Here is a 114,053-nt window from a genome sequence, read left to right on the forward strand (position 1 = left end):
TTTCATTCACATCCACTCACATGATGTGAATGAAAGAAAAGTACTGTGTTCATTCTTGAGAGGGAGACCCTTTCCTGCCTGTAAAGTACTGAAGCTGCTGAGCAAAACAATTACTCCTTTCCACATAAGACATTAAACATCAGCAATTTCCTTTTTCTTATGTCTCACCATTCACAGTAAATATCCTAGGGAGATGTTGGAAATTATGCTCTTCCAATTAAGTTATTTGCACTCCATCTCCATTCAGCAAAAGGCTGCTCAATGCCCAGAGACAAAAAATATCTAATGAATCAATCTTTGTGCATAGAAGAAAGCATTTTTTTTTAAGAATTTACATAAAAACTAGAAACTGATGACCTGTTTGAAAGGAAGATATGGGGGTGGGGTGCTCTATGAGCTTCACTTTCTGAATGATATTGGGCTTTTTTTCTGAGCTATCCAGGACATTTCCAGTAAAAGCAAGCTAAAATTTGCAAATTTTACCCCTGTAGAGAAAAGAAAAGAATATTCTTTGTCTTTCAGACTCAAATAAGCAATTGTAATATCTGACTACAGATATTTTTAATATTTTTCTCTTTATATCCTGATAATCTTTTTCTTCATTCTAGGTTCTCACTCTTATTCATGTTAGTCTGGAGAGCTTTATTAAGTGAGTGAGTTATTGGGAAAAAAGGCAACATTACTTATTTCTCAAGATCTAGAATAAGAGCTTGAATTCTGAATTGCAGGGAGAGTAGGTTCATATCAACTCACTTATGTATAATCAGGAAGTGTAAACATGAATGTGTAAACATGAACGCTACCGATTTCTTCACTGCCTTCATTCAGGTTTCTTGTATCTGGCTTTTTTTTTTTTTCCCTTTATCTGCCATGTTGTCGATACCAGTGACCGAGGATCACTAGCTGGAGAGGATGGCAGGCATCTGCATTTCAAGTTTTCAACTGCCTGTGCTCTTTGAACCATGGTTTCAGTGTTACCAGCATTACTCCAGCCCGTCATCTGTCAGCATGAGATGAGCAGAATGCTGATATTCCAGGGATCTTAGAAACAGTATTTCCCTTTGCTTTGTCAGAGTATGAATGCTCCTTTTGGCCCATGGCTTGCTGTCTTTGGCCAGCAGAATCTCTGAATACCTTAAATCTGATTGTCTCTTGGCTGCTGCTTTTTATTTCTGGACTACGGATATCTGGTCAGGCTGTCTGTGATAGTGTGCTTCCCCTGCCCCCGACCTTTATCTCCTGCAACCCTGCTTAGGTGATAACCACCAGTGTTGATTGTAATGGATGCATTTGGTCACGACAGCTGCATCGGCTCAAAGTGGATTCAGGAGACAGATAACAACACAATAGCCTAGGGCTATTGTGCAATGTGCCCACCGAAGAAACTAAAATCTGTGGTCGGCATGCAAATATGACTATGGGTCAATCATCTTATCCCCCATAAATAGTGAGCAGCCCAAGAGCCCTTTGAGCTCTCCTGCACAGCAGCGGGCTGCACGCCAGGATCTCCCCTTGAGCAGGGATGCCTCTCAAGGTTACTTCTCAAGGCTGAGAGATTCCTTGCCGCAACAGATCCTCAGTAAGTGACTAACAGCATGCTAAACTTTTAAATCTTAGCTAAGTGATATAAAGGATTGATTGCACATATATAATCCTTCAGACATAAACCGTTGACGAAGTCTGGGGCTAGGACTGCATCTAGCCGCACCCAGACTCCTCTCTGAGAAGGAGTTTAGAAAGCAAGGGGATCCTTTTCCGAACCTCATGACTCAATGGGAGGGTCTCCCTGACAGTTTTGTCTGACCCTGTCCTCTATGCAGTAAATAATCAAGTGTGCCTTGCCATCAAATCTTGTTAAAACACTGTTGCATTGAACTTTGCTAACTCCCTATTCTATATCAATAAACTATATTTTTACTTCTCTCTTATGAGTGAAGTGCACTCTCACTCCATTCGTGACACTGTCCCATGTTTTTGAGGCATGCTAGAATAGGAAAAGATCCAAACTTTTTCTTCTCTGATCACATATGGGAAGTGAAATTTAACAGCACCTTGCTGGAGCACATTGCATCGTGTCAAAAAGTAGAGAATCTTGTTTGCAGCTTGTGAAGAGGTTTTTTTCATCCTTCAATGTAAAAAATGCTATAGAAATGTCACGTTACACTGAATACATACTGAGAATTTGGCTAATATAATGTGATTATAGTCAGAATTAGCACACCAAAAATTCTGTGCCCCAGTGGGAAAGACTATTAGTATAATAACAACTAGGAGGTCCACGAGGAGCAGAGCAAAACCACAGTTTCTTGCTTGTATTCCTGGCATCTTTAGGAGACAGAGAGGTAGCTGCTGTGAATGAGAGGAAAATGTCTAAGAGGTGGGCTGATAGCAGCATTTTCTGAGCTGCTGAAAGGATGCCTGCAGGATCCACACTCTCTACCCACTATGACTTGCCAGACCACGCAAGTGATCTGAGGTGGTGGGAGCTTGCAAAGTGTGTGTGGAGAGTTTGAGATATTAACCCTTGGAGTCAAAGGATTAAGGGGATGATGCAGTTCATTTTGAACATCCCGTCTGGAAGAAGTCCGGTGATTCACTGTGTGGGAGAACACGAAGAAGAGACAAGACAGGCAGCTTGCACTGTCTGACAGTTGAGTGGCTCTGTAGTTCTGAGAATGTCCTGTCACAGTGTATCCTCAAATCTGACAGCTTGTCTCTTTCAGGCATGGGCTACTCTTTGATCCTATAAAGTTTATCTTGGTTTTCATGAAACACCCGTGTAAGTGGTCAGCAATATATCTCATTGCCAGTAAGTCAGCAGTGTGCAAGTGTCATCAGCTAAATATCCAGGAATGTTATATTCAAAATTGACAAAAACCCCTGAGATATTTTAAAAGCAAATGTATTTTCTCTGGACTTTGTGGCTTGTACTCAGTGGCAGACTTTATCACACAAACCCAGGTGTAGATTTTTGGCAGAGTTTTAACCTCTTCTAGGAGAGACTGCCTATCTTTTGATTTTCTCATTTTCTTGTAATCCTGTATTTACAAGCAGAGATAGTAAAATAACAGAAAAGCACATTCAGTGGGGAAGGTTTGGCAAACCCAGAGTAGTCTCATTGAGATGAGTGATGGTTTTAGACCTTATTTTCAAAATATGGAGTTCAAAAATCTATTTCCTTCTCACAGAATTTCAGGGTCAAATATCTCCATGGCATAAATAGATGTAAATCCACTACAGAAAGTGCAGTTATATCCGTTCACCAATGATGATTTTTTTTTTGTTGATAGTGTCTTTTAATATTACAATTACCAGTCCGTAAAGAGATTGAAGACTTCTTTGATTGGTGCTTCAATGCAAATGCTTTGCTTTTCTTCTGAGTAATGGTCTCCATCCTGGAGCCTCTGAGTGCATTAAGTAATGTGGCTAACATTTTAGCTTTTCCCTTGTGTCCTTTCTGACACTTGTATGCAGTACAGAGTTGTTTATCTGTTTTGTCTCTAAATACCCATGCTGCTATGGCTTTCTAGTAGAGATGTCAGACTGGATGATAGTTGTTTTTACTTCAGGTAAAACATGATTAGGTTTGTCATTCCTAACAAGCTCATTCCACAGACCAAGGCTCAGCTCTGCAACAGTTCTTAGATGCCCAACTCTGTTAGGAGGTAATTATCAATGCGACATGAGGTACCAAAGAGGGACTTCACAGTTCTGTAGGTATGGCTTATTGGTTTCCTGTACAGATGAGCTTTGTTCACATGGTAGAAAATTTTGTTCCAAACAGAACCACGTGAAGGAGATGAAAATCTCAACCAGGTGAGACCTGCTGGTGTGTCTCAGCAGAGGCAGTTCGGGCCAATGTCAGAATGGCTGGTGAACTGGGATGCACCTGGGAACTTCTTGGTCCACACAGCAGATTTTTGCCCCTTTTCCACAAAAGGTGGAAACACAGAGATGGTTAGCATATCTGAAATGTTAATGATGTGAAATGCGTGAGTCAAACCATGAAGATAAAGGTCTAATGCAATAGCTTAAAATTGCAGCAGGTTGTTTATAACATCCTTTGCATTCAAGCCTACTTTGGCTTTAAACATTAGGAATAATTTTATTCCGGAGCATTGTACTGGGTCTGGCTGGGATGGAGTTAACTTTCTTCATAGCAGCCTGTATGGTGCTCTGCTTTGCATCTGTGGCTAAAACAGTGTTGATAATGCACTAGTGTTTCGGCTATTGCTGAATAGTGCTTGCACAGTGGCAAGACTTTCTCTGCTCCCTCCTCCAGGGAGTAGGCTGGGGGTGGGCAAGAGATGATGAAGGGACATGGCTGGAACAGCTGACCAAAGGGATATTCCATACCATATGATATTGTGCTCAGTAATAAAAGCTCAGGAAAATGAGGTGGAAGGGGGTACAGTTGTGGTCGTGGCATTTGTCTTCTCAAGCAATGGTTACGCATGCTGAGACCCTGCTTCCCAGGCAGTGACCGGACATCTGCCTGCCAATGGGAAGTAGTGAATTAATTTCTCTTTTTGCTTTTGCTTCCCCTATTAAACTTGATCCATGAGTCTTTTCACCTTCCTTTTATTTTCTCCACATCCTGCAGGAAAGGGGAGTGAGCGAGAGGCTGGGTGGGTGTTTGGCTGCTGGCTGAGGTCAACCCATCACAAGCACTAGAAAATAGACACTTAGCTCCTGTTCCTAATAAACATTGTTCCACTTGTTTCCCTGCATGAGGTTACATTTTTATTGCAGAATGTTCCTCTACTTTTAAATTTTCCCTTGCAGTTTCCTTCCAAATAATTAGGTGAGGAGGTGATGGCATCATCACAGTTCGCTCTGACTGTCCACACCAAAACAGTTAGCTATTTCTGCAAAGCTGATTAGGAATGACACCCTTAAAACTATTGAATTTAAATTAGCATTTAGGTTTCAGAGTTCACGTCTCATGGAAACCCAGCTTCCTGAGATGTCAAAGAGATGGTATTGATTCCCTTCCCTAATACAGCAGGCTGGTGCAAAAATATTTAAAGAGCCACTCCTGGACTACACAGACAACTCTACAGGAGCACTTTAAAACTGTAGATTCATATAGGTTCTCTGCCCAGCTTTTTCATCTGATGCCAGTGCAAGCTACCTCATCCACAGAAGGTTCCTTACAAGAGAGGTCTGACCTCCCCAGGAGGATGGCTTAGCAGCTGGCTGTGAATATGATTTATCTTATTTGCAGTCTCATCATTTCACTGTGTCAGTTCTAGGTAACCTCTTCTAAGCCTTGCAGCAGCCTGACTGATGATCCCCAAAGAAGTTTTAATTTGCCACTGCTGCCAGCAAGTTCAGCCTAGCCCAGCCTCTGAGCACACGTACCAACGGTGTCTTCACACCAGTGTACAATACAGTTATTTCTTGATGTTTTATGATTTCCTTCTTGTCAGCTTCTCTTTTGCTTGCACTTCCTGCAGTTTTTATAGAAAGGTATTAAAAAAAGGTGGGTGAACTGATTCCTTGTTAATTGTGCTTGCTCTGTATAATAGTGGGTATTTCTAACAGAATCCATCCTTTTAATCTGATTCTTTTTCACATATACAGGAAAAGAAAATGCCTTTAAGACATCATGTATTTGTAAAGAACATTAATAATGCAGTGAGGTAGATCAGCGTCATACGTTCATTTGAAGATTAGGGTCTAAATTTAGATTTGTTCCCCAATGAGAAGGGGTTTGTGGCCTCAGTTTCTATAGCTGTTTCAATCCAAAACTACCACAGCAGTCAGCGCAATGAGAAGGCTTTGATTTGGAGCTTGGGACTGAACGATATATTAGAAGCTAGACCTCCAGCCTTTAGTAGGAATGCATGGCAGAAATTCCTTGCATGCCTGACTTTGGTTTCTGTCCAGCCCTTCTGTTGAGCTCTCGATTTCACCAAATTCCCCTTGATTTATGGCATGTTACTCATAAGGCCAAGTTGTCCCTGGATAATGTAATAACATACCATTCGTGTCCTGCATAGGTTTGTGGTGCTGAAAGCATAGGCTTGGTGTTGCAGCCTCTTAACTTGCTTTCACTGTAACATTCCCTGCTGTGATGGTCTGTAGAGTGAAAGTCATAACTGCGGGTGGGAGGTTTGTTTTGGGCTAGAAGTGTTACCCTGATTTACCATCAGTCCAGCAGTACAATGGCAACATGTCCCAGAACTGATGTGATTGTCACTGTAGAAGAGCTGCCATACTATCTTTAACACTCAAAACTACAAAGCATTTAAAAGTATATGGGCAGACTTGCTAAGTCACTCTTGTGTAGCTTATGAGCGAGTTTTATGCAGCATGCAATGCATAAGGGGTCAATTCTTGAAAGCATTCTGTCTTTCTATATTAAGTGTAATAATCTCTGGCCCTTGTATATGTGTGTAGCCTCCATCAGGGAATATGGTAATGAGTTTGCATACCAAAGAGATATTAAATCCCAATTCCCCTTCAGTAATGTATAATGTCAACAGAAGCCTTTGATGAATGCAGCTTCTTCTTAATTAGATGCTTGAGCAGGAGATTATTAATCCATTTATCTCAAATTCTAATTGTACCATGAATTCCATGCTGTTTTATGCCTAAGTTTATGATCATAGTTATCTTCCTAGAACCTTTAAAGAGTTATACTCATAAATTAATGTATTTCTGGAAACTTGAATTGTTGTATTCTTATTTGTATTACTTTCCTCAATATGTGTGTGTGTAAATATTCTGAAAGCCTCACTCCATCAGCCAGGGATATCTTGCAACATAACAATTCAGCAATTGCAGCTATATGCCATTTCCATGGTAGTGATATTTGACCTTTAAAAAAGTGGATTTTGGCACCAGTAAAGGGAACCGGCTGATTATCGTGGCAAAAGCTGATCTTTATGTACCAGAATTGCTGAGTGGGCATGATTTGGGGACCTGCCAGCTTTCAAATGCATGTTAAAACCATAAGCTTAGGTTGTGATACTAATGTATATTTACTAATGATCCTATAGATCTAAAAATCAGTCCTAGGAGATTCAGGGCAAGCCAATCCATCTTCTAAAAGAGCATGTAGTTCCCTGGATGACACACATTTGCCTGGATACATTTGCCTGGATTTGAAAATATCCTCATAGCAGGCAGAAGCTTTTTTTCCTTTGAACACACTGAATTGGCCTACTTGGCAATTCATGGTGTGTACTGCCATGGCTCCATCTGCTGAAACAACTCATAAATCACTTGCAACTTCAGAAAGTTGCAGCTAATGGGATTCTTTCTCCTATCTGTGCTATTAATGCCCTCTGTGTTTCTATGTCTAGAGTGGGCTACTTAAGAATAGACTAAGAACATATTGCAGTTTCTTTGTCTGTATGTGTGCCCACAGAACAGAGGGATGAGATCAACAGGCACATGGCTGACATTCAGTCAAGTGGAATAATAAATGATAGTGAATTAAGTCACTTTCTCAGAGTGTCCCTGTTTTTATATGGGCTGTTGTGTAGGGCTTGCTGTGTGCAAGCAAAGATTTAATGGCACCATCTAAACTGTACAGTGATATCTGGGAAGAGAGAAAGGTATTAGAGTGAGGGGTTTTCTTCTGATGTGTTCTATGGTTTAACTATCTATACTGGCTGCTATTAAAAGTACAAACAAACGCTACCACAGTTACTTCCTATTCTAAATACAGTGGCAGATGACAGCTATTCTGGCACCTATGGGCTCACGCGTTGCCAAATGATTGCTTTTCAGTGGAGTTACTGATGTCCTAGCTGATAACATATCCCAGTTGTCCTTTCCAGTGCAGACTGTGTTTCTCATTAAGGTCCCTGTATCTCACTGCTCAACAAATTCAGACTGGGATGAGGCTGACTGCTCTCATCCTTTCAGTTCTAGGAGGACCCTTCATGGTGGACACTGAATCTATGTTGACATGCAACTGGGCTGAGTTTAGTTCCAGGTATGTATAAAATAAAATTATATTTGCACAGCTGAGTGTCATTGCATCTCATTTTAGACAAGAGAATAATTTGTAGATGTCTATTTTGGATGCATCTGGCAGGCTGTATAAACAGAGATATCTGCTATCTGATTGGCAAACATAGAGGAGTTTCTTGCACTGTCTGCACTTGGGAAGCTACAATAACTTGGTGTGTTAGCTCCTGCTTCATTTAATTTTTTTTCTCCTCTTTCTCTTAGTTGGAGGGCTGCTGACCTTGTTTGTTTATCTTATCATTACCCTGAAACTGTTCTACTACTACCGGGTGAATCAATGGCATAGGGAGGGGAGTACCAAGTCTATTAGAGGAACTGTCAGGACACAAAGTCAGCAGATCTCAGAACCCTTCTGTCAGTGTGACTGGCAGCAGACATTAAAAATTATGATCTGTTTATGCATGGGCTGAGCTCAGAACTGGGATTTCTGCACCCTACAGTTTTCTGAACCCCTCCCAGTTCTGCCAAGGATGTAGTTTGTGACTCAGAGAAAGTCAGTTCTCTCCTTTTCAGTTTCGCTATCAGTAGAGAGAGCCTTTGGGCCATGTAGACATCTCTTGCCTCACCAATACTGGAAGGATTCATTAACTTGTACATGTCAAGGCATAAATTGCTATGCAGGGCTAGTCCATGCATCAGTCCATCAAAGGGAGGTTTTACGATTGACTTTGAGGGGAGGAGGACAGTGGTCCAAATGCCTACAAATGGACAAACCCCACAAAGATGGGGCAAGTTAATGCATAAATTCCTTCCCCTCTCTCCTCCAAACCTCTCTGTTTGCTTTTCTTATTAACTTTAATAATATTCCTGCTCAGTCTTCAGGTTCAGTTTTCTCCTGAGCATTGTTTGTTCCCGCCATTCTTTCTGGCAGACCTCTTCCGCTTGAAAAAGGCACTTTGATTCATTCTGTGCTCTTGTCTTGGAACTAATAAGACTCATCCTATCTGGTGAGTCAAAGTTCCTCTGCATCTCTGCCTTGTGGACTGAGTGAAGCAGAGGCTCCGCGGAAGACAGACATGGGATCATATAAGTAAAGATTGGGTAAAGTGTATGCACAATGTGCCTAATTCAAGCTGGATAACTAATTCAGTGTAAAAACTTGCCTTTTTTGCCATGGAGGTGTAGCCTTAATGGGGAATAATGGCTAAATTTATTTCAGTTCTTCTCTGCCTTTGACAAATTTGAAAGCAGTGTTAAGCTGATGCTGAGCTTTTTTTTGAATATCACACTGCATGCTTATTCTTAGTCAAAGTCTTATTTATTCTGCTTTTTAACCTTTCTCCTCTGCTCTTCTTAGAACATATGAATCTTTTTTAAAGTAGTACACAATCTTGCAAGAAAATCCTGCTTTCTGGTTATACTACTAGTATTTTGTGAGGCACATCATAATCTCAAAGGGGAGATTTTTCATGACAGGATCTCCTTTTAAATTAGACCAAGAATGACAGTGTCAGATCCAGGCTTCCCATGTTGTCTGCGTGTGGCACTAAGGAAGTCATTTATGCCAGAAGCCAAAGAGGTACCTAAGTGCCTAACTCACAGCTGACACCCTAGAGACAAGAGGAAGTGATGCTGAGGAGGAACTCATAGTCAAATGCCAAAACACAATTAAACACAATTAAGAATTTGTGCAGTAGTTTGGCTGTTCCTCTGTGCCCTCTTTGTAAGAAGAGGACAGCAGCGTTTTTAAGAAGGTGAGTTAACTCCCAGGTGAGTTAAAAAGGTACACCAGTTAGAGACTGTGGGTGCTTGGAGTCTGGGGTGGTGGAAGCGCCTATTGAATCCCAGAAGACAGAGGGAAGGGATCCCTCACCCAGTTTGCTGGAGACTGCCCAAGAATCAAAGCAAAAGCAGAAGGGGATAAAATATTCATGCTGATGCCATCACCTTGACTTCATGAGAAGTTGACTGGTGCAGTATCAGCCATTCGTGGTTACGTAACATCATTTGTGGCCTCCGATTCACCTGATCCCTATGATCCCTTTTATGCTTTTTGTTCACAGCAGAGCATTCCAGCCATCGCTCCAGGAAGAATGAAAGAGGACAGTCAGAGCAGATCATGTACCCAGTGAACCTGAAAGTAAAAGGTAACTAACTATTCGTCCTTTTACAGTGGTTACCTCTTCTCTGTCACCAGAGTAGGATTTTTTTTACAAACACTACATCAAGTTGCTGAGATAGGCTAGCAAGTGGGTAGTTTCTGCTTCCGCCAAAGGAACAACTATTGCTTTCATAATCTCTTACATGTGACATTATTTCTTCAAAATCAAACCTTTGTTGGAAATTACTGTTTTTAGAAGTGACCTAAGATTACCATCTTCAAGCTTGATGTTGTATATTTGACAGCACTTCAGGTGTAAGAAGTACTGCTGTTTCCTCCTGTCTGGTCTTTTTTGTGTGTATGTGTCTTTCACTAGGCAATGGAGGCATAGAAAAAAATTTTCAAATGGAAAGCATTTTTATAAAATCACAAGTGTTGGTGGCTAGTGAGTATTCCAGGGCACATGAAGTTCCTGGAAACATTTTCAAACATGTTTTTGTATCATCCATTTTTTATGGCTGATAAAATTAATTTGTATCTTTGAAAAATTCCTTCACTTGGACTCCTTGGGTGTTGTGGAGCGTCTTGTGTTATGAAAGTCAGGGTATTAGTTTAGGTTCCTAAATGATAGTCTAACATTAGATATCTGTTTATTAAAAATCCCCGAACTCTTCATCATGAGTTTCACGTGTGATGCATGTCTCACAGTCCTGCAAGTCAACAAGCAAGCCAGTCCATTTTGTAGAGGACTAGTAATAGTGCCTGCACACTGTACAGCTGTGCAAGAGTGCTCTTCGATCTACCGGTGCAGAGATAAAACCTGCTAAGAGGATGTGTTTGCCTTAGAAGCTCTCTTCAATGGGTTCCCAGTTCCCTTCTCATTTATGAGAGTTGAGCTCTGTGTCTGCTAAATTCCACTGAACAAACACTACGTCAGCTTTTTAGCATGAGACTTTGGGGTGCTATACCCTTACACATCGCAAAACATTTTGTACTAAACATGACAAGGCAGCAGTCGGGCAGTCCAATTTACAAATGCAGTGAATTTTACCTGCCATGCAGTGCAATTTGGGCTTATGAGGCTCTTTCAGTTTTGTCCTTAGATCAAGGTTATAAATTTGATGAGTGCATGGGCACCTAGGATATGCAAAAATAGAGAACAAATTCTTCACTGCCCCACCCTATCAAGAACATTCTCATTGACTTCAACAAGCCAGCAATCACCCTATGTCAATACAGTGTAGATGATACTATTTTTTCTATCCACGTCATTCAGTGGCACCCCATCAGTGTTGCGGTCCTGCACTTGGCATCATCTGCATCTCATTCTGTTTACATTATTAGTTCTGAAGGGAAGCTTGAAGTCCCTGTTCTTCTTTTTACATGAGGTTAACTTATGGTAGGGATTTAGTGATGTGCTGGTCATGGTTCTGTGCAGTCACAGGAGGATGTACATGCCCCATGGGCTGGGAATGGTCTTCATAAAGCCCGAAGCTCTGCTTAAGATTGGTATATCTATGGGGGTTTCAGCAACACAGTGACTCTCATCTATTTCCCAGCTACAGCTAGTGAAACCACAACAAGGTATGCACTGATACAGCTCCCAGAAGTCCACAGAACAAGCTGGGGTCTGAATGTTAGAGCAGATTCGTTTTTCACTAGACTTTACACAAGAAAATGGTGTGGTATTTCTCTTCTTTCCTCTCAAACTTGCAGTACTTTCTGCTAGCGCCCACACTTTGCTACCACCTGAATTTCCCAAGAAATTCATGCTACAGACACAGCTATATCATTAAGAGGCTCCTGGAAGTGGTAAGAAAATGACACTGGATTTAAACCTGGCAACTTCTGAGACTCTCCTTGGACAGTAACACTTCTTGTATTAAGCCATGAGATTCATACCAAGGTTCACATCGCTCCCTTGGATGCTGATGTTACAATTGTGTGTCAAACATTGCCATATCACACAGGCATAGTTCTCCTGATGTTTGACAAAAAGCGGAAAGCTATTTCTGATATTACAAAACTATTTTCTTAACTCTGCAGGGCCCTGGAGGAGTAAACAAATGTCCTACAGACTGTATGCTGCTAAAATCTCTAAAAATGCTAGCAATCACCAGAGCTGTCTGCGGTTGCTTTCCTTGTGTCTAAGTCTAAGGTGATGCAATTACGCTGTGAAATAATGACAATTTCAGACATCACACAGTGGTATTTTGCTAATCATGGGAATTTCACCCAGTCCTTTCTAATCCCTCTCCCCTTTTTTAGGATATTTGAATGGAAGTTACTATTTGATCATTGTGGATTAACCTTTAAAGGGGCTCATGAAGGATCTGGCAATTTCATAGAGGTGATGTGAAGTGTGTGGGACTCTTTCACCTCCTGCCAATGAACCAGACCAAATTAAGCCCCCTAGTCTAGCAGCTCATCACAGATGCATTGGCCCAGCCAGGCAAGGCAGGGCCTGACAAGGCCATTGTCAGTGCAGGCAATGTGCATGGTGAATGCTCTGAAACACTGACAGTGAGAAGAGTCTTGTGTTAGAGTGAGTAATGTGCTGGGACACATGCCAGTCTCTGAGACCTTCATGGGATGGCTGCAGCATAACCAATTTCAGTGTCAGTTAATTACACTTGAAGACACTGTGGTGGTTGTGGTATCTAAATACAAAATAGATGGAGATATGGAAGGATGCCTGAGGACATGGTGGCTTTAGTGGGAGGGAATCAATGAAGGGCTTTGAAGTCTCTTCTTGTTTGCTTTGCAGATATTTCTCTTTCATCTTATGCTGCTGCAATTTCAACAGGTATTGGTTTTTCATTTAGCGTTAAAACCCAGGGATTCAGTTGTCACATATAACAAGGACTGCTGGGATGCAGTTCTTAGCATCTAGCATTATAGGAAAGTTATGGCTGACCTACACCACTTTATTCTCCTAACCACCTCTGCAACTACTTTAATGCTTATGTACTGCAGAAATGGCTCACTTTATCATGTCTGTACTTATCCTCATCTCTTTAAACACAGCAGCTACCCCACAGATGACGATTCCAGTGCCTACTCAATGTAAAGAAAGGAAAGGGAAGACACTGGGATCAGGGGTGCTGCCTGTCTCATTTTATGGCCTGCTAGATGACCCTTTGCATCTCTGGGTCTAAGTTTTCTCTTCTCTGTGAAAGGCTGTAACTTTTTAAGGAACTTCGGGATCTGCAGAAGAAAAGCTGTGTAGCTACATTAATACAAATAATTCTTTCCTGTGCTTCCCATGGCAGTCTCCCAGCAACTGTCACCTGGCTTGTCCAGGATCCTCTGCAGAATTTCTCCGGAATCCTTTCTGCCAGCAGCGTGGGCAGCTGAAAATAGTAAAGGAGTTATTTGTTCAAAGATTTTTAGGGGCATAAAGTATATTTTTCATGCCAGTATAAGCATGATATAGTTCTCATAAAGCCCTCACTGTAATAAAGCACTTAAAATAGCTATCCCTGCAAGCTGTTCACCTCAGCTGGCAGCCTTTTTCACACAACAGGATATGCTGTGGATGCTCTTCTCTGTTAATACATCCCAACAGAACTTTTTTGTGCCTTTCTGTCCCAGGTAGAGAAGGCTGGAGGACTTTGTCCTGCTACCATTGGCCTGTCCTGCTTACACAAGGGGGTTTCAATGGTGAAGGCTTTACAGCCATCCTCAGTGCTAAGGGAAAGAGCCACCCATGGGTTTTCTGCTGGCTGTTTGCCAGTGCCAGCATCTCATCAGTCTGTATGGGCTCATATGCAGCAGAGGCTGCAGCTGTGTTTTCTCATGATAGCAGACACAAAATAATGAGTCACTTTACAGGGCCTTCCAATCAAAACGGTGTGTACCTTAATTGCTCTCTATTTTTTCTTTCAGTGGATTTTACCAAACATACATGAATCAGTGAAGCTTATAAATGTAAGCAAATAATGCCAGTTTATTTTCTTTAAGCATATTCTACTTCATATCATTGCTAGAGGTAATGTTCTAGTCTGTTTTACTTATTTCTGCAGGACATAGAGTTTGCCTTGCTTACGGAATACATCTTGAAATTAGCAGTAAGGTCAATCTACATGCTTTTTGTTGAACAGCTAGTCTGATGCATGTTTGTTACAGAGTTCACCTTGCAACATAAAACAAAGGACGTCAGGGAATGCAAGCATGTTAGTTCTGTTCCCTTCTAAATACTGTCAAATACCATTCATTGCCCTTCATGGTAGCATTACTGAAATGCCTTCATACAAAATACCAATATCAAAACCAGTGGATATAATGGAGTCTCTGCTTAGTGTCTCTTGTGAGAATCATTACTTTGGGTAGGCTGTTTAATCAGTTTTGTTGGGGGGGTGAATAAAAAGGGCTTGAGGAGGTATCAGTAGGCTTTTTTGGAGAAGAATATTTTATAGTATTTCTTAAAATCTGCCCTGGAACTTAATTCCCTAGCTGGAGAGTATTTAATTTCCAACTCTTCCCTGGCTTCTTTTTGGGCTGTGGTCTCCTGGAAGTGTAACTCTTTGGTGGGTTGGGGATCAAAATGCGATATCTGATACAGCAGTATTGTATGCATCGTGATGATCCTAAGGAACAAGACTTTAAACTGCCCTGTATAAGCTGGTCAGTGGTAGGCTGTACTGGCTGGAGCACATGCCCTGCACTCACAGACAGCTTCATGCAGTGACTTTTGGTGACACAGCTAGGAAGAGAGGAATGCACAGAGTCTCGGCTGAGAAGCAGAAACAGCATTTCTTAGAGCTGGAGAGAAAATTCCAGCATTATTTAGCAGCCATGTCCCTTCTCCAAACACTTGTGCAGGAAGAACTATCCCATCCCTGAGGGAACTGTGTATGTTATTTTATTCTTCCCTGTTTTTAGTCTACCCACTTCAGTCATGTCATTTTCCCTGTGCAAAGCCTCTCAGCAGTTCCCCAGCTGCTGGCACCATTCTCCATGGGTCTGCAACCATTAAAAGGTAATTTATGAACAAAGCTGCTGCTCAGGAGGAGTAAGGGATCTTCTGCTGCTGCACCTCTAAGCCCTAGTGACCTTTATGGCAGTTGATTGCCCTCCCAGTCATTTGTAGTATTTTAAGTGGACTTGGGCCCAGACTCAAAAACTAATTTAATCTCCGAACTTCCTGCTGAAATTAATGGGCTCTAACATTCATATTGACTTTAGTGGGATTTATCTCTTGTGATTCATTCATTGCTCTTCTCTAGATCTGAGCCTTTTCCTTTCTATCCAACATGTATAGGGAATGAGCATAGCTCTGCCATCTCTGCTTGTTGCACAGTGCTCTTTGCACACCCTTCAGATTGTTAAATTCCATGATATTTGTGAAAGAGTGTTAATAGCTAGGATTCTGCTCGGGACCTAGCTTTGAAGGCATATAGGATGGCATTCAGACTGCATGCTCTGTGAGGCTGCCAGACACTGACTTCTTATGTGGCAGCTTCCCTGGATAAGCCTCCACCTCCTGCTGTCCCCATCGCAACATGAACCACTAGTCACTGGGAGGACTAATTTATAGGTGGCCTAGATAGAGCCCTTACATGTTTGTCCAGACTCTTAATGTATTTCCAGCTTTTACACCCAGATGTGAAGATAGAAATAACTGGCACTGAAGGTTTGCAGTTTGCCTTGAAGAGCTGTAGATCTTCAATGAACAAGTCTTGTTAATCTTGGGGAAGCAGCTGCCACCATTGGCTTGTATGTTTTTACCCCACTACCTTGTACACCACTGTCGAGACAAGAGAATTGATTTGTGTTTGTGTGCCCTAATGTGCAGAAGAGATTCAAAGGAGCTGAGATTCTCAGTATACGTATATTTTCACAGCTAGGTTTCATGTGACTTCCTTTGCTGCTGCCTGCCTTTCAAGCTGTGCTTGTACAATGAATCATAAGGCCAACAAAATCCAGACCTTTCATTGTATGAAAGTTGAGCCAGGTGCTGCTGGCTGCTGTATCCATCAATGAGTTTTCTGAGAGCATAGTCGATGATGTCAGGCAAAAGAAGTGAGAGGACCTTATTTGACATTTATGTTTCTCTTACAGCATCCACCCAAGTGCATGTTTACTTTAACAGCGCAAAGTGGGTCTTGACATTGCACCCTGCTGTGTTTATTTATTTTCCTTGCCCCAACACAATGCTTCAGCATGCTCCAGAGTAGATTATGATAGGAAAGATATTTAATCCTCTCTTTTCTGAGGGCTGTGAGGAGAGGCTTTTACCATTTGTTGCTTTCTTGAACTATTAGTGTTACAGTGAGGGTCTAGCAGATATTTTCTGTCTGCATTTTACCCAGCTTTTTCCTTAGCTCTAGATCAGTTTCTTGCTTTACTCTGCCTGAGACATGCAGCAGAGTATCCTGCCCAGCCCTGCAAAGGGCAACACCCCAGTGTTGCAGGTTGAATTTATTGGCATTTTCCACTTGTCTGAAGGATTCTCCTGCTCCCAGGTTTCTGCTGAAAAACTAGGTGGTGTTTGTCACTCTTCTAATCATGGCAAGTTTTCAGTATCTCTCCTTGTTTGCTTCCTTGCAGTTTTGCAGGGTTTAACCTTTTAATTACATCTTTAGCTTTTTTTGTTTGTGCCAGGATATCACAGGATCTAACGATGGCTGTTAAAGTCAGTTTCCAAACTGGTATTTTGTCATGGCATTAGTCTCTCATGCCTTAGAACATGCGCCTTGTGTTAAAAGCGCCCTTTCTGTCCCTCTGCCTTTTTTTTTTTTTTTTTTTTTCTGGGGGGGGGCAATGCTAAGATCTTTCCCTGTTTAGCCCAGGAGCAGAAAATTGCAAAACACTTCAGTGTATTCTTAGGAGATAGCAGGCATATCAACGCAGTGAGGTGCAGACAATGACATGCCTGCCCAACGATGCCCAAAGCCTGCTGGACGTGCACCGGTTCCAGTTAATCCTGCATTACACAGTGCTGAGCTCAAGCTAATGTCACCTCTTGGCTCAGACTGGCTCTAACTTCAGAGTTTGCCCTGCTTTGGGTAGGACACTGAGCCCAGGGATCTCCAAATTATTCCATGATTCACTGCCACGGTTACATGGCTGCATGACTCCCAGACAGAAGGTGGCTTGTGTACATGCTCAGATCATTATCTGAGCATGGGCAGTCTCTCAAAAGAAGGTTCAAAAAATCACCCAGGCAATTCCTGTCCGATCCAGAGATTTGTCAGGGGAATGACTGTGAATTCCCTGGAAGCCTGAGTTTAAAGCCCAAAGGCCCAATACATCCATTTGCTTTTCCTGTGAAACCATTTATAAAAAGGGTTTTGTACTATTTCTTATGTTCCCCTGCTTGTATCATCCATACTGGTATACAAGTAGTATCTTTAGTCTTGTACAACAATGTTCATGCTAGGAGAGTAATATTGGTATAGTTCATGATAATTAAAGTGTTACAGATTTTGTATGCAGGCAAGGTTCAGGTTGATAATACTCACTGAAGGTAATGCTGTGTTTAATGCACTAGCATTTCTGTACTTGAGGTCCTGGGTAGATGTGTTTGCCATTATCCAGTTCACTTAATGAGGGCTTTTCTACTTAAAATAACAAATTGCACACACATTTGCCATGACCACAGGGCGGCCCTCCTCGTTCATGCCTGGAGACGGGGGCTGAGGAACATGAGCAGAGAGCAAAGCTATCTTAGTTAGCCTTGTTCCCTTAAGTGCTCTCTGTTTCTCATGCTTTCAATTCCAAAATTATCTCATTATACACCATAGACCCATATAGCTTTGCAGTTTACTCTTAGTACCTTGCCCTCTATTGGTCTGTGAACTTATTTATCTCTGAACCATTTTTATTTGTCATCTTTTATATTAATGTCACATTTAAAAGCTTCTTGTGGTGCTTGGCCTGCAAATGGCTACTTTAAATCAAACCGAGGTAAATCTCTCTGTAAGAACAGTTGCTCTGGAAAGGGCACATTTATATTAGATTATATTCAAACTGTGCTGAAGGAGTAGAATTGAACCAAGCGGGAAAGATAATTTTTATTGCCTGTTTCTCCTATAAGTGGCAAATCATTTTATCTGGCTCATTTTTTTTAATTGGTAATTTCACTCCTGCTTCAATTGCCTTGCAGAATTGCTGCAATTTGGAGACTGGCAATTTTACCTAGACTGGTGGTAAGGTGTCTTTCACCTCTTGCAAAAAGAGTGCGCTGCTGCTTCGTTTGGAATAAGACTACTAGGTGATGTGTTTTAGGTTTGTTAAGAACTGTAAATCAGTTTTCAAACAAGAACACTGATTAGCTGGTACAGGTCTAATTTGACCTCTACCAGATCTCTAGCATGACTAAATGCTGTCTTAGGATTTAACAAGTCAGGTTCAGTGGGTAATACATGTTTGGCAAAAGCAAGATAAGGCTTTCAGAAAACAAAATCATACACCTTGTGTATCTCACATTTAGTATTGTCATTTACATTGTTGTGGAGAAGACAGTAACCATTAGTGACAGGGTGACAATGACTTCATACCTATTGTGGTATAAATGACTGCAACTAATATACATTTTTTCACATTAGGAGTGATCATTAACGTTTGCTTTCACTATTGTTTCTTCAGAAGCAGACACTTGATTTACTCAAGTAAGGTATGGACAAGATCCAAAAATATCAAATCCTTACCTGTTTTAGCAGGTCTATAATCCTGCACCTAATACTATTTTAGCCTCTGTTTCTCGTTTCCATTAGCATCCCCATACAAGGAGATGGATCTGTGAAAAAAGGTACCAGAAGACTTTAAATGAAGTTTATGTTTTTAGCCTTTGCTGCATTTTCTGTAATGTGAGCTCCTTTTCCAGTGCAATTGGCTAAGAAAAGCTAGACATCTTGGTATCACTAACAGATGATGAGGAGTCAGCAGTTAAATAAAAATTATTCCAACTATTGATTCCTTAACTAGAGCTGAAGTCATTCAGAAGCCTGCTGTCATTGGGAAAAAACACTTCTGATGATAGATAGAAAGTTTAAAAAAAAATGACACAACACTTTCTCAAAAATTCATTTTGGTTACCCTTGTTGTCTGTTTGATTTTGAAATCTTTATTTAATTTTCAAATGAACGGTTGTATCATCTTTAGGGGTAGCTGAATTTATTATACTTTTATACTTTAGCCAGTAAAACACCATTAATATATGGTAATACTATTTGCACATATACGTATAGACATATATTATGTATTTATACATTCTTTAGATACATATTTACCATATATATCACTAATTATTCTATTGGAAAAAAATACATTAAAAAGTTAAATGTTGATGGCACAGAAGTTATAATGTGGGTTTCCACAGAGAACAGGAACATGTATTGACCTAAAAGGGGAACAGGATCTGCAATGCATTAAAGGAATGGGGGTTGACCTGATATATCTGTATATATATATATATACATATATATATATATATGGATATTTATGTAAGACACGGTGTTAATAAAGTTGATTTTGATCTCTCAAGTCGTGTCACATGAGTCAAGAATACAGACCTTTGCTTTCCAACATCATTAAAAAATTGTAAAATGCATTCGGACTTGTTAATACTTAATGTTGATATTGTAGTATTACTTTATATGAAAAATAAAAATCAACTACACATGCAGCAGGTGATACGTCAGGGCAGGGTACATGTCAGACCTGCCCCACTGTGGTACAGGGCATGGTACGGGGCAGACACAGGAAGGGAAACCCTGTGCCAAGGCAGCACTGGTCAGTGGGATGCTGCACAGCACATTTTAGGCTGTGTCATTGTTGTTCTCTCATTTTCCAAGGTACAGTGAGGAGCTTTGTGTCCTTGCCATATCCTCTAAGCCAAAAAAGATATCAAGTGTTAGAGTGTCTGCTCTCCGGGGATGTTTGCTAATAAAGCACCCTCCAGCTGGCTGCCAATGACTGATTTTTAAAAATAACCAAAACATAGGAGGTTACAGAATCCATTAACCCCAGGATGTGTTATTATCCCTAGAACAACAAACATTTTTATGAGCCAAATTACAACTTTGACAACAATATATTTCAGAAAATAATGACTTTTCTGAAATATATTTCAGAAAATAATGAACTTCTGATGTCTAATTCTTAACCATTTTTAAGTTTTCAAAAAGTACTAATTTTTTTTCCCCCTACTGAAACATGGCTCCAGAGCTGGGGCTTTAAGGAAGCCAGTAAATATTGCAAGATGAAAACATGCCACGGTCTTCTAAATCCTGACTATTAATTATTAAGGTCTTCTAAATCCTGACTATTAATTATTAAGGCAGTATAAATTAAGTGTAAGTTTCTGATACAGACACAGCATCTAAGAGAACTGCAAGATTACAGTCCCCAGAGTATAATCAGGAGGTGCTTTGTTTGGATGCTTCATCCTCTTTCACCCCTGAAAGCGTTGTCAGGAAGATGAAACTTTTATATTCTGGCAGAGTCAATGACAAGGCAACATGTGCTGGTACCTCTCATCTAGCAGACATTTGTCACCTTGACTGACCAACCATTCTGGTTCTCTCAGACTGCCACAGCTTTAAAAGGGAAACTGGGACTGGTGCCATTTAAATTACAGACTCTGAAACCTTCAGCCCGATGTTGCGCTCTGTAGCAATGGCACTGAACATGCATCACAGGTCAGGTGCACTGTCAGGCAGGTGCGGAGGCTGCAGCAGAGAGGCATTTTCTTTTGTCCTCCTGGGAAATACCTACAGCTAGCAGCTAATCTCCATAACACTTTCCAGCACATGATTTTGCTGAAATCTAAAGCTGCCAGTTTTTAGGGGCTTTCTGGTACCTGGTACCCAGGACTTCATTCATGCTTTCATAAGTAAGCCTGATATACCTTCACGGCTGACATGGGCCAAAAATTATTTATCAGCTTTAAGTCAGGTGATTTACCACATCAACATTGTAGCTGTTATCTTGTGTTTGAGGTCATGGTCTCTAAACTCTAAATCTGAAAAAATATGGGATACTGCTGTAGGAACACTGACATTCAAATCGGCATGGTTTGCAACAAACAACAACTGTTGCCTTCATTTCTGGCTTCAAGGGTGGCCGGGAATCCACGATGCTTACAGAAAGATTTTCAGCTGTGCTGTGACAACCAGCCCACGTGCAATTTGGTTTTTGATGCACCTTTACCTCACCCCTGGGGAAGGATGTCCATCCAGTAGGATGCGTGCGTGTTTTCTCTGGAGCTATGTAGTGAAGCCTGGTTTTACTCCTCCTCTTCTTGCAGAAACGCAGACTCACTCTTGCAGTTGTGGTCCAGGTGGAATACCCCAGCCCACAGATGGCTAGACAGGTATGACAGTGGCTTCTGCACACTCCAGTTAATGTGCTCTGTGTTTGAAAGATGAAATACTGCCTCTGGGAAATCAATAACACTAATCATAATCATCATCTTTTTTGAAGGATTAACTTGCTGTGAGTATGTCTGTCTGTCTCCTGTATGGCTCTGAAAGTTTGGATGGCTTGAAAATTAACTTGGAGGCATTGTAATTAAACCTTGACATTTGAAGTAATTAATGAGCAAGCTTTACATTTTAGCATAGTCTCAAAGGAACAGCAGGATGCTGACAGAAATTAAATAACTTTGTTAATTTAAAAGCATAAAAGTTTCTGTAAGCATGTAGTTTGTACTGCTGGGAACAAGTTCTTCAGAAATAGCACTGTAGCCCCAGTAATCTAAATCTCAGCCCTTCTCTAAGGAAGGATCGAAGAGGGGAGTCCCACTGCAGGAAACTGAGGGCAGGAGTTACTATTCCCCATCAGGGAATACATCTTACATCACCAGCTCTGCTCCTTCACCCCAAAATCTTGGGAAGGTCCAGGAAGCCCTGGCTATGAGCATCTTCAGGAGCTGTCTAGGAAGGAGGCAGATTCCAAACCACTGCTTAATATTTCAGCTGGAAACTGGATCTTACTTACATCTATAAATAGCCAGAATGTTTCTTTCCATCAGTGCCTCTGGGGGTCTGTTCATCATCACATGCAGATTCAGAAAGGTAAAGAATGATCATGTGTTTTAGCCCAAAAGACTCCAGGAGAGAGACACTGTCACCTGTTACCCAGTGACAGCCAGCAAGTGGGTACACAAGTCAGGATTGCTGCCGTTTTACTGCTTGAGCAGTGTTGAAAAGGCAGCAGTGTAAATACCAAGCCTTTTAAGTGATCAGGACTGGCAGCATCTGTGATACTCTGATGACAACTCACCCCCTACAAAGTCACAAACATTTTGTGGAGGACCCTTGTGTCAATCTCTTGGTGATAAGAGCTTTTGCTGAGTTTAAAAAAGTAGTTCATAAAATCAGGTTCCTGAGGCCAATAAATCAGAAGCCAAATAAATGGCCTCAGATATTTTTATGGCATCCAATAAGTACTCAGCACTCATGAAAACCAGAAGCAAGTTGCTTGTTTTCAGTGCCTTCAGTATGGACAGAGAGCCTAACTTAAGAAGTCAATTTTTTAAGTTCTCTTCCTCCTGTATTAATAGATTTATGATGTGTACAGAGGAAAAGAGGCAAAGGAGGGGTTAAAACAGATCCTGTATTGAAGCACACAGGTCTGGGCAGCATGTGAAGGTTTAGACTTCATTTCAGCAGCAGTTCAGAGCAGCCTCCTCCCTAGGTCCATCACTCAATGCCGAGGTCTTAGAAATGAACCATGTTTCTACAAGTCACCTAAGCTGTTGTGGAAGATGCTCCCCTCACTCATTTGTGTGTGCCTTTGGAGCAACTCCTTCGGCTTTGGTGGGCTGATTGATATAAACCACATTACCTTGCTCTGTGTGATTAATCCTGATGTTAATGACTAGCAGTGTACTGGGAACAATTTATCAAGCTTCTTCACCTTTTTTTGTGCTCTGTAAACAGACACATCTACAAGCTCTTACTGCATCACAGTTATGATAAGTGGCAGGCCCGGCCGGCTGCATTCCTTCTCTTGGCGTGTTTCTGCAAGGTAGGTCACAGTAGCAGCTGTCCTGGCCATAGTCATGACCTCTCATTCACGTAAACTCATAGCTTTACATGAAGCAGCTAAGATTTTGAGATTTGCTTTAGTTGCCTACAGATCCCAACCTAAGCTGGGTGCCATGTGCTGAAACTGACATCTAGACCAAAGGAATAAGGTTTGGGGTTGCGAGTTAGCTAACAAATGGTTTTAAATACTGATGTGAGTTCTAGTGAGAGGAGTCACATTGCAAAATAACACTCGAGCTTCACAAACTGATTAGATTAGCACTCCAGCATCCTTGCATTAGCAGTCCTGAGTGGCCAGGTCCACACTGCATTAGTAGCTTGAGCGCTTGCAGTTCTTCGCCTTCCACCCATGCTGACAATCTGCTAGCTTGGATTCAAAGTAAGCTTTGGATTAAACTAGAAATGTCAGTGGTTAGAGGAGAGACCTTTAGCTGACCTTTGAAGAAAATTTTTAGTTTCCCAGGACCTAGGAAACAGTGGCTGGGAAACAGTGTGGGGTCAGTTAAAAGGTACGTATGCCTGGAGGAAAGTGGAGGAAAGTGGCACTGCAGCAGTTCAGCAAATGTGAATAGGCTGTGCCACACTCTGCCTCCCACTGCAAAGGATCTGGTACCCAACAGGCAGAGTTGTTTGTAAAAGTATCTGTGCACTGCATTGTGGCCCTGGCCAGCTTTCTGTCACAGGCCTGTATGACCCTGTTCTGCAGTGCAAACCATTGCATTAGTCATTGGATGCTCTATCAGTCATTCATGTCTTCAGGCATCCTGCAGCTTTGCAGGTGGTAGAACAGCCCAGTTCCCACAGAGATTAGGGATATGTCACACAAGAAAATTTAGGGAGCTCTCATATCCTCACATCAATGAGGCAGGATAGCTGGATGTAGGAAGAAACTGGAAGAGCCATCAGTCTGCGTGGTATCTCCTCCTCCTAGGACAGAAGAATTTGTAGCACAGATTACACCATCACTAAACCAAGAACATTGCTTTGTGACTTCCAGCTATTGCTCTGGGGAAGCCCTGGGAAGCCACTGGTGCCCCAATGCAAGGCAGGGACTGGAGTGTTAAGGAGACTTCTCTTTGTATACTGCTGATCCTTGCTGTTCAGACCAAAGTGATGGGACCATCAGAAAAACAGATGAACAAAGCTGGAAAAATCATACTTGGGACAGACATCCTGGCTGGCCAGCTCGGTTTAGCTGCACTTGATGGGAACAGTGCCATAGACTGCTGGCCTGGCAGAAGCTGTGAATCTCAAGGCTTTCTTTCCCCTTTTTAATTCATTTTAACTTAGGTTTCACTACTATATGAAGAAAAATCTGTCAATGAAATCCCACTAGTATTGGGTCTTTCATGCTCGCTCAACTATGCCTCACCTGCTATTGTACAGAGCCAATACAAGACATAATCACACAGGACAATGCATGTCAGACTCTTGATCTTGTCTTTTGCACTATCTAATTGCTATCTCACTGAAGATGTTCCAGTTTGGGATGTTTACTGCTATGCTATCTCAGGTATGGGAAGATTGACATTAAAATGAGGAATCTGCCAGCAAACATAAATCTATCAGGGCACTGATCACAGAGCTCTTGCTACTGTTATTTTAATGATATTTAACAATTAAAGCACAAAGATGGTAGTTTTAGGCTGGTAGTTAAAATTGTTGATTTTGATTTTCTGACATGAATAAAAGAGGCAAGACTGCAAAGGATTGGTTTCAGGACGGAGTGCTCTGTGGCAGTGTAATTCCTGCTGTGTCACGAAGAGCATCCTTCATTTCTGTCACAAAAACCAGCCAAGCATCCAGCATCACCTGTTTGTAAGTCCATCAGGAAGGCACCTCCTCATTCTCTGGAGGCTTTGCCTAACGTCTAGAGCCACTGGAGAGGTAAGAAAACATAAATCAGATCTTTGAGCCATTTATACCTGAACTTCCAGTCTCAGAGAGTTCTCACTGAGGGTGAGAAGGGTTTTGTAAGCAGCCCAATGAGGGTGGACTAGGTCACTCGATCTGCAATGAGCCTTCCCGCTAATTTGAAGGCTTTTGAGCGTTGCCTGGGGGCAGATTTCCTCAGTGTAATGATCTGTCAAACAGCAATGATTTCTGAGTGCAAAACCTGTGGCCATCTATAATCCTTCCCATCTAATCTCTTCCAGCCTTTAAAAATAATTTCAAACTCTTTCCATTCCCACGATGCCTGCAAATTTGGGAGCTCTTGGCTCTGTGGGAAGGGACCCTTTCTTTCTCCTTTCTGTGCTAGCCTGGTAAGATTTTAATGGGGTTTTTAACTGTTTTATTATGAAGCACACAGACACAGAGCCCTTTGGCAAGGGCATCCTTTAGAAATAAATTGAGTCATCATCCTTATAACAGAAAAGCTAATTCAGGATGGATCTGTCCTCCAGTTAAGGGCATGCACATCCCTTAGAGAATGGTATTACCAACTGACCAGACTTCTGCTAGTAACTGCTGTTTGCTTTTCCTGACAGAGCTCACTGTCCTACCTGTGGAAATGGCTTTTAGATGACTGCTACAGTAACATGCTCACGTGGGATCAGCCTGGTCCTGGGCCCTCCTCTAATGGTGCTGGTGTACTTCCAGGACTACTACATGATCCACTGCTAGAAGGACTCAGCTTGGAGACCATTTGTCCTCTGACCTGCCCAGAACTTAGTTGCCCTCTACTTTCTGCCCTCCTTTCTACACAAAACATAGCTGGCAATACAACCCCAGGTTTGAAGTACCCTTATCCTTAGTATGGAAGAATCTTTCAAGGCTGTAAAACTCCCATCTGGCTACAGAGAGAAAAATAAAGAATTGCAAGTTGGTGTCTGTCCATAGTGAAGGTGAGGGAGTCGAGCAGAGTTGAGAGCTGCAAGGATCTGTGTCTTGATCACTTCTCATGTGTAAGTGGCTGAAGAGTGGCTGATACCTGACCTGGCGTAAAGCCTCCCAGTGAAACATTAGCCCACTGACACGTGTAAGCAAATTTGAGTCAGCAAGGTGGGTCTATCCTGGATCATCTCTTTGCACCATTGTTATAACATTGAACAAAGGCCTCCTCAGCCAATTCCTCTTCTGCCTTGGCTTTCTTAATACCTTCCCTCTCTTTTTATTTGCTGTCCTCTGTTCTTATTGGGAAGGAGGGATTTCATGTGGAACAGGACTGGAAGGGATTTTAAGGGTCCACTGATTCCAGTGCCCTTCAAAAGGTATTGAGCCAATTCACAAAATGTCTCTTGGGTCACTTTGTGCCCTCTCCATCACCAGGCTGCTCCATGCAAACTCCGGCCAAATGGCTCCACTGTGCTGCTACAGCCATGCACCGGGGCACCGTGGGTCATGCCAGGGAACAGTGCCCTGCCACAGCTGCTGCAGGCAACACCCTCAATGGTGTCCATGTGTGCTTTGATAAAAAAGCAAGGTTCCCATCCAGAGATATATTCAAGCCATGGAGCTGGCTAAGTAAGTCATGCAGCAGATCTCTTGTGCAATAGCTCTACTTGCCTGGAGTAATTCACTACTGACTGCACAGTCCCAGGCCACCTTCTCTGAGGACAGCAAACACCATCGTCTCTGGGTGTTAGATGGGTTTGCTCATGTGTGCTTGCTATCTGCTGAAATGAATTCAACCAAAAGGGACATGCTGGTGGCCTCATTCTGCTGTGTGTGCTGGTACCTGACCCATCCAGGCTGTCCATGCCTTCGCCATGGGAGCCTCCGTTGCAGCTGCTGCCTCCAGCACAGAACCAAAACCATCCATCGTGGCACTGGAAGTCTTACAGGATTACTCACAGATAGTTCAAATCTTGCCTTGAATCACCTGTGAGTAATCCTGTAAGACAAAGGCACCAGTGGCCAAAAGTTGTTTTCTCACAGAGTTCCTCAGCAAAGACAAGGTGCATCATTCCTGCTGGGCACCTGGCCAGAAGGGCTGTCACCAGAAGCCAGGAGTCAGGACCTTAGTGCTAAGGCCAGCAGCAAGGGGAGCAGTGTGATCTGGAAACACAAAAGGAGAAGCATAAAATGCCAAGGACATGACTTAAGAGACATGTCATTGCACAACAGGGAACCAGGCTTGGGGAAGGAAGCAGCACTCGGCTCTCAAACATCTCGCTGCGCTTTGGTAACGCAAGCTTTAATCAAAGCCTTTGCACTGGCGGTGTTGCAAGTACAACACAGCATTTGTTTTTCTAGGTGGTAAACTGAATGAATGTGTCTCAAAGGCTGCAAAGGTCGTGCTGTACAGACTGGTTTGGCTTGGTTGGTGTTTTACTGCGGTCAATAGATTTTTATCAGATGCTTTTACTTGTTAAATTTTCCATGGTAGTGAGAACAATCCAGCAAATAATATAAATGATGGAGCACCAGGAGCCATGCAGCCAAGGATATCACTGGTTTAGCTGGATCCCCTCCTCCACAAGGGAGGCTTTGTGCAAGCTCACAGAAGCGCCGTGTTCAGCTTGCTGGAGGCAGAGCTGGAGGCAGGCTTCGGGCTTTTTCTCTGTGCAGAGTCAGGCTGGCTTCATTAACCACGAGGCTTAAAACTCATTAGTTCCAAGGTTGCGGCCAGGCTGCTGGGAAGCTGTGGTTCCTCGCAAGAGGTGCCTGTCTCCCAGCAGCAGTGGCAAGGAGGCAGCTGGTCCTTTGGGCAAAGGAAGAGACTTGGGCTGGCCTCGGGGAGGGTCCCGCGCTGCTCATGAGAGCTGCTATGGGGGTCACACTTCTTTGGCAGCGCTGACCTCCTCTGAGACCTGCAAAGCAGGAAGGGACCGGTGTCACCAAGATGGCTAACCCACAGGTCAAGGACATGAGCTGGTCATGGTTCCACCAGCACCTGGTCTCATGCAGGTTGGCTTTGACCCCTGTGGATCCAGATAACATGAAATGTCAGGTTGTGCCCACAGTGGGTCAGGTGCCAGGCACCTCTGGCTCAAGCAATGTCACTGTCAGCTGCCAGCGTCACCTTTGGAAACATTCTGTTTGTGGTGACACTGGCATCATGTTGGAACAGCCCAGCCAGTGATTGGGGACCAGCCTTGGAGTGGCACCCCCGTGGGGAGGGAAGGGTGAAACCCACCTCTCAGAGATGTTTTCCTGGCTCTTGCAGGGTTAAGTGGCCCCTTTTGGCACAAATCAACTACAAACGGGCCTTGGGATCATCAGCTGCTTCCCAGCTGATTCCCATGGCATTTCAAACACAACATCACGAGAGCCAGGGATAATACACACGAAAGGCCGTTCTCAGTGGGACATATAAACACTAACAGAGTTATTGCAGGAACACAGAAAGAGTACTGAATTTCCTACATGCAGGATTGACTATATCTAGGGAGAAGACGACAACCATGAAAAAAACATCCGAGGTTTCCCTGGGATGCCCTCATCCTAAACATGCCATGGCATGGACCCTGCCCTTGCTAATTCTGCATATAATAAACATGTATTCAGATGCTGGGAAGAAACTCGTTCAGCTGATGCTGCCCTAGTCTGTACAACAGTTTTAAACAGTTAAACAACAGGTTTAAACAGTTAAACAACAGGTTTAAACAAGCGCTCGAACCTGGATTTCCCTCCAGCCTTCTCCCAGCACCATTTCGCTTCCCCTTGGCTTTCCTTGTCCCCAGTATTGCAGAGGGCACCCAAGGGGTCGGTCTGGGCATGTGCATCCACAGCCACCGCACGCCTCGCCAGGGAGAAGAGCAATCCAGGGATAACCTGCTGGGAGCATGTCAGCCCTCCAGGAGCCCCAGTGCCTTTTCTTTCTGCCTTTCACCAGCTCCTTTCACCTGTGGCTATTAATTAGTGCATACAAGGAGTACTGTAATTTCTCTTTCTCAACAGTTTTCTCATCCTTGATGGAAAGAAGGAGTTTTCACATCCCTCATACCATCCCACCTTCTCTGTCCTGCTCTCCAAAGGCACACTTGGCCTTTCATGAGCTGAGAAGGGACTTCTTGTCCCCACTGGGACCTCCCCCTGGGAAAGCCCAGCCACAGGCAGCTATAGCCTGGTAACAGCTCCTGCTACCCTCCAGGTTCCCTAAACACTACCCCTATGAACTTTGGGGTCCTTCAGTTTTTTATAAATCCCCTTAAGCAGCACCAGAGCTCCTCCTGCCTCCTGCTGCCCTTGCTTCTGCCTGCAAGTGGGTGGGCAGAGACCCCAGTGGGCGTGCAGAAAGGAAGCTCCTGGGCAGGACACTCTGTACCAGGGAGAAATCACCCAGCAGCGCCCAGGGCAGGAGGAGCTGAGCCTCAGAGATCCTTTCTGTGCAGGCAAATGCGCTGCAAGAACCTCCAACAGCGCCCTCCACCATCCAGCAATGCCAGCAGGGTCCTGCGAGCCGCCGCAGTGATGGTGAGCTCACAGAGGGGCTTGTGCGTGCATCCTGCTGCCTGGGCACCGCAGTAGCATCGGGGTGCCAAGCAGGGGGGGCAGCATGGGGCCAGCAGGGTATCGGCAGGGGCGTGATGGAGCAGGCAGAGTGCAGCAGGATGAGGCCATGGAGAGGGGGTGGGAGGCGGGGAGCTGGGAATGGGTGTCCCTGTGTCCCTGCCTGCTGCCAGGGTGCTTGGGACGTGCAGCGCCCACACACCAGAGCAAGAAATCAGCCCAGTGCACTCAGCAACAGGCACACCAAGCCCCTCTGGGCTGGCTGCCAGCTGGCACCCAGCACGCTGTCTCCCCCTCTCCCTGCAGGCAGGCAGAGAAGGGGAGCCCTGGCTCCCTGGCCCCAGCTCTTTGCCCAGCTGGGGCAGTGCAAAGATTCATGCTGCTGTGTCTCTGTGCTGCCCCAGCGTCAGGTGAGAGAGGTGGCATGATCTGACCCTCACGCGCTGCATGCCATGCCACCAGCTTGGCCCCGTGGGTGAGCAAGCTTGGGTGATGCTGGCATCAGTCCCAGGTGAGGTCAAAGCTTGGGACAGCCGCAGCAAGGGGGCATCACAGGGAAGAGGAGGGTGGCGGGAGAGCATAGGGCCAGGCACACCCAACGACATGCCCCCTGTTTCCCTGCAGCCTGCGGGATCCACACCAGCCCATTCCCCTGGAGATCAGTGCAAGAGTCTGCGGCCACGGACCAGTTCCGTGGTGGTGGCACTGCAGGACACACAGCACAACCTCCTGGCCTTCGGCTCCATCCTGAACGAGCACTGGATCCTCAGCGCCGTATCCAGCCTGCGGAATAGGTCTGTGCCCTGTGAGGGGCCCTGCTTGAGGGGGCCTGTGAGGGGCCCTGATTCCCTGGGCTAAGATTGGGAATCAGCAGGGAATAACACCACCTCCCAGTGCTCAGGAGGGTCTTGTCACTGCCCAGCAGCTGGGCAAGCATCCTTCAGTCAGAGCAGGGACAGGCAGAGTTTTCCCCAGGTTTTTCCTTGCACCCAGTCCCCTCTGTCCACCCCCTGCAGGCAGCAGGTGCTGGCCTTGGTTGGGCTGAGCGCCATGAAGAGACAATGGGAGGACCAGCCCCAGTATTTGATCAGCTCTGTCATCCCCCACGAGGACTTTGACAAGGTGATGCTCTACAACAACGTTGCTCTGCTCAGGACAGCTGCCCCACTGGAGTTCAGCAGCATCGTTCAGCCCATCTGCTTCCCCCACAGAAGCCTCTCTGCCTCAGACCTCATGAACTGCTGGGTGTTGGGCTGGATCCATCCCACCGCAGGTAACCCCTCACTCCTCTGGCAGGGCAGAGAGCCGCCTGCCCGATCCCTCCTGCCAACAGACCCAATGAGAGGAAGGGGAACAGGGCTTGTCCTGGGAGGAAGAGGCACCCACTGGTCACCCATCCCTGTTTTTTGGAGGCTAGGGGCTGCCCAGATGACACAGGTTCATGGTGGTCATGGAGGCCAGGCAGGGTAAGTGCTGCAGCAACTTCCTGAGGATGCTCTCCATGGTGGACATGGATCCCTGCCCACTGAAAAGGATCACTGAAACCGCATGCTGCAGCCACAGGGACGCCGACAAAGTGGCAGGCTGTTTGGTAAGGGACACAGAGCGCCAACCCAGACCGGTCAGACATTTAGCCAAACCACCTCCTCCCTGTTCTGCTCGTCTCTGACTTCAGGCTGGGAGAGCAGCCAAAACACTTGTTGGGCTTCTCCTGCTCAGTCCTTACAGGAAAAGGTCCGTTCCGCGCAGCTTGCAAATAGCAGGTGTGGGAGACTGTCTGAACGTGTGACACCTGTCTCTGCCTGAGCTGCAGGGTGACCATCTCCCTGGTCCTTGGACCTCTCCCACTGCCGGGGCCTCCAAGGGACTTTGATGTGGCCAGGGTCAAAGATGCTCAGGAGGCAAAACCAAGAGGGGTTCCTTGTGGTACGTACCAAAGGCTCAGGCGTGAGGCTGGGCTGATGGGGGCATGGGCAGCCACAGGGAGCAATGCCGGTCACTTCATCTGGGGCACACAGGGACATCATCAGCCCAAAGGCAGCCAGCCCCCTGAATCAGTGTTGCTTTGCTGCCAGTGATGATAAAGGACCGAACTGCTGTGATCTGCCCTCTGCTGACCCTGGTGAAGTCCACAGCCACTGAGAGCGATAGCAGGAGGGATACTGCTGAGACACAACCCTGCCTTTTCTGTCTCTCAAAAGGGTGACGCCAGCAACCCCGTCATGTGCCAGATTAGACGGACTGAGAAATGGGTCCTGAAAGGCATTCTCAGTGAGGGAGGCATGAGATGCTACGGACCGTTCCTGTACACCCCAGTGTCCTACCTACAGCAACTGGACCTTGGCTACCACGGAGAGGACAGAACCTCCCACATTCCCCACACTAGTCAGGGCAAGAGCTGATCTGCAGGCTCCACCCAAAGACTGGGAAGAGGCTTCCAGACCAGCAGTGAGGATATTTCAGAAAGCTGGTTTCAACCCCAAGAAGGGAAAGACAGACCTGAAGTCATCTGAGGCTGGGCCATCTGAGATTATTTATAACTCCTGCAGTGGGAAAACATTTCCCATCTCCAAGGGACACTTACACTTGCCCCACATACTTGGGAAAGGGGTAGCTGCTCCCTTCTTGCTGTTTTGTTTCTTTGGGTAAATGAAGTATCCTTTTGTGATCAGAAAGCCTGCTTGGTTCATGCATGCCATGTTGAAATTTTTTGCCCTATACGCTCACACTGCTCCATGCTCCTCTACTGTCGGTGCACGCTTGGAGATGTTGAATTCCCATGTCTCCCAGGGAATCCCCTCTGGTTCCTCCTGCATTAAGTGGTCACCAGGGCTTGCCCAGAGAGAAAGGACAGTTCCTGTGAACATGTCAGATTTCATCACCAGAGAATAACTGCTTGTGGCGATGGAGGGAGGGGGGAGCACTCAGAGCAGAGCTGTCTGACCTAGAGCAGGGCCTGTGGAGGGGTCAGGCAGCAGAGCCTGGTGGAAGCCAGCACATGCTGGGACAGACCAAAGAGATGGACTCACAACAGAGCCATGGGTTTCTTTATCATTTCATGCAGAAGTGGTTTCATCTCACTGCAGCTTGCAGGGTGCTACATTTACCCACTTGACAGCAAACTTCCCTACAGGGTTGGCTCCTTCTGCAGCTTCCACTGCCCGCCTTACAGCATCAGACAAGCCTAGTGCTGGTTACCAGACATCTTGACTTGGTTCCATGCTCTGCGGTAGCTTTGCAAGGACATCTACAAGAGGAGAAAGGAGAAGGCCTTAATATGTTCAGACAGCAGTGATACATTCTGGAGAAAACTGCAAGTCTGGAATCTAGCCTGGCCTGAGCTGCTGTATTGCTTGCCCTTTCATCCCCCCGCTGCTCCCACCTGAGATCGGTGCTCACTGTGGCATGCTGAGGAGAGCTCCTGCAGGTCCACACCAGCTTTGGTTTCTCCCCTGAATGCCACAGGAAGCCTGGAGACCCCACACAACAGCACTGTGTAGAAACCTACAGCCCCTTGCATGGCAGCAGGGGTGTTGGACATGCCCTGCCACAGAGGGGCTGGAAAAGAAAACGGGTTTATAGCCTCACTCTTATCCCAGGGACAACTACAGGTTCCTTCTTTAGCGCCTTGAGCCCTCACTGCTCTCCAGCTCCCAGAGGCTGGCAGGACTCTGGGTGCTGCTGCATAGACAGCATGCAAGCCAGAGCCTGGGTCTCCCAGTCAAGGGGAGCAGCTGGGTGAGAAGGGATCTGCTTGCGCAAAGACAGGCCTGCAGGGAGGCTGCCCATGAGCTCTGGGATAGCCACAGCTGGACCCCTATTTCTGAACTCACAGCACTGGCACTGATGGGTCAAGCCTAAATCCACACAGTTCTGACCTCTGAGAAAGGCTGGACCACATAAGCCCTGCCCATTGCGGATTGGGGTGCTGGGGGCCTAGCCCAGAGCCTGGATAGGCACAAGCCCAGAGCCTTCCCCATCCCAGCCACAGATAAGCCCATCTCCACTCGAGGACGAGCAGAGTGACAAGGTACAGGACCACATTATCCATCCCATCCAATCCAGCCATTTGTCTCCCCACACTGCTGTGCACACAGACATCCTGAACGGGACAGCCTGCTACCTCCAGGCTTTGACTATGCTCCTCTGGTCCTCCAGGCAGCAGGAGTTGGGGCAGGAGCAGAGTCAAAGATATTCTTGTAACTTTGCCATGAACTCATGTTTGGGTCTTGGCTAGCCTTTCCTTATCAGGGAAGAGTCAAGATACAAGTGGGTAAGAAATGTTTGAGATCATCAAAAAGGATTACAAACACTGGGGAGCCATCAAGGGCTCTGAAAAAGGCCAGTGCAGGTTACATATGCAGAGCCGGAAACATATCGGGCTGCCATACATCCCCTTCTCCTTCTGCTATACTGAAACACGACACGGTTTCAGTATAGCAACAGCCCAATGGTGCTTCCTGTCAAATTACAAGCTGTGTCCTTGCCTTGGCTTCCCCTCTGAATTCAGTCATTAAAATTCAGCCTCCATCCTCAGGGTGAGGACCTGCTCCATAAACAGGAAGAGCCTCCGGTTCTGCCAGGCACAGGTGAAACCTCTCTTGCACAGCTTCCTGGTGGGTCAGGAGTGAGCACTCCGGTCCCCAGGGTGGCTGCAGGTGGGCAGGCACAGATGTGGCTCCACCAGGACCCAGGACCTGTCTGGCATGCATCCAGGCTCTTGCACACCCAGCCCAGTCTCTCTCACCTCGGCAACTGCCACCTTCCTCTCCCAAGCCTTGAGGCTGTTTTCAAGGTCACTAACAGCCATCTTCTTCTGCACGTAACTCAGCACAGGGGGGATGCCGTAGTTTGAGAGCTGCTTCCACAGCTGCCGATTCACACTCTCAGCTTCAGCTCGTTGCTGACGGAGGAATAGGGACAGAGGGCAAGGAGATCCCAGGGAGATGTCCCTCTGCCAGCTGGTGGCGTCGTCCAGGGAAGCAAGCAGGCAGGATAAATTAATGCCCTGGCACTGCGGGGGAGCAGTGGGATGTATCCACCAGTGCCTCCATCCCTGCCAGGCAGCACTGCTAGGGAGCCCCTTGAACCTGCTTCCCAAAGCTGTGGTGTGACATACTGCTGGTATGACAGCAGTACCACTTCTCCCTGGGGAGGACACTGCTGATGAAAAATTCAAGGAAACAGAATTTCAAGAAGACAGTGGCAGGTCCCTGTGGAGCCAGGGACAAAATACACAACATGGCCTGTTCTGCAAACCTGCTCATGCTCACTGGCACCTGCAGGAGCCCTGGGTCTTGCTCAGACCCAGAAAGGCACACAGGTATCCAGTTCATTGCTGGCCCTCGAATGGGCATCAGTATCCAACATACCACAAAAAGTACCTCAAAAGAGTCCTCCCAAGTGAAGTCTCAGGGCCTCCCAAATCGCTCTCTTACCTCCTCCACCAGAGCAGCTTCTCTTTCAATTTTCTCAAGCAGCTCTTTCCTCTGGGAGATGTCTTTCATCAGAGACATGGACATTTCCATGGCGTCCTGCAGCTTACTCTGGAACATGAGAGCAGGACAGCATCAGCAGGCGCAGTGGCAGCTCCCAGCCACCTGCAAAGCCACCCCTCTACTCCTCCATCTTGGTTTCAGCTGGCAGTGCAGGAGCTCTGCTCCCAGGGGCGCTCTGTGGCACTGCTCGTCCCCTGCAGAAGGCAGCATGCCCAGGTCACGCAGCTACTGCTTCGTTATGTCCTCTGTGTCACACTGCAGCACAGCCCACGGCACAGCAGCCGGGGTTTAGGACTGACCCAGACAGAATGGCTGGTCAGACAGAAGCAAATACACTCAGCTGAGAAGCACTTTTCACTGATAAGAGCAAGAGGCTCAGAATGACGGCTGCAGCTCATGACATCTTTTCAAATGCCACATGTAAAAAATTTATTTTCCTGTGCAAACCAGCACCAAAGCTCTTTTGTACTGGAATTTTCCCCTGGCGTGTAAATAACCATGCTGCAAAGCATGAACCCCATCGTCAGGCTGCAGCCAAATATGAATGAGGGCATCGCTGCTCTTGGTGTGTCAGGCAAATCTCCCAGCCAAACTGCTAAGTCAGTGGGAAGGCAGAGAAGTGTTCAGCATCCTCTGACTGAGAAAGGGAAGGATGCAAGAGCTCATGTGTGACCCTCAGAAGAAAGGCAAAACAGAGGTGCTGGGAGGTTCACTCACTTTATAGAAGTTGAGGACTTGGACAGTCTTCCCTGAGGTCAGTTTTAGCTGCAGCAGCTCCTGGTTCTTCTTATCAATCTTCTCCTGGTATTGGGCATTTCTAACCTGCAGCTGCTGCAAACAGACCTCACGGAGTGTCTCTCCCATCTGCTCCTTCTGCAAACCCCAAGGAAGCAGAGCTGTAGGTTGCTGACCAAAGCTGCATCCCAAGTAAGAGAGCTTTGCTCTGTGGGGAAAGCAGACCTAAAGAACAGGGTCTTCAGCGTGGCTGCAAACCTGGGGCTCGGGGAGAACTGTGAGACACAGCGTGCCACTAAGCCTGTGCTCTGTATCCTAGCTTAGACGGTCCAAGCAGTGCAGACAGGTCCCCTCTGGCGAGGCTCCTGCCATGCCAGCAGCAGCCAGCCAGTCCCCAGGGAACTGCTCTGATCCACCATACATCTTTTCCAGGGCACAAAGGGCACAGAGAGATCTGCCAGCTTCCACGCTGTGAGACTTCTGGTCTCATCCCATGCACACAGACATGTGCCAGGTCTGAACCTGGGCAGACGACAATGCCCTTTGACAGAAGCAGCAAGGCCAGGAGCAAAGGAGGAAGGGGAGGAGGAGGAGGGCCATGCATCTCTACACAGAGCAGGCCCTGCGTCTGCACTAGGCTGTACTCCTTTCGTTCTTCAAGGGGCCGTCCAGTCCTTGCTTCTCCTCAACTGCCGCACGCACCTGCCTGAGCTGCTGCTGCAGCTTCTTCTTGTAACCCTTGAGCAAATAATTTTTTAAGCGCAACTTCTCTCTCAGCAGATCCTAAAGAAAGACAGCAGATTATAGTGGAACAGCAGAGCTTGGGAGGAGAAAGAGCACCTAGACCACACTCCTTATGGTGCGGTTCCTGTTCACCCCATCCGCACTGCAGCCTTCCCTGCTGGCTTAGAAAGGAGCCCAGTGAGAAATGCTGCTCAGCATCACCCTGCCCCAAACTTGGGGGCATGGCCATGCACTTTCCCAGGCTCCGCTAAGGGCCCTGCATCATCACCTTGCTCACAGCTGTGCTGCAGCTCGGCAGCCTGATGAGCACCTGGGCTAGTCACCGACTGACAAGTGTGACAAGGGCTGTCCAAAGAGACTTGCTAAGACAGTCTGAAAATGTGATGTAGGCCACACAGGAGTACGGGAACTAGCATTTTCCCTAACCAACGTACTTGTCAGATGACAGACCAGCCTCAAAATTTGCCATGATGCACTGACCCTCTGGCGGTTCTTCTCCTCCATGTATCTCAGCAGCTTCTCAGAAGCTATGATACTCCCTTTCTTGCTGGAGATGGTGCTGATGATGTCTTTCTCAAAGTCACTGATGGCTTTCTTAACATCAGTCCACCAAACATCTGCTTCTTCTGCGACTGCCTGTAGAAATAAAGTCACGTAACAGTCAGGTGCTAACTTCCCTTATTCAAACAGCTTTGGGAACAGAGAACATGGGAAAGGACCAGGCATGCTCTCTGCTGGCATTACTAGTATTTCTCCTGTGGGAGCACTGAGTTTCACCCTGTGCAGCTTGGGGCACATGGTGCAGGCTCACACAGCACTGCTACTTCACTCACTCAAAAAGAACAAGAAGTAAAATCTCTCACGTGCCTGAGCTTCGACATCTGTCACTCCATCCTGACCTACAAATATTGCCAGTCTGACTATGCCAACACAAGACAAAAAATTACCACCCTTTATTTACTGCATATGCCTTATGGCCACACAAGATGGATGGGCTGCCTGCTTCACCTCTCCTGGCCACTGCAGGCAGCATCAGTGGTCTGAACCGAATGCAGAGGTCTCTCCTTCCCCAAAACCTCCTGAGCATCTTGACTAAGAGGAGGTCTTGGCAGCCAGCACAGGGCAGGCAGGGATGGTCATACAGCCACAAGGAGCCAGCAGCAGGAATGCAGTGTCAGAGACTTGGAGCATGCTCTCAAAAATCCCAGAGACAGCAGAAAGGTAGACCCCAGAGAGAACTGCATGGAGCCCAGCCAAATCAGGAAGCTTCTAGGAGCTGCTAGAATGAAAAATATCTCTGGCACAAAGGGCACACCTTCAAGAAGCTGACAAAAAGAAGATTTTTCTTTTTTCTTTCAAGTGTTTACTTCTTCATCTCACATAGCAGATCTGAGCTTCTCTACCTAAAAATCTTCCCCTCGCCTGTATTATTATTAGTTCCTGCCATAATAAGATCCATCTTTAGAGGCTGGGCACCTCTGATCTCTGTTGGTGTACTTGCCTTCAAGAAAGGGGTGAGGTGAGAGGACAATTCTGGCTCCCACTTTCAACTCAGGACCACTCACAGCTATGAACAGCCCTCAGCACTCACTCAGCCCTCACCAAGCAAGTTTGTCTCATGCCTGAGTGATGGCATGTTGAAAGAGGTGTGAAAAGTAACAAGGCTGTTTGACACCTTGGTGATCGTAAGAGAGAGAGTCATACCTCGAGGTTCCACAAGGTCTGCTCCGACTCCTCCTTCATCCTCTGAATCTCATCCTTCATCTCAGTCAGATCCCTCTCAGCCAGCTCACATTTCTGCTCCACTGTCAGGCCTACAAAATAGTCCATTGCACCATGCAACTTGGATTTGTACCTACCACGTGTCTGCAAAAACCAAGGAACAATGCAGATGCTGTTAGAAAGCCAGCACTGGCCAACTGTTGCTGCATTTGCCTGTATTCAAAAAGAAAATAATCTCAATGGTCACGTTAGCGGGATTCCAGCCTACAGCAAGGACAAGGAGGCCTCTCCAGAGCAGATGTAACTCAGGGCCACACCTGGGCTGACCCGATCTGTCCTCTCATCCACCCACAAAACCCTCCTACGCAAGCGCTTTCAGCTCAATTCAACAGACAAATCCAGGGCTAGAGGTTAAAGCCAATGTGACAGCTTCACGTGGGCACGTAAAACACCTCTTCATAGCGAAGGTGCTAATTGTTGTGTAGGGCAGATGGGGTCTCCTACCACTGCCTGGGTCAGACACTCTGAGCAGCTGAGCTTACTGCAGCACAGGCAGGCTGGAGTATGCTCTCAGGAGAACTGACACCACTTGGGAGCAATTCCCAGTGCTGTGGGGACACAGTGAAGCAGGCACTGCTTTGCAGTGGGCAAGTGCCCACCCAGACAAAGGCAAAGTTTCTAAGGGCTCAGTCTGGGACTAACCAGAAAGCAGCTACTTTGTACTCAGGCAGGCGCTAAAACCCAGTGCAGGAGCTCCACTGCAAAGGGTCTAGACCTTCTGTTCACTCTGTCTCTGGTGAAAAGGTGACGTTCAGGCCAGAAGGTAAAAATCTGCTCCAAAAGCCTGTTCACGGCTCCAGCAAGAATGAAGAGAGCAACACGTGCTCAGTGGAGGTTCCCGAGTGTGGATGCACACAGGTCTGAGCCTACGTGAACTTCCCCAGGAGGGAGGAGCAGAGCGTCCCATCACAGACCTGGCACAGCCTTGGACAAGTCTCCTGCTTTCTTGGCACCAGCCTCCCTATTTGTTTAACTTCTACTTCAAATTATGCTGTGTGGGGGTTACCTCATTTCCAGATCTCCCTGGCACTCGCTGTTCAGGAGGACACAGTGCTGTCACACAGGGAAGAGACAGCATAAGCTGGAGGAGGAGAAATGAGAAGGCAGCCTGGCCTTTACACTGAGTGCGGGAACAGCAAGGCAGCCCAAACTCTTACACCTACAAGACCAGCAGCACCTTTTTGCAAGCAGGTGTCTAGGTTAAGGGCCCATCACTGTGAAGCCCAAGTGCAGAGGGCTGTTGGGGAACTTTCTTCATCACATTTCAAACCAGGGAGCTTGCCTGCTGACCTCCTGTCAGATGAGCACTGAGATCAGGAGGTCAGAGGAGCTGCAGAGGGAGGAAGGGTCACGGCTCTATTGCAGTAAGGTGGCAGCCAGACCCGAAAACCCAGAACCTGCAGCCACGCAGCCGCTGCCCTGGCCTCATAGCAGTACCTGCATCAGCTCCAGTGAGGCATCATGTGTGTCAGACAGCAGCCGGAGCGATGGGCCACATGGCTCCATCTTACGGTACCATTTCTTAAACATTTCCACCTCAGTTCGGAGCACGGCGTTGGTGTGGCTGTGAGGAGGAGGGGGTCGGGCTGAGCCCTCAGCCAGGCTAAGCACTGCACCGGGGAGAAGCTGAGCCAAAACAGGCAACCGCAGGGCACAGCGGCCAACCCGAAAGGGACGGGAGGGCCTGAGGTCACCCCCGCCAGGACACAGGGGCTCGGCCAGACCGGCTCCTTCCCGGACCCGAAGCGGCCGGCAGAGCCTGGGGCACCGGGTCCCCCTAGGGGTCTGGGGCGAGCGAGCAGGCAGCCTGGCTCCAGACCCCGACCACGGCGAGGCAGCACCCGTGGCCCAGCTGGACCACCGGGGCCTCTGGGGATGGTGCCCATTGCGGGGGCAGCCGGGGTCACCCGGCCTTGCCCTCCCCAGCCCTGCCCACCGTGGCCCGGCCCTGCCGGCGGTTAAGGCCCAGCGACGCCCCGAGGCCCGGCCCGGCCCCTGCAGCCCCCAGCGGGCCCCCGCAGCCCTAGGACCCCTATCCCCGCCCGGCCGCCGGTACCGCGCCTCCCGCAGCTGCGCCCGGAGCTGCGGCAGCGGCACCGCCGCCAGGCCCCGCTCCGCCATGGCCGTCTCCTGGCAACGGCGGGGGCGGCGCGCGCTGTTGGCGGGGCGGTGGACAGGGGCACGGGGGGACAGGGGCGACATGGGAGCACAGGGGGGCACGGGGGAACACGGGGATCCCCAGGGGCACGGGATACAGGAGCGACATGGGAACACAGGCAGACATGGGACATGGGTACAGGAGGCATGGGACATGGGGGGACAAGGGACGCAGGCCCAGGGGGACATGGGCACAGGGGGACAGGGGGCATAGGGGACACAGGGGGACACGGGACATGGGGGGGACGTGGGACACAGGATATGGGGACACACAGGGACAGGGGTCATGGGTGGACATGGGCACAGGGACAGGGGGCACGGGGACATGGTGACACTGAAAAGAGCTAAAATCCCCAAAGACAAAAAGAAATGTTGTAAATATCTTGGTTGTTCAATGTTTCCTTTAGTTTCCCTTTTGCAGATAATTTAGCCTAGCTTGCCAGTATTGTTGGCCTTAAGTAAGGAGGCTTAGACAGTAGAATTGCTAACGAGCATTCTTTATTTGAAGGAAACCTACATATGCTCTTCCCCCCCCCAGTAATAATCATTAGAGTAAGAATGCTTTGCCTGTGTTAAATCCTTGGTTAGCTGAGATAGTTGCAATGTAGATAGATAAAAAGGAATTCTTCAGGCCCTGTGTCCCTGGAAAGGGCTGATAAGGAGAAGCTGCACAAGAACCACCTGGTTTTGGATATGCAAGGAGGGTATGAGCAAGACAAAAATGGACTGAGCATGCGTAAAGACAAAGTTCAGTCAGCGATCAGAGTGATGAAGACTACTGACTTCTTCCAACGACCACCAGAGGATCCCTAACGACCACCTAAGGACTTAAGTATGCATGCGTCAGAGACATTTACATACATTAATGAATTCCAAGAAATCTCATGTTTATATAAATTAATCTTATGAATATGTATGATTTTGCAACATATAACCTCTGTGATCTTGCTTGTTTGTCGGAGCACTTGTGGTGGAGCGATTCCCAGTGCTGCCCAGCTCTGTAATAAAGGATGCCTGCTTAATGGTAACTTTGTTGCTATTGAGTTTTATTTCGGGAGCACTCCGAAACTCCGATTCACCTGCTGGGAGATTTGGATTTTAAAGGGTAGTCTCCACGAATTTTGTTTCAGCTTTGGCAACCCAGATGGGACCCTCTCTGTCTGGCTGCAGGAGCCCCTGAGTCGGAGACTCCCTTGGCCGGCCCTGGAGACTTCTCTGGAGGGACTCCCCGATTCGGCGGATCCATGCGGGGATAGACAAGGACCACTGGTAAGAAAGGCATTCTTTTTGAGTTTTGGGACCGGTCATTTGAAGCTACTCATAAGTTGCAGTTTGTGAGAACCTCGCCGGGTGGCATACAAATTGCATGTACGATTCATACTGGCCGTTTGGTTGGTATGCTGTATGATTTGTATTGATCATTTGGTTAGTACGGTTGTTTGTTTGTGCATTTGTATCTGATTTTGATTTACATATGCGTATGTGATATACGTATATGTCTGGCATATGCGTATTTGAAATTCTCTGATTACTCTGTGTTGACATTTACTATCTAGGGATAGTAGTTGTTATGTGTAAGTGTTTGTGTTCCAGTTTTTGTTTTTGTCCTTGTGTTATATAAATTTAGAATGGGGAACCAGCAAGGTGGAATTTTGAAAAAGAGTTATTTGGGCTGCATTATGGCTCACTGGAAAGATATTGGGGAACCACCTGGAGGGAGTGTGAATCGTAAAAATTTGATAAAATATTGTAATCAGTTGTGGCCTTTATATAAGCTAGAGGATGGGGAAAAAAGGCCTTTGAAAGGAACTTTGAAGTATAATACTTTGTTGCAACTCATGTTATTTTTGCAGCGGGAAGGAAAATGGGATGAGGTGGTTTATGCAGATATGTTTTTCACTCTGCAGAATCACCCTGAGTGGCAGAAAGAGTGCGGAATTAATTTGGCGCCCCAGGACCCTATGGTCTTGGTGATAGAAAAGGAGAGAAATAAGCAAAATGGGATATTGAAAAGGTGTTGCTCGGCGTGTAGCATTGGACAGAGATGTTTGAAAGTTGGTTCGCAGAATGAAAGGTTACAGGATTATTTGCCTCCGCTAGAAAGGGAAGGTGATAGAGAAGGAGATGCAGGTGCTGTTGGGAGAGAAGAGCCGGAGACGAGAGAGAGAGAGGAAACAGATATTAGGTTTTCTCCCATAACCACCAGGACCCGGAGCAAAGTGGGACCTGCGATACAGGCTCCCTTGAGACAAGCAATGGGAGCGGGAGGACCTGTTAGAATTAAAGTACCTTTCACTTTAGCAGACTTGGATGGCTGGCGAGTTACTGCAGGGAATTATCGGGACGACCCTGAGAAGGTTGCTAAAGGATTTGAATTGATTGTGAAAACCCAGGACCCTGACTGGGAGAATGTGGATGCAATGTTGGATGCAGTGTTTAGTGAATCATAAAAACAGATGGTTGTGAGAGCAGCTAGAACTCAGGTACAGGCTCTGGTGCTGGCTGGGACTCTGCCGGGAACAGTGGATAATCATGTTCCGATTACCAATCCCGGCTGGGACCCTAACCAGATGGGAACCAGGGATTTACTAGTGCCGTACAGGGAATGGATTGCGTACGGAATAAGAAATGCTGTCCCCAAATCAGTAAATTGGTCTAAACTGTATGAGATAAAACAAGTTATAAAGGAGTCACCTACTGACTTTTTGAATTGGCTAAAGGAAGGAATGTGGAAATATACTCCTTTAGACCCTACCTCCCAAGAAGGTAAGTGTCAGCTAATATTTCTGTTTCTGGGACAATCGGTTGATGATATTAGAAGGAAATTACAGAAAGTGCAAGGGGCAGATGCAAGGGACTTGGAAAGGTTATTGGAAACTGCTTGGCAAGTGTATCGGAATAGAGATAGTCAAAAGGAAAAACAAATGGGTAAAACAATTGCTAATGCTACAGTAGCTGCTTTGTGCACCATAGAAGGTCAGACACCCCCTTGGAGCAACACCAATGAGGGAAGAGGAGTTATGAGAAGTGGTGCAAGTGCCCCACTTAGAGGGAATAGAGGAAATCAACCCCTCTTGAAAGATCAATGTGCTTACTGTAAACAACTGGGGCATTGGAAAAAAGATTGCCCGAGATTGGGCAAATCAGTGATGGTAGCCAACACAGAAGAAAATTGATGGGGACCAGGGGAATCTTCCCTAGCAGAACCCTTGGTAAAGATTCAGCTAGGGAAAGAAGAAAAACCTGTAGAATTTTTAATAGATACAGGTGCCACATTTTCAGTATTAAATCAGACTTTATTGCCTGTGAGTAAACAAACTGTTAACATTGTGGGAGCAACAGGACAGGTTGAGAGGGCTTTCTTTCTAAGACCATTGAAATTTAAAATTGGAAAAAGTGTAGGGATTCATAAATTCCTCTACTTGCCTGAAGCTCCCAGACCACTTTTGGGAAGGGACTTACTAGAACAATTGAATGCTGAAATAAGATTTAAAGATGGGGAAATCGAATTTAAAATACCAGAAGAAAACCACATTGAAATTTTAAGTTTGGCTCTCACTGAACCCCAAGTTAGAGAAGAAGAAATTATGCAGGAAATAAAAGACCAGGTATACCCAGGAGTATGGGCCTCAGGAATACCTGGAAAAGCTAAAAATGCGGAATTGGTTGTTGTTAAACTCAAAGAAGGAGCACAACCCATTAGGGTGAAACAATATCCTTTGAAATTGGAAGATAGACGAGGAGTGAAACGTATTATAGAAGAATTTATAAAATTCGGATTATTGACTGAATGCTCTTCAGAGTACAACACTCCCATTCTGCCTGTCAAAAAGCCTGATGGCAAAACCTACCGATTGGTACAAGACCTACGGGCAATAAATCGGATCGTTGAAGATTTGCACCCGGTAGTGGCAAACCCATACACTTTATTGACCAGTTTAAAAGAAACCTATGAATGGTTCACAGTACTAGATCTGAAAGATGCATTCTTTTGCCTCACCTTGGCCCCTGAAAGCTGCAACTTTTTTGCCTTTGAGTGGGAAAACCCTGATTCAGGATGGAAAACCCAACTAACCTGGACAGTGTTACCTCAAGGATTTAAGAATAGCCCCACAATTTTTGGAAATCAATTGGCTAAAGAATTAGAGGTCTGGGAAAGGCCTCCAGGAAATGGTACCCTTTTGCAATATGTGGATGATATTCTGATAGCTACAGAAAAAGAAGAAGAATGTAAGGAACGGACTGTGAGTTTGTTAAATTTTCTTGGACTAAGTGGTTATCGAGTATCGTTGCAGAAAGTCCAGATCTTGAAAAAATAAGTAATCTACTTGGGATTTGTGATTTCTAAAGGACAGAGACAGCTCGGGAATGACCGAAAAGAAGCCATCTGCAGTACCCCAGAACCGACCACAGTAAAAGAGCTGCAAACCTTTCTGGGAATGACAGGTTGGTGTCGATTATGGATTTATAATTATGGACTTTTAGTTAAACCCTTGTATGAACTGTTGAAAAATAGTCAGACACAGTTAACATGGACTGATGAAGCCAAGAGGGCGTTCAAAGAATTGAAATTGGAATTAATGAGAGCTCCAGCTTTGGGCCTGCCAGACATAACAAAGCCTTTCTGGTTGTTCTCATATGAGAGACAAGGAGTGGCTTTGGGAATTCTAGCCCAGAGGCTGGGTCCTTATAAACGAGCAGTAGCATATTTTTCCAAACAATTGGATGAGGTAAGTAAAGGATGGCCGGGATGCCTTCGGGCAGTTGCCGCTGTTTTGATCATTCAAGAAGCTCGAAAATTTACTTTGGGACAAAAGATGGTTGTGCATACTTCCCATGCTGTAACTTCCGTTTTGGAACAAAAAGGAGGACATTGGCTGTCACCATCAAGGTTTCTGAAGTATCAAGCAGTCCTGATGGAACAGGACAATATAGAAATCATTACATCTGCTGTTATTAATCCCGCTTCTTTTCTAGGTAATAAGCAGGAAATGAAGACTGTAGTACACGATTGTATAGAAACCATTGAGACTGTATACGCAAGCAGGCCTGACCTGAAGGACGAGCCACTGGAAGAAGCTGACCACACTTGGTATACCGATGGGAGTAGTTTTGTAAAGAATGGAGTTCGAATGGCAGGATATGCTGTGACCACCACAGATCAGGTGGTGGAAGCAAAGTCACTCCCTAAAGGCACATCTGCACAACGAGCTGAAATAGTTGCCTTAGTGAGAGCACTGGAGCTTGCCAAAGGATTGCGAGTGAATATATGGACAGATTCAAAATATGCCTTTGGCATAGCGCATGCTCACGGAGCAATTTGGAAGGAGCGAGGACTCTTAACCGCTCAAGGGAAAGGTATAAAACACGCTGATATAATACTGCAACTTTTAGAGGCTGTGCAACTTCCGTCAGCAGTGGCGATTATGCACTGCAAAGGACATCAGAAAGGTAACACTGACAGGGAAGTGGGAAATAAGTTGGCTGATTATGAGGCAAGGCAAGTAGTGGAACAAGGTGAGATACTAAGTTTAATTCCTGAAAAATCTTTGCCACTACCTGAATCAGCTGAATACGATGAAAAGGATCAGAAGTTAATTACTGACTTAGAGGCTAAACTTGGCCTATCAGGATGGGCAGTGTTAAAAGGTAACAGGATAATAATTCCCTTTAGACTACTGTGGGCACTGACAAAGACTGAACATGATAAAACTTACTGGGGAACTGAAGCTCTGTATAACTCTCTCACTAAGCAGATAGTGGCTAGAAATTTGTTTCAAACTGTGAAAAGTGTGGTTGATAGGTGCGAGACATTTGAAAAACAACCCAAAGGTAGAAAATTGTGTAAAATTTGGAAGCATAGTCAAAGGAAATGTTCCAGGTCAAAATTGGCAAATAGACTTTTTGGAGCTCCCTAGAAAAGGGGGGTATAGGTATCTGTTGGTGTTAACCGATACCTACTCTGGATGGCCTGAAGCTTTCCCTTGCAGAACAAATAAAGCCCGAGAAGTAACAAAAGTTTTATTAAGAGAAATTATTCCTAGGTTTGGAGTGCCAGAAGTGATCTCCTCTGACAGAGGGCCACACTTCGTGTCACAGGCAGTTCAGCAAGCTAGTAAATTTTTAGAAATTAATTGGAAATTGCATACAGCCTACCGCCCACAAGCAAGTGGACAGGTAGAGAAAATGAACCACATGATAAAAACACAATTGAGCAACATTTGTCAGGAAACCAACTTGAGATGGGATCAGGCCCTCCCAATTGCATTATTGAGACTTCGAACTAAACCAAGGACTAAAGAGAAATTGAGTCCCTTTGAGATTTTATATGGGAGACCGTTTCAAACCAGATATCGAGGGCAAGATCTCACCCAAGCAGGGGAAATTAGCTTACAGCAATATCTAATAGCATTAGGAAAACAATTACAAGAAGTAAATAAATTAGTAGTATCTACCAGAGCGTGGGGTTTAGATTCTCCAGTGCACTTGTTTAAACCTGGGGATTGGGTTTATGTTAAAAATATTTCAGGTGACCCTCTTGAAGAGAAATGGAGTGGCCCTTTTCAAGTTCTGCTCACAACCTACACTGCAGTTAAGCTTGAGAAGCACACTGCGTGGATCCACTGTTCAAGAATTAAGAAAGCACCTACTGGACCATGGAAATCTCAGCCTATGGGACCAACGTCCGTAAGATTGACCCGAAATTAGTTTTACTGGTGCTGCTATGCGCTTGTTTACTAGTGTGTAAAAGTCTATGTGAAGAGGATGCTAACAATTTAATGTTAGAGCTCATTCAAGGATTTGGTAAAATGCGAAATTTGACAAGCGTAACTGCTTGCCTCCCAATTCCTCAATCTGCAGGCCAGCCTATCCCATGGGGAATCATACCTGTGAATTTGACAATGCTAGAATATTATGACAAAATGACCCAAGAATTGAACAAGGCTGGAGTAAGATACTATTTAGACCAGAAAGGAGACTGCAGGGATAGAGTTTTGAATGTACTACAAGATCCAGTGACCATAGGAAACAAAACTATATTTGCTAAACCAAGAGGAGGAAAATGTCCTAAAGGTTATAGCGAAAAGGACTTTGGCTTTGTATCAGGAGGAGGAACTGCCCTGGGTAAACTAGTAATGTGTATTTTCGATTCAATTCAGAAAGGGAAAAAGGTGAAATCACCTGAATGTGAGAAACTTAGACAGCCTCCCAAAACTTGGGTTAAGCCAGTAGAGGGATTTTGGAAGTATATAGGAAACAACGCCTGGTGCATCGATTGGAGTATGAAGGCAATGTCTGATACTAGTAGGACAAATTGGAGGTGCCGCACAAAGGTAAATCAGTCTTTGATCAATGTTCTCAATTCCACTTTGGAATTACACCAGAAATGCGCTCAAAATCATTCCCAAGAATGTAGGCAAAAGATTCCTTCTCCTGGCTACACTGTGTGGGTAACATCAGATGGATATTGGACTACTCGATTGAAACTAGAACCAACAGGGAGACAAGTAACCCTAGGACTTCTGACACTCTGCCCAACTTGGAAGCAAAGTCCAATTAAAACCACTTATTGGGGAAAAGTGAAACGAGAACCAGAAGGCGATTCATGGGCAGGGCCTACCTCTGCTGTGGAATTCAGCTGGGGAATTCAAAGTTTTTTGTTACCAGGATTAATGGCATTAGAAAATAGAATACTGATAGATAATTTGACTTGGCAAGTAGAGGCACTATCAAGAGCTACCCAGAAAGGGTTTCAAATTATTAACAGGCAGGTTCAAGCAAATACTAAGATGACCATACAGAATAGGTTAGCATTAGATTTACTATTGATTAAAGAACAAGGGGTATGTGGATACTTAAAATTAGATATAGAACATTGCTGTGTCCACATACCCAATGTGACTGATGATTTGCAAAGACAGTTAGATGAGATGAAAAGAGTAGAAGATACTAAAGCTCTCTGAGAGACTGCAGAAAATAATTGGCTAAATAAAATTCTGCAAACCCTAGGAGGATGGTCACTGAAAGGATGGCTGGCTACATTATTAGAAGGGCTAATTGTTATGATAATAATTGTTATCATCCTTGCCATTTGTGTTGGCTGTGTAAAGCGAATAATTGAAAGAAATATGTGGAAGTAGTAATGACTTTTAATTTAGAACCTTTGTAAAAGAATTTACAAAGTTTAAAGAAAAGAGGGGAATGAAAAGAGCTAAAATCCCCAAAGACAAAAAGAAATGTTGTAAATATCTTGGTTGTTCAATGTTTCCTTTAGTTTCCCTTTTGCAGATAATTTAGCCTAGCTTGCCAGTATTGTTGGCCTTAAGTAAGGAGGCTTAGACAGTAGAATTGCTAACGAGCATTCTTTATTTGAAGGAAACCTACATATGCTCTTCCCCCCCCCAGTAATAATCATTAGAGTAAGAATGCTTTGCCTGTGTTAAATCCTTGGTTAGCTGAGATAGTTGCAATGTAGATAGATAAAAAGGAATTCTTCAGGCCCTGTGTCCCTGGAAAGGGCTGATAAGGAGAAGCTGCACAAGAACCACCTGGTTTTGGATATGCAAGGAGGGTATGAGCAAGACAAAAATGGACTGAGCATGCGTAAAGACAAAGTTCAGTCAGCGATCAGAGTGATGAAGACTACTGACTTCTTCCAACGACCACCAGAGGATCCCTAACGACCACCTAAGGACTTAAGTATGCATGCGTCAGAGACATTTACATACATTAATGAATTCCAAGAAATCTCATGTTTATATAAATTAATCTTATGAATATGTATGATTTTGCAACATATAACCTCTGTGATCTTGCTTGTTTGTCGGAGCACTTGTGGTGGAGCGATTCCCAGTGCTGCCCAGCTCTGTAATAAAGGATGCCTGCTTAATGGTAACTTTGTTGCTATTGAGTTTTATTTCGGGAGCACTCTGAAACTCCGATTCACCTGTTGGGAGATTTGGATTTTAAAGGGTAGTCTCCACGAATTTTGTTTCAACACAGGGATGGCAGCATGGGGACACGGGTGGACATTGGACATGGGACATGGGACACAGGACATGGGGGGACATGGAGATGGGGGAATGGAGGGACACAGGGACAAGGGGCATGGGGGGACACAGGGGCACGGGGACACATGGACACACACGTACAGACACACATGGGGGTCTCGTACACACACACGCACATGCACGTACATGCACACACACCTGGACACACATCCATGCACACAAACTGACACAAGGTCACAGACGTGCACACACACATGCAGCGCAGGCCCTGCTTCCCCACCCATGCAGGGTCCTGGGGGGTCCTGCAGGCCTCCAAGGTGGGGGAAGGGTGCTGCTGGAAGGGCATGGGGGGGAGGCAGCCCCCCCTGTGACACAGCTGGCCGCTGCCCGAGGGGCTGCAGCTCGGAGGGGGTCCCTGAGCCCTCAGTGGGGGGTTGGCCAGAGCAACACAGGGGGTCTCCTGGGGTGCGCATTGCTCCTGCTCCTGCGGTGCCCACTCCTAGAAGCTCCTGGTTAGGCACTGCCTCCTGGCTCGTCCTCACCAGACATGCCAGACAGGATCCGGCCCGTCAGCTGGGCAGCGAAGCCTCCGGAGAGGTGGCCCTCAGCTCACATTTGGGGTGCACCTGCACCACGGCGAGGGTTTCTCTGCCTGCGACGCTGCAGTCTTCCTCTTACAGACTCTGCTTCATCATGGTCTGGCTGTAAAACTGGGGGGAACACTAGCACCAGTCCTGAAGGCAGCTGCCCCCACAGGCATGCCTAATTTTAAGAGCTTTGTGAGAGTGTGGAGCATCGTTTCTAAGTGTCCCTGTTGCTGGATCCAGATCGTGGCACAGCGATGTGCTCTGACTTCCCCGTGCTGGATACTCAGGACCAACAGCAGCAGGCAGCAGGTCTGTTTAAATGCGCATCTCACCCCCGAAAGTTGATGATGTGGACGGTGATGCATCTCCATGGCTTTTCTGGGATGAGGGATGCAAGTCAACCTAATTATATAAAGGGGAACAAAATCAATGCCCTGGCAATGCTGGTCCTATTTCTGGCCAGAACATGTCAAAACTCAACTTCAAAACACATCTTGAGTCATAACCGCATCTGATCCACAGGAGGAACCATGCTGCTTGGCCTCGTCAGGTGCAGGGATGAACACCCCTCATTGCAGGATCTTCATCACATACAGAACTTGATGCCAGAAATCAAGCATTTTGAGATGAGGAGGAGGGGACAGCACGTATGTGACACAGCCTGGAGGTCCTCTTTGTGTGCAGGGTGGGACGGGGATCCCATGAAAAGGCTTAACATGGGGTCATGAATTAAAACCTGTGTTAAAAGCAGTGCTTGTTTGAGCTGGCTGATTAAGACCGCAGAGAGAATTATAACACCAGACTGTCGGTCTCTGCACTGGCCCACGTTTTGTGATGCTCTAATCTGAGAGCCAGTATTTCATCGTTCGGTAGGATGGGGAGAGGCAGCTGAGTGACTCAGAGGAACCATGATGGGATGGTGGGCAGGGACGGCATCTCTGGAGGGTCCAGCAATGTTGTGCTGCAGGTTTTGCAGCTGCAGGAACATGGGATGCAGATTTTAAGAAGTTTATAGCTCTGTCCAGCTGCACAAAGCTTTTCAGAGGTCAGCAGGAGACTCAGCACTCTGCCAGAAGATTTGTCCCTTGCCAAACACCAGGCTCTAGAGCTCTGAAATACCTTCAGGACAAGATCTCTGGGTGTTTTTGACAGCTGAGAACATATTTTCCCTGACTTTGCTCTAGGAAACAGCTGGACCTTTCTGGCCAGATTTGAAAATAGTAATAATAGTAATAAAAACAGCTCACTAGCATTTCAGAGAAAATAAGTAAAGCTTGGCAAACTTTCCTATAACTGCAAACAGGGCTTTTTGCCGTGGGAAGCACCAGGCAGCATCAGAAACCAGCAGGCAGCCCCGGTTCCTAGAGCCGGGCAGCCGAGGTGTCAGCTGGAGGAGCTGGCAGCACACCGTTTTCCTGCCAGAAATCAGCCTGGCAAGCCGGTTCGGTAGCCTGCCTGTGTCACACTGGAAAGTGCTGAGGAAGATGTCACTGGTGATGAAACTGCTGACAACCCGGCAAACTCTGCTGGGAAAATGATCCTTCAGAAAAATTTTAGCCAGCTCGATGTTTGAGCACCTATGCCCAAATAGCAGCACTCTGTGGAATGTAAATCTCCCTTTTAATGCAAGATTTTACCCTGGTCCCATGCAGAATTTACTGGGAGAGATGAACATCTCAGCAGCTTGGCTGAAAAGGACCTGAGGGTCTTGGTGGAAACCAGGCTGAACATAAGCTGCAAAGAAGACTAATGGTGTCCTGGGCTGCATTAGGCAAAATATTGCCAGGAGGTGGGGGGAGGGGATCCTTCCCCTCTGCTAAGCAATGGTGGGGCCACCCCTGGGGTGCTGTGTCCAGTCCTGGGCTCCTCAGTACAAGAGAGACAGGGACTGACTGGGGAGATCCCAATGAACGGCCATGAAGGCCATGAGGGACTGGAGGGAGGGTGCAAAGAAGAGGGAGCCAGGCTCTTCTCAGTGGTGCCCAGTGCCAGGACCAGGGGCAATGGGCACAAACTGGAACACAGGAGGCTCTGTCTGAACATCAGGAGACACTTTTTCATTGTGAGGGTGACTGAGCACTGGCACAGGTTCCCCAGGGAGGCTGTGGAGTCTTCATGCTTGGAGGTATTCAGAAGCTGTCTGGACACGGTCCTGGGCAACCGGCTCTGGGTGGTCCTGCTGGAGCAGAGGGGTTGGACCAGATGATCTGCGGAGCTGCCTCACCTCAACCAGCCTGTGGTTTTGTGAAGTCCCTCCAGAGGAACATGGAGCCTTTCCTCCATCCAAGGTCCCACCTTGGGTGTGACAAGAGGTGATGGAGTGACAGGGGGTAATGAGGGACTGTGACAGGGGCTATGGCAGGTGATGATGGGGGTGAGGGTGTAACAGGGGACTGACCAGGGGTGTGACAGGACTGAGGTGGGGTGACAGGGGGGGCAGAGGTGATAGGGTCTGCAATAGGGTGTGAGGGGGTGACAAGGGTGTCAGGGTGTGACAGGGGTGTGACATGGTGCGACAAAGCCGTGATGGGGACAGGAGGAGGTTGGGTGGAGATGGGGAGGGTTTGGGTGACGAGGCCGTGGCGGGTGACAGGAGGCGGGCTGAGGAGGGATGACGGGGGCCTGACGGGTGAGCGACGGTTGCGATGGTGGGGAGGGAGGCGTGACGAAGCGGGATGGCAGCCGCACGGCGAGCGGGCGCCGAGGGACCGGACCTCCGCGCCGCCGGGAGGCACTGCACGGCAGACGGCTGAGCGGCGGCGGGCGGGCGCCTCTCGCGGCGGCGGCGGCGCCTTTTCCGGGTTGGCTGCGCGGCGCTCGGGGCCGGCCCAGGCTGCAGCCGCCGACGCCGGCACCGGGCCTGGGCATCGGCACGCTCCGCGCGGGCCCCGCGCCCGCCGTCCCCGGGCCGGTCCCGCCCCGCTCCGGCCTGGCCCTGCCGCCGCCCGCCGCCGCCTTCCTGCGTGCCGCGCCCCGTCTCGCTTCGCCGGCCTCCCGCGCCCTCATCCTCCTCCTGCAGCCGTCTCCCGGCGCCGCCATGCCCGGCCCGGCCGCCGGCAGCCGGGCGCGGGTGTACGCCGAGGTGAACAGCCTGAGGAGCCGCGAGTACTGGGACTACGAGGCGCACGTCCCGAGCTGGGGGTAAAGCGCCCCGCGGGGACCCTCCCCCCCCCCTTCCCCGGGCCGCCGGCGGCCCCGCACCCTCCTGCGGGCTTCAGCCCACGGGGAGGGTTCCCTGTCGTCGTCGTCCCCGTTTTGGGGTGTCCTCGGGGGGCTGCGGGCGGCTGAGGGGGGGCTGGGAGGGGCCTCCCCCGCCCCGGCCTGATGCCCCATCAGTTATCCTCTCCCCCCCCTCTTTCTCCTCTCTCCTCTTGGTGCCCGCAGCAATCAGGACGACTACCAGCTGGTTCGCAAGCTCGGGCGAGGGAAGTACAGTGAGGTCTTCGAGGCCATCAACATCACCAACAACGAGAGGGTCGTTGTGAAGATCCTCAAGGTGAGTGTCCTGTTGATGGTGTAGGGGCTTGCAAGTGGCTGGAAGCAAACGGGAGAAGAGCTGGGTTGGCAGGGCCAAAGGACTGTTGGATCTCCTCCTTCAGCTGAAAACTCTTGTTTTCTTGTTAAGGACATTAGGATGGTGGATTTGGAAGTGGATTTGGTGTCCTGTGTGCTCTAGCAATGTTTTGGTCTCCTGTCCAGCGCAGCTCTGGGCTGAGAGCTCCTCTGGAGGAGGAGAGCTGCGAGTCCTGACATTTGAACAGCGTTGCTTGTGCTGCCTGTGTTTAGTAAACCATATCTGGCAATGCTTGTCTAAAACAGCCCAGGGACTGCCATGTCAACAGGAATGTGAAGCATGGAGGGCGGAATCCTTCTGTTAACCTCTAGACAGCTAGCACGTGGCCTTTTCAGAGCCAGGCTGTGGGATGCTCAGCAGTCAAAAAAGCAGGCAAAATAGTATATTTAGTCCTTTAGAGGTTCTTATATGGGAAATAACTTCACCACAGGCAGGCAAAAAACACCATGGAAACTTGAGGAGACTGAAAGAGGCCATCTGAAGTTTGGCAATGTCGGTGACCTGTATTCTGGTGTGTTGGCCCTAGTGGGGTCAGGCTGTGGGGACCTTCATGCGGCAGTAACAGGTTGTAGTTTGGGGTGGCTGAATGCACAGGTTAGCTGCTGCAGGGCATGCCTTACCGTGTTTGGCACTGAAGCAGCATGCTCACAGGGAGCTGTGGTAGCTGTCCTAGCAGCAGTCTGTATTGGTGATCTGGGGGTAGACAGGTGTGTTAAAAAAACAGAAATGAAAGGTTAGAGTTGAGGTGCTGTTGGTTTTGGCTTGGCTGACGCTTGTGGCTGTCACTTGTTGGACCAGCAACACTTGTCACTTGTTCCCCAAGAGCACGTCTGACCACGGGTGTTCTAAGAATTTGGGCACACAATCCACAGCATGCAGGGGGGTCTGAGCTTAATCAGCCACTAAGACTAGCAGCTACCTAGGACGTATATTTCTCTGCAGGGCTGTAGCCTTAAGTAATTTGCTAGATCCACTCTGATAGTGTGGCTAGCTGTCTCATTTTGTCTTTGCTGATATCCCCACTCGCTCACTGTGCCTGCTTCCTTGGGGTCTTCCTTGGCTTCCCAGAGAACTTGTCACAGTTTGTCCAGCCACTGCTCTTAGGCAAGATGTGATCTCCTGTCTGCCTCTGGGAGGAGGTACGCACATCCCTACTTTGGCTGTGGTCAAGATGGCGGTCAGGTGAGCTGTTCGGGAGAGCGCCTGTGGCTGAGCCTGACGTCAGGGCAGAGTGGTGAGGCTCATGTGCCCTCACCGAGCTGAGTTCCTCTGGCATGCTGTTTGGGCCTTCCCCTTGTTTGGATGCTTTATGTGGTTTTGGTTTTTGTTTTTTTTAAATAGGGGTAGGCAGGAGTTTTTGCTAGGAGAGAGTAGTCAAAGATAGCCAGTGCAGAGCTGGGTTTTACGGCAAGATGGCTTGTGGCTAGGCTGGGGAAACTGCACTTCTGCATGCTACTCTGGAGCCCCTGGTGGTCTCTTCAGAAGCACTGTGGTTTGTTGAGACCCTAGGTCTTGTCCCGCATAGAAAGGCACCATGAGACTGAGAAGAGACTGCAGGGGAAAGTCATCAGAAATCTTCCTCCTTGCCTCTTCCCAGACTAAAGAGCCTCCCCTGGAGCAATGCTCCTCTCCCTGTGGCAGCCGAACTCTCTCATGTCTAGGGAGCCTGTCAGCATTGGGCTGTGAGTCAGCTGTCAAGAGTCATCTGAGGATGGCTGGGTGCTCCTTCTCCTTGGGGCCTGAATGTGTTGCCTTAATACCCTGTGAGCAGGGGACTGGATTGTGGAGTGGATGGTGTGCCACCAGTTCCCCTGGCTCCCCCCTCTTGCATTAACATGCAGACAGCATTCCTGCGAGTGAGCAAGGAAAAGCAGAAAGTCCAGACAAATAAAGATGAACTTTCTTCTCAGTGGAAAGTGGGTCAGTGAAAAGTGAGTTTCAGAGCACTGTGTTGTGTACATTATGAAAACCTGTGAAGTGTGGCAATAGCATCGCTCTGATCTGTGGAAAGTGCCTCTGGTTTCCTGTAGCTAGACTCAAACTTAATTGCAAATGTAATTACATGTATCTACAGTGGAGCCTTAGCAAAGAGGCTGGGTCTCTCTGTTCCTTCTAATTCAGGCTGGACCCTGTGAGGTGGGAAATCCGACCAAAAGTATTCAGGTTTTTGTGTGGCTGTAGGGGTGGGACAAAGGGGAATACTGTTGCTGGGCAATGGATGTGGCTGCTTAGCACAGTTGCTCCTCTCTCTTTAAGGTTTTTTGAGAGGACAATTTATGTTATGTTTTAGAGTAATTTTTAGCAAGAGTCACTGTTTTAATATCTGCACCCCATGGGAGGTGACTAGTGTCTCTTCCCAGCCTCGCTCTTTGAAGCAGCTTATCCTTACTGAGCTCAAGTTAGCATGTAGCAAGTACTTCCCCTGCCTTTTTTTCTCCCCTTCTTTGGTGTTGTGCTACCTGAACATCTTGTACCCTCCTCCAGAGAGGTCAGGAAATTTTATCACCGTTGCTGTGATGCAGAACTGAGCCACAGAGATTTCCTGTGTGACTTTGGGTAAGTCCCTTAGCCTCCACAAAGCTGAGACTAGAGCGTAGGTCCTAGTCTAGTGCTGCATGAATGAGATAACTCCTCTTCCTCTTCTGGCAGCCACTTGCCTTGTTTGTTTAAGTGTCCTATGAAGACTTTAGCATTGGACAAGGCCAGGGAGTTAATGGCTCTGATTGGTATCACAGTGCCCCAGGCCTTTTGGACTTGTATAAAGCAAGATGCCCCATTTCCCTGGCCAGTACCCAGCATTGCCTTTCTGTTCTGCTACCCCAAGTGCAGGACCAAGCATAATCCTGCAGGAAAATGGGATGTGCTTATGCCACTAATTGTGGTCATAACGTGTCAGCGAAGGAGCAGAACTAAGATCATGGAGATGACTATAACATTACCATTTCCTGGGTCAAGTGCCTTTCTTTGCAAATATGGTGCTCTTAATGTCACCTTGTCCAGGAAAATTCTGCAGGTCTTTTAAAAAAAGGTAAATGAAGCAAGCAGGCTGCTTCTCACTCCACTGCAGCAAGACATCAGGATGCGCCATGTAGGATAGTGTGCACAAAGCAGCAAGGCAGGAGCCCTGGTTTGCCACACAGACACCCCCTGCCAAGTGTCCTCCAAAAGCTTTTATCTCGAGAAGCAGGCAGGGGGCAACTCCCCACCTTTTCAACCTGTTCAGGGAGCAAAGATTCAGCAAAAAAAGCCAGGGGGCTGAAGTCATCTTGGTAGGTAGTGGAGGACTCTGCACTGTACTGATCTGCCTACCCCTCCTGGGTAGTAGGGCATGGAATTAGCCAGCAGCTGTGCTCCTGCAGTCCCTAGCTGGCAGAGGCAGCTTTTGTGGGCTTTTTGATCTGGCTAGCCTTGGTACAGCTGTGAGCATGCTTCCTGCATGCTTAGGGGAGGGCCAAGCCAGGAAGAGGGAATGTGTGAACGTGCCCTGTATGTGCTTTTGTGTCTTGCTTAAATTTGATGCTAAGGTTTGACTCCTAGGATGAGGTCTGACATTCTTCGGCATATACAAAGGAAGTTTAAGACATCTTTGTTTCCAGTGAGTCATGTATTGTCTACATCCAATGCAGGTATCTTAAAGCACAGCTCTGCTCTTTCATATCTAACCATGTAGATTTAGATTTTTGGTGGACCGCTGAGGTCTGTCTGTAACTTGTACTGTCTCTTTGATGAACTTCTCATTTTGCTTTTTTTTAATTAAGCAGTAACACAGCTCCAAAGTGTCTGACAGTTTCTTCGTGTGCCTTAAAAGTGAATCCTCCGTTCTTGGGTAACAGTATTCCTGGGGGATGTGAAGAGCATTGCAAGCTGCCACTCTAAAAGCCAAAGATAAACTTTCCACATTGCTTGTAACTTTTGTGGCTGATTCTTTGTGGTGAGAATGCTGCTGTTAAAGTTACCTACAGTTACGCCTGTTGGTGAGCTGCAGCTGTACCACAGTGTCCTTCACAGTCTGTTCTCTTGTACTGATTACCACCATCTGAGTGTCTGCTCAAGATGGAGATTACAGCATCCATATTGTCAGCTCTGTGCAGGAGTACTCCTGCTTTCCTGATGCACGTGTGTGTCTATGTACATTCTACTTGCCTACAGAGCATTAAACCCATCACGTAAAGAGGCTGTTTTGTCTCCTTGTATGGTTACTATCTGCATAGGCACAACATGCAGGTGGAGGTTAGGGGAGAATGCAGTTACAAGGAGGGGGACCAATGAAATGGAGGTTCTGCAGCAGTGATGAAATAGCCCCTTTCTCCTTTGGTGGCTTTTGTCCCTCTGCGCTGAGTCCATGAACTGGAACTTTCAACCATGTATGTGGTTTCACAAGTGCATTCTTGTTTGTTTGGCTTTGGTTTTCCCCTGTTCCCCCTTTTGGGCTGTGTGAACCCTCCAGAGGTGCTGCTCATACCAGGCACTGCTGCAAGGTCCTTCCAGTTTTGAACTCAAAATTACCGCTCTAGTAGCTAGAGAACCATTTGGGGGAGGTAGCCCTGTGCCTCTGGTAAATTTTCTTCTGTCTCTAAAAGCTCTAGAGCCCACGTACATCAGCGTGTTCTAGATGGGGGCTGAAATGACTCCCATGCTGGTGTGCAGAAAGGATTGCACAGGGAAATAGGATTGGATGATGTTAGTCCCTCAGGCTGGAGCTTTTGACTGCATCGGTGACCTTCCACAAAAGCCGTTCAATGCCTGCTCCTGGTAGCTATCTGTGCCTCTTGCCCCTCCTGTGTTTGCATGCACTGAATCAGCTCTCCATGGCCCACTTCCTCCTCTGGCAGTCTTGAAATGAGCCCTTTTGCAAGAGAGCTGGGTACACAGCTCTTCTCTTTTAAACACCAGTTTCCCACACTGAGCTTGGCACAGTTGGCTGCTGGAGTCCAGACTTGTTTGGAGCTGAGACCAACTGAGACAGTACCAGCTGTCTCACAGAGGCCTGGAGATGCAGCTGATAACTCTCACAGTGGTGTTCTAGCACCAAGGAACTGTTGAGCTGCGAAGCTGTGGCTCCTGTGAGGAGGAGGGTGAGTTATGGCACTGTATCTGTTTGCAGTGGTCTAGGGCAGGGCCTGAATGAATGATTCTCATCCCTTGTAATGGTGGTGGTGGGGATCGGGGCTTGGTCCTTGTGCATCTCCCTTTTAGTTGACTGCAGAAGTCTTGATGCATTGTGGGCAGTCCTGAAGCTCCAGGAGGGCTGTTTTGGGATGCTCTATGGGGGCAGGAAAGGCATTCTGAAGGAAAGAATGGCACTGCCATCAAAATACCTGCTGGTATATTCTACGGAACGTAAATAAAAAAGCAAAAGTGCTTAGTAGTTTCAGGGTATTTTTTTTCCCCTCTTTTTTAAAATTCAAGAGCAGCTCAGGAAAGTCTAAATTCCCATAATGGAAGTTGTAAGATGCAAACAAGCAACAGAATATTAACGCAAGTGGGCTCCTTGATTTTGTAGCTCTTTTGAATACAATTGTTTGGTTTCCCAGCTGATGTCTGGCAAAATAAGCACTGCTGCTCTGAAGCCAATTTTCCTATTGAGCAATTGGCATCAGGCTTTATAGGCCGATTATTGTGATCCTTTCGATAATACTTGCTAGAGACGAATGAGCTTCTAGTGCCAGCTTTTAAATGTTTAAAGCCTGTCATAAGGATGCTGCTTGAGCCTTTTTCTGGTCCTGGATTCTGTGTGTTGAGATTTCCCTGCTCGTTCACTGGAAACATCATGGTGTTTCCGGGCTATTCAGGTTTGGTGAGCAAAGAATAGATCTTTTTTCTTCATGGGGTGGTGGAATAAATGACTAGTTTCTCGTGGATTTGTATCTTTTGACTGCTAAACTTTCTCCTGCTGTGCTAACCCCAATTCTTTCTTAGAGCACCTGCTGGGCAAAACCCAGTACCTTCTGTGACTCCTTCAGAGCAGCACATGTGCTCCTCAGCTGGCAGCGTGTGCGCTGCCTGCTTTTGGCTAATGTAAAATGATTTTTATACTTTAGATTTAACTCATATTTCACATGCCTTCCTGGTCACTACTTTCCTTTCTCAGTATGGAAATGCGATGAGAACTTTGGATAACAAATTTATTTTCTCTCTTTGCTTGAATTCAAGTGATGGGTCCCCAGGTTGTTGGGGAAGGCTGGAGCTGAAGCATCTGACAGAAGAGTGTACTCCCTTTCCTTTAGAAACCAAGCAAAAAAGATTATTAACCAGGCAGCCATTTATTCATGCAAGACAGGAAGTGATGGTTGCAGCCTTGTATTTCAAGGTTTATTTTAGCAAACAATGTTAATTTTCCCAGCTGGTGTTTGCTGCAGCTGGACCCCTTCCCTGCTTACAAGTTTACATGATCTCATGGAAAATGACCCGGGATCTGATCTCTCAGTCACAGAGAGGGGTTTTCTTCTGCATGTACCTGATGGCATGGGATAAGTAGTTGCTTTGCAATTTCTCACCTCTGCAGAGGGATGGCATCACATGACGCTCCCTGATCCTTGGGCTAAGGCAGTTGGGATAGCGCTGGCCACTGTCACTGCCTCTTCTGCCTGACTTTCAAGTGGATTGAAGCACCCTCATGGGGATCCTTTTGGCTGGTAGGGTGGGAAACCAGCACAAAGGGTGGCTGGCTGGGGACAGTTGAGTGAGAGCTGCCAGGTCCAGCAGAGACCATCCTCCTGTGGCTGGAGGTCACCTTGTCCCTCTGCTCTGGGCGCTCAGTGTAGGGGACAGCCATGAGCTGCATGTTTTTGTCTCCACCATCTACAGCCACCTCACTTCCAGTTTGCCTGAGGAAGGAAGCAATTTTCTGGGAAACTGGAAAACTGACTTGTGCTAGATGATCATGTTGTTTTCAGGGTACTGCTGCAGTTGAAGTAATTAAACCCCTCCCAGTGTAGACACAGTTAAAATGAGACATGTCGTTTAGCCTGGTTTCCTATGGAAATGAGCCTTATGCAATCCTGCTGTCTGTCAGCCTTTCTCCCCCTCCTCCCCCCCAGTAGTTTTTGCACTGGTTGGTCAATTTCAACCAAATGCAACTGAAGTCTCCAAGCTGTCAAGTTTTTATAGATTTCGTGGAAATAGGTGTTTGCATAGAGCAGAGGGACTCTGTCAGAGCCTGTCTCAGAGGAAAAGGCTGCAGTGAGGGTTTTACTCATGCTGGTCACTGGAGAATCCCAGCATGGAGAAAAGCTTTGAAATGCCTCTGCCGTGGGAGTTGGAGTCTGCACCTGTATAAAACATTGCCTTGCAAACACAGCCAGATCAAACTTGGGAGCAGTTAATTTTGCCTAGGTGCCTGCTCCATTCCTCTGCTGGAAATCCCCCTCCCAGGGCAGGGGGACTGAGCCATGTAGGAAACACAACCTGAAATGCCATTGTTCATAGTCTGGTTTAATAAAATAGCCTTAAAGGAGTACTGTTAAAATACTCTGGCTGCAAGGGCTGGTGTTTTAGAAGCTATCCCTGCTGGGAGAGGCAGATGGTTGGACACCATAATAGCTTCAGTTAGTTCACATTTAATCCACGTGTGTTTGAAGTCAACATCCTTGGAGAGACAGATCAGGTGACTCTGAGAGACAGTTGTAGCAACCCAGACTTAATCCTGGTGCTTGGAGGATATGCTGCTGATTGCCTGTGGTTTCAGCAGTACTGGTGCTTGGGGATAGGAGGGAAGTCAGCAGAGTTTCTGTGGTTGTGACCAGTTAGCTCCAGTGCAGTACTGGCTGTGTGCTGGAGTGGTTTGCACTAAGCTGTTTGACTTGCCAGATGCAAGAGCCTGGGCTTGGGATCAGTTACTTGGCAAAAACTGAGCCCCAGTGATGTGCTCTTGGGTAGTAGACAGCATTTGCAGTTGTGTCTGGAGCAATGGCATGGGACAACGTGTGGGTAGGAGGTGCTGTGTGGCTGAGTAGGCTGGTAAGGTGAAAGCTGTGCGGCGTGGGGTGGAGGCCGGTGGTCGCCACTGTTCTCTCCTGCAAATCTGAAATGGGGAAATCCTCTGTTCCCCTGCGTTGCTCTCTGAGGAAAATTCCAGGCAATAGCTTTTTCTCTAAGACAACATTACTTCAGCACTGTGGCATTTCTCCCTGCCTCATCCCTATTTACCTAGAGGTGGAAAACCCTGTCCTGACCACTGGCTGCAGGTAGGGAAAGCACTCTGACAATGCACTGCTTACAACCCTGCAATGAGCAGGGCTTCCCATACCCCCACCCTGCCCAGAGGCTTGCGGTGACGTGGAGGTAGTGTAGCCATGTGTGGACAGCCTGGTCTGAGCTCTGCGCTACTGCAGCTTAGCAGGAAAACGTGCAAACAGCGAGCAGCTTTTAACTCTCCCTTGTGCTGAGACGGTGTTCGCTGGAGTGTCTTCCCTTGGTGATGTCAGAGATGCTGCTGTTGGCCATTATCTGCAGGCATTACATTAAAAAAAGACCAACTTTCTTCTCTCCTTTTTTCCAAAAGTTGCTGATTCCATCTGCTTGTGTCTTTTAATAAGTGTGTTGTGTGTAGGGGTAGATTTCTGGTGGAGATCACGCAGGGCATCATTTTCCCATCCTGAAAAAGGTGGAAACATGTGGAAGTGACTGGAAGAAAACATCTTCAGCTCCAGTGGTAGTGGTGGTTGCTATGGAAGGAGAAATGGAAATCTTGGAGGGATATCTTCCCCTACCTAGCTGATGCAAAAGGCCCTTGAAATAACTACAGTACAAAGGTATTTCAAAGTGGGCTTTGGGTCCTCTTGGCTGTGTTCAGGCGCTGTTTCAGCTCCCGATCAGGTGCATGTGTTGCAGCAGGGAGACTGTGATGCATGTCTATGCATCGGTAGCCAGGCCATTCAGTGAGCATGTTCAAGATGGCAGTGGCTCAGCTCCCTCTTTGAAGTTCCTTGGAAAACAGCTTGTGTGTGCATCTGCCTTGGTGGACGAGCAGAGTAACCGAATTACATCCTCTGATTCCATCGTGGCCTTCTGGTAAGATCAGCGCATGTGGGCGATGCAAGGGTGGTGTCTGTCCCCATGCTGACATAAATGAAATTAGTCCCTTATGAAGCATTTTCTGCTTAGGTTCAGAAGCATAGCCCTCACTTCTGCTGGTCCCCCTGCTCTGGCTGCTTTTCCCTGTCTGTCTGACCTCCCACCGGCTCCAGCCGTGTCTGGGTACTGCCCGAGGGCTGTTGGTTGCACCTCCGCAGCGAACCCTGCCCTGTGTCACTCAAGCTCTGGCTGATAGCTGCAGTGGCCTTGCCGCTGTTTTCCACGGTGGCTCTATGAGGTGCTGATGCTCCCTGTGCCGGCATCAGTGTTATTTTTGTCAGTTTGCTTCGGGCTGAGATTCTCATCTTTTGGCTTGAAAGTGTAGCTCCTGCCTTTTAGCTTGGAAGAGGAGGAGGGCAGGATTTGAATCTGAAGGTTTCAGCCACCTGAAGAGCTTAGAAAGACAGCATATTTTATCACTTACATAAGTGCCATATTTTCCCACTATATAAAAAGCTTCTGTTCCTTCTCTTGTCTGCTTGTACATTCCTGTGAGGGGTCTGAAACGAGGGATTGCCTTGGATTCACCTGTAACAGGAGTGTGAGTTGCCCCATCGGCACTCTGCAGCCATCATCGAAGTGGGAGGCTGCGGCAGAGGCAAGGTGGCGAGCACAAGCCGTTGAGCTCTTGTGGTTCCTTGTTCTTCACTTAGACATCTCATAATGTGTCACTTTGGTAAAGTGCTTCATCCCTCTTTGCCATTCCCCATTACTCCCCTCCTCACACATCAGACTCCGTGCCGGATGGTGAATGTTTTAGAAAGCTAAATGTCTGGAGAGAAGTGTTTTCATCAGCAAACCTCACAGATAGGGCAAGGGCTTTACCAGTCCCTGCAAGATGTCTCTGCATCTCTCTGCAATGGTACCGGTGGTGCAGGAGGGGATGTTCCAGCTCTTCAATGAAGGGCTGCTATACTCAGTGACTCGCAACCAGTGGTGCCCACACCGGTCACTAGCCAAGGCTCATTAAAAAAGTCTCACCTCGTAGCTGCTCTAAGCTGCCTTCCTTTCAAGCAGGCACAGAGCTAGAGTTGTTCTGGGACTGGATGAGTTACAGAAGCGATTGTTCACTTTTGTTGAAGTGAACCGCTGGATCAGCAGAGTGTAAAAGCTAACCCAACCTCCAAGCCCCTGCCTTGGAAGCAGCTGTTCTTTGTCACTCTCTGCAGGGTGATGTCCAGAGAAAAGCTTACTTTTTGCAAAGGGAGTTCCTGGGACTACGCAGATTCAAGGAGGAGTCAAAAACTGTTTAAAATGTCTGTAGGCTTTAAAAATAATCATGGTATATGGATGTGATGGCATGCTGTGCAGTTGGGTCTATGCTCTTGGGGTGGTTGCAAAAGACACATGCACATAGTTGGGCACAGCAGTGCCTGAGCTTACTAGAAATCTTGCTGTTGGAGACTCAGGTCGTCGTTTCATTGGATTAAAGTACTCGTTGGGAAATGGGTTGGGATTAAGGAGTAAAAAACTGGTTTGTGCTGGTAAACAAAAGCTGAGATATGAGGTCCACTGTGCTTGTCCTGTGGCTCTAAATGCATAACATAGAATGAGCATGCTGAGATTTCCACATGGCAGTTCAAGGTGCTTTTAACCACAGTTACTGGAGTCACAATTATGTTTGCCTGGAGTGATTTGACTTTCCCCTGATGAGTGGAAAGCTTTCACTGATAAGAGGGGAAATTGTAGTTCATGCAAGGTGTCTGTCTCTTCTTTGAAGCTAAAAATGTTCCCTTGTGAGGGTGGGAGCCCGGAGAGGAGAGGAGGTGATATAATCCAGTCAAAATTGGTGGCAGAAATAAGTGTTAATTTCTGAAAGTACTCTCACTTCTAATTTCTTTTGTCTATTTAAGCCAGTGAAGAAAAAGAAGATAAAACGCGAGGTTAAGATTCTGGAGAATCTACGCGGTGGTACCAACATCATTAATCTGATTGACACTGTCAAGGATCCGGTGGTAGGTGCCTGTGTGTTGCGGTGTGTGTGGTGGGCTTGCCTCCCCGCCAGCTGCAGGCACGGGGCAGGCACTGCCATGTGACTTCTGCTCTCACCTCGGGTTAGGTGCTACCTGTGCCTGTGCCTTCATGCCATCCAGGGGCAAGCAGTGTTCAGCTCATTAGGGTCTCCTGAGGTGGGTTGGTTTGGATGAGCTTGTGTTCCTCTCCATGTTCCCCAGACTCTTTTACACCCCTTCTCACCCTGTGAGTTTCCTATGTCTGATGGGGGAGAAGTTTTGTAGCCCTACAAATTTTCTGTAAGAAAGCAGAGCCTGTAGCCTTCCAGCTTCTGTCTGGCATCTGGAACATAAGTATCTGCCAGGGCAACTGGATATTAAGCACTTTTCATCCTTCTGGTTGCTGTCCTGCAGTGACCAGAGGTCATATCCTTTGTCTGTATTGCCACAACTACCCCATTCCCAGGAAGTTTTCTCTGACTAGGAGGTGGCTGAGGTCTGTGACTCCCAGCCTGCTGGCAGCCACGGAGAGGAAATGACACTGCTGTAGCATTGGCAGTCCTGGCTGACCTTCCTCCTGTGATGGGATGTGAGGCCTTAGCCCCTGGTGACACCTTTTGCCTTGCCCAGTGCTGTCTGTGCTCCGTGGCATGGAGAGGAGCAGCACTGGCCAAAATGCCGTGTTGGTGCTTGCTGCATGGGGCATAAGTGGAGTTTGCCTCTGCCTGCTGTGGGAGCAGGGCTGTGTTTCTCTTGCTGTCCTGCTCCCACCCGCTCTCTGCAGTGAGGGTTGACCAGGAAGCATAAGCTTTCTCAGGTCTCTTGGAGCAAAGAAAGGTCAAGAGGGTGTTTTAAACCATGACTCTCTCTCTTGCAGTCCAAGACCCCTGCTCTGGTGTTTGAGTACATCAATAACACAGATTTTAAGGTAAGTCTGCCTGAGGGGGCAGGGGGGACGCTTCCCATTTCTGTTAAGAGTGCTGTGATCTTGGGTTGTCAGATACTCCTTGAGAGCTATGGGGGGAGTTTGGAGTTTTCACCTATGTCAGCTTCACCTTTCTTTCCCCATGTAAATTGGAAACCTGGAAACCATTGGAAAATTGGAAATTGGAAACCCCATGTAAATGGGCTCTAGATGAGAAGGAATAAAAAGCTTGTGTGCTGAATCTCCTCCCAACTTTGAGGAGTAAGTACAACAGGTTAAATATTCTTACTGCCCTCTCAATTTAGTAATTACCTCTGTGCTATATATTCAGCCCAAGTCAATCCCTGTGCTGTGATGCTCTGTTTACAGCAGTGCAGTTTATGGAGCAGGTGACACCAATTTGTGCTGGAATCCTTCAGACCTGGGGCCTGTGGGGTGGCAGAGGCTGGACAGCTGCCAGTGGGCCTGGTAGTGGGAGACTGAGCAGTCTTGAATACATCTTAAGAGCTTTTCTGCTTGCCTGACACTGCAGTGTATTCCCTGGCCCATCTGATTTCTGGGGAGCTCCAAGTGGTATTACGCCTTCCCAAAACAGGGGATCTTCTGTCTGAGTACAGCTACGACTGCCTGTGCTACTGAAATGTGTCTGGCTGGCAGCAGTAAGCTGATACACAAAAGGGATATATAGTTAACAACCACACCTATTTTAATGGTATCTTTGCTTCCCCCATGTGAATCTTTACCCTAAGTCATTAAGTCAGTGGTGGAGAATTAATTGAGCAGTTGCTGTTAGAAAGCCAGTAGTCATCCCCTCCTGACTGCTCAGAGATCTCTTTCATTCCATGTTATGGGACAGTGCTTTTTTCTTCCTGTCTGTGCCGGAGTATTATGTAGGTACACACCTTGTAGGATGCAGCTTCAGCAGATACACCAAACACCCAGAGAAGGACCCTGGGTTGGTATTGGTGGAAAGGAGGCAGCTTGTCAGCTGGCCCACAGACTGCCTCACCTGCAGCCCTGTACACTGTGAGGCAGCACGTGTTGTTTCTCTCCCTCTGGGGTTGGTCTGGCAAGCTGAATCCTGCTGGGTGGGACCCTGTGCATATCCAGAGCTGCAGCCATGCTGGTGGTGGTAGTCTTAGTGCTATTTAATCTCATGTACAGACTTTACTGCAGAGGCTAGAATAATAGTAACTTGCAGCAGCATCTGCCCTGACAGCTCTGGGAAGGGAGGTAAGTGTTGCCTCCATCAAGTAAACAGCTGTGAGAGGAGTGCTATGTGGTGACCTTTCAGGGCTAATTGAAGCAGACTTGGTTTGTCTGGGCTTCACTGATATCAGCTGTGCTGTTCCAGTGCCACTTGTATGTTGGGAACATGCGCATGCCCCCACATGCTTCTCCTGGTGACCCAGGGACTCTTCAGCTGATCCTGGAAGTTTTTAACTTTCTATTTGGAGTTTGTTTCCTTTTTTTTTTTTTTTTTCCCTTTTAATATATGGCTTGAGATAAAATAGGTTGCTAGGGCAGTGGCACACCTTGCTGAGGATCACTTTGTGCGTGTCCTAGTAAAAATGTTTGATTTTGAGTCAAGAGTCAAAGATTACACCACTCTGTCGTGTCCTTAGAGGAAAAAAGTATGAAACATATGACTCACTAACTGACATATGTTCACAAAGTGGAGTGTTAAGTAGTAACTTGAGGCTGGTGGACAACAGGGACTCTGAAAAATGCAGGGCTTGGAGTATGTGGTAGGTCAGCTGTCCCAGCCATGCTGAGAGCCATCACAGGCACTGTTGCAGCCAGTAAGGCAACATTGGTCTGCCACAGCAGAAGTAACAGTGCTCAGCTCTGGCTGTTGCATTAGAGACAACTATATGAGTTTGCAGCAGATTATTTCTAGGCTCCTAGGAGAAAGCTTGGCTCCTTGAGAAAGTCCAGATTCACAGCTGTATAAGTCCAAGACAGAAAGTATTGATGCCTTTGATGCTGATTGATACAAGGCAGGAATAACTTGTCTTGGGAATGCAAGCATGTCCCCCAGGGCATGCAGTATGGCTGTTCGTGTTCAGAGCTTATTTGTAACCTGAATTTCACTAGCTACATATGGGGCATGTGGGTTATTTGAGCTATGCTCCCATGAGCTCTGCTGCCTATTTAGGTAGGTTCTTGGGGCTGCAGCTAACTGGCAGATTACAGAGCTGCTGCTACTCACAGGTACCTGTGGATATCATCTTCTATACAGAGGCTCCCAAGTTGTGTCTTCCCTTGCTCTGAAGTGCCCTTGCCAAGCAGAAAGCGCACAGAATAGGTGAGACCACTTGTGTGGGAGGTCTTGGCTTGCCCTATACCTCTATACATGAAGCAGCTGGAGAGCACCCAGGCATTGTCCCATCTGCTCCACAGTTCTGATCTCCCCAGGCAGCCAAATTCTGCTCGAGTGAAGTGCCACAGGAGCTAATCCTGGTGACAGGGACCTCTTCTTTTTGTTTTGAGGTGGCTGCTGCTGATCTGCCTGTCTCTGCGTTGACTTCTGGATTCAGCAGTACTGACAAGAACCATGCATCTCACTGGCAAATCACCTTCAGGGTGTGTGAGGGGGTTGCCAGGGCAGCTTGTGTACAGCAGGTGGTTGCTGACCGCTTTACAGGATTGCATTTTTCTCTGTCCTGTTGGCAATAGTTGCTCACAAGCTTCGACGTCTCCTCAATTGTCTCCTTTCTGGCAGTTTCTTTCCTTCAACATTATTATTTTTTGCTTCATGTTAATACTTTCACCCCTTTGCTTATTCAAATGGCAGGACACTATTCATGTCCGTGCACCCATGAAAATGGCTGCTGGGTTTCCTCAGCTCTCTGCACAGACAGAAGCTGCAGTTCTGTGGGGCCTAAGCCATGGCTGTGGATGATTCTGGATCAGAAGCACAAGCTTGTATTCCACATGGTTTGGCTGTTTTTAAATGATGGTAGACTGGAGACTTAGGTGATACCTCCCTAGAGCTGATTACATTTTCTTAAATTACCTGGCTGGGTCCCTTCTGAAAGTGACAGCTCCGATGAGTTGGAACTAGACTAAATGCGTATTCTGCTGTGTGAGGATGGCAGCTTGTGTACGGGGCTAGTGTTTTTCTTCAGACCTGCTGTATTACTTGTCATCTGTGAGCACTCAAGCTACCCACAGTCAGCTGCCTTAAATGATAGCTGTGCTGCAGAGCCATGCAGTCAATTGAGTAACTGTCAGTGAAATTAAATGTCTTTTGCTAATTGGTTTCAAACTAGAAATGAGATGCCTGTCCTTCAACCACTGTCAGCTGTCGCATATTTTGTGTAGTCTGTGAGCGTACCTGAGCGTGCCTTTCATTGTCCCAAAGAGGCAAATCCCTCGGGAAAGAAGGGGGCAGAGCCCCCTTCTTTCCAGGAGGAAAAGAAGCAGGAGCAGTGCTGGATTGGGACTGGATTGGGAGAGTGCAGCACTCCAGGAGCAGTGCTGGATTGGGTTTGCTATTTTGTTCTTAAAACACACTAGCAGGCTTGTATAGCTGAAGAATGGGCAAGAAAGGTGAGCAGTGAAAGGTTGCTTCAGGATGTTCAGCCTCTTGGAGTTGTGGGGACAGAGGGCTTTTGAGTCAAATCTTCCACTTTGCGTGCACGTTGGTAAATTTTTCAGGCTGAGTTGCTGTGAGGGAAGTGTGTGCCTGTGTTTTATCCTTGTACATCCAAGGTTAGTTTAAAAAATAGTTGTTGCCCTGCATAGGTGATGCAGAAGCATGAAAGATTCTCCTCCCTTGTGTGGCTGCCGAGGCCAGGATGCTTTGGGAGCTGTTTCCTTTTCTTTTGCTGCTGCCCTGCCCTGCCTGCCCTAAAGCAGTGTCTCTCCTGCAACACCTCCTCACAGCCACCCTGTTGCTTTGCAGATGCTGCTTCCTGCACGTAGCCAACTGTGTTGCTCACTCAAGGGAGAATAATAAGCGTTTAACTAATCTCAGCCCTGTGGATAGGAGAAGCATGTTTGTGCCTCCTCAGGCACTAATGGGATTAGTTTACGATTGATTATGTGACGTGTGCCAAAATATCACCAAAAGCTGGAGAGGGGTGGAGGCTGCTGGTGGATGAGTTTGGCCTTTCCTCGTGCTTTGTATGGAGAAAGGAGACCAGGCCAGGTTTCTGAGGCCTTGTGTGATCCTGAGTGCTGGCAACTAGCTGAGCAGATGTTTGAGCTGGGTTTGAGTGATCCCCACAGTGATGTTTCTGATAGTCTTACTCCGAAGAGCCAGCTGTAAGAGCAGAGCATGGGACACGTCTGCAAAGGAGGTGCCTGCTCTCCCCTAGCAGGCTGGGCAAAGGGAATTTGGAGTCCACTGTCAAAGCCTTCTTGGGGCAACTGCTGTGTGGGACCCACTTGCAGTGGAAACCTTGGCTCTGTCCAAAGCCTTCTGTGTTCACCGGCTGCCTGCAGTGGGACTGAGCATGCTCCTGCAAGGACCATTCCTCACAGCAAGTAGAGACTGGGTGCTGCTAGCCACACTGTTGGCCTTGGCACAGGGAGAGGGTCAGAGGAGCTGGGTTTCACAGGCAGCTCTTTTAGGGAAGTCTCTTGAAAGCTGGTTGCCCAACGGCTGTCTCTGCTGAAGGCTATGAGTCGGAGAAGCAACAGCATCGTGGGCCTGAGAAGAAAGGCATTGGGGACCTCCCTTCCATCCCCTCCCTGCTTACAGGCAGAGAGAGGCAGAGGAGCCAGGGAATGGGGAAAATGGGGTCTAGCCTTGTTCTGCCACTGCCTCTCCTGCCCTCCTCCTTCCCCAGGTGCATTGATGTTGCCAGGCAAAGTTGAACAGGGTGGTGATTCCCAGAAAGACATGTTTTAAGCATCTCTGCCCCACCATAGTGTTTGTTACCTAAGCAAGCAATTTAAACAAACTCCTGGAAGGGCTCAGCTGTCCTCTGCTGGCCCTGGGTCATGCATCAGAGCCACGCGCAACCGAGTCAGGAAATCTGTCCCTGCTGTAGCTTGTGGCTATGTCTTTTTTGCTCCCTTCTCACTTGTCTGCTTCAGTGGGTTGCTCCGAAGCGTTAGGATCATCCCAGCTCATGAAAATACAATGCAGCTTGTGTCCTGGAAGCTGTTTAAGCTCTGCGTGTGTAAGTGACGCTTGTATGTTGTCAAATGATTTTCCAGAGCAGTGTTGGGGATGGTGGGGCTGTTCAGAGCTGGCCCTAAGTAAGGCAGGATCGTGAGGATCTCAGCATGGGCCTGGAGGGGATCTGGGGCCAGAGCTGCTTTCTTGGAATGTGAATTTCAATCCCTCACTCTGGGATTTTTCCTGAAGCTGCCAAGTGGTGCCCGTGATGGGCAGCTGGCTCCAGTGCTGATGCAATTGGTGGTTTGACTGAGCTGTGAGATGATCCTTGTTTGTTAGAAAGGGCAGTGGGGTCTGGTCCTACTGCTGCCCTCTGAATGTCTTTCCTTGCCCTGCCCTGGCGTCTCGCCTTGCTTTCCCTGGATGAGAGCACAGTCCAACAGGGTCGGGCTGGCACTGCTGCCAAGGACAGATACAGAGCGAAAGGCAAATTTGGGGACAGTAATGACCTGGCATGGGAGCAGCAGGATGATGAGTTCTCCAGTGACAGTGCTGGTGGCATGGTGCAGGTTAAGTGCACCCTGGATCTTTGTCACTTCCGCATGAATAGCCAGAGAAGGACACAGAGGAGAGGAGGTTGGCGAACGTGTGCTGGCAACAGGCACTTCCCTGAGACTCCAAGCTGTGCTCTCCTTGGCCCTACAAGCATTTCTGTGCTGTTGAGTTGCATTAGCCTTTATCCTGGGATAGAGGGGAGCCTCCACAGCTCTGAGGCTGTCTCTACCCTTTGTGCTTCCCCACCCCATGCTCCTTTAGGTTAATGTTTTCCTCTCCCTGCCCCACCTTGAGCATTTGGAAGCCTTGCCCTTGTGTGCCCAGCCTGCCTGCTCTGAATGCTGTTATCCATATTGTCAAGTCACTGTGATGACTGTGCATGTGAACAGAGAGTCAAGATCATCTGTGCCAACTCCAGCATGCTCTGAAGGGCTTGCTGTCTTCTCCTTGGACAGACAGCCTGCCTGCCTCCTGCTGGAAAGAAGTTGTGACAGGTCTGAATGATCCCAGTAGCATTTCATGGGAGCTCTTGCATCCTTTCTGGATTTCCTAGCGTGTAGCCCCTGGCAGGTTTGAGACCAGGACAGCTCTTGGGAGTGGCAGCATTCACAGGGGATCTGGAATGGGATCAGTGATTGGAGGCAAGTGGGGTGCAGGAAATGAAACTAATCCAAATCTGGAGTATTTATTTTTTGTTTCTCCCCCCCCCCCCCCCCCCCCTCTGTTTCAGCAACTGTACCAGATCCTGACAGACTTTGATATTCGGTTTTATATGTATGAGCTGCTGAAGGTGAGTGGCATTGCATATGGCAGTCTGTATGGGGAGACCAGAAATGAGAGAGGCAGTAGTGGGGCTCACAGGGCAGTGCTACTAAGCGGTTACTTCTCTCATGTTCAATGCAGAATCCATGTCTCATAACCCAGGAAGGTCTGGGAAGAGATCTGGTTACCTGGCTTGTTGCTGCGAAGTATTACAGCCAAACTGGGGATCTTTGATCACCTCCAAAGAGTCTCTGATTCTCTAGGGTCTGTTCCTTCCCTGTGAAGCATTTGTGATTGTTAGTGGCCGGGTAGGGCTGTACTTGGTCTCCCTGTGTCTCTAGCACCATTGGGCTGCTATGAGGAAAATCAACTCCCTCCCAGCCAGACCCAGTACAAGCACCAAGAGGTGTTTGCAGGGCTGAGGAACTGGGGACTCTTTAGCACACTAGGGAGAGTGGAAGAGAGGGATTGCCAGCTCCAGGCTTTCTTCTGCTGCAGTAGTCAAATGCAGCCCCAGAAGGTGACTTCTGCCCACTTGGTCTTAGACCCTTCTGTCTCTGGTGGGTGATCTAGGACACTTCAACAAGCTGGCCAGCTCAGTGCCCTGTGGTCACAGAACCCCATGGATGCGGTCTTGGGAAATGAAGTTTCTGGTTATGCTGTCTGTTACATGTTGATATAATACTGATATTTTCCTTTGAGACCTCCCAGCCAAAGCTTTCCCTGCCCCTCTGACGAAGGGTAAGGACTGCCCTAAATGCCTCTTCTTAACTAGCCTAGCTTGCACCTCCCCATGGAAATGCTTAGAGCCATAGGGCAAATCTGTGAGATCTGCTGCACTGCTTCTCTGGGGTCTCTGGCTGCAGGACACGGGAGGCAGCAGGGCATTAGAGATTGCTTAGAGGTTTCAGCTGATCCCAGGGCTGTTCTGTGCTGATCTGCTGGAGCAGCAGCTTGGCTGTGTCAGATCCTAGCAGGGCCTCGGGACTTCTGGGCTGGAACTTTGCAGGTCCCCTGCCTCTGGAAATGAGTGGGACAGGCTAGGTAAAGCCCTTTGTGCTCCAGGACTTGGTGACTGCAGGAGACTTCCTGAAATAGGTCTAGTGAGCTTGAGGGAGGCTTTCTTCTCTGCACCCCCGAGCTTGCTGCACCTGTCTGCGAGGGAAAGACCTTCCTGCTGAAGGTTGGAGGGAGCCTGAGGCAGCCCAGGATTAGGGTGGGAGGGGTGATGATGTTTAAATGATCCAGCCTTGGGACAAGCAAGACACTAGAACAGCTTCATCCCTGGAAGCAGTTTGTCCAACCTGTTATAGATCTCCTGTACTGGAGATCCCAGGACCACCGTTTGCTGTGACTCCTGTTGGTTGCAAGGCCACATGTCATTGCCAGGATATTCCATGAGGCCTTGCTGTGATGGAAGCTGTTGCTTCCTATGCTTCCTGCTGTGGCAGGGGCCCAAGGACAGTGTCACTTCTCTGGCACTGCTGTCTTGGATATTGAATGACTGCTGGCTGTGCCCTCCTTCCATGCTGCTGGAGATCTCAGAGCATCTGATAGACATTGATGGATGGATTTCCCTCCCCCTTGGAGATGAGAAAACAACATTCTCACCCCCTTGCTCAAGGGAACAGCTGCGTTGGGGGGCAAGTGGTGCAAGGTCACGGAGCTGGAGAGCTTACGTGTGCTCCTGCCTTCAAGCTTTAAGCAGCATTGCCCTCCCTCATGCGCTGTCACCTGCCTTTTGTAAGTGCAGGTTTGGCTTAAATGAGCAGGACAGAGGTGACTTTCTAGCTTATGTGTGTTTTGGGACACAGATGGAAAGCTGCACTGGAAGGCCATAAAACTGTATGCATGTAAGAATCATCCCCTTCTGGGGAAGAGAGCATGACCTAGGAAGCGCAGGGCTACCCAGGTTGGAGCATTGGGCTTGTTACCAGGTGGGACACCTCTCTGCATCGTGTTCTTCAAACACTGTGCAGGGAACACTGTTCCAGGACCTGTGACTGCAGTAGGACACACGATCAATACAGTCTTGTTGCCAGCTTGTCACTTCATCATGTGCAGCATAAGAGCTGAAAATGCCAGTTTCTTGTGCCAGTGTTGCAGCACTTCCTCGTGGGTGGGGCGCTCTTGGTCCTGGCTGAGAACTGTCTGTTGTATTGTTAAGGCTGTGCCTGTGGTTTACAGACATGTCTAATGTATGTGTGTGTGTCTGCCAGGCCTTGGATTACTGTCACAGCATGGGGATCATGCACAGGGACGTCAAACCCCACAACGTCATGATAGACCACCAACAGAAAAAGGTACTGTGGCACCAGGGCTTACAAGCAGGGTTTTTCCAGGGAAACTTGAAAGTCTGCCACCTCTGTACCTGTAGCCTGGGCAGGTGTACTTACCCCTTTAACCTTTCTTTACCGGCTCCCCTCCAGTTGTGCCTGCATCAGGAGATGGCCGGAGTCCCACTGGGGAGCACTGCAGTGAGAGTCCATGGCTTGGAGGTTGCTCTTCCCCCCATCCAACCACACTGAGTTTCCTTGCTGAGTGGAGCAGGTCTGGGCCGTTAATCTCCACCTGGGAAGCTGTGGCAGTAGGGTGCAGAGGTCCTGGGCAGAAGAAGGGTGGCCTTTTCTGAAATACATGTGGATATTTTTACCTAGGGAACATATGCTCCTCTTCTACTACAGCCTGCTTGTCCCGCAGTGGCTTCCTCACTTCTGGGGTGTGCTAGTTGGATCACAGGAAACATTTGTACCCAGTTCACTACCATGGAAATGGGCAGCACAGGGAGCTTCCCCACCTCGTCATGGTACTTGTACCTCGTCAGGTGCTGTGTATGCCTGTCTCCCCAGGGACCTGGGATTTGCAGCAGTGAATTAGTTCCTGGTCCACAAGTCCCTCCCTGTCAAATCAGTGGTGGCTGTACAGGCAAGGCAAGGTTTATAAGGAGGGGGAAGTCTCTTACTAGACCTACTGTCCTTCAGTAACACAGCAGGTCGTCCATCCCTGTGGAGGAGATGGTCTGCCTTGCATGATGTGGTGGGCTCCCCTCTTACCTTGTTTCCTGCTCTCAGCCCCTGATTAAAATCAACACTCCCTTCAGCCCAGCCTCTCTAAACAGCAGGATAAGACAGCTGGCTTTTGCCTGTTCCCTAGTATGCAGTGACTTGTCCGCTGTGGCTGGTGGTGCTGGTAAGGAGCCAGTTGCCCAGCAGTAAGTGTGCTTGGAGTCAGGAGGCAGAGCAGCTCTCTAAGCTGGGCTTTGCCCCACCAGCTGGTGAGAGGGGAGGCAGGGTGAAGGGAAGAGCCTGACCAGAGCACTGCTGAGAGCATCTCCTGTCCTCAGAGCACCTCCCTGCATCCCAGGCTCCATGCTTGCAACACAGGATTGAGAGGTTTGGCCAACGTGGCTTCACCTAACCAGTCCATACCGAGGCTCCTGACTCTGTGTCTCTTTATCGCATGTTCAGCTGCGGCTAATAGACTGGGGTCTGGCTGAATTCTACCATCCAGCTCAGGAATACAATGTCCGTGTGGCCTCTAGGTACTTCAAAGGACCGGAGCTCCTTGTGGACTACCAAGTAAGAGTCTGCCTCCTCCTTGCTAGCCAGTGATACCACTTGTGGTTGCACTTTGGCCACCTTTGGGCTGTCTGGTTTTGCCTGCCAAAGCATTGCCTGGGTTGGAAAGAGGCTGGCTGTGAAGTGAAAAGGCTGAGGTTGCCTGTGCAGTTGGGGAACCGGGCCATGGTGAGCATACCTTTTCTGACAGCTTCTCCTTTGTCCCCTCAGATGTATGACTACAGCTTAGACATGTGGAGTTTAGGCTGTATGCTGGCAAGCATGATCTTCCGAAAGGAGCCCTTCTTCCACGGCCAGGACAATTATGACCAAGTAAAGACTTTGCTACCTGGCTTATTTCATGAGACATTTGTCACCATCTCATCTCTGTGTGTATAGTGGGGAGGTTCTGGGGATCAGACCACCAGGCTGGGAGGATGTTGCTACATACTTAGTTAAGCCATCTGAGGTTATGCTTCACTGCCTTGTGTAGGAGACTTGTTTTCTGCACGTGTTGCAAAAACAAGTTTCAAGGGAGATATTCCTTCCATCTGAGATGTTTCCAGAAGGAGAGCTCCTAGATTTGGGCAGCTCTGCTTCTGTGAAAGAGTGGTGGCCTGCCCTTCTGCTCTCTCTCAACCTGCCTTTTTGTTCCAGCTGGTTCGCATCGCAAAGGTCCTGGGCACAGATGAGCTGTATGGGTATCTCAAGAAGTACCACATAGAACTGGACCCGCACTTCAATGATATCCTGGGCCAGTAAGTGGAGAAGTGAAATGCAGCCTTTTTTCCTTGTAACACAGAGAAGGAGGTAAACTGATGTCCATCCCCTTGAAGGACTTGAGAGCAGGCAAAGGCCTGCTTTGATCTTCTGGGTCACAATGCTGTTTGCAGGCCTCCCATCTGGCTGCTCATGTCATCTCAGGAGGTCACTGAAATGCAAGCTCTTTCCTTTTGCTTCTCCCATGATCCACGAGCCATCCCCTGTTTCTTCCTTCTCCTGCTTATTGACATCCTAGAAGTGGAGATGTAGACACTGGAGTTGAGTATGGACTGAGGGGCTCAAAATCTCCCAGCTGACATTTCTGAAAAGGATGAGAGGTGGATGGGATAGTGAGGACAGCTTCTGTGAGACTAGCTGGCAAGCCAGAGTGCTTCTGGTCCCAAGGGTGTCACCCTGTCTGCTGCATTCTGTTGTCTAGTCCCTGTAGACAGAAGGGAATGTGCAATAGCGTGCTTTCCCAGGTGTAGGACATAGGGCGTAGAAGAAGAGGGTTTTCCCCCTTAGCAAGTACTTGCTGAGCAGTAGCTTGTGCAAGGAAGAGCTGTAGGCAGTGTCCATCGCAGCCATCTCTTCTCAGAAGTGGATAGTGGCAGGTGATTCCCCTGGGACCTCTCAGTACTGCTGTGCTGGTCAGAGCTGGGCAGTGACAGCTGGTCCCTTTGCAGGCATTCCCGGAAGCGCTGGGAGAACTTCATCCACAGTGAGAACAGACACCTGGTCAGTCCTGAAGTTCTAGACCTCCTGGACAAGCTCCTGCGCTATGACCATCAACAGAGGCTGACTGCCAAGGAGGCGATGGAGCACCCCTATTTCTGTGAGTCTGTGGAGATGGGATGTTCTGTGAGGCTGTGGCCAGCTGGGATGGAGAGGGGTCTTGGGTTGTGGGTGCAAATTTCGGCTCCCCACTCTGCGAAAGCCTTAGCTGCGTGTGGGTTTTGAGGGCAGTTTCTCTGGATGAGTTTGCCAGGGTGGAGCTTCCGCTTTCTTAAATGCTGTTTCCCTTTCCTGCCTGGTCTGTGTCTCCTGCAGATCCAGTGGTGAAGGAGCAGTCCCAGCCCAGCTCAGAAAACGCTGTGCTCTCCAGTGGCCTGACAACAGCGCGATGAAGACTGGAAAATGACGGGTAATTCAAGATGTTTACAAATAAAAGCAAAACCTTCGGTCACACAGTGAAGGGAAAAGAACCAAGGACCCCCCCTCCTTCCCCTCCCCTTTATACTCAGCAGAAATCTAACCTTGCGGGGGGGGGGGGGTCATAAACCTCAGTTCCTCTCTGGTGGTTGTGGTTAATGTAACTCTAACCCTGTGGTACCAAAGCCCTGGGCAAACGGTCTTGCAAGAGCTAAATATGTAGTGAATATCCCCAGGGCTCAACACAACTGATTCTGGTTCCACATCTCTGTGGATCCTTCTCTTCCTTCTCAGTCCAGCCTTCCCCACCAGCATGGTGGGGACAAATTGGTTGTTCCACCATCAGCCCTTAGCATGCCTCTTTCTAAACTTGCCTTTCTGACTTGTAGACTCTGGATGAACCAAATTCAGGCTGGGGGTCAGCAGGTGCAACTCTGTTTTGAGGTCCAAGTCCTACTGCTCACTCTGGGCTTGAATTTGGCCCTTGAATTCCAGTTTCAATTGCAAATGCTGGGGCAGTTGGGGGGACGTTCAACAGAAAACAGCCCACAAACCCAGCAGCATCTCAGGATTAGTTTGGAGCATTAAAATGAAGGCACTGATCCGAGTTGCTGGGGAGAGGTGAGATCCCTCCTCCAGGTGTGTTTGACAAAGGCTCGCTCTGAGAAGAAACTCAATAGACCTGCTTTGGAAACTTGTGAATGTGAGGGCTGCTCTTGTGGCAGGAGGCGGGAGGGACTATCCAGACTTTCCCACCGAGCTCAGGAAAGTCAATGTTGCAAGACTTCTTGTGATAGGTGTGCAACCACGTACCTCATGACGTGGCTCCCATGAGAATTCGTGCCAGACGCAGTCTTGTGCCAGAGCACAGCTCTGGAGTGGTTCAATCCAGCACCGCAGGATGAAGGAGCGGAGAGGAGGCCAGGGAAGAGAGCACAGGGAGGAAGAAGGATCAGCAAACAGTGACGTGGTCTGTTGGGGAGGGGGCTGTCCAGCTACTGATCCAGGACTTGGGATCCCACATAGTGTTTTAACAAAGTCAGCCATTTGTTGAATTCTGGAGTGCCGATCCTGTTGTGGGGGGTGGGGGGTTCGTCTTATGCGTTGTTTCATCAGATCCCTTGATGGCTTTATAGCCCCACAATTCACAGTTGCCTCCTCTACTTGTTCTGTGTGTAACTTCATCAAGTGGTTCTGGTGACACTCAAACCTAGAAGCTGGAGATAGTGGTTTCCCACCAGCACCTAAACACAGAATTTCCTTCTGCGGCATTGTCAAATAGTTAATTTTTTTATAAGGTTGCAATGTTTCTATTTGAAACATCTGTTTACATTCCATGTTCCAATAATGTTCTATTGGCATTGATAGCAGGTCAATCCATTTGTATAATTCACTGAAACCAATAAATATCTATACATCTGAACGTCTGCTGTCTCAAATCTATGGGATAGCCAGAATGAGTGAGAGCTGAAGGCATTGCCTCCTCGAGGAGGTCAGGTTGGCTCTTCCAGCCCCTCTTGTCTGAGTATTTTGGGATCTCTTAGTCTTAGGTTGCAGTTCTTCGTGCTGTCAGCCCTGAGAGTTTCACTGTGGCAGATTGTCTCCACTTCCACGGGGCCGCAGAGGAGGTGCAAGGTTTTGGGTACAGCGTGGGAGTCGGCTGTTGGGGGTACATTGGACACAAACAGCCAGTGCCCAAGGTAGCAGTCTCAGTCTGTCTGTTACATGGCTGGTCAGACAAGAAGTCACCAATGCATGGCTGGAAGTTGGGGGTTCTCCATGTGCAGACCCCCATGCTTGTCTCCTCTCAGCCTGGGTGGATGGCTTTTTCTAAAGATGTGCTGAGCAGGGAGTAGCTCTTCTTTCCTCCCACCCTGGGATGCAACCGGTGCATGAGCTCAGTTATCAGTGTCTGGGCTGAGGAGCTGTCTGCAGTGTTGCTGACATGCCACAGGGCCCTCACTAACATTAATGCTCCTGCAGATGCTGCTGAAGGCTTTGGCGAGTGTTTCCAGCCCTCCATCCTTTCATCTGTCTGACCTGCAGGCTGCCTGGCCTGAGAGGTGTAGAGGTCTCTTGTGCTCTTAAGCTGTGCTAATACCAGCAGGGTTGGTTTGGGGTTTTAACATCAATTTCTGAACTGATTTTAAACATGTATTGAATTGCTCCATTGAGAAGAGGCAGGAGTGGGTGTTTCTCGTGGCCTGTTCAAGTTGCTGGGGGGGGAGTCTTGCCCATTTTTCAGCTCTTGTCGGCATTCCCAGCTCCCGGAGAGCCAAGGCAGAAGAGGCATAGGGGAGAAGAATGGGTTCAGTGTGGGAATTTTGATAGGTGAAAAATGTTGATCATTGTATGTGGGTGCTTGACAGTGTCCAAACCTGATGGTGGAGTTTCAAGGTGGTGCTTTGGGAAGTATCAGTTCTGTAAACCTGAGTCAGAAATTCTTTCCTGGTACCCTCAAGCAGAGGAAGAGAGATGCTCTTCCCAGCGAGTGAAATGGGTAAATGGCTTTCCCTGGTTGTGGGAACTAGAGGACTAGAGGAGGTGTTTGAGGAAGTGGAGAGGGACTTAATGCAGGAGGTTGGGGAGAAAAAAGTCCAAACTTGTGTCTGGTTGCCCATGAAAGCACTGCTTTGCTGGACTGCATCTCTCCCTTGCCTTGTTCAGCCCTGCCTTCCCCTCTCACCCTGCCACCCCTTCTAAAGCAGGCTGAGGCTCCCCCGCTGTCCCCACATCTAGGGGGCGTGGAGGGTGCGGCCAGGCCTGGCTGGGAGCGGGGTGGCAGGATGTGGGGCAGCATGCCCAGCCACCTGAGGCCAGAGGAGCTCTGTGTCGAGTTGGCAGTGCCCCATGATGCTCACTTTCCTCCTCCCGTCTCTCCTCAGGTCCGATGCTGTTGCTCCCAATTTTCCATAAGCAGAATGAGAACCAAATCAAATGTCCTATCGGCGCGTGTAGAGTGACAGCGGGCAGACTGCGTGGCACGGGCAGGGCTAAGAGCGGGGCAGCATGCCTGGCTGGACGGCACTCGCCTCTTTATGACCGCACTTGCCTCTTGACTGTGTTAAAGGTTCTTCTGCCTTTGATTCCTTGTTGAGCTTTTCCTGCCACAGAAAGTGTGGAAATGTGAAGGGTGTGCAAAGCAGTTGTTGGTTAGTTGTTCCTTCCTCCATTCTGGCTGTTTCCCCCCCCCAACCTCTGACAGACCACCTGTCTCTGCCAGGGCACGGGGCTGGCAGGGGATGTAGTATCATGATGGACAGTTATATATTATAATTAAAATAATTCTATATTGTTGAATAAAAGTTTTAAAAGAAGCATATGAGGAAGAGCATTCAGTGGGAGGGAGCTATGGGGCAGGACCGGCCACATTGGAGGATGGTAGCAGTGTGAGCTGTTCCCTGTGCCCTGCTAGGGCAGGGTGGATGAGGAGAGCAGGAGGAACTATTTGTACAAAATCACCGCAGGGAGAGGCAAAGGAGCCACTTGCCTCCTTTGGGGGTGTTCCTCCTTAGGCCCCCAGACTCTTCTGGAGGTGCCGGTCTGGGTGGTGGCCTGGGTGCTAATGCTGGTACCTGCTTTTCCCAGCCTGTGGGGCTTGGGCATGGCTCTGTCTCTGCACCCCAGGAGCTCCCAGCTCTTCCTCTTTCTTGGGCTGAGACTCTCCTCCTCCTCCCCAGCACCATCGCTGCAAAGCCCTGAGCTTGGAGCTCCTGCCCGTGGGCCTCTGCATTGCAGGAGTTCCCTTACAGATGTGGTGCTTCACCAGCAGCTCTTGGGAGAGCCTGGCTGCAATGCTGGTGGTTGTCCAAGCTATGCTCTGGTCTTAGATGTTAATGCAGCACTTGAAACTCTGGTCTAAAAACCTCCAGCTGGACTCTGTATGACTGTACATGGTAATTTCTCTTCTGTTGTCCCATTCCTTCACTGCCCATGTGTTTTTCCCTACACAGTTTGCCCCTATACTGAAGCTGCCCAGGCTAAGGGTACCTCTGAGACAAGGCTCTTGACTAGGAAAGATAGACCTGTTACCAGTTCCCAGGGAGGGGAGCTTGGGTAGGGTGAGCGGTGGGCTCCTGCGGCCACAGAACCAGACAGTGCTACTCTCACCCAGCCCTGGGCAGTGGCCAAAGTGGAAATGCAGGAGTGAGTTCTCGCACAAAGCCTGTGAGTGGTACAGGTGGAAATTTGCCAAACACCATCCTTGTGCATCACACCTGCAGATGTGCTGATGTGAGGCCAGATGTGGACATGTACATCAGGCAAGTTCAAGCTACTAGTGCTGCAAGGCAGGGCTTGATCCATTGCTGAGGCACGGTGTAATGATTGCCCTGTTGTATCCAGGGCTGTGCTGATCTCTGGTGCCTACATTCAGCAAGACTCTCTTTTGGCTGGTGTAGATCTGGCCAGCGGTGAGAGCCTCTCCCTGCAGGGAAGAGCCCATGGCGGGGTCCACCTGCGGTCTACATGTGCTGGGCAGAAGCAGCTCTGTGAGCTTATGCCAAACTGAGGTCCCTGCAGCATGGTGGCACATCCAAGTGCTGTTGCTACCTCATCCATCCCTCTCCTGACACTGTTGGGGCATGCCCTCCATTCCTGCCTGCTGCAGCCCACCTCCTCTCCAAGTCAACAGCTTGTCTCTAAAGGATGCTCTCAATGACTCTTTTTTTTTTTTAAGTGTTGCCTGTCAGAAATAAACTCTTCTTTGCCTGCCTGTTTTTTGTCTTCAGTTTGTCAAGAGTCAGAAAGGTTTTGTTCATTCTCGCCCCTTGCTCCACCGTGACATCCATTGCACAGTGGTTCCACCAAGGCAGCGTGTCCTGCTTCCTTGACTTTCTCTGCCAAAGAGCTCCAGCACACACTGGCACTGTCTCCTTCTGCACCCACTCGTGTTTACAGTCCCCTGTTCTCTTCTGATCCCTTGCTCAGCAGCAGCCTGGCTTGCTCCTCCTCCCTCTGCACTGCTTGGAGTTCAGTCAGCATGAGGTCCAAAGCCTTCATCCAGGTTCCCTCAGCACCCAAAGCCGCTTCTGCACCTTGCCTCCCCTTGCATGTGGTGGCTATGGATATCCTGTCCAATTCCCTTTTTGGTTTCCTCATTACAGCTGCCCTTCATCCAGTCCTGCTCCTGTAGGAAAATCCAGGCAAGGGGAGACAGCTGGACAAATCCCAGGACCTCACACTCCTTCCAGAAGTCATTGCTTTTTTCTCATTTTTGCCATGCAGTGAAGGCTTTTGGCTCACTGACTGAATCTGACTGACTGAATCTGGTCGGCCCACTGGACCATGCAGCCAGCCCTAGGCATCTGCTCTCCAGTGATGGCTTAAGCTGAGAGGGCAATGGTCCAGGTTAGGATTTCTCAGGCTGTGAACCTGGACTGTGTGCTCCAAGGCAAGCACAGACTTGGTGATACTGGAGACAGCTGTTAACGTTTTGCTCTAGTAACTGCAGCCAGCAATGTGAAAGTTCAGAGGAGCAATGTTTCAGGAGCTTCCTGAAGATCTCATTCCTCTGAAAGCATCAGATTGCTGGGAACTCTGAAGGGCAGGAAGTGCTTTAGTGCTGGAGCAGGCAACCTCGGCTCACTTGGACCAGATTATTATTTTAGGATGGGCCTTTTCCTCCACCTGCTCCCCAAAATTCAGTCCCTCTACACCCTGGGATTTGGGAATGGGGGTGATGTCACATGGTGACATCTTCCTAGCAATCTTCCAGGGGGACAACATCAGTGTGTCAGTCTCATTGAAATACACCTCCCAGAGGCCTCTTTCCAAGTGCCAGCCTCGACTATTAATATGTTAGTGTCTCATTAGGCTTCTCTGTTTCTGCCCTCTCCTTTAGCCCACACATGCCTGGAGAAGGAGAGGCAACGGGTATTATTTTTTGTTAAAATTCGTTGAGAAATAGGGACAATTTGAAACCACATGTACCTCATGTGCAGCAAAACATGACATTAGAATGGTAAGTGGAGAGCATGTGAATGAGCAGGCTGTTCCAGGAATGGCAGCTGGATATTTGTCCCAGTTGTCTCTTACCATCTGATTAAGGGAACAAGTTATCTAACCGTGCCATGTAAAGTGTACTGATCATTTGATCATTTCTAAATAATGCCTTGCTTTTTGTGTGCTCCACTTGTTTGTGCAAGGTATTGTAAATGAAGGAGAAAGTGCTGCTAACCCAGGTGCTGTGAGGGACTGCACATTTGGGACAGTCGGAGCATTTGTAGCCCGAGCGAGACAAGCACAACTAGCAGACGACGTTGTGGTTGTCAGCGGGATTTGGATGGGGCATTAGTTAGCAACAAGAGCTACACAGGGGCCTGGAGTTAAACTGCAGGACCATAAAGCTGATGCAGGATGGTAATTTTTATGCTGTTTAGTGTCTGTACATTGAAAATAGATGTTAGAGATGTTATTACAGCAGGAAGAAATGTAATATATTTCAGTTTTAAAATGTAATTTCTAGCCCAAGCTGTTCCTGTTAAGCCTTTTCAGCTGTGCAAGGCCCTGTCTATACTCGAAAGCATTTTCACACCAGTAAGGCTGTACATAAGCCCCCCCTTATATCGTCAAGGTACTGCATCTTATCCCAGCTCACAAAAAGAAAAAAAAAGCATTTATTTGCAATCATGCAGTAAGAGACAAGGGTTGTTGCTGGCAGTTATCTCAAAGCACGAAGATGAATGTACTCCAACAGATAAAGCTTTCTACTGGAGGCTAGGCCAGAGCTGAAAGCAATAACAATTTAAAAGGAGTAAGTAAACAGCATGAAAAATTAGGGTTGTACAATGTATTCTGCTGCTTCTTGCTCATGCTCAGATAAGGGCTGCTTCTGAAGATGAACTGGGTTTGGCTCGTGTCTCTGTGCCACAGAGACTTCCTGGACAAATAAATGGTCCCTTGGCAGCCAGGCAGCAGACGAAGCAGGGACAGGGCTCTGCCCACCTGTGTGCTTGTGTGCAAGGAGTTTTGTGAATCCTGATTGCAGAGGGTTTCACCAACTTGTATCAGCAAAGGGCAGAGGCACCATTTTGGCTTGAGCAGTAGCAGCTGGTGGAGGGGAGGGAGGGAGAGTGTGTGCAGCCACATCACATCATCTGTTTCGCACCCCCATGGGAAGCTGCTTTGGTTTCTTGCCTTTGGGAAAGTTTTTTTCCAGAGTTTCACTCCTTGGGCACCTTTATTTGCTTGAGCAAATACATTTGTGCTTGGTACTGCATACACTGAGCTGGGTACCCTCACAGACATCGACGGAAGCTGGATCTGACACAGCCCTCTCTGACCCCAGGCAGTGTCTGCCCACCTCCCAGCAGTGTGCACTGCAGTCCCTTGGTGGTTATGCAGTATTCCTGGGCCTGGGGGCTGGTGCTTCTCCAGGAGGGCAAAGATGCCTCTTTCCACTAATCCAAAAATCCAGATCTCCACATGGGCACAGATAAGCACCTTCCTGCTCAAACAAGCCAGGCGGCTGGAGCTGCTGCCCCTCTCCCCTGGGAGGAGACCCTTGCACAGCGCTGGCATCCCTGCATGGCTTAGAGCATCAAGTAGAAGCTGGAGGTATTGCACTGATGGTGCTGCCGTATTTGAGGCCTTTCCTGCTCCTTCTTCCTCCTGGTTTGCCTCATGATGGGTATCTCTGGTGTCAGCGAGTGCAGAATCTGGCCCATTTCCACATGGAGATGGAGCAGTTCTGGCCTGAAATGCTGTCTGAGGAAATGCCACCGTGACAGCAAGCATGACACAGGACTGGGACAACCTCCCGCACCAGCCAATGTGCAGGAGGCTCCTCTGGAAAGCACGGATTTGCAGACATCCCAGCAGTTTCTGACCTAACAAGGCAGCAGCCTCCGGCACCAGTGCATCCCTGTCAGTGCTGCATCAGCATGCGGCAGAAACAGACAGCACATGGCTGCAGCCAGCTCCAGCCCGGGTGGCATCAGAGGGCTGGGAAACAGCTTGGCAGAGGGTGGGACATACCCACTGCTGTTGTGTGACTGAAACATCCTTCCCTTCCACTCCCATCAAAGCTGTTTGCCTTTCCCTTGGCCACAGAGGTACAGGAAGGGGCCTGGCCATGTCTTGGAAAACCCGAGTCAGGAAACTACTTGGGAGTGACAGGAGCTGCTTTCCAGTACTCACACTTCATGGTAGTGCTACCCAAAAATGCAGGTCCACAGACACAGGGCTAAGCTGTGAGCATTTATAACTCATGTTTTAATGGAGCTGCTGGTATTAATAGTCAGACAGGATTTCCAACAGGCGTGCGTACCTGCTGATGCACACAGGCTGCTCTGAGCAGCACCAGGACTGGGATGGATGGATGTCACCTGCTGGGGCAAGTGAAGCTTGGGAACGTGGGAACAAGATTGGGGCTAAACGAAGCAACAAAGCAGAGCAAACAGCATCTGGACACTCCAGTCTTGTAAAACCAGCACAGAGTGAAACGGGGGCCCCTAGGAGAAAACAGCAGAGCCCAAACTGAGAAACACTCCATGAGCAAAGTGCATCATCGGAAACAGAAAACCAAAGCGTTGCCTTTTGTCTGATGGTTGGGAATCACAGGGGGAGAATTGGGACATCTTTAAAATGTACCCACATAAGTCCCAAGTGTTCAGTAGATGTAGTACCAGCCATTTCATTAGCTGCAGTGGACTGGTCATGGATGTGTGGCCTTGAATGGTCTTGGCTTCAGTAACACACTTTGCTGAGTGAATGAGGAAAGAGGACGGAGTCGGTGCCCGGTGAGACCTCCGGGGAGGGTGGGAACCCTGGCACTCAGCAGCAGAGCACAGGGCCCTGCCCAAGCCAGGGTTTCACTGTGCTAAGGACTTCCCTGCTGGCCAGGGGCTATTCAGGATGGCGTCCAGCACTGTGGCCACACCAGACCCACCCGCCCCACAGCCTGCACCGCCAGGACACCCTGAATATGCCCTTCTGGGGTGGGACAGCGGCCTGACAGAGGCCGGCCCTGACTGGGCACCAGCCTCACCGGCGGGTGGGAAACCCCAAAGCCCAGCACCTGCAGCCAGCGCTTTGGCAACCAGCACCGACACGGGGTCCGGGAGGCAGAGCCGGGGTGGGCGGGCAACAGAGTGCGCCCCAGCCCTCGGCAGAGCCGTGCCTGCCGCCGCTCAACGCCGGTGGCCAAGCCCAAGGTCCAGCAGGCCGGTACCGACCATCCGGTGCCTCCCTGGGGCAGCTGGCGGCCTCCCCGCGGGGCTGCACCGCTGTGATGCAGGGAGGGCCCCGCCCCTCGCCCGCCACCTTCCCGCGGTCCCCTCCCTCCGCCTTGGCCCCGCCCATCCCGATTGCCATGGTAGCGCGCTCCCACAACACCCCGTCCCTCAGCGGCAGCCGGAAGTAGATCCGACGGCAGCCGGTAGGGGCGGAAAGTAGTTCCCTAGTGACGGCGGCGCTGCGACCCGGAAGCGCGAGGCAGCAGCGCGGAGGGATCCACGGGAGCCGTCCTGTCCTTGCGCAGAGCGGCGGCCCCGGCGGCGGGAGAGCGGCGCCCGGCCTGGCCTGGCCCGGCCCGGCTCGCCGTGGCCCCGGCATGTTCAAGAACACGTTCCAGAGCGGGTTCCTCTCGGTGCTGTACAGCATCGGTAGCAAGCCGCTCCAGATCTGGGACAAGAAGGTGAGGCGGCGGAGCCGGGGGAGCAGCGCGGCCGGGGGAGCAGCGCGGCCGCTCGCCTCAGCCTCCCAGGGCAGGCCCGGGGCTGCGCGAGGCCGCCGCCGTCCCGGCGTGGCGAGACGAGGGGCCGCGGCTCACCGGGAAGCAGCCGGTGTGGCCCGGGCACCCGTGGGACTGCTCTTGTCAGGCCGCCGGTGTCTGAGCCACCCGTGCCAGGTTACTGGGACCCCCCCCGTTTTTTTTCTGGGGGAGGGGAATGTGTTGTTATAAAAGTATCTTCTTTTCTGCCTTTGCTGAGCAGCAGAGCCCTGCCAGAGGAGCGGGCCAGCCCGGTGTCAGGAGATGAAGCACTGCAAGAGCCTACAAAAAATGTCAAATGCTGGAAATAGGCAGCAGAAAACAAAACGACCCTTTGCCACATATGGCGGCTTCCCCACGGTAGCTGGATGTAACTGAGATGGGGATCTTCTCTCATATGTGACCCATTTTTTAAACAGGCTTGCTAAAGGTATTTAAAGGTAGGCTGTGTGGCAGCTTTTAGGGTGTACAAGAAGTCATGAATGTTTAATCTGTTTGTTTTTCCTTCCTGTCTGTTTCTAGAGCGGCTCTGTTGAGGGTCGCCTGCCTTCTCCTGGGTATCTCGCATCAGGGAGCCCAGGAAGTTTGGAGGTGTTGAGACCTGTTGCTTCCTCCCCTTCACAAACCACCCATAGCTGTGTTGCTACCTAAAAGTGATTCTGCAAAACGCTTGTTATAGTCTCTGAGAGCAGGCTCCCCTCTTTGAGGTTATGACATGTATTCAGTTACTTGTGCTTGAAACTAACCTGAATTTCTTGTGATTTCAGCAGGAATGAAAGCCTTCAAGGCAGTTCAGCAGACAGTGGTGGTGTTTGACCTCAGTGGGCTCTCATGAGCATTTACAAGTCATGGGATATGGGACAGGCAGTGCAGACCCATCCCGTTTCCCATCAGTGGGAAGCTCTGTGAAGAACTGGGTTGCCTCACATAGTCTGGCTGTGTGCATGTGCCTGCGTTAGGGCTTTTGCACAAATATTTGTGACTTTAAAAAAGGATCAGCAGCTTATTTGGATGGTGTGAGAATGGGACGTGTTAAAGACCCTTAGACAAAGGGATGTAGCGTGCCTCCAAACTGGATAAAGCCATGAGCAATCTGGGCTGACCCTGCTTAGAGGTGGAGGTTGGACTGGAGACCTCCTGAGGTGCCTTCTGATGTGCATTGTCCTGGGTGGAGTGATACCATTGCAATCGTGCAGCTTGTATGGTGGCCAGCAGGAACTCTGCTTGCAGGGTGGATGTAAGCAGCGGTCCATTTGGGTGCAGTAGTCGCTGGATTGGGCAGAAAAGACTGATGAAAAGTTAGGACTGTTGTTCCCAAGAACAGCTGCTGTTCCCAAGAACAGCAGTTGGGTGTGCAGGCTGTTTCCATCACCTGCTGTACGGCTTGCATGTGGCTGGGCTCCTCTGGCACTGCCCAGCAGCAGCAGCCCTGTGTCCTTGTGAGCAGCAGGGCTGTGTGTGAGTGCTCTTCCTCGCTCAGAGGTCTGTCTGTCCTGAGGAAGCGCAGCCAGCTTGGGCAAGCTTGTGAGGATCACCCTGCTCAGAAAGGTGTGGCGTGAAACCAGAGTGGGTTTTCTGACTTTGCCTGTGGATATCGGTGTGGCTCGCTCTTTCACCTCACTTTTCTGTTTAAAAGGAGTTCGGGTGGTGGGTTTGTAATAGCTTCAGCATTCCTGATCCAACACCCTTGGTGTGTTCGCAGCAGCAGGAGGCAAAGGGCGGCACTTGGGGCATCTCACTGCCTTGGAGCTGAGAAAATGGAGTCCCTCATGTCTTTACTCCACCATGCGTGGGTGTCATCTCCCCTGTTCAGCCCCTTCAGAAAATCCTGCTCATGCTGCTGACTTGCATGTTGGGCAGTGCAAAGACTGTGTGAACTGACAGCATGGGTAAGTGCCACTGATGGTTTGGGTGCTGATGGCCTGCTGCAAGCAGGTAGCTGGGTGCTAAGTTGCTGATGAAGCCTTTCTGGCTCGATGCAAGAATCTGCCAGGCCTGCAGCAGAGGGGCAGGCTGGTGCCTGGCTTGGGCAGCATGTTCAAGAAGTGAGTAAATGTCCAGAAACAGTGAGGGATTTTTCCAGTGGGTTTGTTTATTTATTTATTTATTGGAAAATACTGGTCTGTCCAAACCCAGACACCCCAGGAGTGTTCCAGCTGTGTAATCACCACAGGAGCTGGGGTTTCTGGAAGTGGGGAAAGCAACCAAAACTTTGCAGTAAGTGATCGCTGCTCTCTTCAGGGGTGTATGAAATGCACCTGTAGTTTTGAGAACTGGAAACAAGGGATTTGATGCTCTCCCATGTCCTAGGTGAATGCCCTGATTACTGGATTCATAGCTGCCCTAATGTGGACTCTCTTACCTTTGCAAAAAGTACCAGCAGAGGGTGATTTTTTAAATTTTTTTTTTTTTTAGATCTTAGCGGATCTCAAGCTTTTGTGACATGGGGAAAACCATTTATTGTTTTGCCGTAGTAGGATGTGCACTGCTTGTGCTGATGGAGACAGTGTGAAGTAGAGGCTTCTTCATTTGATATAGGTGTAGAAATGGGGTACTGGAAGCCTTTCTTTGTTGTGAGCATTTGTAACCTCCCTCTAAGTAGTAGGATACAGTCCTTCCCACCTCTCCCTTCTCCCTCAGGGGCTGTGGGTAAGCTCTGGGCAGGCCTTGGCAGCAAACCCTGCCAAGCCCAATGTGTCCTGGGCACCAGCGTACTGTCCCAGGGGACTCTGGCAAGACTGAAGTGTCCAGGCCTTGGGAAGAGCGCGGTGACTGTCCCACCGTCCCTGCAGGCAGAGGTTCCTCCTTCAGCCTTGTCTGCAGAGCGCTGCTAACTGCTGGGCTGTGCTGCTCTCCTGCCTTCCAGCGGTGCATGTGCCTGGTTTACAGACCTGTTTGCAAGGTGTTTTCTGTTTGCCTTCCAGCACTTCATTGTTCACAGAGTCCTCTGTTTATTCCTGCAGCATCCTGCCACCACGGTCCCCCTGCCCATGCGTGGAGACACACTGACCAGTTTCCAGGGGACTTGCTGATGCTTTTCTGCAGAGCAAATGGGAACAGTTCAATGAAACTTGTCAAACCTATCGATCCTCTTGCTAATTTCTTCATATTCCTTCTGCTGGCATGTCAACGTGGAATATCGTTAGCAATTTCAAATGCTGTTGGGAGGATGCAAGGTCAGCTAGTGTTCAATACTCATCTGAATGTCAAATGTGTGCTCTGCCACCAGGATGCAGATAACAATTTCCCTGATGTACACGGCCAGGATCAAGTCCCTGTGAACGCTGTGGCGGCGTCCTCTTTCAGCCCTTCTCTGACTTGTTAGTCTGGGGACCCTCCTTTGCTTCTCTTGCACAGCATCCTTGTCTGGGTTGCCCCAGATCTCTGCATCTCTAATACAGCAGTCCATGCTGCTCACTCCTCCACAAACCTGTGTGCACCAGGTGTTACAGCAGAGCCAGGTAGCTCCTGCTTTTGCCTCTTGTTTTGCCCACTTTCCCTTCCTGGGGGAGGGAGGTGGCACAAGGGCCTGGTGCCTGTTCTGGACCCACCACTGGCTTTGAGAAGTGCTGGCCTGTCCCAAGACAAGGACGTACCCATGCCTACAGTAGTCTGAACGATGGCGCTGGCCATGTTTCAGCTTGCTGTTGCTGGCCCAAGACAATGGGGCAGCCAGCAATGATGCGGGAGTGAGCCTCCAGAGGTCGGCCTTGGACCATGGTGTCCCGTCTGCCGGCGGGTGCGCCGCTGGGCCTGGGGAAGATTGCTCCTTGCTGCTTTTCCTCTGGTCTGTTATGTTTGACTAGTGTTGCTAGCAGCAACAGCAGCATCAAGAAATATGTATGTTCAGACACAACTGTCTGTAAAGCTGCTGCTTCCTCCAAACGCTGTGAGATTTGAGGTTTGCATCTGTGAAAAAAGCTTTTTCAGTTTGTCTTTAGACAGCAGGTAACTTCCCCGTTATCCTGATTCAGAGGATATTAGGCATTTGAAGAACTTTTATTTTCTAAGAGGGCTATTACCCTTTTTTCCAGCTTCAAAAATCCACCTTTGTAGGCTTAAGATGGCTAGAAATACTGGTCAAGTAGAAATGTGGAGTGTTTTGTTTAGATTTCTAAAATTTTCTGAGATCTTCTCTTTCTGAGCTTCTGTGAAGTAGGGGAAGGGCCCTGAAGACTGGGAGCTCTTGCTAAGTAGCCACTGCGAGCACAGCAGGACCATCCCTCCCACCCTGTGCCGCACAGAGCTGGTGGCTGTGCCTGATGGAGCCAGAGGTCGCCTCTTGGTCTGTGTGAGCCCATTGGGAAGGGACCCCCAGAGCTGGCAGGGGAAGAGAAGTGCTCCTCTGGCTGTGATGGAAACATGTCCTCCATCAGAGAGGTTGTCCCTGAGGGAGGCAGGCAGGAGGCAAGCTCAGCCTCCGGCGGGGAGCCAGGCTCTAGAGTGAGCCGAGGGGCTGAGCTGGGGCATTTGGCACCACTGAGTCAGTGCTTTGAGCCCCCGTTGGCAGTGAGCACTTCTGATGCCGTTCAGCCATATCTTACCAAAATCGCAAGGCCGCTTGGACTTCTGATCCAGCCAGTGCTGGATGTCATGCTCCAAATGTCTGTGTGTCTGTCCTGCCAGTGCTGGCTGCAGGCATGTGCAGACAGGCTGGCTTTTGTGCGGAAGCGCGCCTGCGTGACCTGGTCACCATCTCCCTGCAGCTGGGCAGTAGTGCAGCTCGCAAAAACTTATACCGAGCTAGGTAGGACTGGGAGGAAGGGCTCTGCCACAGTCTGGCCCTGTTTTGTACTTATCTCCTCTCTTTTCTGCTGTCTTTCATCCTGTTTCTGGCAACGCTGAGGAGGAAGAGTTGCTATTCATTGTCCCTGTAATCTGGGGAAGGAAAGCCTTCACAGGCTAAGGAAGGGGACCTGGTTGCAGATAGAAACACTGCTGAATAATTGGTTTAAAGCATATTTAGCTGTTTTCTCTGTTACTGTCCTCTCCAGAGAAGCCCAAATCTGAACCTTCGCCCCTTGTGGAGCCAAAAGCTACCCTTGGTGAAAGCTGTCTTGCATGGCGTGGAGGCAGGCTTTGTTGTGCACTACTGTCACCTGCTTAGGCAGGGTTATTTCCTGGTGTTAAGTCTGCATGCTGTATCCCTGTGGCTTCCAGGATTTAATTTCCCATATGCCAATTGCTGCTTCAAATACAGAAAGGCACATGGGGCTTCCGCTGGGCTGGTGATTTAAAAAAAGAAAAAAAAAAAAAAAAGGCAAGTCATCCAGACCTCAGGCAGTTGGTTTCTCCTGAACAGACCTATAAATCCATCGGAGTTGCATTTGATGCAAAGGAGAGAATAAGGTTATCCTGTAAGGATCCTCTCTCTGAGCTTAATGTTTTCTGGAAGTATCTGTGCAAGCTTGAAGCAGAGTTAAGAGCAGCCTGGCAGGGCGAGCTGCACTCTTGTGCTTATTAGCAGCAGCTGGGTGATCCAGGCTGAGGTTTCTTGAAACTGCTTAGTGTAGAGACAGGCCTGGGGGCTGGGTGTTCACAGGGCTTATCTCTTTCTTCCAGCAAATGTATGCAACATCACGCAGGTAGGTCCCTCTGAAGAAATGAACTTTGAAGATGAATTGTCTGAGGGAAGCTGAGGGACGATGTGCCATGGTTAGAGGGAGTGGGTGCCAGTGAGGGCACTCAGCCTGTGTCCCTGAGATGTGCAGGGTACACTGGGGCACAGCTGAAGTCAAACAGAGTTGAGCTAGGGGATACTGAGGCAATAGGAGCCAAGAGGGAAATGCCAGTGAAACACCTCAAAGCACACAAGGGGTGTTCTTCTATGAAGGAGACACAGACGACAGCCCAGCTGAAGTGCCTCTACACCAATGCACGCAGCATGGGCAACAAGCAGGAGGAGTTGGAAGCCATTGTACATCAGGAAAACTGTGATATGGTTACCATCACGGAAACATGGTGGGATGACTCGCACAACTGGAGTGCGGTGATGGATGGCTATAAACTCTTCAGGAGGGATAGGCAAGGCAGGAGAGCTGGTGGGGTAGCCCTATAAGTTAGGGAGTGTCTGGATAGTTTAGAGCTTGATGATGGTGACGATAGGGTGGAGTGTCTATGGGTAAGAATCAGGGGGAAGGCCAACAAGGCAGATATTGTAGTGGGAGTCTGTTACAGACCACCCAACCAGGATGAGGAGACTGACGAACTATTCTATAAGCAGCTGGGAGAAGCATCACGATCGCTAGCCCTTGTTCTTGTGGGGGACTTCAACCTGCCAGATGTCTGCTGGAAATACAATACAGCAGAGAGGAAACAGTCTAGGAGGTTCCTGGAGCGTGTGGCAGATAACTTCCTGACACAGCTGGTGAGTGAGCCAACTAGGGAAGGTGCCCTGCTGGACCTCTTGTTCATGAACAGAGAAGGACTTGTGAGCGATGTGATGGTGGGAGGCCGTCTTGGGCAGAGTGATCACGAAATGATAGAGTTTTGGATACGTGGAGAAGCGGCGAGGGGGGTCAGCAAAACTGCCACCTTAGACTTCTGGAGGGCAGACTTTGGCCTGTTTAGGAGACTGGTCAACAGAGTCCCCTGGGAGGCAGCCCTAATGGGCAAAGGAGTCCAGGAAGGCTGGACATTCTTTAAGGAGGAAGTCCTAAAGGCACAAGAGCAGGCTGTCCCCAGGTGCCGAAAGACGAGCTGGCAGGGAAGAAGACCGACCTGGCTGAATAGAGAGCTCTGGCTCGAACTCAGGAAAAAGAGGAGAGTCTATGACCGCTGGAAGAAGGGGCAGGCAACTCAGGAGGACTACAAAGGTGTAGCAAGGCTGTGCAGGAAGAAAATTAGAAGGGCCAAAGCTGAGCTAGAGCTCAATCTGTCTGCTGCTGTAAAAGACAACAAAAAATACTTCTTCAAATATACCAGCAGCAAAAGGAGAGCTAAGGGGAATCTCCAGCCCCTAGTAGACGGGGGAGGGAACACAGTGACCAAGGATGAGGAAAAGGCTGAGGTACTTAATGCCTTCTTTGCCTCAGTCTTTAATAGCAGGGCCAATTGTTCTCTGGGTATCCAGTCCCCAGAGTTAGAAGATAGGGACAGGGACCAGAATGGAGCCCCCATAATCCAGGGGGAAATGGTTAGTGACCTGCTGCACCACTTAGACACTCACAAGTCTATGGGGCCTGATGAGATCCACCCGAGGGTACTGAAGGAAGTGGCAGATGTGCTCACCAGGCCCCTTTCCATCATTTACCAGCAGTCCTGGCTAACTGGGGAGGTCCCTGCTGACTGGAGATTAGCAAATGTGATGCCCATCTACAGGAAGGGCTGGGAGGAGGACCCGGGGAACTACAGGCCTGTCAGCCTGACCTCGGTACCGGAGGATGGAGCAGATCATCTTGAGTGCCATCACACGGCATGTAGAGGATAACCAAGGGATCAAGCCCAGCCAGCATGGGTTCAGGAAAGGCAGGTCCTGCTTGACCAACCTGATCTCCTTCTATGACAAGGTGACCCACCTAGTGGATCAGGGAAAGGCTGTGGATGTTGTCTATCTAGACTTAAGTGAAGCCTTTGACACTGTTTCCCACAGCATTCTCCTGGAGAAACTGGCTGCTCATGGCTTGGATGGGTGTACTCTTCGCTGGGTTAAGAACTGGCTGGATGGCTGGGCCCAAAGAGTGGTGGTGAATGGAGTTTACTCCAGTTGGTGGCTGGTCACAAGCGGTGTTCCCCAGGGCTCTGTGTTGGGGCCAGTTCTGTTTAATATCTTTATCAATGATCTGGACAAAGGGATTGAGTGCACCCTCAGTAAGTTTGCAGATGACACCAAGTTGTGTGGGAGTGTTGATCTGCTTGAGGGGAGGAAGGCTCCACAGAGGGATCTGGACAGGCTGGATCAATGGGCTGAGGTCAATTGTATGGGCTTCAACAAGGCCAAGTGCAAGGTCCTGCACTTGGGCCACAGCAACCCCATGCAACGCTACAGGCTTGGGGAAGAGTGGCTGGAAAGCTGCCAGGCAGAAAAGGACCTGGGGGTGTTGGTTGACAGCCGCCTGAATATGAGCCAGCAGTGTGCCCAGGTGGCCAAGAAGGCCAATGGCATCCTGGCTTGTGTCAAAAATAGCGTGGCCAGCAGGACTAGGGAAGTGATCGTGCTCCTGTACTCAGCACTAGTGAGGCCGCACCTCGAATACTGTGTTCAGTTTTGGGCCCCCCACTACAAGAGAGACATTGAGGTGCTGGAGTGTGTCCAGAGAAGGGCGATGAAGCTGGTGAAGGGTCTAGAGCAGAAGTCTTATGAGGAGCGGCTGAGGGAACTGGGGTTGTTTAGTCTGGAGAAAAGGAGGCTGAGCGGAGACCTTATTGCTCTCTACAACTACCTGAAAGGAGGCTGTAGAGAGGTGGGGGTCGGTCTCTTCTCCCAGGTAACAAGTGATAGGACGAGAGGAAATGGCCTTAAGTTGTGCCAGGGGAGGTTTAGACTGGATATTAGGAAATTTTACTTCACTGAAAGGGTTATCAAGCATTGGAACAGGCTGCCCAGGGAAGTGGTTGAGTCGCCATCCCTGGAGGTATTTAAAAGACGTTTGGATGAGGTGCTTAGGGACATGGTGTAGTGGTGGTCTTGGTAGTGTTAGGTTTACGGTTGGACTCGATGATCTTAAAGGTCTTTTCCAACCTATAAAATTCTGTGATTCTGTAAACCTGTAAATCATTTTGTAGCTCATGACTGGAACCATCCCATTAGAAGCTTAATGTATCCTATATATTAGCAGCAGTGATAGATGCTAAAGAAATAAATACACGAAGCTGGAAGGAGCATTGCAATTTGCTGATCTAGCATTGGGGAAGAGCAGAGGGCTTAATTAGCAAAAGTGCCTTTTAAATGGAGATAAATTTGATGGGAAGTGAGCTGCTTCATTAAAAAAAATAAATCCTCAGAGCTGGGGATTCAGCCATGTTGCTTGTGGAGAAAAATGAATTTGTGTTGGCTCCTGGTTCCAGCCCTGGCTTCCCTGAGCTCTGTGGGGAGCTGGCTGCATCCAAGTAGCTAAATCCCTGTGCCCCTCAGCAGAGCAGATGATGGCTCTGCACTTGCGTGTGCTGCAATTGTGAAGAATTTTAACCAAGCTCTCATCTGGTCCTGCTCTTCCACAGAGGCAGTCAGCCATGCCCAGCAGTAGAGACTAAGACCCCTTGGTGACCGGTGGCTGGCTTGTGGCTCCCTTTGCTTGCCCCTGTATTGCTCGTACTTGTTTTTACCCCTTATCCCACTGTAGTTTGATCCTGCTCTGACACTTTTATGTTTGTTTATTTGGGCCTCTAACATGAGGCTTGAGTCATTTGTGTTCACTGTAGTGTATTTTGATAGGCTGAAGTCTTGCACTTGGTCTCTGTGCAGCATGCTGGGCCATAAACTCTTGCTTGGCGTCCTGGCACAGTGAAGTGGTGATCAAAACCTTGGAAACAGTGATGTCCAGGACAATAGGAGCCAAGTGAATGTAGATGGGTCCTCCTGGGATCTTTTTCCCCCTCAGTGGAGTTGTGGGCACCTCTTCTTTCCTTCTCAAGTAACATCTGTGCTGTCTGCTCCACTTTTCTTCCAGGTGCGCAATGGCCACATCAAGCGAATTACTGACAATGACATTCAGTCGCTGGTACTGGAGATTGAAGGAACTAATGTCAGGTAGGAGAAGGCATCCTCTTCTGCCCTAGTGTGCCCATCTTTCACTTCTGCCCTGGAGCAGAGTGAAAGATGTCGGTGCCCAGCAGACATCTCCTTCAGACTCTAATGCAATCTCTTTGTCAATAAATTGAAGAATATGATCTGGGGTCAGATCACTGATACTCCTCTGTGGCACTGTGCCGTGCAGAGCTCTCTGTCATCTTCAGTGGGGCTAAGGGATAAAAAATAAAAATAAAGTCCCGTTATTTTTCCATCACTTGGGGGAAAAAAGCTGTATTTGATACCTGGTCCCCAGTCAGTGCCACCAATTACTGAGAAAGCAGCACTGTCTTCTGCATCTTTTATTGTCTTAGGCCTGCTCTGCTGTTCTCCCCATGTGACAGCTGCTCTCCTTACAGTAGGAAGATCAAAGGGAGATTTATGAGGGGAATTACTTATGGCGCTTCACTTAGCAACCTCATCTCCATCAACCAGGGAGAGAGACACCAGCTCCATGAGCGGGTTCAGAGTCTCCAAGGCTTCTCCAGGGGTGATTCAGAGCAGGGCGCTCCTTATAAGGGCAGCAGAGACTCCTCTCCTGCAGACAGGCTGAGCCAACACTTCTCTTCCTCCCAAGATGTGTTGATGCAGAACTTGCCAGGCATGATGTGTAGTTCTAGGGCTCGTGACCTCTGTTTTCCTAGCCATATAGAGCACACAGGGCCTCTGCTGTGCTCTGGAGGGCTCTACCTGCTCAGTCAAGGGTAGGACGAGGTTGTGTTAAGAAACAGCGTTGATGTGGCCTTGAAATTGGGAGGTGAAGCTGTCCAGGAAGGTGTTTCATGCCCCAGGTGAGAAAGGTGGGATTTGAAATGCATTCTTTGGGCCTTTTATCTTGTTCTCCCTGCAGCTACCTCTGAAACTCTCCCTCCTGTTGCAGGAAGCCCTGGTTGTTGCTGAGATCTTATGATCACAGCTATCTTTTTCTGCCTGTCCTCCAAGACTGTGTTAGGTCAAGGGAGAGACGGGACTCGGGCTGTGTGCTTTGTGCCATGTGAGATCCTAAAGCATTTTTCTCTTAGTACTACGTACATCACGTGCCCTGCTGACCCAAAGAAGACCCTGGGCATCAAACTACCTTTCCTAGTGATGATCATCAAGAACCTGAAGAAATACTTCACTTTTGAAGTGCAGGTGAGGAGCATGCAGTGGGGAGGCCCCTCCAGGGACTAGTGAAGAAGGTGCCAACTTCCAGTGTAACTTGTCCCAGGCAGCATGTGTTCCCCAAAACAGTTCTGCTTTCCTGGCCATGTGATGTGTCAGGTCTTCTGCTATGGGGGCATCAGTCAGCTCACAAGCACATCGTTGCTATTCCTGAAAATGGGTCTGTTTCCTGTGTTAAAAATACTTCTGCTGTGAAATGGAGGGGTGGGAGTAGGAGAGCCCTCTCTGAGACAGGTAAAGCCTGAGTCTAGAACAGCTGCTGTCTCTGGGGGCTGGGGGCCCCTGACGCCTGGGTCAGTAGCCTTCCTTCCTTGCCCCAGGTGCTGGATGATAAGAATGTACGCCGGCGTTTCCGGGCAAGTAACTACCAGAGCACGACTCGGGTGAAGCCATTCATCTGCACCATGCCCATGCGGCTGGACGACGGCTGGAACCAAATCCAGTTCAACCTGTCAGACTTCACACGCCGGGCTTATGGGACAAATTACATTGAGACCCTGAGAGTTCAGGTGAGAAGCAGGCATGTCCTGCCCACAGAAACCAATGGTTGGTAGTCTTCCTGCTGGCTGGGACAGCCTTGCTGCAGATTGGGAGTCTGGGTTTAGCCCTGAGTGGTCCCTTTGCCAGTCCTGCTCTTTGCAGAGCACTGCAGGAGGGGAGCAAAGGCCTGACTGAGGCAGCAGAGGTCTTGGTGCTGCCTCACTTCACTGGACTAGACTGGGATGAAGGAGCCCATTTTCATCTTGGTTCTTTTGCTGGCTGTTGGTTAGGGTAAGAGTTGCAGTCCACCTAAAGTTCCCCGTGGCGTGCCATGCATCCTGCTAGATGGAGGTCTGCTGGGAATTAGCCATGTGCTGCCTTACTGTCCAGATACGCCAGACAGCGACCAGCTGAGTGGGAGCCTGGCTGGTAAAGACCCAGGGTGTTATGGTCCATACATATCCCCAGTCAAGCTTGTTTCCTAGTGCGGGTGGATTGACCCTGCCTTCACTGAGCCCCTTGGACCAGACCTAACGCAGCATTTGTTCCTGCTGAGGACATGAAACTTGCTCCATATGCTAGGGATTCATGTTCACTGTGTCCAGTGGCATGCATTATTTTGAGGAATGCCTGTGTGTGGAGCATGCCTGTTCCTTAGTATGATGGGACTGCTGCAGTTCCTTGTGAGGTTGTCCTGAGATGAGCAGGCAGTCAACTGAGAAATGGCTGCCTTCTTACATACCCATGAGGGGGATGGGAGTGACTCTGTCGCTGCCAGCTGATAGTAGAGGCAGTACAGACTGGACAGTCTCATTCCTGACCTCAGGGAGGCCCTGAAGAGGGAGTGTTAAAAATGCAGCAAGCTGAAGCTGAGAGTGTTCTGGCAAATGCTGATACCAGCGGAGAAGCAGAGGTGGGTTCACAGCAAAGAACCCTCTAAGCAACTAAGGCAGATCTCAATTTGCAGAGATGCCAGATTTGGCATGAGCTTGGCCAAATCTCTTGAGCCAGCTTGCATCACTGGAGAGAGCATTTAAAGGGCCAGATTGAGAGATAGGCAGTGAGGTCTCTTCTCCGGTTGACGAGCCAAGGAATCCAGGCTGCTGCACGACAGTGAAGCTGGATGTGGAAAGAGCACGTGGAAAATGGACTGACTCTTTGTTTTGACTCTCAGATCCATGCCAACTGTCGCATCCGACGGGTGTACTTCTCTGACCGGCTCTACTCAGAGGATGAGCTCCCAGCTGAGTTCAAGCTGTATCTGCCTGTCCAGAACAAGGCCAAGGTGAGCTAGCTGTAGGCAAGGAGGGTGGGAGCAGCAGCTGGGCCAGGCTAGCATTCCTCTTGCTCCTCCCGCTGCCTTCACAATCCAGAGTTTCTTCTAGCAGCAGAGTTCTTACCAGCTTTGGCTGTCAGCCAGGGAGCACCCTCACTGTTGCCAGGGTGAGCAGTCTGTCGGGGGTGCCTTGTGTTTTGGCAGGAAAGTCACTCAGCGTGGAAGTTGTCATTCCCATCTAGGAGCAGGGTGAGCTGTGCAGCTGCTCCCCACGTCCTTCCTGTTCATGTTGAAGGACTCTGGGCAGGGTGGCAGCCTCCTGGCATCTCTCCAGAGCTTTCACCCATGAGTCAGCACAGCGGCTTTGCTCTTCAGAGCTAGCTGCAGCTCCATGCTTGTCTTCCAGGAGAGATGCTGTTTGTGTCCCTCTAGACCAAATTTACTCCCCTCTGATCTCTTCCCTGCCCAGTGCAGATGGTGGTGCTATGAGGTGGGAAGGAGATAGACAAAGATGTGGCTGCCCAGCAGGAGGAGACACCAAGCTCTGTTCTTATGGTGATGGGAGCAGACTCCCTGGCATATTGGCAGCAGCCTTGAGGCTTGTGAGGAAGCACCTTCTTTGCCAGGGCCAGCCTGTCCCAGTGCAGTTCCTTCTTTTAGCAGAGAAGATTCCTGGGCAAAATTTCAAGGAGCCTAGGGAGGATGTTGGGTGCTGATCTTAGTGGGAGGTAGAAGGTTAACAGTAGGTAACACCTCTGGGGAACCTGTCACTGCCTTCTGGGCTGTAGCAGCCACCTGGGGGTGTCTGGGGAATGCTTGGAGCCCTCCCAGTACAGTTGTCTTGGTATTGCTGAGTCTAATAAGTGTCTACTTTCTTCTCCTTGCTCTGTCCAGCAATAACACCACATTGGGAAGAGATGCGATAAATGTTTGGGGTCAGTAGAAAAACAAAAGCAGGTGGAAGAGAAGGCCCTGCTGAGACCAAGTTTTAGATCAGCTCACCTTGCCTAGGGTAACTTTGATTCGTCTGGTATCCCTCTTCTGGACAGGACACAATTAACCATGTAACAGGTCTGGGACTATATTGTTGGTGTGCGAGTTGTACAGAATCAGTTTTCCTAGCTGTTCCTAAAGTGCTGAGCCTAAACACTGTAAGTGGCCTGGTACCTGATGTTGTGTTGCACAGAGGGGTTGCTCAAAGTGGCCACTGTGCCTCCGAAGAGGGGATTCAGCAGGAATTATGGGGTTACATGTGCCCTCTTGAAGATAGCAACTTTATTTTTTCTTTCCTTGTTTTCCATCTCTTATTTTATATATGCTCTAAATATGGATGTAATACTCACTCTTGGAAAGTTATTAAACATTTGACTCCGTAAGTCTGCTTCTGGCTTCTTTCTCCTTTGATGGATCCTTTAACTTGCACATGTTAGCACTTCAGAAAGTGCCAAAGAATTTATTTAGGAACCCAGATGTTAGAATTTGCCTCTGAATTTGACTTTGGCAGCCTCGCTGTTTAAGGGATAGCACAGACATGAACAACAGCAATCTGGAGAGAGGAAAAATAGTAAGGTTTCCATAGCGGAGACAGGATCTGTCTCCAGTCCCTAAGGTTTGTGGTACTCTACCTATGACAAAAAGTCACACTGTTCACTTAGTACATGGAAATGGGTTTTTCATTCTCTTCTTACTTGAAGCTGTTTTCCCAGCAGTGACAAATTGGTCTTACCTGTCTGTTAGGACACAACTCTGTTCACTGTGTAGTTAAACAACTCACTCTAGCTCTCAACCAAGCTTTTAGTAGCTACTTATAGCAAGAGGCACACAATAGCCTTCCAGCTGCCAAATTGTCCCTTTCCCCAGGGATCAAAGCAGGGAGGTTTAGCAAAGCAGCATAACAGGAGCGGAAGTCTTTTCCTGTGCTGGAGCTGCCCTTCCCTGCCTCAAAGCAATCTGCCTTTGTTGTGGAAAGGCTTGCAGAGGGGAGGCCGCAGACCTCTGCCAATAACAGAGAGAGTCTGGGAGTAGCTGATGCCTTTCCTCCCTGGGGCCAAGCCCCCCACAGGAGGGTACGTACCCAAGGAGAGTACTGATCCTTCCCTGGTGTTGGGCTGTGCAGCGAATTGGGAAGACTTTACTTTCATTATTGTTGCATAAAACAAAGCTGGTCTCTCCCAGGAGGAGGAGAGCCTGTTGGGGGACATCTGCCCCAGATTCTGGGTTTAATCCTGACCACTGACTCTCCAGCTGGTTTAAAGGTTTGGCATGTCTGTGCACCCTCATGGTCAGCAGCTCCTCTATATGGATCCTGCTTTACCTCTGTGGCCACCTCTCGGGACACCTATAATGCAGCTGCCTTATTTGCACCTTTAAAGCTAGTGGGCTTTGCACTGGAGGTGCTGACCCCATGCTGCCAGGCAGTGCTGGATTGCACTTGCAGAAGGCTTTCTGGAGAGGACCCTTCCAATTTTTATAGCAGCTGAATAGCTTGGTAGCTGTAAAGAGTCAAGCCAAGGAAGCCCACATGGGAAGGCAGCATCCATCTTGCTTTGACATATGTCAAGGTTTGGCTGGACTTGAGATTTGTTAAGTGGAATTGCACTGTATTGTGTGCTAAGGATCAGCCTTAATGAAGTCCATGGTGAGGCTTTCCTGCCACGTTTGCAAAGCTTGCCAAGGCTGGGGGAGCTGCTGAGGGAATCCATCAGACCCCAGCAGGGTAAAGTGTGCATCCTTTCCCACAAGCCCTTGCTCATGAGCATGTGTTTTTGGCAGTTGGTGGCTGAGCACTTGCCAGGAGCTGCTGCTGCCTTTCCCTGCCCTGCTGGGGCCCATGCTGGAGTTGCCCCTTGTCCTCGAGGAGTTGGGTTTGCTCTGAGTGAGTGACCTTAATGCATTAAGAGGGGCTCCCCAGGGCCCTGACATGGCTGCCTCTGCGGAGAGATTAGATGGGCCCTGCTGCCAATTCCTGCCTGACCTCTAGGAGCTGTGCCAGTGGATTTGCTGGAATAAACTCCCAGCCGCAAACCCTTACATCCATGTGGACCCTCTGTGTATTTTTTAATAGGAAACAAAATACTGAATCTTCCTGTTTACATGCTGCGCAAAGTGGATCATCATCAGATACTGGCTCTTTCCTTTAGGGCCAGATGGTAGTGGATTCATGCAGTGTTCTTCAAAAATCCTCCTTTTCTAATCCCCCTCTCCTATAAAAACTTTAGTCATCTCACTGAAGGTGAGTGAAGTTTGGATGCTCTCTCTGTGGGAGAAGAGGATGCTGCTGGCAGATAGGCCACAATGTCACAGGCCCTGTCAGCAGTCATTTCCTAGAGTAAATGTGCACCAGCAAAACTCCTGCAATGAAGCGCCCAGCTTCTTACTGCTTTGGTTATGGCTCTTGACCTGGGTGGAACAAAATGTCCTCCTACATGGAAAGAGTGGAGGAAGGCAGGAAGGATGTGGGTGCAGAGATGGGAGTCTGCCCCAAGGACAGCTACCACCTGTGTGTTCCTGGGGCAGCCCCAACTTGGTGCATGGGGTGAACAGAGAGGGAGTTCTGGTTCAGTGCAGGCAGCCTGAAGAGAAAAGGTCTTAAATATCTCCTCATTCACCTTTCTGTGGGTGGCCTACTCCTTCCTTCCTGCTTAAGTCCTTATTGCAGTTCATGTCTAGTGGGAGAGAAAGGAATCTTTCTTCACAGGGAGCCCTGGATTCAACCCCGGGGCGGAGTGGAGCCCGCCCAAATATGAGTTTTCCTTGCCTCTGCTGGCTTTTCACCTTCCTCTTCCATTGGCTGGGGCAAGGTCCTGCACTTGGGCACTTTGACCGGGACCTAAGGGCTGGGAGCCTGCTTTCTACATCAAAGACAAACCTTCCCTTTGAAATCTTGGCTGCTGAAGGACAGTAAGTGCATGGGCTTCAGCACCTCGCAGCAAGAGATGGGAGAGCAACCCTCCCCAGGTTGGGCCAGGGAGCAGACATGTTTGGACCAAGCTGGAGCAGCTGGCAGTCACCATGTGGTGTGAGCCAAGGCTGGGACATCCCTCGGCTCCGGTGGCTCTCCTGGGCAGGTGGCAGCAGCTGGCAGGGGAAGCAGACAATGGGGTTTTCCTGGAAAGCTTTCTGTCCGTTCTTCTGCTGGGGCACAAGCTGTCCAGGTGAGAGTCTGGCCTAGCAGAGTGGCAGGACACTGGTACGGGCTTCTGTCCCTGCCTGTGGCCTTCCCCTTACTCTTTGTCTCCTTCCTATTAAGTGGATCCTGACACAAAGCACAGAGCTCTGATAACAGAGGTGATATGCAGGAATCAAAAAAATCTGTGCTAAACTCTGCTCCTTGCCCTCTCTGCTTCCTGTTCTGCATCTCTCTGAATGTCTTTGGCCAAATGTTATCCTCTTTGTAGAGGGATTATACCTCCAGGGTGACCCTAATCCTCTGCAGCTGCTGCCTAGTGTGGGGCAGGCGGTGCTGGAGGCAAGGGAAATATTTATTTTGAGTTTTGCCATTGGCCACTGCCCAGGAAAAATGAGTGACCGTACTGGGGACTTTGGCCACTTCTGCACAGGGAGAGCTGATCTTCCTGCCCTGCTGGCACCTGCAGGAGAAGGGTGAGAGCTTCCCCAAGCAGGCTGCAAAATGGGACCACCCAAGCAAGATTTTATTTGGATGAGGGAGCAGCTGTGTGCCCCGAGAGCTACCGTGGGATGAGATGGGGAAAGCCTCAGAGCCACTAGAGGTGAAAAGATGATAGATGCTAAGTTGTGCTGAAGCAGACCTGCAGACCGTCTGCTCCACTGTCACCTCATGTGTTGCTCTTGCGGCCCCAGAAATTACTTTCGTCCCCATGAGACAAAGGGTCTGGCACCACAGGGAGCAGAGCTGGTAGTTGTGGGGTGGGTGCAAGGAGAGGTGATGAGCATGAGCAGCACATATGTGTGCTGAGCTCAATGTAGCCAGCAGGTACATCCCATCCACAGCTGGGCTGTGCTGGCACTGACTCCTGCCCAGGCAGCACCTGGAGCCTCAGTCCTGCCTGCAGCATGCACAGGCAGCAGGTTCAACCCCTTCCAGGGCCCCACAGCTCTTCCCTCTGTCCCCAGCGTTATTTCCTCTGGCCTTCAGGCCAGCCAGACACTGCTTGGTGTATCCTGGCCCCAGTTCTTCCTCTGTGCTGAGCCTGGCTTCCTCTCTGCTTTCTGGGTCCTCTCAGTGGCGCACAGGGGATCATGCCCTGACTTGCAGAGGAAGAGGAGGAGGCAGGAGGAAGCACAGTTTCTCCTGTGATGGTGCCAAGTGGGCAGAGAAAGCCCCTGCCAGCCCTGGTCACCCCCATCACCCACATTCCAGCAGTGTGTGGAGCCCCATCCCACAGCAGCCAGCACCACCCCAGCACGGCAGGGCCTGGAGGACGCTGAGCTCCCGGGGTCTCTTCCAGGTCGGGCTTCTCCAGCCTATTTTTGGGAAGCTGGGAGCTGCCTGGTGGGGGTGGATCCTGGCAGGGCTGCCTGGTGCCTGCCAGGGCCAGGCTGAGTGGGACTCACGCTCCCCCTGAGCCACCAAAAGCTCTGCTCTGTCCCTTGCAGCAGGTGCATCCCTGCCTTCCCTGGGGGCTTGCATCTGTGGGTAGCCAGAGGTGAACTGACCCCGCTGTGGGCATGCAGGGCAGAGCGGGAGCCTCTGGCAAAGAGCCCAGGCCCTGCTGAAATGCTAGGCTTTGTCTCCAGTGGGGGTCCCTTGCTGCTGTCCATGAGTGTTTCCAGATGGCCCTGGGCTCCTGGCACTGGCTCTGCTGCAGCATCTGTGGAAAAGTGAGAGGGGGTGGGAAGTGATGTCCCAGCTCACTGAACCAGGGCAGCCTGGGCCTCTGCTCCCGGCACCGCTAATTCCCCCTGGGGAATTGCTCCCAGCCCCTGTCCCACCCTGAATCAGCAAGGAGCCCCCTCCCTTGCTGTGGCAGGGCTGCCCAGGGAATGGGGTGCCGTGAGCATCTGGCCCTGGGCATCCTTGGCCGGCTCAGCTGGCTTTCTCTGTGAGCCAGGTGTCTCTCCAGGTACCAGGCTTCGGGGTCCCCACCCCTGCATCCTGCCAAGTCCTCAGCACCCCCAGGAGAGAGGGGAAACACAGCTGCCGTGGGAAATAAATCTGTTGTCAGAAATGCATCTACCATGGGAAGTGCATCTAGTGTGGGAAATGCATCTGTGCATGCCTCTGGAGTCTCCTTTGCGGGGGTGGAGAGCAGCAAATCCTGGCCACACTTTCCTCCTGCCTCGCCTTTTGGCCAGGTTCATGCCTTTGGTAGCTTCTGGTGCCAGTTTGGCTCCGGTTCCAGGCAGGCTGGGGTGCCAGGCTGCCCTGCAGCAGGGCTCCCAGTCCAGCAGAGCTGTGGGTCCTCCCACACAAGCACAAATCTGGGTGAAATGGTCAAAACCAAATTGAAAGGAGTTAAAAGCCAAGGAATGTGACCCAGCCTGGCCTGGCTGATGGAATACAACAGCCCAGAGCCACTTGGAGAAGTTTGTTCTCTCCCCCCCCCACCTCCCCCCCCAGTTCTTCAGGGTTTTTCTGTCCCCGATTTTGGCTTCTTGCTTGGCTGCAGTGATGTGCTGAGTCCGAACCAAGCGTGTTTCCTAGGGAATCAACTAATGGCTGGGAATTGCTGTCCAATGTGGGCAGGGGTGGAGGCCAGCACAGGGGACAGGTGGCCCAGGCCATGAGGTTCCCCCCCACCCTGGCCCCAGCACCAGCATCCCCAGGAAAGCAGGGCAAGAGCCAGCATCGGTCCTTCCCTTTTAAAGTAATTAGCGGCTGACGAGTGGCGGTGCGGCTCGAGGTAATTTAGTGCCAGGAAGTGGCTGCAGCCAAGTCTTGGGCACTGAGCCAGCAACTCTGGGTCCTGGGGAGGGGGAAGGATGGTGAGGGGGCACAAAGGCTTCATCCCCATCCGTGAAGGGGGGGAAATCCCCTCCCGCCAGTGCTTACAGGGTGGGGATGGGAGCAGAGGGGCAGCTGGAGCCCCAGGGAGCAGGTCAGGGGTGGGTTAATGCTCCCTGCACCAAGCCCTGTGTCAGAGCCACCAGCCCTGTGGGGAAACAGGCAGGGTATGGGTGCTGTCTGGGTGCTGGTCCGGTGAGTCCAGTCCCACAGGGAGAGGCGCCCCCCCCCGACCCCAGTGTCATCCCTACAGGGATGGGTCAGACCCACACAATGCCCCGCCCAGCACAGCCTGCCTACTCACTGGTGTATTAACTGTGCCAGGCCTCTGCTGCCCATCCCGAGGCTGCCCAGGCTGCATCTGTGGCTCCAGAGCAAACCCGGCCCCGGCTTGCCACCCTGGTGAGCATCACCAATAAAGGCAGGGAAGCCGCTATCTCCACCACCGCTGCATGCTGTCTCTGCCGCCCGCTGTGGTTTGATTTTCCTTCCCATTAAAGGCTGAGCAACATTTTTCCCTGGGTAAAGCCAATTTCCTAACCCCCTCCCGGGTCTAATCTTTCCCACTCCCACCATTATTTCCACGATCTCTGTGACTCCTCTTGCTTTCCTCTGCCGAGACAGCAGCAGTGAGACAGGATACGGCCACCCCCTTCCCCCCAGGAAATACGCCGGGGCCACACGGGGACAGGGAGCCAAAGCACCCGGTAAAGCGGCTCCAGGAGGGACCACGCACCGTCCCCCAGCTGCCGGCCCCTGCCCAGGGAAGGAAGGTGGCTGCCCCAGGGCTGGCGCACGGTGCCGGCTGGAGGAGAACAAGGCACGCTGTTGTTCCCGGCAAGGCCATTGCCGCTGCCGTGGGAGCTGGTGAAAGACGGCTCTGTCCGCTGAGTGGGGGGGCTGTGTGTGTGTGCGGGGGTGGGGATGTGTGCACGCGCGCGCTGACACCCCCCAACCCCACCCCCGGTAGCCCCAGAGCGAGCGTCACTGCGGGGACATGGCCGGTCAGGCTGGCACATTCTGCACATCCCCCGGCATGGCACCCAGCTCCTGTGGGTGCCAGGCAGGGTGGCACACCCAGGCAAGCCCTCATGGCTCCTGCCCCCGTCCCACAGCAGAAAGGACAGCACCACGGTTCTGCACGCACCCAACCCTTTTAATACACATACAAGGCAGTTGTGCCCACTGCCCTGCCCATGGGACCGCGTGTTCTCAGGGCCTCACCCCACGGCAGCGGCAGGGTCTGGGCTGAACTGAGCCCACGGGGGTACTGCATCCCTGTATACCTGCGGTTCAACAGGGCCGTGAGCTCGGCCCTCCCTTCCCCTCACACTTCCCTGCCATTGCAGGTGCGGTCACCTGAGACCTGCCAGCTCGCAGAGCAGCTGTGAGCAGCCCCCAACCCACTCACCACGCCAGGCAGCACAGGCACAGCTCAGCAGGTTCACGTGGGAGGAAGGGAGCCTGCTGGGACCCCTTGGCAGAGGCAGGTGCAACATGATGGGTGGCAACCTGAGGGTCATGGCTGGGGCAGGGGGCAGTTGCTGGGGAGCAGGCAGGACCTTGATGCCCTCCAGACCCCCCCATGACCATCCCCTGATCCCAGCCCAGCTGCTCTGGAGGGGCTGGAAGGGGGGGTGCACATCCTCCCTTTTCTGAGGCTGGAGCCATCAAGCAACAATGGGGCAAGAGGGGCCAAGGCCATGAGGAGGGGCAAGGGGGGGGGAGGTCAGGTCCATTGTTAGCACCATGGTGGTGGGGACAGTTTGGGGAGGGAGCCAGGGTCAGACCCACTCCTGCAAGGAGCGCTTGCAGTACAAGAGCATTCGGGGCGTGCCCTTCCTCTGCATCTGGACAATGACGTAGATGAGGCCAAGGATGCAGAGCAGCAGCACCAGCAGCACCAGCACCATGACAACGCTCATGGTGCGCGTGTACTCATCAATCTGCACCACCACGTCCATATCCCTGCCCGGCTGGCGGCCGCCCTTGCCATAATTCTCCTCATCTTCCTCCTCATCATCATCTTCCTCCTCCTTACCTTCAGCCTGACCACCCCCATCAGGGTTGAAGGAGGGGCGGTCCCCCTCAGGCCACTGGGGATTGGGGTCCGGGACCAGCTCCGTGTGACAGCCCATGAAGTCCCGTAGGATGGATTTTGGATAACCCGGCTCCGTCTTGAGCCGCTCATTGTCGAATTTCCAGTACTTTGTGCCTCTGTAGAAGTAGGTGGAGGCTTGGGGGGAGGAGATGGAGGCGAGGGGTAAGTGGGCAGGCGCAGGACACCCCACAACCTGGGCACCCCTGCAGGTACCCAGGACAGCAGGTTTTGCTCCAGGACCAGCGAAACCCATCAGAAAGGGCTTCACCACTGACTCCTGGGCACCCTCCCGGCCTCCATCCCGTGTGGCCAGGCAACGAGAGGGTAACTCCGTCCCCTCTGGTCTTCCCCCATGCCCATCCAGCCCTCTTCTCCTCCTATACTTACAGGCATCTGGGCTGAGAAAGGCACCCTTGGGTGAGGGAGGGATGCCCACCCAGACGGAGATGGGCTTCGGGTACCCAGGGTCCACTGAGCGGGTGTCTTCATTAAAGCGCCAGTATCTGGGAGAGGAAGGCCATGAGCAGATGAGGAGCATGGGGGTCTCTGCTGCCCACCCCTGCCAGGGGCCAGGAGGCAGCAGAGCAGGGAGGAGGACCCTAGAGCCACTTACCTGTCCCCATGGAAGAAGAAGGTGTGCCCTGTGGGTTCCCACCAGATGGCTGTGTCAATGCTGTTGTAGGGGATGCCCTGCCCATAGGTGACCAGGGGCTGTGGGTACCCGGGCTCCAGGTTGGCTTCTCGGAAGAGCCAATACCGGTCACCTGGAGGGGGAGGAGATGGAGAAGGGGAGTGAGGCAGCAATGCCCAGCTGCTGCAGCAGGTACACATGTGGATAGGGATGGGGGTATGATGCCTGCGGCCACCCTATGCCTTTGGGATCAGGCAGTGGCTCCAGCTGGGGAGGTGGATCAGGATGGGATGAAGCCAACCAGCTCTCAGCACACTTGGGGGGGTACTGGGGTGCCCCCTGCACCTTGGCCCTCCCACCCAGCTTCCCTGCTCACCTTTAAAGAAGACGAACCTCCCATCATGCCTCTCATAGGCGGCATCGATGTCCCCAGGGAGGCCCCGCCAGAAATGCCCAATGGGCATGGGGTAGTTGTCCAGCACCCGGTTGTACCGGACCCTCCAGAACCACCGGCCCTGGTGGGAAACAGAGTGTTGGCAGAGGATGGGGGGGGGAATGACAGGGACACAGTCCCAGTGCCAGGCATCTCGCTTGGGGGATCCTCCCACCCAGGGACCCACCACATCCCCAGGGATGGGGCAGGAGGGTGTCCCAGCAGGTACCTTGAACACAAACATTTCCCCACGCAGCACTGCCACTGTGTCAAAGTTCCCATTGCAGATGTCGGGGCCATACTGGTCAGGTCGGTCTGGGCTGCCAGGTTTGGGGGGTCGCTCCGGTTTCCCTGAGGGGGGCAGTTTAGGGGGTCTCTGGTCTGGCCTGCCAGGTCTCCGGGGTGTCACTGTGGGCAAAGGCTTGGTGGGCTGAGGGTGCCCATCTGCGGTACCTGGATCGGGTGGGCAAGAGAAGGGATGGGGTGATGCAGACCAGCAGCGCCCGTGCCTCAGTTTCCCCAGGCACGTGCCCAGCATCCCACCTCTGGGCTGATCCTCCACCCAGCTCCTCACCATACAGCTGCTGGATGCCCTTAAGGTCATCCTCGGGCAACTGGAAGTTCTCCGTGTCCATCCACTGGTAGAAGGGGGCCATGATAGCACTGGGGTTGCTGGAGTGCTCCAAGCCCAGTGAGTGCCCCAGCTCATGCACAGCCACCAAGAAAAGGTTGTTCCCTGCAGGGAAAGGCACCATCAGCAAGACAGGGTGGAGGACACAATGCATGGGGTGGGTCCTTGGCCCCAATGCCCTGCAATGAGGGTGCTCCGGTGGGAGCTGCCTGTATCACCCATGGCGGAGCTGCTCTCCCTGCCACTCCTGCCCACACCAGCGCATCCTCCTGCCCTCAAACCCAGGGGCCCACCAGGCTCCTCTGGTTGCCTTCACCACCTCCCTGGCCTTCAACTCACCAGACACATCCGTGTTCTCCAGCGTCCAGGGCTCATCCGAGTCAAAATGCGTGTCCCCCCCCATGCCAGGACCAGGAAAATAGGCGTGAGCCAAAAACCCCCCAACGCCATCGAAGGGGGAGCTGTCTCCGTGGAAGCCAGAGGCGAAGAGCACCATGATGTCAGCCTCCTTCTTCCACTTCTGCTGGATGTCCTCGTAGGGCACCTCCCGGAAAACCAGCGGCGTGGCTTGCTCCCACACCCGGAAAGCTCGGCGGACAGCCTCATGTGAGTGGTACCGACCCAGTTTCTCCGTGTAGTTTTGGATGCTGGGGGTATAGAGCTCACTGGGGATGGCCCGGGACAGTGCTCGCTCCCTGAGGGGGTCCATGGCTCTCCATGGGCTGGGGGGGTGGGAAGCCCTGGAGATGTTGGGTACCTGAAGGTGAGATGGCTCTGGCTCCAGCGCCGCCCCGTCAGCGCGTACCGCTTCCGCCGCATGTTGGACTTCATTTGCGCCCCAAACTGGTCCGGGACCCCACAGCGGGGACGTTTCATCCACCTGCCAGGAGGTCATTGAGCCAGGGCTCAGCTCACTGTGGTCAAGGTCCCCGAGAGGTTACAGCAGCCGTGGACAGTGAGGGAGGTGTCCTGGCTGCAGAGGTGCAGCCCCCAAAAGGGGAGATACAGCTCCCATGGGAGACAGCACCCACATTTCCAGGTGCAGACAGAGCTCCAAGGCTGGCAGGCAAAGCCAGGGAGCAGAGCTGCCTTCTGCTAGAGCAAGAGGACATGGAGAAACTCACGCCTTGGTCTCCTCGTCCAGGACGCCAGTGATGGTGATGCCATAAAACTTCTGCATCTCGGCGAGGGCCGAGGAGAAGGTCTGAGCCGAGTGCATAGTGGACATCTGCCGGCTGGGCTGCGGCAGGTAGCCATAGAGCCGCAGCCATGCCTGCGCCGGGGAGAGCCGAGAGTGAGGCCATGGGCGGGGAACAGCCTGATGGGAGGACCTGGAGCTCCCTGGGGAGATGCAGCTCCTCAAGACCTCGGCGGGACAGGATCTGGTCCACCGCCCGCTGCCACCCCAGCCCTATCCCCCCTCACGGGGCATCCATGCCAGCTGCCAGGGGCAAATGCCGCACCCAGGCAGGCAGGGCAGGCAGCACAGGCAAGCCGGAGCATGCAGGCAGCAGTTAGGATGCAGGGAACAGAGGCCCAGCCCTGCCCCACAAAGTGTGTGTAGGATCCTCCAATCCTGGGGGGCTGTTGGCCCCCCTGACCACAGGGAGAAGGCAGCTGGCAGGGGGCCAGCCTGCCCGCGGGCTGCCCGTCTCCCCATCCTCCTCCGGAGGTGTCCCCTGGAAGCTGCAGACAGACATGGGGACAGGCCCCCCATCCCTGGCAGCCCAGGACCCCCACCCCAGCCTCCACCCACAAAGGGGCTACTGTCCTGCGGGGCCGGCAGCCCCCTGGGGCACCCAGTGGCAGCTGGGGGTGGGGGGGCATCAGAGAGCAGCCCCCTGGGTGGCTGCCAGCCCTGCAGAGGGGCAGTGGGCAAGAGGAGGTGCTGGGGCACGCCGGATCTCTTCCTTCCTGCACCAGCCTCCACCTCCTCTTGTCTTTTTTAATTACTTTTTTTATTATTACTTTCAATTTTTGTATTTTATGTTTTATTTTTTCCTTTTATTTTTAAATTTATTTTATCCTTTTAATTTTCATTTTCTAATTTTTTGTTTTTTCCTTTTAATTTTCAATTTTTAAAATTTTTTTCTAAATTCCTTTTTTCTAAGTTTTTTTCATTTTCTGATTTTTAAAATTTTCTTATTTTTTTTCATTTTCTAATTAAAAAAATGGTTTAATGTTTTAATTTTGAAAAAATTTTAATCTTTTATTTTTTTTTTTAAAACCTCCCCTCCCCCAAGGGAGGGTGGCAGAGCAGAGACTTTATCAAAGGCCCTTTCACCCCCTCCTCCGCCGCGGCCTCGCGTGGGCACAAAGCACTTCCTCTCCCCCGCCGGCTGCTGCCCACCGCCCCCGGGGGCGACCCGGCCCCCCCCTCCCCGACCTGCACCCTACCTGCACCTGCGGCTGCCGGCCGTGCCTGCCCCGGCCCGCGCCCCGAGGGGCAGGCAGCGCCGGCGGCCGCAGGTGCAGGCAGGGCGGGCAGTGCAGGCAGGGAGCAAGCAGGGTGCTGGCAGGGTGTCCCAGGGGAGCCCCCCCAGCCCCGCCCCGCGCCCCCCTCTCACCTCTGCGTTGATCTCCTCGCCCGCCGCCGCCCCCACCAGCAACACCAGCAGCACCAGCAACGGCGGGGGCCGCCCGCCCGCCCGGCAGGGGGCACCACCACCTACTGCCATACCGGGCCGTGCGCGCCGGTTCGCGGCTGCCCCCGGGCCGCGCCGGGCCGGGCCGGGCCGGGCCGAGCGCCGCGGTGTCGGAGCTACGCCGCCCTCATGGCCCAGGGCCGGGCCGCCGCGGGGGGCTGCGCACGGTGCATGGGCGGCGCTGCCAGGCGCGCCCCGTCGCCTCCCGGCCCGCCTTTGTGTGTGGGATCAGGCCGGCGGCGCACGGCACATGGGCGGCCACCGCGGCGCGGCGCGGCGCGGCGCGGCTCGGCTCGGCTCGGCTCGGCTCCCCTGCCCTGCCCTGCCCTGCCCGCCGGGAGCGGTGGAGGGACGCGGGCGCGGCAGCAGCGACACAGCTCGGGTCGGCGGGGAGCGGGAGGGGCGGGGCCGGGCCTGGCAGAGGGGCGGGGCCGCAGAGAAGGGGCGGGGCTGCGGCGACGAGGGGCGAGTCGTGGCGCCCTCACACCGACACGCACCACCCCACCCCCACGACACCTGCTCACACGGGTGTGCACTGCCAGACCCACGGCCCGGCACAGCCACGCAGCCCTACAGCCACTCACACGGGTGTGCGCAGCCAGACCCACCGCCTGGCACACACAGGCAGCCAGACCAGGCCCTGCCTGCCCCCATGCACACCCTGCCTGCCACACCTTCCCACTCACACCCACCATTTTGGGCTGCACCAGCAGCCACCCATCCCCAGACTTTGTTCCCACAGCCCTACCACCGAGCACAGCTCCGTCCCCCGTCCCCAAAGTCAGGAGCAGGGTCCCTGACACCCACCAGAATTACAAAACAGGGCAATGTGCCAAGCCCGGCCCTGCCGGGGAGGGAGCAGGGCCACTGGTTGCGCATTAACCTGGCACTGCTGGACTCCCGACTACAGAGAAACTGCTCATGCAGGAGCCAGTTTCACTGGAAGTCCCCAGGGGCTAAATATATCTATGTTTGTTTTTCCTTCCCCAAAAGAAAACTTGGGCT

At 49.8% G+C, this 114,053-nt stretch overlaps 5 protein-coding genes and 1 long non-coding RNA gene across 15 annotated transcripts; 4 read left to right on the forward strand and 2 right to left on the reverse strand.

The window, feature by feature from the left end:
- The first annotated feature begins 1,453 nt into the window (after positions 1–1,453).
- Positions 1,454–25,847, forward strand: LOC140656659 (uncharacterized). The gene is made up of 7 exons (XR_012044132.1): positions 1,454–1,579; positions 7,882–7,951; positions 9,990–10,073; positions 21,282–21,347; positions 22,918–23,005; positions 24,718–24,912; positions 25,515–25,847. It is a non-coding gene; the product is annotated as an uncharacterized lncRNA (long non-coding RNA).
- Positions 25,848–29,307: 3,460 nt separating this feature from the next.
- PRSS54 (serine protease 54) lies at positions 29,308–31,823 on the forward strand. Its single transcript, XM_072873116.1, has 5 exons — positions 29,308–29,385; positions 30,046–30,215; positions 30,438–30,887; positions 31,235–31,322; positions 31,623–31,823. The coding sequence occupies exons 1-5, from the start codon at positions 29,308–29,310 to the stop codon at positions 31,821–31,823; spliced, it is 987 nt and encodes a 328-aa protein (XP_072729217.1).
- A 764-nt stretch (positions 31,824–32,587) lies between these two features.
- Positions 32,588–40,301, reverse strand: CFAP263 (cilia and flagella associated protein 263). Its single transcript, XM_072872642.1, is given in 9 exon segments — positions 32,588–32,668; positions 34,169–34,324; positions 34,860–34,967; positions 35,637–35,792; positions 36,357–36,437; positions 36,879–37,034; positions 38,103–38,264; positions 39,618–39,744; positions 40,237–40,301. Coding segments are annotated over 9 exon segments (1,092 nt in total).
- A 12,534-nt stretch (positions 40,302–52,835) lies between these two features.
- CSNK2A2 (casein kinase 2 alpha 2) lies at positions 52,836–82,020 on the forward strand. 4 transcript variants are annotated; one of them, XM_072872200.1, is made up of 13 exons: positions 52,836–53,076; positions 53,320–53,431; positions 64,438–64,539; positions 65,414–65,464; positions 67,955–68,047; positions 71,821–71,880; positions 74,072–74,155; positions 75,320–75,430; positions 75,641–75,742; positions 76,067–76,167; positions 76,858–77,006; positions 77,222–77,315; positions 80,209–82,020. In XM_072872200.1, the coding sequence occupies exons 1-12, from the start codon at positions 52,973–52,975 to the stop codon at positions 77,296–77,298; spliced, it is 1,146 nt and encodes a 381-aa protein (XP_072728301.1). In that variant the 5' UTR covers positions 52,836–52,972; the 3' UTR covers positions 77,299–77,315; positions 80,209–82,020. The 4 variants fall into 4 exon arrangements, with proteins under 4 accessions (XP_072728301.1, XP_072728300.1, XP_072728302.1 ...); XM_072872199.1 differs by lacking the exon at positions 80,209–82,020 and having other exon boundaries at positions 77,222–78,746; XM_072872201.1 differs by lacking the exons at positions 67,955–68,047; positions 80,209–82,020 and having other exon boundaries at positions 77,222–78,746.
- Positions 82,021–86,665: 4,645 nt separating this feature from the next.
- On the forward strand, positions 86,666–101,058 carry CFAP20 (cilia and flagella associated protein 20). 6 transcript variants are annotated; one of them, XM_072872496.1, is made up of 6 exons: positions 86,749–86,960; positions 96,644–96,723; positions 97,785–97,896; positions 98,247–98,435; positions 99,581–99,691; positions 100,577–101,058. In XM_072872496.1, the coding sequence occupies exons 1-6, from the start codon at positions 86,877–86,879 to the stop codon at positions 100,580–100,582; spliced, it is 582 nt and encodes a 193-aa protein (XP_072728597.1). In that variant the 5' UTR covers positions 86,749–86,876; the 3' UTR covers positions 100,583–101,058. The 6 variants fall into 6 exon arrangements, with proteins under 6 accessions (XP_072728592.1, XP_072728593.1, XP_072728594.1 ...); XM_072872491.1 differs by lacking the exons at positions 96,644–96,723; positions 97,785–97,896; positions 98,247–98,435; positions 99,581–99,691; positions 100,577–101,058 and adding exons at positions 87,259–87,475; positions 88,738–88,924; positions 89,999–90,496; positions 93,259–96,637 and having other exon boundaries at positions 86,666–86,960; XM_072872492.1 differs by lacking the exons at positions 96,644–96,723; positions 97,785–97,896; positions 98,247–98,435; positions 99,581–99,691; positions 100,577–101,058 and adding exons at positions 87,259–87,475; positions 88,741–88,924; positions 89,999–90,496; positions 93,259–96,637 and having other exon boundaries at positions 86,666–86,960.
- Positions 101,059–107,742: 6,684 nt separating this feature from the next.
- Positions 107,743–113,452, reverse strand: MMP15 (matrix metallopeptidase 15). Of its 2 annotated transcripts, none has more exons than XM_072872924.1 (10): positions 112,971–113,452; positions 111,528–111,676; positions 111,161–111,283; positions 110,743–111,050; positions 110,347–110,508; positions 110,002–110,180; positions 109,716–109,854; positions 109,322–109,472; positions 109,096–109,211; positions 107,743–108,843 (listed from the first exon to the last, which is right to left on the reverse strand). In XM_072872924.1, exons 1-10 carry the CDS (start codon positions 113,079–113,081, stop codon positions 108,392–108,394), a joined length of 1,890 nt encoding a protein of 629 aa, XP_072729025.1. In that variant the 5' UTR covers positions 113,082–113,452; the 3' UTR covers positions 107,743–108,391. The 2 variants fall into 2 exon arrangements, with proteins under 2 accessions (XP_072729025.1, XP_072729024.1); XM_072872923.1 differs by having other exon boundaries at positions 110,002–110,225; positions 112,971–113,451.
- Positions 113,453–114,053: the final 601 nt, after the last annotated feature.

This window comes from Ciconia boyciana, chromosome 9 (assembly GCF_034638445.1).
Source record: "Ciconia boyciana chromosome 9, ASM3463844v1, whole genome shotgun sequence".
NCBI lineage: Eukaryota > Metazoa > Chordata > Aves > Ciconiiformes > Ciconiidae > Ciconia > Ciconia boyciana.

Bases quoted from the DNA above. Each gene is read 5' to 3' on its own strand.
- PRSS54 (XM_072873116.1), top strand. From the start codon at position 29,308: ATGCGCTGCAAGAACCTCCAACAGCGCCCTCCACCATCCAGCAATGCC. The intron at 30,216-30,437 runs GTCTGTGCCCTG...CACCCCCTGCAG, and splicing joins GTATCCAGCCTGCGGAATAG to GCAGCAGGTGCTGGCCTTGG. The intron at 30,888-31,234 runs GTAAGTGCTGCA...CCTGAGCTGCAG, and splicing joins GGTCATGGAGGCCAGGCAGG to GGTGACCATCTCCCTGGTCC.
- CSNK2A2 (XM_072872200.1), top strand. From the start codon at position 52,973: ATGCCCGGCCCGGCCGCCGGCAGCCGGGCGCGGGTGTACGCCGAGGTG. The intron at 65,465-67,954 runs GTAAGTCTGCCT...TTTTGTTTTGAG, and splicing joins TCAATAACACAGATTTTAAG to GTGGCTGCTGCTGATCTGCC. The intron at 75,431-75,640 runs GTAAGAGTCTGC...TTGTCCCCTCAG, and splicing joins AGCTCCTTGTGGACTACCAA to ATGTATGACTACAGCTTAGA.
- CFAP20 (XM_072872493.1), top strand. From the start codon at position 90,443: ATGCTGCTCACTCCTCCACAAACCTGTGTGCACCAGGTGTTACAGCAG. The intron at 90,497-93,258 runs GTAGCTCCTGCT...TTCTATAAGCAG, and splicing joins AGGTGTTACAGCAGAGCCAG to CTGGGAGAAGCATCACGATC.
- MMP15 (XM_072872923.1), bottom strand. From the start codon at position 113,081: ATGGCAGTAGGTGGTGGTGCCCCCTGCCGGGCGGGCGGGCGGCCCCCG. The intron at 111,677-112,970 runs GTGAGAGGGGGG...TCCCCGGCGCAG, and splicing joins GCGAGGAGATCAACGCAGAG to GCATGGCTGCGGCTCTATGG. The intron at 111,284-111,527 runs GTGAGTTTCTCC...ACCTCCTGGCAG, and splicing joins CTGGACGAGGAGACCAAGGC to GTGGATGAAACGTCCCCGCT.